Source organism: Erinaceus europaeus, chromosome 14 (assembly GCF_950295315.1).
Source record: "Erinaceus europaeus chromosome 14, mEriEur2.1, whole genome shotgun sequence".
In the NCBI taxonomy this organism is placed as follows: domain Eukaryota; kingdom Metazoa; phylum Chordata; class Mammalia; order Eulipotyphla; family Erinaceidae; genus Erinaceus; species Erinaceus europaeus.
Window position 1 is genome coordinate 73,164,807 of NC_080175.1, and position 144,179 is coordinate 73,308,985.

A 144,179-nucleotide genomic window follows, 5' to 3' on the forward strand; every position below is an offset into this window, starting at 1 on the left:
AAGAAAAAGAATAATAAAAAATAAAGCTAGTATAGCTGCAGGCCCTTTGGAATATAACTGAAATATGCCTACTAGCTATCTATAAAATGGAAGACACTCCCCCCCCCCAACTCTTCATCTGCACTAGTCCAGCCTTTAGGTCCATGATTGGTCAACAATTTGTTTGACTTTGTATTTTAACTCTCTTTTCAACCACCAGGTTCCAGATGCTAGCATGATGCCAACCAGACTTCCCTGGACAGACAACCCCACCAATGTGCTCTGGAGCTCTGATACCCCAGAGCCCTTCCCCACTAGGGAAAGACAGAGACAGGCTGGGAGTATGGATCAACCTGTCAATGCCCATGTTCAGTGGGAAAGCAATTACAGAAGCCAGACTTTCCACCTTCTGCATCCCACAATAACCTTGGGTCCATACACCCAGAGGGTTAAAGAATAAGAAAGCTATCAGGGGAGGGGATGGGATACAGACTTCTGGTGGTGGGAACTGCATGGAGTTACGTCCCTCTTATCCTATGGTTTTCAATCTTTCCTTTTTATAAATAAAAAATTAAAAAAAAAGAAATTGAGGCCCAAACTTATAGAGAGTAAAATGTGAATATGAGATAGTTAAGAGGGAATGGCTTCTGGATAAGTAGTAATTTTGTTCATGAAAGATGACATACAAATTTATTTAATTTTTTAATAAATATATATTTTAATTTTATTTATTTATTTTACATAGTAATAAAAGACATAGAGCAAGAATAAGAGATAGAGAGGCATAGAACAAGAGAGTTGCCTGTAGCAATGCTCTACCACTTGTGAGACTTTCCTCTGCAGGTGGGGGCCAGGGTCTGTTCCTTGACATGCAAAGATTTCTAATCTTAATGAATATCTATGGTCAACTTATGGCATATGACTATCTAAGTCAAACTATGCATTATTGGAAAAAGCAAGCCAATTGCTAAAGTAATTTTATGAAGACTGTCATATCACTTTGTAATTATGACATAGATCATAAAAGGGTTTACTATGCATAGACCTCTGTAAGGAGAGGGGTTTTTGGTGGAAGGCCTTCATGCAAAAGTAGACTGCTCAAATCTCCAGTTGATTATTTTATTCATTCATTTGCATATTTATTGGATAGAGATAGAAAAAAACCAAGAAAGAAGGGGGAGAAAAAGAGAGATTCCTACAGCACCATTTCACCATTGTGAAGCTTCCACCATGTAGGTGTGGACCAAGGACTAGAACCTGGGTCTTTGTGCACGGTAACATGTGCCCTTTACTGGGTGTGTCAATGCCCAGCCCTTCAAACACCTAATTGAGTTAGCTTTGTATTGGTAGCCATGTCCACATTAGGTACATTATTCCAAAGCTTTACATTGCCTTCTTTAAATTGTGTGCTTGAGACTAGGATTAGAACAGAAGAAATAAGCTTTTATGACTATAGTTGTTTATTTCTGCTTTTGTTTCAAATGGAAAGTTATGAATATTTCCAGAATTACTATCTTTCTAAACAGTTAACCATCAAATTACTATAGTTAAGTCCTGAGACAGAGAGGAAATCTTTATAAAATCAGCAATAACCCTAGAAAATTATTCAAATTTATGACTTTTAAAGCATATTTTCCAGCACTAATTTATTTAAACTTTTCTTGGAGCCATAATGTATATATCTTGTTTTTCCAGTATAGTACTTGAGAATAATTGTCTGGTTAGACTTCTGTTCTGTCAGACCTATTATTCTACCTAGTAATAGGAATATGAAATGCCAGACTAATTCCTACACAATAATACTTGGGAAAAAATTTCAATCCTTTCATAAGCAACTTATATTAATGTTTCTCACATTGAATCCCACATTTAGAAGAAAAAGAAATTCATAAGAAGACTATGCTTTTATTTTTAAGAAGACATATTTTTTTGCTCCATAGTTTTTCTTGGATAGATGGTTTTTAGTTCACCTCTTTTCCACTTTTCCCTCTTTTTTAACTCCAAGAATAAAAACTTGACCTTGACTTTAAGGTCAAAGCATTTTCAGACTTTACAGTCATCAGAGAATAGAGAAAAATCAATGTGAAACATATTAAAGAATAAGGCTTAGAGTATTGAAAATGTGCTGGGAAGTCATGCTGGAAAAGGAAACAATTGAGGTAACACTTAGGAGGAGAATAAAGGACATCAAGACTGATGCCAACATGCAAGAGCCCGAGGCCAGCCCACAAGAGCCGGGTCTCCACCGCGTGGTGCAGGGCACTGGACGCGTGATCCCTCCATGCTGCTCGGCCACTGCAAGCAGGGCAGCAGATATGACAGGGCCATGGGGCAGGGCCGTGGCGGCCTATCATGGTCGCCACCCCTGGGCACCTCGGCCCGCGCCTTCTACAAGGCTGTGCCGCCCGCCCTCGGGCTATGAATTCTATACAGATCCCGGACCTCCTGGACCCCCCGGGCTCCCTGCTGAAACTGGGCACCCTGGCAGAGATCTCCAGCTCTGGTCTGAAGGCAGACAAGCTGGAATATGCAGAGATTCGTGCAGAGATCGCAACCTGCAATTCCTAGAAGTGAAGCTGCCCAAGAGACCACCACTAGACAACGCACCCCCAACAACTAAGACAGTACATATCTAAATTCGTGTTTAAAATGACATGTCTTCGTAACAAAGGTTTCTCTCCTTGTGCATTAATGACCATGTTTATGTGTATGTTTAAAGTTTGGTAAACAGTAACTTTAAGGCTAAATTCTTACTAGTCAAAGTTAAATGAAAAAGGTTTTCAACGTAATTCTCATAAAAATAAAATTAACTTACATTTAAAGTTTGAGGTAAAAATTAGTTAACAATCAATATATTTTAACTAAGTTGGTCTAAAGACCTGTGCACACCTAGGATGTGTCTCCACCTTGAATGGGTATACCAAAAGGTTAAATAGACTTGTTGATATGTAAAACTCTCGATTACCTTCTCTATTAGAAATGGTAGATTACACAATGGCTATGCTAATTATTCTCATGCCTAAGGTTTTCTTTCCTGCACACATCTAGGGTGTGTCTCCATCTTGAATGGGTGTAAAAAAAGGTTAAAAAGACGTTGTTGATATGTAAAAGTCTCAAATTCCTTCTCTATTAGAAACGTTAGATTGCGCTATGACTATGCTAATGACAAGTTTTGTTTCATAGTAAGTAAATTACAGTCAGCTGCCTTTGGGACTCTAGGCCATTCCCCACCCCCATGCAAATGCCTGTCGAGGCAAGTATGCCCCCCAGAGGCAAGAAATGTTTTTTTAAGCTGATAAAGTTTTGCCCACAGAGGCAAAAAATGGCCCCCTCAGGCCTTCCCTTGGCAACACACTGGTTCTTGTTACTTGCTTACATGTTTCTCCATGTTTGTGCCAGTTTCTTTTTTAAAAATGCCTGTATGATAGAGGTTTCTGTTCACCCCACACCCCTGATACTGTGGTCATTTAGTTAAAAAGAAAAGGGGGGATTGTTGTATGCTTTACATTGGGTTGTTCTAGCTCTCCCCCGGCCAAGAAAATTGGTTCAGTCCTGATAGTTTTTGTGGGCCCGCTTGTCCCCGCCCCAAGGAACCCCTAGAGAGTTCCAGAGTTCGAGAGTGCTTGGTGCCACCGCGGGGGAAAGAGGCAAGAGAGTGTTTGGCGCTGCTGCAGGGGAAAGAGGCAACAGAGTTCTGTTTGGTGATTAGTTTGGGTTAGTTTATGAATCGTTGTTCTTGAATAAAATACAGCTTCCCTATCCAGCAGTATGTCTCTGGTCATCTCTGTTACCCGCCCGTGAAGCTAGCCCGGCCAGCAGGAGCCTCTGAATTTTAACAACATTTTAGGATCCCTTTCTTCTTTGTGACCATTTTCTTAAATGGGCGTGCACTGTGCAGATGTCCCCTCAGGCCAGTGCCACTTTCCACAGAGTTATATGGTACTTTTAGGTGCTTCCCCCAACCAATCCTATCCCTACACGTCACTCCTGATTGTTTCCCTATAAATCCCTCCTACTTCCGCCTCTTGCTCTCCCTTGCCCAGTTTTTACCTTGGATGGAGGGGTGGTGTGGTAGCGGGGAACAGCCATTTTTGGCTGGCTTCACGTGGCCTGAACCACCCATCTGATCCAACAATAAAGGATTGTATTCCCTTTCTGTTCTGTACATCTCTCTTCGTTGTGTCCCGCTACCGCAAGAGAAAACTGGCGCCCAACGTGGGGCATGAACCCACGACCCTGAGATAAAGAGTCTCATGCTCTACCAACTGAGCTAGCCAGGCTGGTTTTGCAGGTGGGAGAGAGAGACGACCAGGGACTCATGGCTGAGCTGGGAAGCAGTATCTCTTTATTGATGAGTGGGGATGCGGTTCAAAAATCTAATCTCTTCTAATCACAACACAATTCTGTCCTGCATCTCTCCTGAGGCGGAAGAGTCAGGAACAAGGAAGTACATAGGATACGGCATGGGGAGAAGGGAAAAGCACGAACCATTGAGGATTAAACCAATGTCCCGGAGGCAGGGGAGTGCTTAGTTAACAGTGGTTATGTAAATAGAATACATCGTAAGTAATACAAGTGAACCTAATGTGATGATCAAAACAGAAGGTCTTATAAGCAGGATTTAGAAGCATACCAACAGGGGTGGGTTAAAATTATGGAAATTTAAAGCTTGGCCAGTTTCAAAGCTTCCACAGGAGTTAAAAATTGCTTTCAATCTATAAAAAACTAGTATATCCACAAGCCCTTTGGAATATAACCAAACTATGCCTACTAGCTATCTACAAAATGGAGACCCCCTCCCCCAACTCTTCATTTCATCTGAACTACTCCAACCTTTAGGTTTATGATTATTCAACAGTTTGTTTAGCTTTGTATATTAACTCTATTTTCACCAACCAGGTTCCAGATACTAGCATGATGCCAACCAGACTTCCCTGGACAGATGACCCCACCAATATTTCCTGGATCTCTGATTCCCCAGAACCCCACCCCACTAAGGAAAGAGAGAGGTATGCTGGGAGTATGGATCGACCTGTCAATACCCATCTTCAGTGGGGAAGCAATTACAGAAGCCAGACCTTTCACCTTTTGCACCCCATAATGACCCTGAGCCCATATTCCCAAAGGGTTAAAGAATAGGAAAGCTATCAGGGGAGGGGATGGGATATGGAGTTCTGGTGGTAGGAATTATGTGGCATTGTACCCCTCTTATCCTATGGTTTTGTCAGTGTTTTCCTTTTTATAAAGAAATAAATTTTAAAAATTGATACTTCAGTTTTATTATGTTTTTCCATGACAACTTTTTTTTAAATTTCTTTGTCTTGTCATGATGAAGGTTGGGGATATAACCAGTCCAAGTACAGAATATGGTACATAGGCACTGAAGTGTTTTCTGAAGTTTCGTGATGAAAAGTGCACTGGAAAATTTGAGACTTTTTCTGTCTGCATTGTATGCATTGTCAATCACCTAATTTGGAGTGAGACTACATGCTTATTTTAGGAAGCTATGTATCCAATATAGAATCTGAAAAAATTCTCTAGAGTCATGATGAAAACTTGGGTCATAGATCTATCTATGTAAACCTTTCTAGAGTCTAGTCAAAGAAGTTGTAAAGATGAAAACAAACAACAAATGTCATTTGAACTGCCATTTATGACAATGATTATCTTCACTTTTCCTCTTTATCACTGGAGTAAAGGATATCTAGGCACAAGGGAAAATTCATTATTTATCTAGTATTGATTAAAACATACTAAGCTAGAGAATGATTATAAAAATAGAATTATCAATGGAAAAATACACACACACACACACACACACACACACACACACACGGGCAGGAGGATGCCTGCCTTGCCTTGCACAGGACTCAGGCTGAGTCAAATAAACCCCACCACACTGGGGACACTTAAGTGTTCTCTTTGTTTCTGTGTCTCCTTTTCTATTTGAAGAAGTCATCATGGTACAGAGAGATGAGAACAAAAAAAGAGAAAAAGAGAGAGAGAGAGAGAGAAAGAAAGGAAAGGAAAGAAAGGTGACATATTTTAAATAAATGTTAAGTTAAAATTGACCACATAGCATGACCTGGAAAATTAGAAATGTTTTCTGAAAAATCTCTCTGGTATTAAATACATAGTAACTATTTATTTATTTATTTACCTTCCAGAGCACTGTTCAGCCCTAGTTTCTTGTGGTATAGGGGACTGAACCTGGGATTTTGAAGTCTCAGGTATGAAAATCTCTTTGCATAATCACTATGCTATCTCCCCCACCCAATAGTGACTTCTTTACAAAGTAAACTTATGCTATATTTTGGAGAACTGTTCTATCAATCAAATTGTTAGATGTATACACTAGAGATGATTATGTTTAAAATAAATCTTTGTTATGTAATGCTCTTTCAAAGTTGGTTGACATTGTATGTAACCTGACACACTTACATTTTATAAAAGCCCAAGAATGTTCTGAAAATAGGGCTCTGCATAGACTTATTGATAGCTAGGAGTATCAATTGCTAGTAAAAATGGTTTTATTGCTGATCTTGCTCACATTCCAGTTGAAAGTGAGGAAAAGTCTCCCTCACTCACTTATAAACATTTGAAATAATGGCCTGGAAAAGAAGAAATCTATATTAGGGGAAGATATCAGGTGAATTATTAATTTAATCTGTGCAGGAAGCTCAAAGATTGTTTCCACTACCTCTTATAACTGCATCTTATTTCAGATTTAATAGATTCCCTTGAAAGGGCCAAACAAGACAAAGATAACTAAGCTGAATCACATATGTAAATTTTAATTTATAGAAAATCATCAGGGAAACAAGAAAGATTCTCTCCACTAACATTGATTTTTCTTAAAATCATTTATTTTTTAGCCTGAACACTCCAGGCAAAAATTGAATTGGCTTCAACTAATTTGCAAATACTATCATTCACTTCTATTGTGCTACCCATTTCTCAAATCTCAATTAAATGTGATGACAGCTTACTTGCTAGAAACACATGGAAAGGTTCTTTCCCAACCAGAGGTCTTCATTCATTTCCTGCTCTTGGACTTGGCAAGTGAAGTCAAAACATCCATTACTGAGGCTGAGCTTTAATTTAGAAGGTTATCACCCAGAGTCAGCTAAATAATTACAAAATCATTTTCAAATACAAACTGCAAGAGAAATGTATAATAACAGTTGAGAATAATATATGCCACAAACTCTATTTACAATAAATTTCCAAAGGGTGAAATTATTTCCTACCTGTGTTGCTTGTATAGCCTTCTAATTACACCTGGATTGACTTAGCAGGTCTCTTCACAGTGTAGTTAGCTTTTACATCAGAGCCCAGAAAAACAACAATACAAATTACTCTGCAAGTCTTACTCAGATCTCCCACCCCCTGTAGAATTAAAAATAAGGAATGTGAGGGCTGGGGAGACAACATAATAGTTTTGCAAAAGACTTTCTTGCCTGAGGCACCAAGGGTCCCAGGTTTAATCCCCAGCATCACAACAAGCCAGAGCTGAAGAGTGTTCTGGGATCTCTCACTCTCTCTCTGTATTTTTCTCTTTGTATCTGTCTCATTAAATAACTAAATTATATATATGTGTATATGCATATATAATAAGAAAATAAAGTAAATAAAACTCACTTTCCCCTTATTTTTTCTTTATAGGTGAAATAAATAGCTATATTACATGTAAAATTTTAATGTACATATAATTAAATACAGAATCTGCATGGTTTTGGTTTGAGAGCATGGAATATTTTCAAGTCGAAGAATGCTAAAATAATCCTATGTACAAAATGAGTAACCATTTAATATAACAGCTGTTTCTTAATTCTAAAGAATAAAAGATAAAGTGTAAGGAACACTTGACAGAGAACAACTGTTCATTTTTTTTCCCCCACCAGGGTCATCCTGGGGCTCAGTGCTAGCACTACAAATCCACCACTCCTGGCCCAATTTTTTCTTTCTTTCTTTCTTTCTTTTTTTTTTTTTTTCTATTCAATAGAACAGAGAGAAATTAAAAGTGGAGGGGGAGATGAAGAGGAAGAGAGAAAGAGAGATAGCTGCAGACCTGCATCACAACTTGTGAAGTGTCCCTAATGTAGGTGGGGAGCAGGGGCTGGAATCCCAGTCTTTACACAGGTCCTTTATCATAGTATTATGTGTGCCACTATGTACTATGCATGCCATGTACTATGTACTATGGATGCCACTGCCCAGCCCCCTCACCCTCTTCTTTATAGCTGAAGAACTAAATCTCAAGTGGTTGAAAATTTTTCCAAACTCTTGTGAAGGAGTACTGGCACTCAACCTCAGTAATTTCTTTCTTTCTTTTTTTTTTTAAATTATCTTTATTTACTTATTGGATAGAGACAGCCAGAAATCGAAAAGGAAGGGGGTGATAGGGAGAAGGAGAGAGACAGAGAGACACCTGCAGCCCTGCTTCACTACTTGCGAAGCTTTCCCTCTGCAGGTGGGAAACTGGGTCCTTGCGAGCTGTAACATGTGTGCTTAGCCAGGTGCGCCACCACCCGGCCCCCCTCAGTGATTTTTTTACTCTTATCATTGTCACATGACCTCTTTAGGTTTCTGCTCATCATCTGATAACCAGAGTAACTGGACTGAGCTGGGGAGATAGCATAATTATTGTGAAAACATTTAAAAAAATTTTTATTATCTTTATTTATTTATTGGATAGAGACAGTCAGAAATCGAGAGGGAAGGGAGAGATAGAGAGGGTGAGAGACAGAGACAACTGCAGCACTGCTTCGCCACTTGCCAAGCTTTTCCTCTGCAGGTGGGAACTGGGGGTTTGAACCTGAGTCCTTGAGCATTGTAACATGTGCGCTCAACCAGGCATGCCACCACCTGGCCCCTTTGTGCAAAACATTTTAATTCTTGAGGCACTAAATTCCCAGGTTCAGTCCTCAGCAATACGATATGTTAGATCTGAGCAGTGCTCTAGTCTCTCTCTCTCTTTCTTTCTTTCTTTCTTTCTTTCTTTCTTTCTTTCTTTCTTTCTTTCTTTCTCTATTTCTCTATCATTAAAACAAAGTAAATAAATTTTAAAAAGAGTACCTCTGCCTATTCAAAGGATAATGCTCCAAGATAATTGAGATTGTGAGAATTCCTTTAAGATTGTAATTTACTCTGGGGTGGTGGTGGTGGAAGGGAGTATTCAGATCCTGGAACATGATGATGATGGAGGACCTAGGTAGGGGGTTATAGTGCTATATGGAAAATTGAGAACTGTTACACGTGTACCAGCTACTGAATTTTACTGTTGAATGTGAATCATTAATATCCCAATAAAAGGAAAACATTTCAATTTATGACACTGATGCCTTGTATATAGGAGACACTTGACAAATCTGAGTGGAATTTCTGTAATCACTGAGTAAGATTTCCTCTCCAGAACTCACCGTCCTTGCCTCAGGTTTTTGTTTTTAAATTAATTAATTAATTAATTAATTAATTTTTGTCTTTATTGGAGAATTAATGTTTTACATTCGACAGTAAATACAATAGTTTGTACATGTATAACATTTCCCAGGTTTCTATATAATAATACAACCCCCCGCTAGGTCCTCTGTCATATCTTGCCTTGGGTTTTAATAAGGCTTATGCCATCAGCACCTTTATTGCTTGGCTGCAGTCATTTGTAGTGTGGAAGCAGAAACGTGGTCTCTACCCGGTTGAGGAGGACAAGGACGGAGTTTTTTTTTTTTTGCTTAGAAATTAGTAAGCATTCTAGTAAGTTGTATCCCTTCTACCCTACGGTTCTGTTAATTTATCCTTTCTCAAATAAAAATATATTTAAATAAAGAAATTAGTAAGCATTCTAGGACTTAAAGTGTGTGTGTGGCTGGGGGGAGGAGTGTCTTGCAGACACCTGTTTTGGGAGGATGAGATGTTGTATACTTATGTGTCAACAACTTTACTGTAAACCACTAACCTCTTAATAAAGAGAGGACAAAATTAAGAAGCATTCAAACTGGGTGCAGAACAAACCTTTCACTCAAATACTCTAGAGCCAAGTTATCTCTACAGATGTAGGGGAAGGATTTCCTCTTCAATGTGTTCCCCCCCCCTCCCAGTCTTTAAAATGTCTTTTAAAAAAAAATCTTTATTTTATTGTTATTATTTTTCTACCAGAAGACTGCTTAGCTCTGGCTTATAGTAGTGCAGGAGATTAAACCTGGGATTTAAGAGCCTTAGAAGTAAAAGTCTTTCAGCCACCAGGTTCCAGATGCTTCCATGATGCCAATTGGACTTTCCTGGGCAGACAACCCCACCAATGTGTCCTGGAGCCCCACTTCCCCAGAACCTCCACCCCATTAGGGAAAGAGAGAAAGAGAGTGGGAGTAAGGATTGACCTGTCAGTGCCCATATTCAGCAGGGAAGCAATTACAGAAACCAGACCTTCCACCTTTTGCACCCCATAATGACCCTGGGCCCATACTACCAGAGGGTTAAAGAATAGGAAAGCTATCAGGGGAGGGGATGGGATACGGAGTTCTGGTGGTGGGAACTGTGTGGAGTTGTACCCCTCTTATCCTATGGTTTTTGTCAGTGTTTCCTTTTTATAAATAAAAAAATTTAAAAAAAAGAAGTAAAAATCTTTTGCATAACCATTGTGCTATCTCCACAGCTCCTAACATCTTCCAGTCTTGAGGATGTCCTGGAGCAGATTAGATTGAGTAATGTCTTTCAGGCACAATGGCCTTCTAACTTATACTGATCCCTGCCTGGCATCTCTCTCTCTCTCTCTCTCTCTCTCTCTCTCTCTCTTTCTCTCTCTGACACCAGGTATATCAGATCTAGTAAAGTCCATTCCAGGTATTTCTAGGTCACTGCTGGTGATTGACATGTCCCCACAAACCTAGTCCAGGATTCCCTCACCATGGATCCCCAGGTCCCCAACCTCAACATATGCTTATTTGAAACAGAAATCATCAGCTAAGAGCCTGACCCCAAGACTCTCATCATCTGTATGTGTGTGTGTGTGTGTGTGTGTGTGTGTGTGTGTGTGTGTGTGTGTGTGTGTGTGTGTGAGAGAGAGAGAGAGAGGGAGTTTTTGGAGGACTGGCTTCCAGAGAAAGATAGAGAAGTTGGAGCCAGGTATTGACACACCTGGTAGAGCACAAATGTCTCTATATATAAGTACCTAGGTTCAAGCTCCCCATCTCCACCTGCAGTGGAGAAAGTTCATGAGTGGTGAAGCAGGTCTGTGGGTATCTCTCTCTCTTGTTCTCTCTCTATCTCCTCCTCCCCTCTTGATTTCTTTTTGTCTTTATCCAAAAATAAATATTTTTTAAAAGAAGAGATGAGTCATAAAGACAGATGGGGGAACCATAGCCACAATCTCAGATAATCTTGAAGCCCTTATAGGATTTCACACACCTCAGTCTTTGATTTGTCTACTTTTGCAGATGGGTTTTGTTATTTTCTGATTGAAGAAAAAATGTTGCTGTGACTTATTTATCCAGTAAGAACATTGCCTCATTTGGTTAATTGTATTCACATATTTGGGCAAAATGAGATTTTAAAAGGGAAATGGTTCTGGGAATGTTTTAGCAGTGTATGAAGTAAGAAAAGATGGGCAGGACTTCTGCCAGTTCCATTCTGCTCTGCTCAGTTTCCTCTGTGTCTTTTTCCTTTCTCTACCTCCTTCTTCATGTTATCACTATTCTCCCTGCATTGAAGTACATGCATGGTAGCTGTTTGGAGAGAGGATGAGTGTGAAGATAAGTCGTCAAAGAACAGTGGAAGACACTGTAGCCAATTACATTGGGAGAGTAATGTGTCCTGGGGGGAGATGATCCCTGTATATCTGTGGTTGGTCTTGTCTTCCCCCCATTGTGTCCAGATTGACTATTTTTTCCAGACAAAGAGACAAATAGAGGAGATGGTGGGAGTGAGGGGAAGACACCAAGGCACGGAACTTCCCCCAGTGAGTGGGGGCAGGGCTCAAACCTGGATCCCATTGCAAGACTAAGCAGGCCCACCATTCAGGCTCCTTGCTTGCCAGCCCAAGAGCTTAGTAGACTTGCATGTTGCTGGGTATATTTACAAAATCAACCCAAGAATACAGCTAGTAAGTTATTAAGAAATGTGTTCCTCATGAGAAGTGATTCATGGGGTCAGAATCTCAAATAAAATTTGTGACTACAGACATGTTATTTTCATGTATCTTCTAGCATATTGCCCCATGAACACCGTCTTATAATCTATTTTAAAACTTTAGACAATTCATTCAGTTGACCATGTCTGTATTTCTCAGCATCCCCATTATATAAGGTGGTAAACGGAGTCTCCATTCACAACTTCAGATCCATACCCAAGATAACAGATGAGTCACTCAGCAAACATACACTTACTGAGTGCTTATTATGTGCTATCTGCTGAAGTGACATGAAGATGAACAAGATGTAGATCCTACCTTGAGGGGTACCAGGTGCTTTCTTCAAGACCCTATATTATTGTATCACAACATCCACAAGTCAGCTGGGAGTTACACTGACGATAAATCAATAACCTCATTTCAGGGCACAAACACAGAGATGGCAAATAAAGCCCAGACATGCCTAAGGCAATATTGACTGAAACAACAAATGACTTATTATTATAGGAGGCAGTGAATAATTTCACTACTAAGGGTGAAAGAAAACCCCCTCTTTTCTCAATCTCTCTCACTTAAATAGCAGCTGAATTTCTTTTTAAAATCTCCAAAGTTTCAGCGAACAGTGTAGAGGAAACTTAGATATTTCTAAGCAAAGAGTGAAACTAGATCTTTAACACTATATATAAATGGGTAAAAGACACATATAAGTGCTGAAGCCACACAATGCATAGAAGAAAAGAAGAACTATAAACTAGGCATGAATGCAGAGATGTCTTTGGAGACTTATCTTGAACTAAAGAGGAAACAAAAAAATAAATAAATCGTCTTACAGCAAATCAAAAAGCTTTTATACAGTGAAAGAAACTATCACAAAGACGAATAAACAGTCTACTGAATGGGAGAAGGTATTTGTATATCATATACTAGACAAAGAGTTAGTCTCCAAGAAATATAAAGTACTCGTATAACTCAACAACAACATAACAAACAACCCAGTCAAGAAATATTCGGGAGTATTGAATAGGCATTTTTTCATATTGGTGAAAAGAAAAGAAAACATAGTGGTGGCCAATAGGCACATGAAAATAATGCTTGGCTTCACTTATTATTCAAAAATGCAAATACAAACTACAGTGAGATGTCACTTTACACCTGTAATTATGGAAACAACATGTATTGTTAAAGGTGAAGAAAAAAAAAATTAACACTACCGGTGGGTGTGTATGTACCTGTGTATTCTCTATGAAGCAGTGTGAAAACTTCCTTAACAACTAAAACTAAAAATAACACAAGATACAGCAATACCAGACTTAAGACATCTATCTGAAGATTATGAAAAATACTAAGCAAAAAAGATTTTATGTGTATCTCTATGTTAAAGTGTCAGCTTTGTTCATAATAGCTCAAGTGGAAACCCTCTAAATGCTCACCCGTAAGTGACTGAATAATTAAGTTGTAGTATGTGAATATATATATATATATGTATATATGTACATATATATATTTATATTTCTCAATGAAATACAGTTCACATACTAAAGAAAAGATGGGATATTGATTATGTTTTTCAAAAACCTGGATGAGGTTTAAGATAATCATTCTAAGTAAAACAAGCCAGAAAGTGAAACACAAATGGTAGATAATGTCTCTCAGATATTAAATCGAAATAATCAAAACGTACAACTGTCAAATTACAAGAAAATAGCTCTGAGAATCTGTAGAAATATGGTAGTTGCCAAAGAGGAAGGAAGAGTTTAGAGGAATGGAGACAGAGAAGTTAGTCTCATCAAGAGAATGGCATGACAGCTTTGTCCATGGGTGAGGTGAGACCTATACTCATGCAGAGGTGTGAAGTTATATTCTCAAATTTTGTGTAGTACTGTGAACCGATGGCAAAGCAATACAATTTTAACTAAAAACAATCTCTAGAGTTCATATTAAATAAATAGCTACAGCAGGTGAGTAGGCAGCTCATCAATGAGAACAAATTTCTTTTACAGACCCACACTCAAAGCCCTGAACCACACATGACAGATGTATGTTCTGGTCTGATGTACTTGGTACCTCACTCTCTCAGTAAAAAAATACTTAGGACTGAGTAGTGGTGCACCCAATTGAGCATACTCATTACCATGAATCAGGATTCAAATTCAAGTCCCCAATTCCCACCTACAGGGCAGAAGCTTCTGTCAATGTACTTCAAATATGATCCTGGGAAAGTTACATGAAAATTCTCCAAATTCTTAGTGACCCTGTTTCTTCAACATGTGATGTTTTAATAATGTGAAGTTCTCAGTACGGTGCTTGCCCACAGAGCAAGCTGTAGCCTTTAACCATGACTGTATCTTACACCCTCCCTTTTTTTAAATCACCTGGGCTTCACTGGTCAGGACCAGTTCTTTCAGGTAAAAAGAAACAGAGTTATAGAGACAGAGAGGTGGGGGGGAAATAATCAAGCAGGTGGTGGAGCACTTGATTAAGTGCACACATAACAGTGTGCAAAGATCCAGGTTAGAACCCCTGGTCCCCACCTGCAGGGGGAAAGCTTCACAAGTGGTGAAGCAGGTTGCAGGTATCACTCTGCCTCTTTCCCTCATTATTTCTCCCTTCCTCCCTGCTCAGTTTTTCTCTGTCTCTATCCAATAAGTAAATAAATTTAAAAAAAAAGCTTCACCATATTGTGAGGTCTGGGCTCAAGCTTGCCTCATTTGCATGACAAAGCATGTACCCTGCCTAAGTGAGCTAGGTCACAGGCCCTGCATACTGCTGATTTTAGTAACAAAGCTAATCTTGAATCCATTTATTATTAACTCGCTTCATTCCTGTCCCACATCTTGGAATCTGAGTCTATGCCCAAAGTTTGGCGTCATGCGAAGATTATAGCAGTTTTAAAACCAAAGAAAGACCCAACACTGGCCGCCAGCTATAGACCAATTTCTCTCCTCTCCGTGTGTTACAAACTCTTTGAGAGGCTGCTTCTGTCACGTATTTCTCATCTTACAGAGAAATTCCTATCACCTGCCCAAGCTGGTTTCCGCCCAGGAAGATCTACCTGCGAACAAGCCCTGGCCCTCTCAACTTACATTGAAAATGGATTCCAGAAGAATTTAAAGATGGGTGCTGTCTTTGTTGATCTCACAGCAGCCTATGACACGGTCTGGCACCGTGGTCTCCTAGTCAAGATCTCAAGATGCCTGCCTCCATGGGTGGCCAACACTATATCGTTTCTTCTCCAAAACAGAAGATTCCGGGTACATCTGGGTGACAAGTCTAGCAGATGGAGACTTGTCTCAAGTGGCCTCCCCCAGGGCTCTGTTCTGGCTCCTACGCTATTTAATATTTACATCAATGACCTCCCAGAAACTTCTTCAAGGAAGTTCATCTACGCCAATGACATCTGCTGTGCAACTCAGGCATCGAAGTTCGACATCCTCGAGGAAACACTCACGAAAGACATGTCTCTGATATCTGATTACTGTAAAAAATGGCGACTAATCCCTAGCACTGCAAAAACATCTGTTTTCCATCTACACCATGCCTCGGCCTCACGTGAGCTTAATGTGCAGCTTGGCGATACGAGAATCCAGCATGAAGCCCAGCCAGTCTATCTTGGCGTTACTCTCGATCGCACTCTGTCATTTCACAAACATCTCATAAAAACTGCAGCAAAGGTGGGCGCGAGGAATAACATCATTGCAAGACTGGCCAGCTCCTCATGGGGCGGGAGCGCTTCCACACTATGATCATCATCTCTGGCATTATGCTATTCCACTGCAGAATACTGTGCCCCATACTGGGGGTTGGTTGATTCCAAATTATATTCCTCCATGAGGATAATTTCTGTAACCATCCCTTCCACCCCGGTTCCATGGCTGCCAGTTCTTAGCAACATCGCCCCGCCAGATATTCGTCGGGATGCGGCATCATCTAAGTTCATTTCCCACGTCTATGCTCGACTGGACCTGCCAATATACACGGATATCTTTGCCCACCCTGTCCAACGCTTGACGTCTCATCACCCAATGGTCCCCTATGCCTACACTGAACTTCTCTGTTCCAGACTCTTGGAAACAGAGTTGGCAGTCAGCTGAGGTAAAGAACAAACACCTCATCACAGACCTCTGCAAGTGTCAACCCGGCTTTGACCTAGCACGTTATGATTGGGCCCTCCTCAATCGCTATCGAACGGGCCATGGCTGGTGTGCCGCTATGTTCCATCGCTGGGGAGCCAGAGATGACCTGAACTGCCCCTGCGGCTACAGACAGACTATGACCCACATAGTCAACGACTGCCACCTCTCCAGATTCAAGGGAGGTCTCGAAACTTTACATCAGGCTCAACCTGACGCTGTTGACTGGCTGCGGAAGAGGGGAAAATGCTAGAAGAGGAAATTAACTTCCCCACCATAATTTTCCCACTATAAAATCACTAGCTAAGTTAGAAGCACACAGTAGATTTTTAAGCATGAGCAAAAATATGGAAGATTTGTAACGTGATTAAAATTGTGATTAATAACAATGAAAAGATTAACAATTAAAGCATTAGCAATTAATAATTAAAAGAAACTCAAAATGAAAAATGTGGAAATAATATTCAATCAATGATACATTTAAATGATTAGCTTTTATATGTTTTTAACACTTTTTATTATTGTGTTCAAGTATCTGCTGTTAAGGTATGTGTGTCTATTTGGACTGAACTTGACTTATGACATCTTACCCACATACATATTACATAGCAAGATGATACTAAGTTAACATTACTGAGAAAATTAGGTGCAGAGAAAATCAAGGTAGACAAAGAAGATAACAATATATGTCTATATATGACATTGTACCATGAAGTTCTGTGTGTGTGTTGTAAATGGCTCACTGATTTGATACTATGGTACCTGGCAAAAACCTTCAGGAGAATGAAAGTGAAAATAAATTCCATTAAGGTCATAATCTAAATCAAACACGTTTCTAAGAGGAAGGTTAATCACTACCAATATTAAAATAAGAACAGTTCTTATGTTCAGTTTTAGTATTCATCAGAAACTTGGCATATGGGCATTAACAAATTTATACAATGGTTGTTTACTTAACCCCTGTCCTATAAAAGTTTATGTTGCTAGGTGCCACAGAAAGTTTACTAAAACTGTTCCTGATTTCAAAGGCTTTACATCCAAAAGACACTATAAATAATACATTAATAAACTGCATTTCAGGTAGACAAGAATGATGGAAGATGTACTAGCAGTACTGAAAGAAACAATTTAAGTCTCAGAGAAAAATCTGGATTATCCTGGGAGGAAGAAAACAAATGAATTCTTTTTGTTTTCTAATATATAGACTGTGCTCAGGGCTTTATGGTAATTTTTAAATATTTAATTATCCCTGAGTGTGGATTTCAAAAACCACAGTATACAATATCAATCCAGAGCTAATGCAAAACTGTTAGAGGTAGTGGGGTGGGGAGGAGAAAGACGCTAGAAGTCTGTGAACAATTCTACTCTCATCCCATCATACAGTTAAAAGCATGAACTTTTAAGAAAAATGAAAGAAAACAAGCAACAACAACAACAAAATTAGCATAGCCACAGGCCCTTTGGAATATAACTAAAATATGCCTGCTAGGTATCTACCAAATAGAGGACCCCCCCCCCCCAAACTCTTCATCTGCACTATTCCAGCCTTTAGGTTCATGATTAGTCAACAATTTGTTTGGCTTTATATGTTAACTCTCTTTTCAGCCACCAGATTCAGATGCTAGCATGATGTCAACCAGACTTCCCTGGAAAGACAACCCCACCAATGTGTACTGGAGCTCTGATTCCACAGAACCTTGCCCCACTAGGAAAAGAGAGAGGCAGGCTGGGAGTATGGATCAACCTGTCAACAGCCATGTTTAGTGGGAAAGCAATTACAGAAGCCAGACCTTCCACCTTCTGCATCCCACAATGACTTTGGGTCCATACTCCCAGAGGATTAAAGAATAGGAAAGCTATCAAGGGAGGGGATGGGATATGGAGTTCTGGTAGGAATTGTGTGGAGTTGTACCCCTCTTATCCTATGGTTTTACCAGTGTTTCCTTTTTATAAATAAAATAAAATAAAATTGCATGGACTTTTAAATAGGTGTCAATCTCACATCAACCCTTCATCTGAGACTGTCAAAAGCCAGGGCTAAACTTTATACTTGTCTTCAATAGTGTGTGCCTCCGTTCTATTCATTAATCCAACATAATTGGATGTTCATTGTATTATGAGAGTAGTACTTGGCAGTGTGGAATTAAAACTGAATGGAATTTGATTGTTTTCCTGAAGAAAATGAAATCATAGTTTAGATGGGCAAACACATACATAAACAAGTAATTATAGTAACCTGACACATGCAAATACAATAAGAAAAGGGAAACATGAAAAACAACAAGAAGCAAACTAAGAAATCTCTGCCTACTTGTATAGAGTGAAAAAGATCACATTGTGCTGACATTTGAGCTTTTTGAAAGATGAGCATTTTGCAATACATCCTCTTATATGATAAGGATGGTATTCCTTCCTGGTAAAAGAATTGTGTTCAGAGCCACTGCCATACAATCTATCAGTTTAATATGTCCTAAGTACCAAACAAGGATATAGTGTGTGCTTACTTAGTATGACAATTGCAAAGAAGTAGAAAATTGCTATTAGTCTTCAAAATGTTTATTTCTAGTAAGTATATTACCTTTTTCCAACTTCTAGCTGTGATTAGGAGGAAATGACAGAACATCCTAAATGGTTAGTGATGGTACACATTCTGGGATACGAAAGATAATGTGAATCATTATTATTTTTTGAAGCTGATAATGATTTTTTAAGTTTTATTTATTTATTTTTATTTATTATTATTATTATTTTTATTTAAGAAAGGATTAATTAACAAAACCATAGGGTAGGAGGGGTACAATTCCATACAATTCCCACCACCTAATCTCCATATCCCACCCCCTCCCCTGATAGCTTTCCCATTCTCTATCCCTCTGGGAGCATGGACCCAGGGTCATTGTGGGTTGTAGAAGGTGGAAGGTCTGGCTTCTGTAATTGCTTCCTGCTGAACATGGGCGTTGACTGGTCAGTCCACTGCCTCTCTCTTTCCCTAGTAGGGTGGGTCTCTGGGGAAGCTGAGCTCCAGGACACATTGGTGGGTCTTCAATCTAGGGAAGCCTGGCCAGCATCCTGATGGCATCTGGAACCTGGTGACTGAAAAGAGAGTTAACATATGAATCCAAACAAATTGTTGAGCACTCATGGACCCAAAGCTTGGAATAGTGGAGAGGAAGTGTTAGGGGGGTACTCACTGCAAACTCTAGTGTACTTCTGCTTTCAGGTATATATTTTGCAGTAGTTTATGGATACGTGTGAACATATGCTCTCTCTCACAGAAACTGGTGTATATCTAGGTTTTGGGACTTTGTTAGAAAGTGAACCACCTGAGATGAAATTAGAGTATACTATGAAAGGAAAGGTCTCACCCGAGTAATGAAGTTGAAGGGTTGTCATTCCACACGTGAAGTCTCTGGACACAGTCTGAAGTGAAGCATGTTGAGGTGGTAATCGTTGCGTTGGTTAGGTTGTGGTCGGCGGATGCAATATTATTTGATATGATTGGGAGAGGCATATGGGAAAGTGGGCCCTATCCAAGGGTTCCAGGACTGGGGGAAGTAGGGGCTCTATAGTGGAGATGTGAGGTTCCTGCTGTCTTAGGGTTCAAAAAGACAATGGATAGTTAATGTTATCATCACATTATTTGGTAATTGGGTTAACTTTGGAAAGTCCTTTTGCTAGGGTTTGCTGTACAGTACCCAGTATCTTGTATATAGCTGTGCAGCTGATATTGATTTTGTTTACTTTTATGGTCCCACTTTTACTTCCATTCTAAGTCACACATACAACTGTTACAACTTTTAAAAAAAATTAATATTTATTTATTTATTGGATAGAGACAGCCAGAAATAGAGAGGGAAGGGGGCAATAGAGAAGGTGAGAGACAGAGAAACACCTGCAGCCCTGCTTCACCACTCGCAAAGCTTTTCCCATGCAGGTAGGGACCAGGGGGTTGAACCCAGGTCCTTGAGTATTGCAACATGTGTACTCAACCAGGCACGCCATTGCCCGACCCCACTGTTAAAACTTTCAAGTGTACTTCCTTTTTCCTTTTCTCTCTTAGGTAAGGAAAATATGACCTGATTTCCTCAAGTGTTCTCCACATTCTCTACCCTCACACTGATAGGGCAATAGCAAAGGTTCCTAGTCAGAAATGCTCTAGGACCAAGTGGAACTGGGGCTCAGAGCCATCTGATCATCTTCTAAGATTTCCCTCTTGGAGTATTGAGCAAAATTCTTTTAGGGTACAAAAGGAAGGAGCTCTGCCTACTATAATTGCTTCCTCACAAGATATAGACACTGGCTGATTGGTCCATACCCACAGCCTGAAAAGGACATAATTTTGTAGTTCAGAAGAACCAGGGTAAATTCCCTGGATGTGGTTGGGCATAAACTGTTCCTTAAAAACTGGGGTGGCATTTATATGATATGGGAGCAAAAACCTGCCCAGCAAAAACCACTATGGTGTGCCTACCATGTGTCAAGTTCATGAATGAGGAAGCAGCACTGTGGTCAGTGGAACATTGGGAGTGAAAACTTTGGGTGTGTAAGAATATCAAGATACACACATAAGTTGGTGGCAGACTAGATGGATAAGACTACAAATGGAAAGAATATTGGACCAGAGGACTGCAGCTAGTTGAAGAGGTAGGATTGTTGGAACTGGGATCTAAAAGGGGAGTTGTGGAAGGTTATATGTAGGGAGGAAGCTTAGGAAAGAAGCAAACTGGATCAAAGACGTAGCTGGTAGACAAGAAACCATAAAATATGCAGAAGAAAACATTGGCAGAACATTTGATGTCTGCTTTGGAAATATCTTTGGAGACTTAAGTTCAACAATTAGAAAAACAAAAGGAAAAATAAACCACTGGGACCGTATCAAACTGAAAATATTCTGGACAGAAAAAGGAACAATCATCAAAACAGATACATCCTATGGAATGTGAAAATATATTTGCATGCCAGACATCAGACAAAAGGCTAATAACCAAGACATATTAAGAACTCACACAATTTGGCAACAAGAAAAAAAAAACATTATTAAAAAATTAGGGAAAGAGGGAGTCGGGCTGTAGCGCAGCGGGTAAGTGCAGGTGGCGCAAAGCACAAGGACCGGCATAAGGATCCCGGTTCAAACCCCGGCTCCCCACCTGCAGGGGAGTCGCTTCACAGGCAGTGAAGCAGGTCTGCAGGTGTCTATCTTTCTCTCCCCCTCTCTGTCTTCCCCTCCTCTCTCCGTTTCTCTCTGTCCTATCCAACAATGACTACAACAATAAAAAAAAAAAAAAGAAAAAAAATTAGGGAAAGGGTGCCAGGCAGTGGTATACTTGGTAGAATGCTCACATTACCATCCATGAAGATCCATGTTCAAGTGCCTTTGCCCAAAGGGGGGAGGGATTCATAAGCAGTGAGGCTGGTCTGCTGGTCCATCTTTCTCTCTGTCTCTCTTAGCTTTTAGGGTTATCACTGGGGTTCTGTGTCTGCACTACAAATCCACTGCTCCTGCAGGCCATCTTCTCCCATTTTTGTTGCCCTTGTTGGATAGGACAGAGAGAAATGGAGAGAGGAGGGGAAGGGAGGAAGTGGGAGAGAAAGATCGACACCTGCAGACCTGCTTCACCTCTTGTGAAGCAGCCCCCCTGCAGGTGGGGAGCCAGCGACTGGAACAGGGATCCTAATACCTGTCGCTGTGCTTTGCACCACATGAGCTTAACCCGCTGTGCTATTGCCCAGCCCCCTCTCTCTTTACTTCTCTACCTCCCTCTTCCCACTCAACTTTTCTCTTTCATATTAAAGTAAATAGAATGAGAGAAAGAAAAATAAAAAAGTCCCAAACCGGTAAATGGCTGCCAGGAGCAATGGATTCATAGTGCTGGCATTAAGACCCAGCAATAATTCTGCTGCTAATAATAATTTTAAAAAATTAGGGAAAGAATTGAACAGGCTCTTCACTAAAGAGAATATTCAGACAGTTAACAGGCATATGAAGCAAAAATCAATGATGATAGAAATGCAAATCAAGAAGATAATGAACTACTATTTCACCCTTGTGGGAATGACCCACATCAAAAAAGATAGAAATAGTGCTGCCAAGAATGTAGACAGAAGGGAACCTTTCTACATTGTTGATGGAAATGCAAGTTAGTGCATTTCCTGTGGAAAACAGTTTGGCATTTCCTGAAAACACACACACACACACACACACACACACACACACACACACACACACACGTACCTGTTATATGATCTAGCTGTTCCTATCCAAAGAACACGAAGACACCAACTTGAAAATATCTGTGCACATCTATGGTTGTGAGTGTGTTATTTGAAGCAACCAACATTTGGGAACAACAGAGGAACGGTTTGAGAAATTGTGGCACATATACATATACATATACATATACATATACATATACATATACATATACATATACATATACATATACATATACATATACATATACATATACATATTAGAATATTATAAAGCTGTTCTTCTTCTAGCATTTGCCCTTCTTCCGTAGCCAGTCAACAGCGTCAGGTTGAAAGCTGTCAGGAGCTGCTTGTTGCTGGCTTTGAAAGTGACTGGGATCCATGTGGATTCAGTCGGCTAGGAAGGATCCTCAGTTTCCCCAATGAATGGGTACTCACGGGATGCACCACGAGAAGGTCGATCCAATATAAAGCTGTAAGAAACTAGAATAACTTCTCCCTTACTACAACATGGATGGGATAGAGGTCATCATATTGAATGAAATAAGGCAGAAGGAGGAAGCAGGTGGTGATGCACCCAATTGATCACACATGTTACCACGTGCAAGGACTTGGGTTCAAACCCTTGAATTCTCCATGCAAGAAGAAAGCTTCACAAACAGTGAAGCAGTACTGCAGGTGTCTCTCTTAGTCTCTCCATCTCTGCCTTTCCTTCTCCTCTCAGTTTATCTTCTATACTAAATATGAATATATAAATTTGAGAAAAGAAAAGAAATAAGAATAATTAGGACATATTGGACAATGTGACTAATAGAGTCTAAGAAACAAAGCAATGACTTATGCAAGGTAAGTCAGATTTGAGGAACACAAAGGAGCAAAAATGCGGAGGGTTGAGGAGCTAAATCCCAATGCTAGACCAAGATGATGGTTTGGTGGAGGAGGAGATGTATTGACACCTGTCTTGGGGAAATGTGGAAATGGACCCTTGTGACAATAATCCTGCAAATCAACATTTCCTCACTCAAGTGATACCAGAGTTGTGGAAAGAAAAACAAAGAAGCATGTAGAGAAAATTAATTTCCCCCATGGAATAGAATAGCTGGAAGGGATTGTAGAGAGCCTTTCATTCACCACCTTCTTCAGATTTCTTTTCTTCTGTAGTCATTCAACAGAAGAGAAAAATTAACACCTAAGGAGTTCATGAGATTTATGCAAGGTCAAATAACTTTGTCCTTATAAAGTAACATTGTTTTCACTTAAGTCTTGTGTGTGTGTGTGTGTGTGTGTGTGTGTGTTCATAATGCTCATTGCAGAAAGCTGAAGATGGCATGCAGCAGACAACTCCAGAATGAATTTGCATCCTCATCTTTGAGGGGATCCTGTTTTCCTCTATTTCCCTCTCCACTTTCATTTCTCCAGCAGAAGACCAGCTCCTTGTGGTTGTGGAGAATGATGGAGGGCACATTACATGAGCTGGAGGCACAGACGATATGAGATATGCAGACCTATCAGAAAATGAAAAGGCCCTGCACACCCTAACTCTCAGCTCTGTGCTGTGCTTTTGTTGCCTGGTGAAGTCTGGTCATATATATATATGTGTGTGAGGTGGGTTGGGGAGTGAGTTCAGTTTCAGCAATACTATCTCTTTTCTTCAGAGACTCTCTGGAAGCTATACTGTTCTAGAGGAGACAAGACTGAAGTGGGGAGCTCAGAGACTAGCCAATCTGGGACTACTGGGGAAGATACTTCACAAAAGTCACCACCCTAGAGGAAAAGCATGAATTCCCTAAGGCCCCGTGTCAGCAAGGAAGAAGTAGAAATTCTGGTACAAATTACAGTCAGCAACTGAAAGGACTAAATGAGGAAGGTCCAGCAAGAAAAATCAAGCTCTAGAAGTGCGATTTTTCTATGGAACTCAAACTCAAGAACATCCGCAGATGCTGTTGAAATGCAATCAGGAACTTGGTCACATAAAAAAAGTAAACAAAATTGATTGTATGTCTCAAACTTTTTAAAGCACAGACTGAGTCTTTTTAATACATAGGCTGAGTCTTTGATATGTTGACTCTCGCAAAAGCCTAGACCAGAGAGAACAGAAGTAACCAGTGGCACAGCTATATACAAATAATGTTGATTATAACAATAAATATCTATTGTCTTCTTGAAACCTAAGACAGCAGGGACTTCACAGTTCTTCTATAGAGCCTATATTTCCCCCAGTCCTGGAACCTCTAGGGTGGGGCGCACTTTTCTACATGCTTCTCTCAATTCGTACCAAATAATATTGCATCTGTCAATCCCAACCTAATCAACTCAACAAGTACCACCTCAGCATGCTTCACTTAAGACTGTATTCAGAGACTTCAGGTGTGGAATGTCAACCCTTCAGCTTCATCACTCAGGTGAGACCTTTCCTTTCATAGTACACTCTAACTCCATTCCATGCTGTTTACTTCCTAACAAAGCCCCCCAAACCTAGAGATAGACCAGGTCCTATGAGATACAGCATATGTTCACATGTGTCCATAAGCTAGGACAAAATATATACCTGAAAGCAAAAGTACACAATAGTCTGCAGTGAGTCAGTATAAAGTTCCTAATGAAATAGTATCTAATTAGACTTAGATACCCTCCTCACCTACTTCCTATTATAGTTATCTTACTCACTCCAAAGCTAACCTTATCAAAGCAAGGACTGCAAAAGCTGGACTGCAAGGGCAAGAGACTAGTATACTTTACTGATGACTCTTTAGTCACTATCAGGCCACCCCATCAGCTGGGGCCCTATTTGGGGAGTCCTGAGGTTCCCAAACAGACATGATGGGGCTTAGACCTCGAATAAATCCTCTCTCCATTGTTACCAGTCATCTCTATCAGAAACAACACAATAGACCCCTTTCTGGGCCCCCCATAGGACCTTACCCTCAACTTGGATCAACAATGGTATAGAGTGTTTCGTCCTCCGAAATGAGGTTGGACAACACACTCTATGCTACACCTGAGGAAGATGCGTTGATACTGGGGCAGCTTGGAATGTTCCTACTCATGACCACAGAATGTGAGCTCAGTTCTAGAGGGATGCAGAGGTCACATAGGCTCCTAAGCTGAATATGGGCCCCAGACCAAATCAAATTGATAAGGTTTACAGTGAACAGTATTTATACCCCTTTCCCATATTAGGGAGCTACTCTCTTCCTTGATGCAGCTTTCTGTCCCTTTTCCAGCCCTGACATCATTTCTCCAGACAATAACTTGGATTCACCTGCATATCAGGTTTCAGGCTCAGGAAAACAAACAAACAAACAAACACACAAACAAACTAGTATAGCCACAGGCCCTTCAGAATATAACTAAAATATGCCTACTAGCTATCTACAAAATAGAGGGTCCCCCAACTCTTCATCTGTACTATTCCAGCCTTTAGGTCCATGATTGTTCAACAATTTGTTTGGCTTTGTCTCTTTTCAGCCACCAGGTTCCAGATGCTAGGATGATGCCAACCAGACTTCCCTGGACAGACAACCCCACCAATGTGTCCTAGAGCTCTGCTTCCCCAGAGACCTACCCTACTAGGGAAAGAGAGAGACAGGCTGGAAGTATGGATTGACCAGTCAATGCCCACGTTCAGCAGGGAAGCAATTACAGAAGTCAGACCTTCCACCTTCTGCATCCCACAATGACCTTGGGTCCATACTCCCAGAGGAATAAAGAATATCTGGGGAGGAGACGGATAGGGAGAGCTGGTGGTGGGAACTGTGTGGATTTGTACCCCTCTTATCCTATGGTTTTGTCAATGTCTCCTCTTTATAAATAAATAAAAAAAAAACCTGAAAGTGAGCCAAACATGAAATACTTTAGACCAACATAAAAACAAAATGTAAACAAGCCCTTTCCCTGCTCCCAGTGTTCCGTGAAGCCTTGCCACTACTTACAACTGGTGCTGTGGCTTGAATAATAAATGAACACACACAATTTAATCTTCTGGGAGCAAAGGAGACCTTAAAAAATAGCTAGCCTCTAAGTAACTGGGAGTTGACCATATAAAATTATTCCTCAGTATAAAAAATGGTTTAATATTTTAATTACCTTGTTTTAACTTTGTCTTTGAAAATTATATCTGTGTACATATATTTTTTTTGTACAATGTGAAATTTCAGAATGCATAATTAAGGCTGTTTGGCTATCTACATACTAATGTATAAATTTATTGTAAACACACACAGAGCACCATTTTAAAAATTTTTTTTAATTTAAGGGCATAGTTGTATTCTCATAATAAAAAGAAGGAACATTCCTAAACTCCATTCATGTAGCTGCACAATATTTTATACATTGCATTAAATGAGCTGGAATTTATATGACTTATATTATTGTATTTGGGGAAAGTTAAGTCACTGAAATGTTATAGAGTAGACAATGGTATTAACATATTCAGATCTGCAACTCAGCCCTCACTGCTGCTTTACACATGTAATTAGGTTGTTTCCATGGTAATGATCTAATTATGGGCTTCTCCTTGGCCTTGTGTAATCACATTTGCTGCATTTTGGCAAAGATGTTTTCCTTATTTTGCTGAACTGCAACACTTGACAAGATGTTCTCTCATAAAATGAATAATGATTTTTCTTGAGAGAGTGAAAGAGAAATGAAATGACACTGTCAAAGGTGATTTGAGAGGGATTATAGATATTTGATAAATCATTCCAGTATTAAGATATCTATTACCGCTTGAAAAAAGGATGGCCTAATTTTATCTTTTGTGTGTTTGTTTTATTATTTTTTTTTGCATGGGCCATTGCTGATGAAACTCATAGGAGATTCCTTTTTTTTTTTTTTTCTTTAATAAGCACACTATTTAAATGCTATTTCTGTGGTATCTAAGAGCCTGAGGGAAATGTTAGGTCAGGAAAAATAAAGCTCCAGAGAGCTTGACAGAAAGAGAACTGGAGACCATATTCAGTGAGGAGATTATATTGCAATTGACAAGGCTATTCATGAAAAAAATATTTGATTATGGTTGCCATGGCAGTGGGAAACACCTGAAGAAATCAATTAAGGTTGATTTTGGCAGGAATCCAAAGGCAATCTCTTACATGCAGAAAATGACAGGAGATATAAATAAGTGTAGGTGTGATTCTGGAATAGTGCGAGGATGCTTATTTAATTCTTATATATATATATAAAATGATACTGCTGTAAAGCATTTTTATAGGGGGCAATTTTATAGAAGATAGAACACATTTGTGAGATATCGCAGGCCCCTTACACAGAGAATCAGAAAGACTTGTGGGTTTTAATGACACAGTGTATGGGTACTTGTGCCCATAAGTTAGGAGTTAAATTGCATAACTATACTGGAGAAGAATGCAAATCCAAAATTAGTGAACAAGTATTCTCTGGACCAGTACCACATTGAAAATTCTGTCTAAATATCATTTTTCAGGGAGTAGCTCAGCTAATAAAATACACCCCTACCCTCCCTCAACTGGTGAGCAGGCCTAGATGTAGGATGGTGTGTCAGAAGAATTATAATTATAATAATTGATTTTCCATTTAGAACAAACCACTTTTTATAAAATATCATGTAGTCTGCTTTTACGTTTATATGGTGTTATTTTACTAGAGGGGGAATGACATTTAATGAGATATTGAGTTATTGTTTGCTGGCAACTAGTAGGAGTACTTTTTTCCTCTCACAGGAAAAAAAATAGTATTCACTGACTGGTAAATTAGCTCACTTGATCAATGTACTGCTTTGCCATGTGTAGGACTCATGTTTGAGGAAAGCTTGAAGGAAGCTCTAGTTCTGTGGTCTATTTCATTTTCTTTCTACTTCTCAGCCTTTCTGTTTCTATCTTAAAAAAAAAAATCACGACTTAGAATGCATCAGACACTATACAAGTCCCTGGGAGAACAAGGCAACTCATACCAGCATATTGTTTTTATGTTATTTCTCTCCTCTCTTCCCCTCTCCTCTCCTCTCCTCTCCTCTCCTCTCCTCTCCTCTCCTCTCCTCTCCTCTCCTCTCCTCTCCTCTCCTCTCCTCTCCTCTCCTCTCCTCTCCTCTCCTCTCCTCTCCTCTTCTCTTCCCTTTCCCTCCCCTCCCCTTCTCTTCCCTCCCCTCCCATTCACTCATGTTCCCTTCCCTCTTCTCCCTTCCTCTCATCTCTTCTCCTCTCCTCTTTTTTTTTTTTTTAATGGAGAAATAAGAAAATAACATAAGTGAGTCTCCACACTAGAACTGGCAGTCTCCTATAAAGAGTCAGAGAATGAAGTAGGAACATAGTGATCAGACTCTGACAAGAAGGAGACATTGGGAACAGGGGTTAGAGGCAATTGGGAAAGTGGAGCAAATATCACAAAATAATTTTCAAATAGGACAGTGACCTGGAATATGAAAGAGGAGAAGATGAGAAGGAAGGCTGGAGGGCAAACAAGGCCCAGAGTCTTACAAAACTCCTCTAATGTGCTGATGAACCAGATCCCTGGAATCCATTAAATGGAATGGAATCCCTTAAAGGGTTTCAAGCAAGGGAACAGCATGATCTGAGTTGAGATACCTGATGTTGCTACCCTTGGCACAGAGTGATTATAAAAGACTCAATCCGTTAATTTACATCCTGAAATAGTTGGTGTGCCAACCAGAACTCTCAGAGTGTGGTCTCATGTGAACCACTCTACTTTTCTAGTACTTTTTCTTGTTCTCTCTAAGAGTTGTCTGGGCTCTGTTCCTCCATATTGATTTTTTTTGCATGTGACTATATGAATGACCTGTCCTTGGTTATAGCTCTGCTCAGTCCACTAGCTCATGGATCAAAATTCTTTAAGTATTTTTTTTTTTCTCTGACGTAGACACTGCCTCCCAGTAGGTCAAACTGGGATGTTATTGGTAGCTCATACAGAAGTATGGGCTGAAGGGGCAGAGCAGGGGGAGGGGGCTGAATTAGTCACTGTGTATGATAGCAAATGATGGTTTGAAAAGCCATAAAGCACTTAAAGGATGATTGTGAATGTCTTTCCTAGGCTCTGCTCTTTTTTGGTTACATCCAGAACAGTGTTTTATTGAGTAGAATGTAGCACGGGGTTGCTTTTTAAGTGCTCCAAGGCCACAGTAAAAATAACCCGATTCTTGCTCTGTTTGATGAATGAATTTGGCAAACTTATTAAAAATGAAACATGCATGTTGTGAGGCAGAAAGATGCCTTAAACGGGTGAGCTAGGTCAGAGATCTCTCAGCTGGATATGGTACAACATTTCTTAAGTGTTTACTAGAGAACATGGGTCTGAAACTCAGGGTTCTCATGTGACAGGGAGGAAATTACAGACCACTGGAAAATTCTGCTCACTTCATTCATTGTTAGCATCAAACTAACATAAAGAATTACATGTGTTTAAAGTTGCCATTCTATTGGGCTGTCAGAAAAGTCATGACACATTTTTTTGCAGAGAAACATGGAAAAATATGTCATGACTTTTCAGACATCCCCAATATATTATGTTTAAACATAAGCAGGGTAGCCTAAGGAAAGGTTATCATGTGTTTATTCAGTAAGTGTTTAATAAACACCTAACATCTGTCAGATACTTAGTGTAATCAGATGAAAAGAATTCTCACCAGAAGTTCATTTTAGAGTAGACAGTTAATTACACAATAGTGTAATAATAATGGAAATAAAATATATTTAAGGAAACACAGATCAGGGCTTAGTCTAACATTGAGGGTTGGGGTCAAAGGTTAGTGGGATTGTTATGATTGTTCCAGAGTTCTTAATAATCCATATGTAATTTTCAAAGAGCTATGCCATGTGAAAATATTGGAGTGAATAAGATAATTAAAAAATCAGGAGTTGGGTGGTAGCACAGTGGGTTAAGCAACGTGGCGCCAAGCACAAGGACTGATGTAGGGATCCCGGTTTAAGCCTCTGACTCCCCACCTGCAAGGGAGTTACTTCACAGGCAGTGAAGCAGGTCTGCAGGTGTCTATCTTTCTTTCCCCATCTCTGTCTTCCCCTCCTCTCTCCATTTCTCTCTATCTTACAATGATGACAACAACAACAATAATAATAAAAACAAGGGCAACAAAAGGAAAAAAACTAATTAAAAAAGATAATTAAGAAATCAAGGGAAATGAAAAAAATAATTCAGATTCTTCCATACTCTTTCAGCAGCTTCTCTTTAAGTCTAAAATTATCTCAAAAGGTAAAAAGAAAATTGAAGCTAATCAAACATAATCAAATGACTCTTGATTATTTATTTTCTGTATTCCTCATGTCATCTCCACCCTTCTATTTTCTCACACTCAGTGAGCATTACTGGTTGAGGCAGAACAGATTTGAAGAATGTCAGAATGCCCTGTGACTCCTGTTTGCATCCATTACTTATACTCTTGAGTTTTCAGATATCGAAGAGAGTCTTGAACATCTATGCTTCCTAATTATCTGAACTAGTCATCACAGCTTACTCTTGGTCAATGTCATAAAGTCTGATTAGAGAAACAGAAAGATCTTACAGAGATGAATCCTTTTCTATGTCTCCTAGGACTTTGATTGTGATTTTTAGTGCCTCTCCTTAATTTGTATGTGGATCTAGGATTACTTGAATCAGAAGAGTTCTTGGAGGTTATCTGCTTCAGATAACTAAAGTCTGACCTGATGAAGTAACTGAACTACAAGTTAATAGGAAAGTCTAGTATAGGAGATATTTGACTTTTTTCATTTGGCCTTTGACTTCTAGTGAAGTACTTTTCTTTATTATGAGGCAAAAGCTTTTGATAACTGAGATTTGAACTAATGAATTTCGTCCTGGAATGGTGTCATGGCAGCTCCTTCTATTTTATTATGAGCACATTGTCATTACTTAATAGATATAGTATCAGATTTTTGGGGAAGTCCATCCCAGGGAATATTCTTGTGGGCAGTAGTATGCATCATTGTCAGGAAATATTGACTTTATTATCTTATTCCTAAAAGCTCATCAAGATTCTTCCTCTTCTATGATTGATTTTGCATCTGTTTACATACCTAGATTGACACCCAATGTGGAAAGTGCCAAAATAGCACTATTCTACAAAATTGTGTTGCCAAAGAATTTAAACATTGTCTAAATATCTAGTAATTTTAACTAATACATTAAACTCCTTTCTTTCTTTCTTCCCTTTTGTTGCCCTTGTTGTTTTATTGTTGTAGTTATTTTTGTTGTTGTCATTGATGTTGTCATTGTTTGATAGGATAGAGAGAAATAGAGAGAGGAGGGGAAGACAGAGAGGGGGACCTGCAGACCTGCTTCAGCACTTGTGAAGCGACTCCCCTGCAGATGGGGAGCCGGGGCTTGAACCAGGATCCTTACTCCAGTCCTTGTGCTTCACTCCACCTACACTTAACCCACTGCACTACTGCCTAACTCCCTAAATAAAATTCTGTGAATTAATACTTAGAAGTCTTTAGTTCTTAATTATCATCACAAAAATATATACCAAAGACAATGACAGAAAATTAAAATTGACACAGAGTAGTTGTGACTAGAGCTAACATCTAATTCCACTCCCTCCCTAGTTCTTCAGATGTGGTCAGTGAATAAATAGTCAATAAACCAAGAACATTCAGCTAGTAGATAAATTAATGTTTCTTTCTTGGCTCATAGAATTTCTTCCAGGGTATCAAATCTGTTGGCTCCATCTTACTAAGTTGGAAATGTTCTCCAATGTAGTGACAAGTACCTTTGGCAGCCTGTCTCCACCTTGCACCTTGCTCTTGGAGTCTTTTTTCCTGCTCATTTCAAAGACCTTTGGTCACAGATTATTTGTGTTCACTGTAGAACATACACTAAGGCCTGGGGCCCTTTTGAAAATTGTCACTGAAGAATCATGCTGTCATCATTATGTATGTCTTACCTGAGAAAAAATGAATGGAAGACTTCTCCAAGTCTCTATTATAGTCTTTTCCACACATTTTTAAATTTTTTCATGTTGTCTCCTTCATTTCCCTCTTCTACTCTTGATCTATATTCTCATTCCTTTTTCTTTTTCTTTTGTCTAAGAACTTATAAGAACTGCTAGTAGAAAATTAGAGAGAGCAGGAGAATGAGAGAGCTAGCTTGAGTTGGAAAGGCTAATAGCAAGCTTCTAAGAAGAGCTAATGTGTGTGTGGTGGTGGTGGGGAGAGTTTCCTGGATTTAAACTGAGTACAGCTAGGATGATATTATGTTCTATACATATTTAGGGGTTTTCTGCAAAGAATTACATGTATCTATGAAGGGGAAGAATGACTGTGCTCCATTGGGAAACATATAATGATTATATACCACATACAGAGAAAATGATGGTGAATGCACATTAGGGGCCATACCATACACCTAGACCCATAGAAAGGCTCCCTAGTGCCTGGAACCCTTACCAGTAAGACTTTGTCTTACTGCAACCAACTAAATGAAAATATGAAATGGCATGACTGTTCCTAGGAAGGACTATCACTCTCTCCAGTCCTCAAACCTCAGGCCAGCATTTGCTTTACTTAACTCCACTCCATCTGTGTCTTACTCAGGAAAAGAAGGGTGCAAAATTGCCCAGGGTTTTGGCACTTCCCATCAAATGTCTCCATGGAAGCTTGCTGCACTTGGACCAGAGTTAGTTCCTAGAGGTGAAAACATGAATTGATAAACTTGACTTCTCACACATATCCCCCTGGATACCCCATTTCTATTCTTATGTGCTGTGTGAGGTTCAGCCACTCTTGATATCTTTTTCGCTCTCTTCCCCTCCCTCTGTAAACCTATTCCACCAGGTAGTCTCTAAGGTAACATACTGATGAGGAATGACTGTCAAACGACATGAAGATATTTAATGATGATTTCCAAAGAGTCTGAGAATAAAGTTGTGAGAGAAATTTGTTACATATTTAATTTAGCAAAGATTGTTACCATATCAAGGGAGGAAGGGAGGAAAATATATTGTACTTCATAAAAATGCAGTAAAAGATAAAGCACAAACAGCTGCTGTGTTATGATGAAATACTGTCATTCTGTGATTAAATGGAGGCAGTGAGGCGGTTTTTGTTTGTCACTCGTGCCTGGGAGGCGTGGGGGAAAGATAAAGGCATCAAGACTCTGTGCTCGATTTCTTCTACAGCTTTGAGGAAATCAGCATGCAAACTAATCACAGTGGCATAGGGATCCTTAATACTTAGAGGTAGATGGACCAGAACTGAACTTAAACTTTAGGTCACTTGATACGTCTGTTTTCTTCAGCTTGACATCACTAGTAGGATGCAAGGTCATATCATTATTTTTCACTGTCCAAAAAGTCATTATATCTATGCTATTTTGGGAACCTGAGAAAAGAACCATCTTGCAAATGAGTCAGCCTGGAGTATCCAGATTGCTCAGTCAATCTCTGACTCTGTGCTGTAGTGCATTCATTAATGGAGGGATTGCACTTGTGTGGAAGGCCTTAGAAAGTGGCAAATGTTCCCTAGTCCATCACTCATCTGAAGCTGGGATCAATAAATATTCCATTACTGTATTATTTATGACCGACCGTAAACAATTTCTATCATTAAATCTTTGCCTTTTAGTTGTCCCTTATTAGCAAGGGATCAATTTCATATCCAAGGCTGGGTCATGCCCAGAATGAAAAGAACATTCAATGTGCAAGAGTGTTTATTCAGATGCATATTTATATTTCATATTAAAATAGATGCATGATGAAATTTGTTTCTGTATCTCATCTTTCCATAGCGGTTTAGTTCCAAAAGTCATCTTGAACTCCGCTGCAAATGTTGTGATTACATGAGAAAAGCACTGAGCAGCACTCAGGGGTTTCTGCATTCTTATCCTATTATCTCCTGATCTCTTATGATTGGCTCCGTGACCTCCGGTTTCTTCATTTGTAAACATAAATGAATTGGAGGGGGCCAGGTGGTGGTGTGCCTGGTAGAACACACATATTATAGTGCACAGAGATGCAGGTTCAAGCACCTAGTACCCACCTGCAAGAGGAAAGTTCCACAAATGGTGAGACAGTGATGCAGGTATCTCTCTTCTTTCCTTTCTAACTCCACCTTCCTTCTCAACTTCTATCTGTCTCTATACAAAATAAAAATAAATAATCAAATAAATAAATAAATAGGTTGGAATATCAAGGTTTCTTTCTCCACAGAGCCTATAGTCAATGAGCAAAGAAGATTTATAAAATGGGAGAGGAGTTAAAGATAAATAGAATGTGGGGATAGGATTTCAGTAGCATCTTTTGCTGATGTTCAGAACTTATATTAGAAAATTGACAATGACAATCATTGTATTAAGTCTTGTGGTGCATCACTTTCTTGAAGAATATTGAGTGGTCCACTCTTTCCTAATAGATTGGTCAATTCTACCTGAAAGAATGAAAGTCAAGCCTGAGTTGGAATATTGCCTCTGACCTGGAAATAGTAGAAAACATAGTTTTTCAATACTTAGTATTGTGTTTTTGTTTTGTTTCATGGCCATTGTGTTTTCAATGGGAACTTTGTACTTTGAGTGGGCTCATGTATACTACAATCTTTTTCATTTGGTATCTTTTGCTTTAATTTCCTGAGTCTGAAGGTGTTTAAACTGATAACAGTTACTTCAAGGATTTCAGAAGGCAGATCTGCACAGTAACATTGCAACAATTACAATTACTGAGTACCAGTTACTGAGCACTGGCCCTGTGCCGTGCACAATGGGTGACACTGAGGATAATACAGGGTATATTTGTTAGGAACACTGTCACCAACATCTTTTTACAAACACTTATGATAACTGTACTATGTACATGGCTGACAGGACTAGTCCTCCTCAAGTGGCAGAGTAGGCCAACCCAGTCTCCCTTTGGAGAGTGGGGAAGTTCTAAAGTTAGTTTATAGTGAGGGTGAGGTCCTGGAAAGTCCCACTAAAGGGCTAATGAGAACATTCCTGATGGAAGTGGTCAGTGTGTTCATAAACCTCTCCATTCTCCAAGTATCATTCCATCTTTGGGCAAACTGTCTTTGACTTCTACTTTCTTTCATTTGTTCTTATTCCCATCCTTCTTTATATTCTCACATTTCTGCAATTTGTCTCTTACAGTGGTGACTAAACTATTGTCTTTACCCATCAGGAACCCATGTCATACCAAATAAATTATGAATTTTCCTAAAACATATCATCTTTATGAATGGATGCCTTCTGCCTCCTGTCACCTAAAGAACACAGGGTCAAACTTTTAATTCTCTACTTAGGACCCTAAGCCACCATGGGAGCTCATGCCCTCTAATTCCCCACATGAGTTCTTGAGAAAGCAGGTGGACCGATAAGTGAAAAAATTGAAAGCAAAACATTGACAGTATAGACAAGACATACGTTTGGGAGAATGTCATGATTCTTTAACCCCAATACCTTGGTTTGACAGTGACTTTCTTTTTTATATTATATTCTCATATCTTTTGCATATATACATAATGCAAAAATATGTACACTTTGTAAGTATATTTGTACCTATAGAAATATACACCTATATGGGTTTTGCTCATATGTACAAATATGTAACACATTTTCATCATAGTAGACTACCCACAGATTCTGCTTATTGTGCCCTATGATAAGTCGTATTTTCCAAGATGTCTGTAACATGATTTCCCATCATCATGCCATTCTTTCTATATTCTGTTGATGTTTCTTCTGCTGAGAGAAAGGGATGATGATATTGACTCCCCTTGAACCTGGGTGAGACTGTGACTACAACCAAAGTGATGTTGTGTGACTAATGATGCAAAGTCATGAGGGATATGGCGTCTGCATGGAGTTGGGGAAGTGAGGAAGCTCTTGCTCTTGGAATCCAGGTTGTATGCCATAGGAAGCAGGGAGCTCATATGAAGAAGTCACAGGAAGAGTTCACCCATAGGTATTTGGGATACGAAACCAAGACTATATCTCCAGTCTGTCCCCAGTATCAGACTTGTGAGTGTCAAAGATTTTGCACAAAATCCAGGACCAGCTATTGGCTAACCGCCACCTTCCAAAAGACCCAGAGAAAGAGTTACTCACTCATCTCTGTTTACCCTCAGAACTGTGAAGAATAGTGAAAAAGAAACAAAACAGACCACTTAATTTTTTAAATATTTATTTATTTCCTTTTTGTTGCCCTTGTTGTTTTTATTGTTGTTGTAGTAGTTGTTGTTATTATTGATGTTGTCTTTGGATAGGACAGAAAGAAATGGAGAGAGGAGGGGAAGACAGAGAAGGAGAGACAAAGACAGACACCTGTATACCTGCTTCACTCCCTGTGAATCAACTCCCCTGCAGGTGGGGAGCCAGGGACTCCAACCGGGATCCTTATGCCAGGGTCCTTGTGCTTTGCACCAAGTGCGCTTAAACCACTATGCTACTGCCTGACTCCCTAGCCACTTAGTTTTGAAATGATTAATTACCTCAGCAACCAGAAAAATAGACGTAAATTTATTTTATTATTCTTTTAAAATTTATTAGTGAATTAATATTTATACACAAAATTATGAAATAATAGGGGCATAATTCCTCAACTGTTCCCACCACCAGAGTTTGGTGTCCCCATTCCCTACACTGGAAACTATAGTAGTTTTCCCAAGATCACTGACATAAGTTAACTATCATTTCTATAACTATCTATTTATATTTATATACATTTGCCCATTTGTTGGATAGGACAGAGAGCAGTAGAGAGAGGAGGGGAAGACAGAGAGGGAGAAAGAAAGATAAGGCACCTGCAGATCTGCTCCACCGTCTGTGAAGCAACTCCCCTGCAGGTGGGTGTTCGGGGGCTCAAACTGGGATCCTTACACTGCCTGACCCCCTCTTTTCTTTCCTTTCTTTTTTTTAAAATTTATTTATTATTTGTTAAAGACAAAGAGAAATTGATAGGGGAGAGGGAGATAAAAATGGAAAGGGAGACACTCCTGTAGACCTGCTTCACCACTCGTGAAGCTTTACTTCTGTAGGTGGGGACTGAGGGCTTGAACCTGAATCTTTGTGCACTGTAACTTGAGCACTTAGCCAGGTGCACCACCATCTTCCTTTCTAAGTCACACCTACAACTATGACTACTTTCAAAGGTCCTTCTTTTTTCCTTATCTCTCTCTGGAGTTGGAGTCGAGAATTTTCTGGTCATCTCTCCTTATCATTTCTTCCTCTCTGGTATTATGGACCAAAATTCTTTGTTGGGTGCAGAAGGTGGGAGGCCTGGCTTCTGTAATTGCTTCTCTACAGGATATAGACTTTTGCAGGTTGATCCACACCCCTCTTTAGCCCGTTTCTATCTTTCCCTAGTGGGGTAGTCTCTGGAGAGGTGGGACATATTGGTAAGGTCATCTGCCAAGGGAAATTAGGATGGAATCATAGTTGCATCCGCAGACATAACTTTACATTAGAAGTATATCCTGAGAAAAAATTTGACAGGCAACAGATAAGTGATTACCTGAAAATCTTGCTTATAACATCATTGGTCACCTGGAAATAATGCAGAAACAAAACCCTTAGTATTTCTATCTCCAATCCCATTTGCTTTACCAACTCACTTGTTAACTCCACAATGACAGTGGTTTTGTTTGAACTTGGCATTGAGTTATTCTCCATTATATTGTATCATTATAATATATATATTACAAAAGCACTGCTTAGATTTGGTTTATAGTGGTATAGGTGAAATTGGAGTCCAGAACCTCAGACATGCAAAGTCACTTTTATAATCATTGTACTATCTCCCCAGGCTGTCCATCATGTTATTATTATTGTTTCTTATTATAGACACTAGGGCTTGCTGTCTGCAAGATGAATTCACACTCCCAGAAACCATTTTTCCTGTTTTAAAATTTGATAGGAAAGAGAGAAAATGAGAGGTGTACAAAAGGAGAGAGAGAGAGAGAGAGAGAGAGAGAGAGATTTGTAACCCTGCTTCACTGCTTATAAAGTTTTTCCCTGCAAATGGGAGTGGGTATGTTATTTTTTTTAACCAGAAGAATCTACTCCATAAATATTTGTCAATGAGTTTTTTTAGTACATTTTCCAGGGAAATTTGAGTCTTTCATTTATCCTTTCAAAAATCCTTATGGCATCAAAGAGGTAGGTCAAGGGTTCTGCTATGAGGTCACACGGGTATGAAGTGCTACACTGTGTCCTTCTGATGGCAATCCAGGGACATTTTTCAGCCCATTATAGGGACTCTTTGTTCTGAACTTATATTTTAATGGTGATTATGGAAGTGCCATAGCTGTTCCTGTGTCTGGGGAGGGGTGGGCCTTTGTTCTACAGCCTTGTTGTGTTTTCAAAAAGCTTTGCTGATGTACTACAGAGACCAATAAGTCAGAACAGGAGTCAGGTTGGAGAAAGTGCCTGTGGAACTTGCTTGGGATTACACTTTAGGCTCAGCAATAGTACATCAGCAAGGCTACAGTGAAGACTGCTCCAAGTGGTTTCTGTTAATTACTAAGGTGATGTGTTACCCTATTGCTTTGATACAATTCGTTGCCAATCTCCAGGATAAAGAGTGGTGTAAGGAGGACCACTGTGACATCAGGATCAGACAGAGATTTCATTCTGCTTCTATCACAGTCTTGGTTCTGTGACTCCCAATCAGTTTTATGACTTCTCAGTCTGTTATTATTTTTTTTTCACCTTTTACTTTTAATTACTTTTACTTTAATTACTATTATTAAAGATTATTATTGGGCTTGGAGACTACACAACCTCATCATTCCTCAGGGCTACTTCTCTCCCCCCCCCTTTTTTTCTGATAGAGACAAAAAGTAAGTGGTGGTGGCGGGGAGAGGGGGAGAGAAATACTGCAGCACTGCTCCACCTGTCAAGCCTCCCCCTAGCATCTGAAGACAGGGAATTTGAACCAAATCCTGTGCATCATAATGTGTGGACTCTACTGAGTGTGCTACTGCCCAGTCCACACCCTTTATTTTTAAAATTTTTTTCCCTTTATGTTTTAAAGATTATTATTTTTTTTACCTTAAGACCTAAAGAGAGAGAGTGAGCAGATAACACCATTGATATACTGTGCTGGAGACTGAACCAGGGCATGTAAGACTTGAGCTCTATTCCTTGAGCTCCTCACCTTGTCCCTCCTCATTTCTTAATGGGAAACTCAGCAGCTCCCACCTACTCAGGCTCAATGGGTCAATGGGTAGTTAAGAGGAATGAGATGATGTATGTAAAACAGTTCCTTGAAAGCATGGCTTTTAATCAACAAAGAATACTCAATAGCCTATTATATGTTAAAATCCTTTCTTACATTTATTTATTAATGAGAAAGTGTGTGTGTGTGTGTGTGTGTGTGTGTGTGTGTGTGTGTGTGTGTTGAGGTGGAGGGGGAGTTGGCTGGGGGTGGAGGGGACTCCAGCACCACTCTGGCCTGTTCCATATGGGAATAAAACTCAGGACCTCTTGGTTAAGAATTTAATGCTGCATCCATGTGTGAAACTTCCTACAATGTATAAAAATTACTTTGCCTAAAATAAATTTCCTAGCTTTTTCCCACACAAAGACCCCTAGTTTCATCTGCTCTAGTCTTACCTTTGGGTTCCTGTTTATTAAACAAATCATCCTACTTTATATCTTACAGAGTTTTAGCCACCAAGTTATAGATACTACCATGATGCCATCCTGACTTTTCTGGGCAGATAACCTTACCAATGTGCCCTACCTCACTAAGGAAAGATTGACCTGTCAATGTCCATATTCAGCAAAGAAGCAATTACAGAAGTCAAACTTTCCACCTTCTGCATCCAGTAAATAATCTTGGTCCATACATCCAGAGGGATAAAAAACAGGAAGCTTACAATGGAGTGGGTGGGACATGAAACTCTGGTGGTGGGAATTGTATGGAATTGTACACATTATCTTATAATCACTATTTAATCACTTAAAAAAAACCTAAATAAATAAATACAAAGAAAAATTATTTTAAGTTAAGCCATAAAAAGAAACATATATTTTTATCTTTATACTTTTATTTGAAAATACGTATATGTAGAAATGCTCCAATGAACTCATCATTAGAAAAATATAAATTAAAACCACACTGAGATTCCAACTCACACCTGTGAGAATGGGCTCCATTAATAAAACAAGAGAAGATAAGTGTTAGAGAGGTTGTGGAGAGAGAGGAACTCTACTACACTGTTGGTGGGAATGCAAATTTGTGCAGCCATTATGGAGAACAATATGGAGAATCCTTAAACAAATACAAACAGAAATACCTTATGATCCAGCAATTCTATTCGTAGGCATTTATTCAAAAGATATAATAACACTGATTGAAAAGGATATATGTGCTTCCATGATCACAGTAGCTTTATTCACCATAGCAAAAAAACTTGGAAACAATCAAAATGCCCTTCAACAGATGACTGGATAAAATAGTTATGGGACATATGCTCACTCAATGTAGTATTATTAAGCAATAAAAAAAAATAGGATGACATTGCGTCCTTTGGGATAAAGTGAATGGGACTGGAGAAGATTATGCTTAGTGAGGCAAGTAAGAAAGTAAAGGACAACTACAGAATGTTTTCACTCATATACAGAATATAGAAAATTTAATACGTGAATGTGAAAAAAATGTCAACTTATATTTATGACTAGGAGAACTATAGTGGTTATCTATGAGGGTAAGGATGGGGACACAGACTTTTGGTGACGAGAGTGGTGAGGAAATAAGGAGACACAGTGATATTTTCCACAATATTCTTCAATATTAATCGCATTTTAACAGCAATTTTTGAAACACAAAAACCATAAGTAACAGATAAATTTGAAATCATGCAAACAATTGCTTGTATAAGGACTTTTTGTTAAAAAATATTATATATTACTGTAATTAAAAAATACAACACACAGTTTTAGTTGGGGTTTAAACAAATGGGGAGTTTATTACATTGCAGTTATTTCAGTACAGCAAAATAGTCAGAGGAACAAATATCAGCTAGTCATTATGGCAGGAGCCATGAGTCTCTAAGATGAGTTTACCAGGGATGGGTTGTATTTGTTCAGGTCCTGGGAGAAGCAGCACGGTAGGCCCGGGGAGAAGGGGAGCAGGCAGAAACAGCTAGCTGCAACTGAGTTCACAGAAGCGGAGAGGGCATTTCCAGCAGACACTCGCTTAAGAGATTTCTGACACACCCACAGTCCCTTGTGGGTTTTTGAAAGTCTGTAGTATACTTGTAGTCTCATATCAGCTGTATACAACATATTTTTGTCAGCTGTATGCTAATTATGTTCATGTTCCAACAATATACAGGTATAGAAATATATACATATATATGTAATTTACTTTACGTGTGCATTTATGGTTATTGTAAAATTATGAATTCTGAAAAATCAAAAGCTAATATATGTATATATATGTATATGTGTAATATACATATATCACCTGGAACAATCTAGAATTTCTCATTCAAAAGACTGCATGATTTAAGGAAAATCACTTTACAACTCTAGGATCCAGGTAAGATTTTGCTAGAGCTTTCCCAAGATTCCTATCTTCTGAATTTAAAGTTCTGACTTTTTAAAAGTAACTTAAATGACATTCATAGGTTTGAGGTTTGTTAATCTTCCAACTGGTTTCTTTGTAATTGTTTCTTAGTTTGACTTTCAAGTATTAGGTGAACTTCTGCCATTATAGTATTTGGTTTGCTAAATGTTGAGAGATATTTACCCTGTGCAAATATTTCATTACTAATGACTAAAATCTTTACAGTATCACTGCATTTTTGCTAAGTATGCTGTCATTCTTCCATTATCAAGGCACAGCATTCAATTGAACAGTGCATCTGAGAAGGTATCAAAAATGTTTTTAAGGTCATGTTGATTTTCTCCTAGTGACATTCAGCCTTACCTATCAAATAGTGTGCTCTTATCTTTACTTAATTAGTCAAAATTAAATAGAGCCAAAATGACAAGTGACATTCTTGATTTATGGGCATAACTTTTTGCAATGGGTTATAATGTGGTAATTGCATAATTATTATGTAATACATAATATCATTATGATTTGATATTATTGTTTTCAATTACAGATGAAAAACTAAGTTCTCATTTATGGCTTGTCACATAAAATGCAGATAAATAGATACAAGTAATTGGCAGGAAGAACCATAAAGCCTTGTTTTGGTTCTAGAGGATGTTCCTTCCACTACAGAGTGTGGTTGCACTTGGAAAGGCTTGATGTTATTCCTGATATATGAATTAAGGAACAACTTGCTAAGCAATATTTAAATATCTCCTTTGATTGGAAGCTGGCATACCGGTAAAACAATACTGGTATATATAAGACTAAGCCATGTAGCTAGGAGTGGCCAAGAAAATAATCATTTCTGAAAATAGTTTTTTTTTTCCCAAAAAATAAGGTTTTTTAAAGAAGAAGACTGACATTAAGGTTGTCAAAATGATGATGAGATGGTCTCAAAAACTTTCATTGCCAGCAATACCAGGGGCCACTGAAGAAGGTGTAGAGTATTTTCATTGTCTATATTGGAAGTACAGTGGGTTTTTTGTTTGTTTTATTTTTACTTATGTTTTAAAAATATTTCATGCACTTATTTTTATTTTATTAGTGATTTAGTACTGATTTACAAAATTATAAGATAATAGTGGTATAATTCTATAATCTCCCCACCACCAGAGTTCTCTATCCCCATCTCCCCCACTGGAAACTGCAGTAGTGGGGCTGGGTGGTGGTGTACCTGGTTGAGTGCACATATTACAATGCACAAGTCCACTTACAAGGGGAAAGCTTTTTGAGGCTTGAAGCAGGGCTGCAGGCATCTCTCTGTCTCTGTCCCTCTCTATCAACCCTTCTCTCTTGATTTTTGGCTTTCTCTATACAATAACCATCTAATAAATGAAGCTGTCCTTTGTTTATCTAGGCTAATCAGTTCCTGACTACCACAACAAATGAATTTCCACCAACTAGGATTCTTTATAAATCAGTTACTTTTGTAGTTAGAGTATAGAAAACCTGTTTATTTGGCTTTATATCTTAACCCTTTATCAAGCACCAGGTTCCAGATGCTACCATGATGCCAACGGGGCTTCCCAGGGCAGATGACCTCATCAATGTGTCCTGGAGCCCTACTTCCCTAGAGTTCTGCCCCACTAGGGAAAGAGAGAGACAGGCTAGGAATATGGATCAATCTGTCAATGCCCATGTTCAGTGAGGAAGCAATTACAGAAGCCAGACCTTTCACCTTCTGCATCCCATAATGACCTGGGGTCCCTACTCCCAGAGGATAAAGAATAGGAAAGCTGTCAAGGGAGGGGAGGGGATAGGGAGTTCTGGTGGTGGGAATTGTGTGGAATTTTATGCCTCTTATCCTATGGTCTTGTCAGTGTTTCCATTTTATAAATAAAATTTTTATTAAAAAGTGGGAAAAAAGGAAACCTGTTTATGACCTTCTAAATACTGTTTTTAACATTACTAGGGCCCTCTAGACATGAAATAACACCCTTTATCTTTGCTTCCTTGTTGAAAGAGACAATAAGCCATTGCACAGATGTTCTTTTAATGTTTATGGATAGAGCAAATGGTAGACTTATTCAAGTTGTAATGGTGGGCAACCTCCATGATTTTCTTGCTATCTTTGATCATATCCAAGATAGTAAGCATCTTCCTCAGGTGCTTAGTTTCATTGTCAGAAGGCTTAGAAGAAGCAGCACATTTAGGAGCCATTGTGGGGCTTAGATAAAGATTCTCAGAAATTGCAGCCACAAGAGCAGAGATGCTTCCGAGAGAAATACGCTGATTGGTTTGGTTTCACCACACCCAATTTTAAACACAGACAAGGAGCTGTTGAACGTCTGCACCTGGCATTGAAGGATTTTCCAGGGTGCTTGAATACATATGCCTACAGTCCATATGCACAGTAATTTTAATTTTAATTGTATTACAGGGTGCATAATTGACTCAGATAACTGAGCATGCACTGTATCATTTTCACTGTCTCAACCAACGTTTGTGCCATCTGCGCTTAACCAGTTGTGCTATCTCCTGACTCCCTCAACCAACTTTTAAATGAACATATTTGAAAAAAATTGCGATAGAATTAAGCAACGAAGTGCAAAGTGGTGAGGGACGATGAAGAAGAAGGAAGAGCAGGAAGAGAAGGAGGAAGAGAAGAAGAGGAAAAAGGAAAAGAAGGAGAAGGAGAAGAAGGAGGAGGGGGAGGAGAGAGAGGGGGAGGAGGGGGAGGAGGGGGAGGAGGAGAAGATGAAGAAGAAGAAGAAGAAGAAGAAGAAGAAGAAGAAGAAGAAGAAGAAGAAGAAGAAGAAGAAGAAGAAGAAGAAACCGCAGTAATTCTCCCAAAATTACAGGTATTAGTTAACTTCATAACTATCTACCTATATCTATACCCATTATGTACTTTTTTCCATTTTTGTTGCTGGTTCTGTCTTCACTTTCTTTTTAAGTTACACCTACACCTATTACTACTTCCTAGCACTCTTCCTTTTTTCTCTATCCTTTTTTCTTTTCCTTTTTTCTTTATCTGATAAAGGAAACAGTGCCTCACTTTCTCTGGTGTTTTCCAGATATGCCTCCTTTTCAGTGATGGTATAAAAACAAGATTGCTGGTGACAAATGCTTCTGGTCTTAGTGGAATCAGGGTTCAGAACTCTCTGGTCATCTTTCCCTATTAGTTACTCCTCTGGGAGTATGGATCAAAGTTCTTTGGGGAGTTCTGGCTTCTGTAATTTCTTCTCCAATAGACATGGGTGATGCATATTCTCAGTTAAAAATATAGTTTTTTATTTTATTATTTATTTTCTTTTTAATTATTTACCTTTATTGGGGGGGTTAATGGTTTACAGTCAATAGTAAAATACAGTAAGTAGTTTGTACAGGTGTAACATTTCTGTTTTCCACACAACCATTCAACCTCCTCTAGGTTCCCCTTTGCTGTCATGTTTGAGGACCTGAACCCTTCCCCCTCCCCAGAATCTTTGACTATGATGCAATACACCAACTCCAGTCCAAGTTCTGCTTAGTGTTTTCCATTCAGAAATATCCTGGAATTTATCCAGTCACTCCAGTATTTGATCTGTACAACTTAGATACACACTGCTGTCAATTGGGCAGAAAAGTGGAAGCTTAACTAATCTAATGTGGTAACTCTGAACAATATAGTGAGTAGAGTGAGGTAAATGCAAATTAGTGATTTGGTGAACCTCCCTTTGGAGCTAAGAGATTTCTTTGAGTTTCAATTCCTTTTAATCTCAATCATGCTATGGCAATAAAAGAGCAATATGTTTCCTAATCATTATAACAGGATAGAATTAAGTTCTTCAACTGAATTCAATACCCCACCATTCCTCACCACCTCATTCTGTGTGGCTTTGGATCTAGGCATCATTTTCCTTACTGAATCAGGGGTTAGAAATAGAAACAGGTCATCTTGAGAAAAAAGCTATTACTTATGTAGATTTGTCATCTCACATATATCTTTTCAAGGAAGAGACTGGGAATGCAGGAAGGACTGGGAAGTTCAGAAAGTATGAACGGAGAACCAGAATCAACTGAGAAAAGTGAGCAGAATGACCAGTGGGGGGAAATGGCAGCAGCTGTGCTGTGTTGCTGGACTGTGCAGGGGTGTTCACACATGACATGTCCAGCCTTCATTAGTTGCCCCTAGAATAAAACCTCAGTTCATGCACTCTCTGATAAAGACAGAATGGGTGCTGCTTAGTTTGGTGTGGATATTAAAGCCTCAATTCAGGACAGGTGCATCCTCTGGGAATAGAACACTCATGTGAGATGCAGGCATAAAATACTGTCTTCTGGGGAAGCCTGGCTGTGGCACATCCTAGGTTTATTATACTGTGTTACAATGAGCAAGGACCAGGGTTCAAGCCCACAGTCCCTATTTAGGAGGGAAGCTTCTCAATTGGTGAAGTAGTGCTGCGGATGTCTCTGTCTCCCCCCCTTGTTGTTTCCCCTTTCCCTCTTGATTTTTCTGTCTCTATCCAAATAAATAAATAATCATAAGAATGACTGGCTGAATACTTGGTTTAATATGGAGTAAGATGAAAATACTTTGACCACTTGGGTATTCTGGCTTACTTTCAGCTTTGTGACTCTGGTTATGGTCTAGAAAATAGACAAGAAATGAGAGAGCTATTGATAAAACAGGGAGGATTTACACAACCTAGAAGAGCTATAATGTCTTGGGCTGGAGTGATAGTAATGGTGATAAAACAGTTGGATTTTATTATACCGTGGCCTTGCATTCAAAGAGATTTTTTTTTTTATTTTGACAACAGAATGGGCAGGAGATGAGTGTGATGAGGAAAGAGTTGACCTGATACTAGTGGCTGATAAGAAGAAGTCCAGTAATGAGCAGTCTGTTCAGAGGATGTTAAGCCGACTTCCTACAATTAAGACAGTGTTGCAAACTAATGTTGACTCAAATTATAAAATGAAATTACCTGTCCAATAGTTAACTACTGGAGTTTAATTTAGGAAAATTTAATGCTTTATTATTTTTTTGTTTGCTTGTTCTGTCTTTTTGTAAGAGAGAGAAAGAGAGAGAGAGAGAAAGAGAGGAAGAGAGAGAGATACCACAGCACCAAAATTTCCTTCAGTATGGTGGAAGCCAGGCTCAAACTTGGTTCTTACACAGGACAAAGTAGCACACTGTTTCAAGTGAGCCATTTTGCTGAATGATAACATTTTTTACACATTAAGGGAACAAACCATATTTGGATCTTGGCAAATAATTTCAACTACTTTCTTTCCTGTACAAGTGTTTCAGGCTTTTGGCAAAGTCAGTGACATTCTGAGCCAAAGCTCACCCCACCTCCCCTTGATTTTTCTAACCCCTGTACATTTAACAAGAAATATAATCTGCATGATTCTAATTCTTTTTAACCTTTAATTGTCAAATGCATTTTATTAAGATGTGCTTGAGGTTCAAAAGAATTTAAGGCTTGTTTCCTTTCACAGAGCCAGGAAATCTCTTTTTTGCTGGCTGTAAATAGAACTCAAAGCTCGAGAGGATAAAATTCAATCTGAAAAATTTAAATTTATGAATCATGAGATGCATCTCAGAAGCAGAAGTCCAATGAGGTACTCACTGTGCTAGCATCAACACTGAATTGAAAGAAGGAAATATCAAGATGGTTATGCTTAAGATTCTCATGCCTGAGGCTCCAGCATCCCAGGTTCAATCCTGCCATCACAATAAGCTAGAATTGACTAGTGTGCTGACAGGAAAGAAAACAAAACAACATTAATATAGAAGTTTCTGAGAGAACTGAAGTGAAATTTTGTCAGTAGTAGTAGTAGTATCAGAAAGTTCTTCCCAAGCGTTGACATTTTCCTTTAGTATAGACTTTGAATAATCCAGTCTTTGCAACATGTCCTCAAGTAGAGTGATAAATAAATAACATCAAGTCATTGGCAAGCCTAATTAATCTATACCATTGTTGATAATTTTAACCATTGTCTGATTATTTGACCACAGTGTTTCAGTTAGTGCTTGAAGAGTCAATTTCTTGTGAGAAATCTCTACATAGTTAGCAGTGGGATAGAAAGGAAATTCTTGCCTAGGCCATACCACCCTGAACGCCCTCGATCTTGTCTGATCTCGGAAGCTAAGCAGGGTCGAGCCTGATTAGTACTTGGACAGGAGAAAAGAAATTCTCAAAAACAAAGCAAATCACACCATCACCAACTCAGTAAAAAAATGAAACTTAAGACCAAGTGGTAGAGATACTTTTGTCACATCTGAATTGGATGTCGTCCACATCAATTAATTTAGTTTTCAGCTTTTTTTCCTTTTTCTTTTAATACATTTTAATTTTATTCTGATAAGAATATTTACTATGACACCTGTCCTCTTAAAATGCTTTAAATGTGCAATATAGCATTTTAAATAGTAGGCATAATGATTTATTTATTTATTTTTACTAGAGCACTGTTCAGCTCTGGCATATGGTGGTGCTAGGGACCTAATCTGGGATTTTGGAGCCTCAGGCATGAAAGTCTTTTTTGCATAACCGTGACTCTACCCCTCTGCAATAGGGATAATGTTGTGCAACAGGCTTCTAGAACTTTTTTTAAATCTTGAAACATTTTTTAAATTAGTTAGAAATGTCTAACTTCAACTTCCCCATGCCATAACCACTGATAGCCATCATTCTAACACTGTTGTATCATTTCTATCTATAACTATTATTATCTACCTACTTACTATTAATATCTATCTCTGTCACATTCTTTTTACATTCATCTGTGTATGGGCATTTCAGATGAAAGACTTGTATAGGCTACTCAGCTAGGTACATAAGACGCTATGCAAGTAGGCCACACAAATAGTGGCCTATTTCTAAATAAGTCTGAGGCAGGAATTCAGGCTTAGAAATCTTATCTTCCCCTCATGGAGAAATGCAAATAAAAGCCACTATGAAGCAAGAGCCTCAAGTTTCTTAGGATGGCTATTATAAAAAGAACAGAAAACAATAAATGTTGGTGAGAACACAAAAAATCGGAAACCTTTATACACTGTCGGTAAGAAGATAAAATGGTGCAGTCACACTGGAAAGCAGCTTCCTGAAAAAAATTAAAAATAGGATCCAGCAAGCTCATTCCCAACTATTTTTATAAAAGAATAAAAACCAGAATCTTGAAGATGCATTAGCACTCTAATGCTCATTGTAGCACTATTTTTATCACCTCAACTGGAAAAATTACATCAAATAAAGTCGCTAAGCACTGGTTTTTGTTTACTGTTTCTATGTCAGGGAGGCAGACTAAAATTCAGTTTTTGTCTGACTCTTCAGTCCAAATATTAAAGAGAAAAAATAAAGAAATGTAATGTTTGCGATAGTGATTACATAAAATGCACATATACTGACTGAGTGCTTAAGAAATGAAGAAAATTCCAGGAGAAGAGAGACTTCATACTCCATGGAGGGTTGTGTTAATCAAAGAGGAAGCAGAGCAGGGAGACTCCAGAGCAAAATGTGTGGAGGTACTAGGTGGAGGGGGTGTGCATACAGAAATGGTTGTACTAGCTCCAGGTGAGAGCAGGGAGTTTGGTGCTTTGGGTAGAGAGGGAAGGTCTAGTATCTGTTGCCTCCTCAGAGCCTGTAAGGGTATATGCAGATCTGTTCCTCAAAGACCTGAGAATACATACCCAATGACACACACCCTCTTCCCTAGGTTCAATGAACACATAGGAAACTCTGTTGTGTGTGTTTGCAGCAACCACGGAATTTTTTGAAGACAAACTAGGTCATTAGGTGTAGAAGATGATTTATGAGACAGCAAGCCAAAAGATACAATGAATTTAATGACTATCTACAGATCTGGAAATATGCTATCTGAAATATAAAACAAGAGTAAATCATTAGGGGAAAAAAGTAAAAAAATATCTTGGAAACAAAAATTATATTTGTTGCAAGATGTCTGCTATAAGCTACAAAAAACTCACACTCAGAAGAAAGTTGAGAAAGATTGAGCTATTAAAAATATGACAATACAAGTCAGAAATTACTGCTGTTATTGTGCAAACATACTTCAGTTTTGTTATCTTCACATATATACAAGTTTCTTATCACTTGTTCATATTTAATATACAATTTATATCTTGTTTTTCCCCCATAACAGGTTCAGAAAAAAGAACACTTCAAATGGCATGAGGTATCTTTTTTTTTTCTAATTATTCTTTTATCCATGAGCATTTTATTTGATTGACTTTCAGGAGTACAAAGTCCACACATGGGGCTTGAGTTTAGGTTTAACTGTCTCATAGCATCTTCCTTCTCTTCTGCACATTGAGTTTGGTAAAGATAGGAACATACAATTTCCCTTGAAATACAGGAGTGTCATTTTCATGCTTAAAATTTATGACTTTTATAACTACTCTTATAAAAGACCCAGTATTACTAGAAACTTTAACACTTGGGTTAAATAACCCTGCATTTTAATGAGCTCTAGGTAATTATACTTTGAAGTCCAAGATTTCCTTTCAAAAATTGTAAATTGAGGTTCTTTTTATAACTATGTAATTTTAATTTCATGGTGAAAAGCAATGAAAACTTGCACATAATAGTACAACTTTAGTTTTAGAGAGAAAAATCAGTAAGAGTCCAACTAATTTTAATTCAGGTCACTGGATAGTCAAAGTACACTGAGAAAAATTCTCAGAAGCTGGTGGATTCATCTATTACCTTGAAGAAAATAGCATACCAATAGGAAGGCCTGTGGAACAAGAGGGGTTTCTGTTATATACGAATGATTTTGACAAAGCCATATCTTACTAATGTCAAATAGAGGGGAGATGTTTCAGTTGCTACCTTTCCTCTAGCATGGCAAGATTGATAGGTCAACACTACCAGGACAAAAGGGACATGTAAGCATAGTCATATTTTTTGACTTCCATAGAGGGCTCATCCCCTGATGAAAATCAAGCCTTCCTCCTGCCTCTACTATCCCAGCGTGTTTCCTACAATTGAATATTTAATACCTGGTAAGGCTTTTAGATATGTAGAACTGTGATAATATTCCCAGAAACATTTCATCTGTCTATCTATCTATCTATCTATCTATCTATCTATCTATCTATCTATCTATCTATCTATCATCACCATGAGTCCTTCTCTGGGGGCTGGAGGTTCATGTTTACAAGATTCCATAATTGCAGCATCAGGAGATTCTTATTTTTTCTCCTTCAGATAGTAGACGAAAGACAAAGGTGGAGAGACAGCTGAGACAGAAAGAATGAGAGATGCCACAGCACTGTGTCATGAAGCTCATGAAGCTTCCCCTTTGTGTGTTGCTGCCTTATGGTAAAGTGCCCAGTACAGTGCCTCTTAATGTCTAATAGAAAAATTATCACTGTGGGCTACATATAATGGTTCTTCAAAAGACTTTCATGCCTGAGGTTTTGGGGTCCTAGGTTCAATCCCCAGCACCATCATAAAGCAGAGCTGAGCAGCACTCTGGTCTTTTCTCTCTTTTTCTTTCTCTATCTTTATCTCTCTTTCTTTAAAATAAATACACATTCTTTAAAAAGAAAAGGAAAGAGAAATTATCACTGAGTAATAATGACACTGACTGCATAGAAAGAATTGTCTTTCTCAGCACTTAACTGTCTTCACAGGTTTGAGTCTTACTAAATTGCATGTGCATCAGAAATAACTAACATCTCTCTTCTGCCTAGACATCGATGGTATTCTTTCCATATGGGAATTTTGAGAAGAATTATTGTCACATAAAAATATCCGGGTAAGTCTATTTTCATACAGCCAAGCATTGGTAGAATTCTTAACCAGTGTCTCCAGGGATGTAACGGATGAAAATCAGGTTCGTGGTAAATAGATTCAGCCTTTTGGAGGCAGCTTGACTCTGTAGATAGCTTGCCAAGTAAGCCTTGCTTTTTTGGAGACCAAATTCTAAAATACAAGCATATATATAGTGTTATCTTCTCTTTAAGACATATGTTTCATTTCCTTAAGCAGCCTCACTATCAAGTCACAGGCTCTTTTCCTGAACTTGAGAATTTGTGCTATAAGAAAGAGACTTATCTTCCAGAGACATTAACAAAAGCAGAAATTCTTTTTCAGCAGTAATGCTTTAAAAGAAATGGACTTTTGATGAAAACTAACCATTAGTTCCCAGATTCTATATGAGAACTAAAATAATATAGCCAGATTTGTGGCTTTCTTAAGTGTTGAAAAAATCAACTAAACCAAACAAAAATATGTAAACAACATAAAAAGCAACAATAAAGTTTATTGCATGAATTAGTTTAAACAAAATGGTGGCACATATTAATAGCTTCTGGAATTAACACTCTTATGAGAAATGTGTTTTAGATTTTAATTAGTAATGACAAATTTACTAATTCAGGGCTCCTGGTTTAAAATTGTTCCTATGTTAATTAAGCCAATTTAAAAAATAACAATTCTCATGGGGTGATAGGGAAGGCCTAAGCATGAAGGGTTATGCAAACTGTAATTAGGTATATGGGAAGCCACGTCAGCATTTTAAAAAGGAAAATGTACTTAAGGAACAAACACACAATTTCTTCAAAGCTTACTCATGTTGACCCACTAAGCAATGTCAAGAGAAAGTCAAAACTCAAACCACTAGGAAATCGAGCTTATGTCACTAGAAAAAAGTCAGTGCACATCTAAGTGTCAAAAAAAGAAGTTCTGATCAAAATCTGGGTTTTAGATTTCATTACACTGCAATAATAATAATAATTACTTGTTTTTATTATAATGTAACCTGAATTTCACCCAACCTCACCTGTAGATGAATATAAATGAGGTCACCTTATCGGTCATTATTCAAATTACTCTGGCACATTGCCACTGCCTGTATAATAGAGTTCTCTGAAAAGCCTTCCTCAGTTATTCTGCTAGCCCTAAATGAGCTCACCTCCAAGCTTGCCCTTGCTACACCCTGCTGCTAGTTGATTTGATGATACTCAAGGACTGGTGTTAATTGCTGTCTCTGTCCTTGTCTGCTACTGTCCTCCTGACTACTGGGGCTGCCTCCATCATTTTTACCAAGTTATATTTTTGAGTCATTGAGCCAAGGTGCTTGTAGTTAGATGATTAAGTGTAGGTCAAAGAAAGGCTCTTTCTTCTTGGATTCCTCCCTCGAAATGTACTTCAACAGTAGCCAGGATGTGAAATAGCTTTCCCCCTGAGGGTTTATTTCTCTGTGCCTCTGAGGGAGACATAGCCAGGAAGTCAGAGATCTTTCCCAAGGTTATAGATTTCTTCTAAATCAAGTTCTCACACATATCAGTTTTCACAAATAACAGACTTTGAGCAGAATTTGCTATGACAGTCTCATCACCATTATAATAAATGTCACACTGAAAATGCAGCATAAGCCAGGGACTGATATGTAAATTGCCTAATTTTTATAACTTCATGAGTGGGGCATTATTATTGTTCTCACCTTTCAGATAAGGAAACAAATGCTTAGACAATTTAAGGAACTAGTGAGTGATTTCAGAAAAGCCTGCATCTTAAACTTGACTCAAACTAGCAAACATCTACTGACATTTTCCCCTCATGTATATAAAAAGTGATTTACAGATATTATATTGTTTATCATCTTGAACTCATCAACAGGTGTTAATGTTATGGATTCATAGAGATTTAAAAATTATAATACAGAACAAGTAGTTTCCCAGTGTCTCCTAGCTAGAAAATGGGAGAGCCATATTTGAATTTATGTCTATTTCTTCTCTTTATTCTTAAAAAAAATTTTAATATTCATTTATTCCCTATGGTTGCCCTTGTTGTTTTATTGTTGTAGTTATTGCTGTTGTTGTTGGATAGAACAGAGAGAAATGGAAAGAGGAGGAGAAGACAGAGAATGGAGAGAGAAAGACAGACACCTGCAGACCTGCTTCACCAATGCCTATTTCTAAGACGATTTTTACATGTGAAATATTAGAAACTATTTTTGCTGCTTTTTGTATACTTGGGAATTGGACTTTGTCTTCTTTAATATTTAAACTTCTAAGTCCAAATCTTAAGACAACAATTTGCCAGTATGTGTTCTAGAACAAGCTACTCAAGTATTTCAACACTGAGGTTCTTTTTCTGCAAAATGAAGATGATAGTAACATATAGCCATTGTTAGGATTGAATCAGATAATTAAGAATTAAAATTTTACTAGAGGAATAATGGCTTATAGGGCAGTTGTTGTCACATGGACACTCCTACCAACATCCTGAGAATTTCTCTGTTTGTTTGCTATGCCTTCTTTCCTTTCTCCAGAGTCCTTGGTTTTGCTGCACTTGGCCCAAGTTTCATCCTGTATTTTTCCTTTCATTCTTACAGTTTTATAGATAACACTGTTTCTGCTATACAGCAAGCATTCAGTTCCTATTAGATGGTGTGAATGATAACGTTAATAAAACTGGACACTGAGAAGAATGGTACTAAGGCAGTTCAATTAAGCAAATGATTTAACAAAATTAAGGCTATCTGTTGACATTTAAAGGAAGTTCAGAACTTTTACATCAACCACACTTTATAGTCTTTAGTTTTGTCAAAAGAAAAAGTTCTGTACAGCTGAAGAATAGAGATTCTCTCTACAGATTAGGATTGAGAAGGCAAGTCTCTGAGAATGCCTGCAGCAGAGACTGCTCAGATAACACTTCTACACAGAGCTGGTCCTTTTGGAGGAGGAGGTCATAGGCTGAAAGAAAGATTTTTATAGATGCAATTTTAACTAAATGGAGAGAGACACGATTTCACTTGTGATCTTGGGGATTTCCACAACTCTGGACTCTGATAGTTAGCATGCTTAGAGACATTCTTTGTACTACTATGAAAACTAGTTTAAAAAGATAGAGAAAAACAATGACTAAAATCCACCATATTTTCTTTCTCTTTAAACATTAATCATCCATGCAAATAATACTAGTCCTGTGGACTTTATAATGTGTATAGGAACACATGTGACAGCAGCTACCACAGGACTAATGAAACAAAAGCGTGTTGACAGGTTCATATGATTACTTCACAATAAAATCAGTTGAAGATGCATATTGCAATCATATAGGTACTACTGAAATCCTAGCTAAACTAGAAGAAACCAGTGAAGCTACAAATCATTGTAATATATTCAAAGGAAGGAAGGAAAGAAAATAAACAAAGTCAAGTGGGACAAACAGGAAATAATAGGAAGAAAAAATAAAAAGGTCAAAATCCAGTGGCCAAAGAGATGACATAACAGGTAAAGTGCGGGTCAGGTCCAAGTCTGGTTCCCAGTGCCACATATGGCAGTGTGATTCTCTAGAATTTTTCTCTCCTTAATAAATACACAGATCTTCTCCCCTCCTCCTCTCCCCTGCCCCATTCTCTCCTTCCTCTCTTCCTCTTCCTCCTTTTTCTTTTTCCAGAGCACGGCTTAGCTCTGGCTGATGGTAGTGCAGGGGACTGAACCTGGGACTTTATAGCCTCAGGCATGAGAGTCTCATCTACTCTCTGCCTTAAACTCTGTAATTCAATAACAAAGATAGTCATTCTGTTTCTTCTTCTAGCTTTTGCCCTCCTTCCATAGCCAGTCAACAGCATCAGGTTGAGCCTGTTTAAAAGACAATGCCTCCTGATCCCCGCCCCGCCCCACCCCCCCCCCACATACACACTGGAGACTTAGAAAGTTAAAAGTCAAATAGTATAGCAAGAAATAAGACTGAATAAGAATGATCACAAGAAAATGTAACTGAGAACTTTGATATCAGACAAAATAACTTTTTAGGACAAAGACTGTAAACAGAAATAAAGAGGAATGATAAAAATGCCTACTCACACAAAAGACACAATAAGACATATCCTAAAATGTTCATGTTACTAACAAGAGATCCTTATGCTACATGAGACAAAAATAGAACTAGTGGAAAATAGAAAGTTCCTTAATTTGACTTTTAATTTTTAGTAGTTTTCTCTTGGCAATTGCTAGGACAAGTGCACCAAAATAGTTCATGAGAAATAGAAGATTTGGTTCTGGGAAGATAGCATGGCATTAAAAGATAGGACTTGCGTGTCTTAGATGCTAGAGGCCTCTGGTTCAGTCCCCAGCACCATTAGAGACCAGACCCAGGCAATGCTGTGAACTTTTTCTCATAGAAATAAATTCATGTTCTTAAAAATTTGAGAGGTAGAATATTTAAATAACATTGTTGATTAGCATAGTTAGTGTTTATAAGAAATTGTGCAGCACTCCTAAAGAATAAGGATGCTTTTCCAGAAAACAGGACTTTCACTAAGATAAAATATGTGCTGGATCGTAAGTCAAGTCATGCCTTAGAAAACACCTCACCACAGCAGAAAATGAATCAATAGCAAAGAAACGTCAACATTCTCAAACGCTTATAAATCAAGAAACATACACCCAGGGTCAGCAAAATCATCTTCTCTTACCATGTTATATTCAACATTGTACTAAAGGTAATAATTGAAATTGACAATGTAAAATAGTGTTTATCTTCAAATGACATAAGTATGTTCACAAAAATTCTAAGGAATTTATAAAATGGCAATAGAGCTAACAAAGGAGTTTGACAATGTGACAGGATGCAAGTCAATATACAAAGTGATTGCTTCTCCACATTAACTAAAAACAATTGGTAAATTATACTTATACCCACATTACTAATAATTAAAATTATAAATGATATCCACATCACTAATAAAGCAATACAAAACAGTAAACTAGGGCTGGGGGTAGATAGTATAATGGTTATGCAAGGAGACTCTCATACCCGAGGCTCCGAAACCTGGGTGCAATCCCTTGCACCACCATAAACTAGAGTTGAGCAGTGCTCTGGTAAAAGAAAAGAAAAGAAAAGAAAAGAAAAGAAAAGAAAAGAAAAGAAAAGAAAAGAAAAAAACTTGTAAACTACTTAGGAGGATTACATGAAACAGAAAGCTGTACTAAGTTGCTAAAATAAAGTGAATAGTTACATAAGTAAATATAAAGAGATAGCATATTCATGAATTTGAAGCCGGAATATTGCTGAGGTGTACATTCTCTCCATCTATGGCACTGAAAATAAGAATTGCAGCTTCTTGGAATAGTGGAGAGAAAGTGTTAGGGGGTACTCACTGCAAACTCTAGTGTACTTCTGCTTTCAGGTATATATTTTGCAGTAGTTTATGGATACGTGTGAACATATGCTCTCTCTCACAGAAACTGGTGTATATCTAGGTTTTGGGACTTTGTTAGAAAGTGAACCACCTGAGATGGAATTAGAGTATACTATGAAAGGAAAGGTCTCACCCGAGTAATGAAGCCGAAGGGTTGTCATTCCACATGTGAAGTCTCTGGACACAGTCTGAAGTGAAGCATGTTGAGGTGGCAATCGTTGCGTTGGTTAGGTTGTGATCGGCGGATGCAATATTATTTGATATGGATTGGGAGAGGCATACGGGAAAGTGGGCCCTATCCAATGGTTCCAGGACTGGGGGAAGTAGGGGCTCTATAGTGGAGATGTGAGGTTCCTGCTGTCTTAGGGTTCAAAAAGACAATGGATAGTTAATGTTATCATCACATTATTTGGTAATTGGGTTAACTTTGAAAAGTCCTTTTGTTAGGGTTTGCTGCACAGTACCCAGTATCTTGTATATAGCTGTGCTATTGGTTGCTTCTGATCTACTTGGTCCAGGCTTCTGAGAGAGTCTGCATATCAATTAGACAGCCTATATATTAAAAAGATTCAGTTAGTGTTTTGAAAAACCTCGAGACATACAATTAATTTTCCCCCTCTCGTATTAACTAGTGATTTATATGACTACATTTTACTAGGAGTGTACATAAACACCATTTCCACCACCAAAAGACTGTGATCCATCCCTCCCACCCACTCCCACCCCCCACTCTTCCAAGCTTTGGGTCCATGAGTGCTCAACAATTTGTTTGGCTTCATATGTTAACTCTCTTTTCAGTCACCAGGTTCCAGATGTCATCAGGATGTCGGCCAGGCTTCCCTAGACTGAAGACCCCACCAATGTGTCCTGGAGCTCAGCTTCCTCAGAGACACACCCTACTAGGGAAAGAGAGATGCATACTGAGAGTATGGACCGACCAGTCAACGCCCATGTTCAGCGGGGAAGCAATGACAGAAGCCAGACCTTCTACCTTCTGCAACCCACAATGACCCTGGGTCCATGCTCCCAGAGGGACAGAGAATGGGAAAGCTATCAGGGAAGGGGGTGAGATATGGAGATTGGGTGGTGGGAATTGTGTGGAATTGTACCCCTCCTACCCTATGGTTTTGTTAATTAAATTCTTTCTTAAATAAAAAAAATAAAAAAATAAGAATTGCAGATTCTTTCATTTTCTTGCTAGAAGCTAACAACCTGGGCTTAAAATGTACAAAGAACATTTAAATTAAAAAAAATGCTATGATTTACACTGTTAATTCTTTATTTAAAGGTGTATTTATTTATTTCACAGGTGTGGTGACAGTGAGACCTAAGTTCCTTCTTGGCATATGCAGTAGTAGGAAATAAGCCAGGGACCTCATGTATGCAAATCCTGCGTTCTACACACTGAGGAACCTCTCTGGGTCCTACACTATCATATAAAGCAACAACAGTCAAGTCTGTGTGAAACTGACTTAAGAACAGACTTTGAGAGCCATTAAAATATATCTAACCAAATAGTTAATTGATTTTTTTTTGATAAGCACGTTAAAGCAAACAAATGGAAACATTTTCAACACTATTAGAATTCCTATGTTTTAGTCTTCTGTTTTCACTGTATGGCAAAAACACAAAACAAAACATAGATTTAGTGATTTATAAACAGCAGAAATTGTTTCTCACAGTCCTGGAATCTGTAAAATCCAACATGAAAAATCTAGAGTGTCAGCAGATTCATTTTCTTGTGGGAATCTAGCTCCTGATTCATAGATGACTGCCTTTTCAATGTGTTTTTCCATGGGGAAATGGACAAAGGAGCCCTTCAGCTTGTCTTATATAAAGGTTCTGAATTCATTCACTGCGGTTCTTTTGATTTTTTTTTTTTCCCACTGAGGCTTACTGTCTGCAGGATTCCACTGCTCCTGGCAGTCATTTTATTATCATCATCATTAGTATTTTGAGAGAAAGAAGAGACATTCCTCCACTGCTTATAATTCACCTGTTGCTTCACTCACCAAGGTCCTGTGTTCATGACCAAACCACCATCCACAAATTTCACCTTTAAAGACTGGCATTTTAGTGGTTAGACTTTAACATATCAATTGCGAAAACTTTCTCTACAGGGAATCTTTATCAGTTAAGTTTCTTCAGAAAAATTGACCCAAGAGGGTATAATGAGAAATTGTCCACCAGGGTTACTGTAGGGTAAGTCCTATGAACATCTCTTTGTAGGTGGGTTATACAGGAAATCTGGTGGTATTTTTACAGCACAAACTTGAAGACCTGAGAGTCAGAGAAGATAATAGTGTAAGATACAGTTAAAATCTGAACTCATGAGACCTTAGGAAGCAGGTAGTGTAATTCTTGGACTTAGCACACATATATGAGATCTAGGAAGATCCAAGTTCAGGAAGGATGAATGCCCTCACTCGAGCAAGGACAACAAATTCATTCTTCCTCTATATCATTCTATGTAAGCCTTCAGTGGGTTCACATTGGTGAATGTCATTGTCTTCACTCAGTCTACCAGTTCAAATGACAATATCTTCCAGAAAAACCCTTTCTTTGACCAATGTCTGGATGTGTCCACACAGAGAAATGTTTTAATATCTGAACATCCCTTAGTCCAATAAGTTGACACTCACACACACAAAATTAACCATTACACTTCTAAAAAATCCAAAATGAAGTAAGGAACATAAGCTTTAGTCTTACACCATAGCAGAAAAAGTAATAATCTGAGATGGCTCTTAGACCTAACCTAAAAATTGAACAATATGTATGCCTAGAAAAAAGTACAGAAGAGAGAGTCAGGCAGTAGCATAGCAGATTAAGCTCAAGTGGCGCAAAGCGCAAGGAGCAGCATAAGGATTATGGTTCAAGCCCCCGGCTTCCCAACTGCAGGGGAGTCACTTCACAAGTGGTGAAGCAGGTCTGAAGGTGTCTGTCGTTCTCTCCCCCTCTCTGTCTTCCCTTCCTGTCTCCATTTCTTTCTGTTCTATCCAACAATGACATCAGTCATAACTACAACAATAAAACAAGGGCAAAAAAGGGAATAAATAATAAATACATATTAAAAAAATACAGAAGAATGTTTTCATGACCTTGATATAAACATGTTTACCAGACAGTTCATAGAAAGATTATTAATAGGGACAAAGGTTTAAAACTACATCAAATAGAAAAGTTCTCATCAAAAGTCACATTTCAAACATGAGTAAAAAAGTCAGAGACTGGGAAAAATATTGCAACATGCATATCTAACACAAGACAATGTATATGTATTTTTTGTATAATCAAGAATACCAAGAAATCAGTGAACACACAAAAATACAAAACAGGGGGTGGAGCCAAGATGGCAACTTGCAAGCAGCAGCTGGCATGAGCTCCAACAAACAACAGCTTGTGACTGGGGATTCTCTGGATAGGCTAGGATACTGGGCCATCAGCAGGAGGGTGAATAGGGGTCCTAAGGGTGAGACCATTCTTGGGTTAGAAAACGGGAGGCCAGGGGGAAAAAGAAAGAAAATCTTTTGATTATTTCTGGAGCTTACCTCTCTCCCCAGCCCCAGAACCAGCCCCCATGGGTGGGACAGCCATTCCTAGCAGGCTCCTAGCTGAGTTATTTCCTTTACCAAGATTCCTGGCTCACCAGGGATGCTTTTCCTTTTTGCTTTCCTTCTCTTTTTTTTTTTTTTTTCTAAATGGATGGAGCTCTATTGAGTGACAAAATACCTGACCAATCAGAGCCTCATCCTACCCCTGCCTGGGAAAGACTACCTGGAGGTTTTTTGTTTGTTTGTTTGTTTTTAATTTCTTATAATTGGCTGTCTTTGTTCAGGCTGTCTGCAGCCAATTTGGAACTGTCCAAGCTGTAGACTGACTGGGTTTTGTACTCTATTCTATTTTATTATTATTATTATAAATGTGTGTCCCTTTTGTCTCTCCTTCAGGTTGACCAAAATTAACTGTTGTTGTTCTCTCCATTGCAAGGTGACTGGGTTTCCTATCTACTGTGAGATAAACTTATTTCTCTCTACCTCTTCCCTTCACTCTCTTTTCTCCCACCTCCTAGCTAATTAAAAAACAAACAAACAAAAAAAAAACTTTTCTTTCATTGCTTTTTAAAATTTATTTTAGTTCTTGTCTTCTTTTCTTCCTCCTTCTTTTGATATCTGAATTCACTGATACTTGTTTGTGAATTATTTGGGGGAAGAAATTTGACTCAGAGTGGTCTCTCTCTCTCTCTCTGTCTTTTTAATCTACTTCCCTTTCTCTCTTGCTATCTCTAGAATTTACAATGGACAGTAGATTTTCATAATTGTCTATTCTTGCTTTTCCCTTTCTTTTTCCTTTGGATTTGATTGCTATTATTTCTTGGACTGGAGCTGTTGTTTGGCTAACTGGTATTGCTTGAACTGCATCTATCCTTGCTTAAGTTACTATTGTTGTAATTTCTGAGGCTGGTGACTACCATTTGTCACAAAGATATTTAACATAGCGTGGCTTGTACTCAAAACACAACCGAAGAAGGACAGAACAGAAAAAAAAAATCAGTAAAGAGAAAATGGTTAAATCAAGAGTAAATAAAACTGCTATCACAATGAATCAAGACAGGATCCCATAAAAAACACCAAATCAGTCAGAAGTAACCAGAGATAAGGAAAGTATGCAAGCAATAAAAACCCTAATAATCACAGAAATGAAGACAACTATGGAGGAAAGGGCTAGCAGAATTAAGAAAACAATAGATGAGACCCTCAAAGAAAATACTAGCTACCTCAAGGTAATTAGAGAACTGAAAGCTGAAATAGCTGAACTAAAAGGTCAATTAGCAGAACAAGCTAATACTATAACTGAAGCGAAGAAAGAAGCTGAAGAAAGGAAAAACAGATTAACAGAAACAGAAAACAGAATTAGCCAGACAGAGGATAAGCTAGAGAAAACAAAGAAAGAGGTAAAAGAGTTCAAAAAAGAGATTGAAAGACACTGAAAAAAAGAAGAGAGGCATATGAGATGATCTCAAAAGAAGTAATGTTCCTATCATTCGCCTGCCACAGGAAGAAAGAGAGGAAGGGGAAGTAAATATTCTAGAGGAAATAAAGGAAGAAAACTTCCCAGACCTAAACAACAGAATGGACATTAATATTCAAGAGGCCCAGAGAGTCCCAAACAGAATCCACCCAGACCTGAAGACAACAAGACACATAATAGTTACAGTGAAAAGAATCAAATAAAGAAAGGATCCTAAAGGCTGCAAGAGAAAAACAAAAAGTCACATACTGGGGAAAACCCATAAGATTATCAACAGACTTCTCCACTCAAACTCTAAAATCCAGAAGAGAATGCTTAGATATCTTTCAAGCCCTGAATGAAAAAGGGTTTCAACCAAGGATAATATATCCTGCTAGACTTTCATTCAGACTGGAAAGAGAGATCAAAACCTTCCCAGACAGACAACAGTTAAAGGAGGCAATCATCACCAAGTCTGCCCTGAAAGAGGTTCTAAAAGATCTCTTATAAACAAGAACATCACCATAATACTTGCCATATATCAGTTAAGTTAATCAAATAAAAAATTGTAGAATAATGGCACTATAATACATTCAATCCATAATATCAATAAATGTCAATGGCTTAAATTCACCCATTAAAAGGCACAGAGTGGGAGGATGGATCAGAAAACATAACCCAACCATATGCTGCTTGCAAGAATCCCATCTGACCCAAGAAGAAAAATACAGGCTTAAAATGAAGGGATGGAAATCATACAGGCTAATGGACCACAAAAAAAAGGGAGGAACAGCCATTCTCATTTCTGACACAATAGACTCTAAATTAAATAAAGTAATAAAAGATAGGCCCTTCCACTTTCTATGAAGCCAACATCACCCTGATACCAAAAGCAGATAGGGAAACAACAAAAAAGGAAAAATATAGACCAATATCTCTGATGAACATAGATACTAAAATATTAAACAAGATCCTGGCCAACCAGATACAGCAGCATATCAAAAAAGATTTTTCATCATGACGAAGTGGGATTTATCCCAGGAATGGAAGGCTGGTTCAATATATGTAAGTCAATCAACGTCAACCACCACATCAATAAAAGCAAAACCAAACACCACACAATTATCTCAATAGATACAGAGAAAGCCTTTGACAAAATCCAACACCCATTCATGCTCAAAACACTACAAAAAATGGGAATAGACGGGAAATTCCTCAAGATAGTGAAGTCCATATATAGCAAACCTACAGCCAACATCATACTTAATGGACAGAAGCTGAAAGCATTCCCCCTCGGATGGGGGGATAGTCAAGGCTGTCAAGTATCACCATTACTCTTCAACATAGTATTAGAAGTTCTTGCCATAGCAATCAGGCAAGAGAAAGAAATCAAAGGACAGATTGGAAGGGAAGAAGTCAAGATCTCACTATTTGCAGATGATATGATAGTACATAAAGAAAAACCTAAAGAATCCAGCATAAAACTACTGGAAGTTATTAGGCAATATAGGAAGGTGTCAGACTACAAAATACAACATACAAAATACAGTGGAATTTCTTTATGCAAACACCAAATCTGAAGGAGAAGACATCCAGAAATCACTGCCATTCACAGTTGCAACAAAATCAATCAAATACCTAGGAATAAAGCTGACCAAAGAAGTGAAAGATTCTATACTGAAAACTATGAGTCACTATTCAAAGAAATAGAAAATGATACCAAAAAATGGAAAGACATCCCATGCTCATGGATTGGAAGAATAAATATCATCAAAAGGAGTATCTGCCCCAGAGCCATATACAAATTTAACCCGATACCCATCAAAGTTCCACCAAACTTCTTTAATAGAACAAAAACTAACGTCATTTATCTGGAACCAGAAAACACCTAGAATTGCCAAAACCATCCTGAGGAAAAGGAACAGAAATGGAGGCATCACACTCCCAGATCTCAAACTATATTATAAGGCCATCATCATCAAAACAGCCTGGTACTGGAACAAAAATAGGCACACAGACCAATGGAACAGAATTGAAAGCCCAGAACTAAACTCCCACACATATGGACATCTAATCTTTGATAAAGGGGCCCAAAGTATTAATGGAGGAAGCAGGCTGTGTTCAATAAATGGTGCTGGAAAAACTGGGTTGTAACTTGCAGAAGAATGAACTGAACCACCTTATCTCAACAAAAACAAAAATCAACTCCAAATGGACAAAGGAACTGGATGTTAGACCAGATACTCTCAAATGCTTAGAGGAAAACATTGGTGGAACACTTTCCCAACTAAACCTCAAGGACATCTTTGATGATACAAACCCAATTGTAAGGAGACTAAAGTAGAAACAAACCAATGGGACTACATCAAATTGAAAAGCTTCTGCACTGCCAAAGAAACTATCACACAAACAAGGAGACCTCTCACAGAATGGGAGAAGATCTTCACATGCCATACATCAGACAAGAGATTAATAATGAAAATATACAAAGAGCTTAGCAAACTTAGCACCAAAAAGCAAATGACCCCATCCAAAAATGGGTAGAGGATATGAACAGAACATTCACCACGGAAGAGATCCAAAAGTCTAACAGACACATGAAAATTTGCTCCATATCACTGTCAGAGAAATGCAAATAAAGACAACACTGAGATACCTTCTCACCCCTGTGAGAGTGGCATACGTCAAAAATACAGCAGCAACAAATGCTGGAGAGGCTGTGGAGACAGAGAAACCCATCTGCACTGCTGGTAGGACTGTAAACTGGTCCAGCCTCTGTGGAGAGCAGTGTGGAGAACTCTCACAAGGCTAGACATGGACCTTCCATATGGCCCAGTAATCTCTCCTATGGATATACCCTAAGGACTCCATAGCACCCAACCAAAAAAAATGTGTACACCTATGTTGATAGCTGCACAATTTGTAATAACTAAAACCTGGAAGCAACACAGGTGCCCAATAACAGATGAGTGGCTGAGAAAGTTTTGGTATATATACACAATGGAATACTATTCAGCTATTAAGAACAATGATCTCACCTTCTCTGACCCATCTTGGATGGAGCTAGAAGGAATTATGTCAAGTGAGTTAAGTTAGGAAGACAAAGCTAAGTATGGGATGATCCCGCTCATAAAAAGAAGTTGAGAAAGAATAATAGAAAGGGAAACTCAAAGCAGGATTTGACTGAATTTGGAGTAGGGCACCAAAGTAAAAATCCTAGGTTGAGGATAAGGGTGGATGTTCAACTTCTCAGGGGGAGGAGGGGATGGGACACAGTCTTTTGGTGGTGGGAATGGTGTTTTTGTGTACTCCTATCAATTTGTAGTCATATGAATCACTATTTAATTAATATGAGAGGGGAAAATTAATTGAATCTCTCAAACTTTTAAAATTAAAGACTGAGAGTTTTTAATACATTAGCTGAGTCTTTGGTATGTTGACTCTCTTAAAAGCTTAGACCAGGGAGAACAGACACACTTGGTGGCATAGTTATATGCAAATAATGTCAAAGGACATAAATTGTGGTGATGTTGTATATGATTCAGGAAATCCTAAGAAAGTGATATTGCAAAGTTAACCCAATTGTCGTTTTCGACGGGTTAGGTTGTTTCCGCCAGGCTGGCTTCACGGGCAGGTAACAGACGACCAGGGACTCATAGTTGAGCTGTAGGCAGTATCTCTTTATTCATGCAGGACGCAGCACAATCTAAGCCGAGCTGAGCTAAACTAAAGGTAAAGTACTCTAAAACTCACAATGCTGTCTTTATATATACTTGACAAGTAGGGTGGAAACAGGGTGTGACATAGAGAGGGTGGAGAGAAAAGTGACTGGTGACAATCAGAGTGTGACAAGGAGGGGGGGTGGAGGAAAAACATATCATGAAACAGTGGGGATTGAACCAATGCCCTGGAGGGAGGTGCTTGTTAACAGCGGTTATATAAATAGAATGAAGTGGTTATGTAAATAGAATAGTGTTAAGCAGGGGGGATTTAAACCAAATGAAACAGAAGGGGTCTCATGCATACCAACACCCAATCACCAAATAATGTGATTATAGTAATAACTATCCATTGGCTTCTTAAACACTAAGACAGTAGGATCCTCCAGCTTCCTCTTTAGAGCCTATATTTCCCTCAGTCCTGGAACCTCTAGGGTGGGGCTCACTTTCCTGCATGTTTCTTTCAATTCATACCAAATGATATTGCATCCACCAATCCCAACAATCAATGCAAGGAGTACCACCTCAGCATGCTTCACTTCAGACTGTGTCCAGAGATGTCAGGCATGGAATGTCAACCCTTTACCCACTCTCATTACTTGGGTGAGACCTTTCTTTTCATAATATTCTCAAAATCCATTCCAGGAAGGTCACTTCCTAACAAAATCCCAAAACCTATAGATAGAACAGGTCCAATAAGATAGAGCATATATTCACATGTATCCGTAAATTAGAGCAAAATATATAACTGAAAGCAAAAATACACAATAGTCTGTAGTGAGTCAGTATAAACTTCCTAATGAAATAGTGTTTACTTAGACTTAGATACACTCCTCACCTACTTCCTGTTACAGTTCTCTCATTCACTCTAGAGCTAACTTCATCAAAGCAAGGACTGCAAAAGCTGAATAAGTGCAAGAGACTGGCATACTTTAACAAGACTCTTTAGTCACTATCAGGCCACCCCATCAGCTGGGCCCCTATTCAGAGAGTCCTGAGATTCCCAAACAGACATGATGGGGCCTAGACCTCAAATAAATCCCTCTCTCCATTGTTACCTGTCATCTTTATCAGGAACAACACAATAGACCCCTTTATGGGCCCCCCATAGGAACTTGCCCTCAACTTGGATCAACAAAGTAGAGAATATCTCATCTTCCAAAGGGAAGCTGTACAAAATACTCTATGTTCCACCTGAGAAAGATGGGTCCTGATATTGGGGCAGCTTGTAATGTTCCAACTTATGACTACAGAATGTAAGCTCAGATCGATAGGGATGTAGACGTCACATAGGCTCCTAAGCTGAATATAGCCCCCAGATCACATCAAATCAATGGGGCTTACAGTGAACAATATTTATACACCTTTCCTATATTTGGGAGCTACTCTCTTCCCTGATCCAGCTTTCTGGTCCTTCTGCCAGCCATGATATCACCTCCCCAGACAACAATTAGGATCCACCTGCATATCAGATTTCAGGCTCAGGGAAAAACAAACAAACAAACAACACTAGTATAGTCACAGGCCCTTTGGAATATAACTAAAATATACCTACTAGCTATCTACAGAATGGAGGGCCCCCCAACTCTTCATCTGCACTACTCCAGCCTTTAGGTCCACGATTGGTCAACAATTTGTTTAGCTTTGTATGTTAACTCCATTTTCAACCACCAGGTTTCAGATGCTAGCATGATGCAGACCAGACTTCCCTGGACAGACAATCCCTCTAATGTGTTCTGGAGTTCCACTTCCCCAGAGCCCTTCCCCACTAGGGAAAGAGAGGGAAAGGCTGGGAGTATGGATTGACGTTCATGTTCAAAGGGGAAGCAATTACAGAAGACAGACCTTCCACCTTCTGCATCCCATAATGACCTTGGGTCCATACTCCTAGAGGGTTGGAGAATAGGAAAGCTAGCAGGAAGGGGAAGGGATACAGAGTTCTGGTGGTTGGAATTGTGTGGATTTGTACCCCTCTTATCCTATGGTTTAGTCAATGTTTCCTTTCTATAAATAAAAAGTTAAATAAAAAATGAATTACCTAAAAAAATACAAAACAGAGAAACAATACAAATGGGGATGAAGAATAAGCAGAATTCTTAAGAGAATATGTGCAAATATTCTTTATGTTAAAAAGAATTCAACATCATTACTTTTCAGGCAAGACTGAAATTAACAAGACTGACAAATAAAATTTTAACAAGCCAAAGCCAAACATTTCTCAAACATTGATGAAAGAAACATACATCTCTCTAATAATTTTTAATTAAATTGAACATATGCCTACCTTACAATTTAAAAACTTTATTACAAGGGGAGCTGGGCAGTCGTGTACCTAGTTAAGTGCATGTGTAACCATGCACAGGACCAGGGTTCATGCTCCCAGTCCCTACCTTCAGGGAAAGCCTTCACAAGTGGAAGACAGTGATACAAATTACCCTATCAAATAAAATTAATAAAGTTAAAAAAACTTACTACACGTATGTATTTGAATAGAATTAATACACACACATATCTAATATATCTATAGGCTTTTTATTCATAATAGCTTAAAAAAAATAGACTCAGACTTCAGCCCAGCTGTCACCACATTGAAGAGGCTGTTAATGCTGTGGTCTCTTCCACTTTCACTCTCTCCCTCTCCGTATCTAAATAAAAAAATACAGAACTGCATAAATAAAATACATAGAATATATTTTGCTATTTTATAGCTTAAGAACACATCTCAACAGACTTGCCATGGCAGAAGGTACAAGCTGAATTACTTCAGATCTTTCTTAAATGGTTGCTTAGCTTTCAATACAAATGTTTAGCTCTTGAGCAGATTCAGTAAATAGCATCTTTCTTCCTTAGTGCCCCTTACCCCTATGTTCTGAACAATTTTGAGAGTGAGAGAAATGCTATAGGAAGGACACAGATTTAATTTTATTGCAGAAAATGAACAGGGACTAGAGATAACTGGTTAAGCAAGTTTTGTTAAAGCAGAACTTATGGAAGTAGCATGCATCTCTATGGCCAAAGGCAGTTCCAAAAAGAAGAGTCAAAATGAGCCTGGATCTACCACTCAGCTGAGTTATTTCTCTTTCCCAGAGGTGGAGGGAAACCATCAGGCTGACTTGACAAATCCTTTTCATTGGAAACCAGAATGCACGCTTCTCTGACAGCACGGGCATCTTTAATTTAGCTAGTGCCCTACTGCTAGATGTACTTTCCTTTCTCCTAGTGGCGCACATGTGTGCTGATTCCTTTTCACACAAAAGGAAACAGACTCTAAGAGGTTAAGTGATGAAGGTAAGAGCTAGGGAGGGCCAGAGCCAGCAACTCTGACTCACATCTGACATCAAGGTCAAGGCATTTTTCACCTTCTATATAGTCCTTATTCTTCCTCATTTATTCAGGTCTGCCTGCAAATGAGTAGCAATCTCTGAGTTCATCAGATCCTCTTATTAACATCCCACAATTCACTAGAAAGGTAGATGAGAGAGTAATTGTTTTTCATCAGCTTAAAGAAAAATACGAGGTCCAGAGACCATTGCATTTCTTATCTAGCTCCACTAGTTAATTGCAAAGTCGTCTGATTAAGACCTGGCTTCTCATTTCAGATCTTTTCCCTCAGATCCTTTCAGATCCTACTTTAGAGACCCCAAACCAGACAGTGAGATATGGGTACAAGCCAGGAGGAGTGAGAGTGTAACCAAGACACACTGATAGGGAAAGACACAATTTTGTCCACTAGTGACCATGAGTCTCCTCTCAATGATGTTTAGATGATGTCCTTCCTAGGCTTGGCTGTGGCATCCCAGCATTAGGAAGTATGTCTGAAGAATGCAAATGTCAGAGTTGCTGACTGTAAGGGAATAAAATCAGGAACCTATATTTTAACAAACTATGGGGGATAGCCTCATAGGAGATAACTCTATGGGGACCAGGCTGAACACATCCTTTATCATGCACAGGACCCAGTTTCAAACCTCAGGTCTCCATCTGCAAGGGGGGAGCTTTACAAACAGTGAAATATCTCTCTCTATATATCTCTATCTCTATCTCTCTCCCTGTCTCTCTCTCATCTATCTCCCCCTTCTCTCTCAATTTCTGTTTCTTTCCAAAATAAACAAATAAAATAATAATTTTTATTTTAGAAGAGATACTTTATGAATCAGGGATAGGGGATAAAAAACTGCCTTTGGACACTTTCAGAGCTTTCTTTTTTCCTTTTTTTAGTTATAAGGAATGACTCATAATCACAATTATTTCTTGGTGTAGTCTGTTTTTTTTTTTTTGAAAAGAAAAGAAAAATGGGCTTTAGAATTGGCTAAAACTGAATTTATTATTCATTTAGCTGGGTCAACTGGGAGAAATCATGAGCATTGTTGTTCTTTGTCAGTTCACATGTAGTACATTCTTCTATAAAGATTCAATGAGATGACACATAAGAAGTCCTATCCTTTAGCTTTTCTTTGAATTTGATTTCCTAGCTCTGAAGCTGCTTCTAATATTTAATTCTCTCTGTTTTCAGAGCACTGCTCAGCTTTGGCTGTTGGTGGTGCAGAGGAATTGAACCTGGGACTTTGGAGCCTCAGGGAATCTGAGTTTGCATAACAATATGCCAACTTCCCATTCTCCCCTTTTTTTTCTTTTTAAGATATATAGCTAGAGAGCCAGAAAAAAAAAATGAATGAATGAATGAAAGCGATCACAGCACTGAAGCTCCCTTCAGTATGGTGGAGACTTTTCCAAGTGAGCTATTTTACCAACCCTCCTCTTTCTTTATTGGTAACTTGACAAAGCTCTACAAAATAATCTTCCTCATATCCTCGACCTGTGACTTCTCTGACAAGCAGCCTCTTGGAAGAACTACATTCTCACTGTTGCTGCTTAAAATCCTTAATACAGTGGAGAGAACAACTATCAGACCAGGCAAGGTTTGCTTTAATCAGGCGTCTGTACTACTGGGCTCTTAACTTGGTCTCTTAAGCTCCATGGAATCAGATGAGCAAAGCACAGTTATTGTGCCCTTTCTCAGAGGACATGTCTACTGATTCGTTAGCAAAATGTTATGTTAAAAAGGTTCACTGAAATGGGATTTTGCTTGGATTCCCTAAGTGTCCTGGAGTGAGATGAGTCTGTTGTAGACAGGCTGTGGAGACAGGCTGTGGAGACTTGTTTTCCTCTGACACCTTCATTCAGTGCTCAGTCTACTCAGTGGCTTCCAGCTTCTCCTGGTTTTTCTCCTTTTAGCTGGGTTCCAAACCTGGCAACTCCTCTGGCCCCTAACCTCACTGTTCTTCTAAGAAGTTGGGAGCAAAAACAGCTCAAGGGGTAGGGGATGGGCCACATTAGCAACAGTTGAATATGTTAAGTGTCTTCTGAAGGAAAGCCTTTCAAGTCCTAAAACAAAATAAAAGCAAAAATATAAAATCTGCATATCTTGGTGGGGAAATATCATGATAGCTATGCACAAAGATTTTCATGCCTATGACTTCAAAGTCCCAGGTTCAGTCCCCAGCACCACTATAAGACAGAGCAGAGCAGTGCTGTGGTTAAAAATAAATCTGTATATCGTGGTAGTTTTAGTATATCATAGAAATAAGGGTGAGACTCAGAACAAACTAAGATTTGCTTGAGGGATGCATAATCTTTTTAGTGAGATGCCATAGAAATATACAGCATCTTGGGAGTTGGGCGGTAGCACAGTGGTTAAGTGCATGTGGCTCAAAGCACAAGGACTGGCATGAAGACTGCGGTTCGAGCTCCCAGATCCCCACCTGTAGGGGAGTCGCTTCACAGGTGGTGACGCAGGTATGCAGTTATCTATATCTTTCTCTCCCCTTGTCTTCACCATCTGTCTCCATTTTTCTCTGTCCTATCTAATAAGGACAACAATAGTAATAACTACAACAACAACAACAAAAGAAGGGCAACAAAAGATAAAAGTAAATAAAATTAAAAAATTAAAAAAAGAAATATACAACATCTTTAATTGATAGGGAAGCAAGATCTGTTAGTAGAAAGATAAAGATATTCTATGAAAACCATATGAATGCTCATGATCATAGAACCTACTGATGTGAAATTATAATTTCAATTTTGCAAACCTCAATGTGCAATTGACCTGAAAAAACAAGTCGCTCGCCATGAATGATCATTTAAAAAATATAAAAGATAACAGAGAATTACACTTATCAATTTACTTTTTCCTTATTATAAAACCAGTTCACATCTAAAGTTGTATAGAAAATATGGGTAAAGTGGCCTAGGAAGTGGCACAGTGGATAAAAGGTGGTACTCTCAACACGGGGTCCTGAGTTCAATCCCTGGCAGCACATGTACCAGAGTGATGTCTGGTCCTTTCTCTCTCCTCCTCTCCCTCTCATAAATAAATAAATACAAGAAAAAATGGGTAAAAGGAGAAAATAAGCACAATCCCCAGACAAAATTATATATGTTTTGTTGTTGACTTATCAACTTTTTAATCTAATCATCCAGTCAGATTTTGGGAAGTCATAAAATGAATCATAATGTACATGATTTTCATTTGCTGAAAATATTATATACACCAGCTCTTCTCAAAGTTTCCTCTAAACAGAGGTCACTTGAAAACCTTATTAAAATGCTGATTCTGATTCAGCAGGTCTGGGGTTAGCGCCTGAGAATCTACATCCAACAAATTCTCAGAAAAATACCCATCTTGCTGTTCCAGGGAAAATATTTTGAAAAGTAGCAGCATCAGAACTGATCTCTTTCACCCTCTCTTTGTCTATCTCTGTTAAATAAAAGTGTGTGTGTGTGTGTGTGTGTGTGTAAAATTGTAGGTGTGTGTACTAATCAGTACCATGTAGCCTTACAATTACACGCAACTCAAAAATACCATATTATTGACCAGTGAAGTTCATTTATTTATTTATTTATATTATACTACTGGAAATATAATGATATGATTTTTTTGAAGGGTAAACTTTATATGCATCCATTAAGATTTATTTGAGACAATTTCCTTGAGATGGGAGTGCTTCAACCACATTATTCAAGATTTGAAGGCATTTTTTCATAACAGCTTGATAGATTTTAGAGAAGGAAAACAATGTGGCTTTTTTAAAGGCCCTGTGACTAATTTGCTTTATTACCCTGACCTGAAAAAATTTTCAGTTTGTCCCCTTATCCTTTCCCTGAAGATGTCATGCTCATCTCCATGGCAACCTCACTGCTTACTCTGGTACCTTTCTTCCCTTTCTATTACTAGTGTTTGCTGACAGGGGTGTCTGCTTAAACTAGCCAGTGTGTAGCCTCAATGATGAGTGCAGTGATAGATGCCCAGAAAATTCTGTCAGAGTAATCAGAGGAATTAAAGCATATGCTTTTCAATATATAAATTCATGAGTGTGTGTGTGTGTGTGTGTGTGTGTGTGTGTGTGTGTGTTTGTGAGCTCATGAGCGCGGTGGAAGTAGCAATATCTTAGGTGTCAGATAATTAGAACACTAATTAATTTTGTTTTTGCCTCCAGGGTTGTCTCTGGGACTCTGTGCCTGCACTATGAATCCACTGCTCCAGGAGACTATTTTTTTCCCTTTTTGTTGCCCTTGTTATTGCTGTAATTGCTGTTGGATAGGACAGAGAGAAATCGAGAGAGGACAGGAAGACAGAGAGAAGGAGAGAAAGGTAGGCAGCTGCAGACCTACTTTACCACTTGTGAAGCGACCCCCCTGCAGGTGGGGAGCCAGGGGCTTGAACCAGTATCCTTACCTTGATACTTACACTTTGCACCATGTGCGCTTAACCCACTGCGCTACCACCCAACTCCCATAAGACTTAGTTTATGTGAAGATCTGCTCCCATTCTGTGAGGGGTCTCTCTGTTTGTTTAATTGTTTCTTAGGATGTGCAGAAGCTTTTCAATTTGATGTAGTCCCATTGGTTTGTTTCTGCTTTAGTCTTCCTTGCAATTGGGTTTGATTCATCAAAGATGTCCTTGAGGTGTAGGTGGGAAAGTGTTTTACCAATGTTTTCATCTAAGTATTTGATTGTTTCTGGTCTGACATCTAGGTCTTTGATCCATTTGGAGTTGATTTTTGTTTCTAGTGAGATAAAGTGGTTCAGTTTCATTCTTCTGCATGTTACAACCCAGTTTTCCCAGCACCATTTATTGAAGAGAGCCTCCTTTTTCCATTTAATCCTTTGGGACCCCTTATCAAAGACTAGATGTCCATAGGTGTGGGGATTTATTTCTGGGCTTTCAAATCTGTTCCACTGGTCTGTGTGCCTATTTTTGTCCCAGTACCATGCTGTTTTGATGATGATGGCTTTATAATATAGTTTAAGGTCTGGCAGTGTGATGCCTCCATTTCTGTTTCTTTTCCTCAAGATGGTTTTGGCAATTCTAGGTGTTTTCAGGTTCCAGATAAATGATTGTAGTGTTTGTTCTATTCTCTTAAAGAAGCTTGGTGGAACTTTGATGGGTATTGCATTAAATTTGTATATGGCTCTGGGGAGAATATTCATTTTGATGATATTTATTCTTCCAATCCATGAGCATGGGATATCTTTCCATTTCTTGGTATCAGTTTCGAATTCCTTGAGTAGCGACTCATAGTTTTCAGCATACAAGTCTTTCACTTCTTTGGTCAACTTTATTCCTAGGTATTTGATTGATTTTGCTGAAACAGTAAATGGGAGTGATTTCTGGATGTCTTCTTCTTCAGATTTAGTGTTTGCATAAAGAAATGCCATACATCAGACAAGAAACTCATCACCAAAATATATAAAGAGCTCAGCAAACTTAGCACCAAAAATGCAAATGACCCCATCCAAAAATGGGCAGAAGATATGAACAAAGCATTCACCTCAGAGGAGATCCAAAAGGCTAACAAACATATGAAAAACTGCTCTAGGTCACTGATTGTCAGAGAAATGCAAATTAAGACAACACTAAGATACCACCTCACTTTTAAGAATGGCATACATCAAAAAGGACAGCAGCAACAAATGCTGGAGAGGTTGTAGGGACAGAGGAACCCTTTTACATTGCTATTGGGAATGTAAATTGGTACAGCCTCTGTGGAGAGCAGTCTGGAAAACTCTCAGAAGGCTAGACATGGACCTTCCATATGATCCAGTAATTCCTCTCCTGGGGTTATACCCCAAGGATTCCATAACACCCTACCAAAAAGAGGTGTGTACTCCTATGTTCATAGCAGCACAATTAATAATAGCTAAAACCTGGAAGCAACCCAGGTGCCCAACAACAGATGAGTGGCTGAGAAAGCTGTGGTATATATACACAATGGAATACTATGCAGCTATCAAAAACAATGAACCCACCTTCTCTGACCCATCTTGGACAGAGCTAGAAGGAATTATGTAAAGTGAGCTAAGTCAGAAAGATAAAGATGAGTATGGGATGATCCCACTCATCAACAGAAATTGAGTAAGAAGATCTGAAAGGGAAACTAAAAGCAGGACCTGACCAAATTGTAAGTAGGGCACCAAAGTAAAAACCCTGTGGTGAGGGGTAGACATGCAGCTTCCTGGGCCAGTGGGGAGTGGGAGTGGGTGGGAGGAATGGGTCACAGTCTTTTGGTGGTGGGAATGGTGTTTATGTACACTCCTAGCAAAATGTAGACATATAAATCACTAGTTAATTAATATGAGGGGGAAAATTAATTGTATGTCTCAAAGTTTTTCAAAACACAAACTGAATCTTTTTAATATATAGGCTGTGTATTTGATATGCAGACTCTCTCAAAAGCCTAGACCAAGTAGATCAGAAGCATCCAATAGCACAGCTATATATAAGATACTGGGTACTATACAGCAAACCCTAACAAAAGGACTTTTCAAAGTTAACCCAATTACCAAATAATGTGATGATAACATTAACTATCGATTGTCTTTTTGAACCCTAAGACAGCAGTAACGTCACATCTCCACTATAGAGCCCCTACTTCCCCCAGTCCTGGAACCCTTGGATAGGGCCCAATTTTCCGTATGCCTCTCCCAATCCATGTCAAATAATATTGCATCCGCTGATCACAACCTAAGCAACGAAACGATTGCCACCTCAACATGCTTCACTTCAGACTGTGTCCAGAGACTTCATGTGTGGAATGACAGCCCTTCAGCTTCATTACTCGGGTGGACCTTTCCTTTTATAATACACTCTAATTTCATCTCAGGTGCCTCACTTTCTAACAAAGTCCCAAAACCTAGATATACACCAGTTTCTGTGAGAGAGAGCATATGTTCACACGTATCCATAAACTATTGCAAAATATATACCTGAAAGTAGAAGTACACTAGAGTTTCCAGTGAGTACCTCCCTAACACTTCCTCTCCACTATTCCAAGCTTTGGGTCCATGATTGCTCAACAATTTGTTTGGCTTCGTATGTTAACTCTCTTTTCAGTCACCAGGTTCCAGATGCCATTGGGATGCTGGCCAGGCTTCCCTGGATTGAAGACCCCACCAATGTGTCCTGGAGCTCAGCTTCCCCAGAGACACACCCTAGTAGGGAAAGAGAGAGGCAGACTGGAAGTATGGACCGACCAGTCAACGCCCATGTTCAACTGGGAAGCTATTACAGAAGCCAGACCTTCTACCTTCTGCAACCCACAATGACCCTGGGTCCATGCTCCCAGAGGGATAGAGAATGGGAAAGCTATCAGGGGAGGGGGTGGGATATGGAGATTGGGTGGTGGGAATTGTGTGGAGTTGTACCCCTCCTACCCAATGGTTTTGTTAATTAATCCTTTCTTAAATTAAAAAAAAATTTTAAAAATTAATGATAATAATAATAATAAAGACTTAGTTTATAATCTTTGCTTCTCTGTAGTATTAATAGATACCTAAGCTCGAATGAGTGAGCTTCCCTTGCTTTCCCTCATAAATATTTCTTGAGGGAATCCTCTGATTTCCACAGAAAAGAAATGGCTTTGCTAATTACTACAGAATGATTAATCATCATATCAGGAAAATAAGCACACGTCCAACTCCTCTCCAGATGCTACTTTGTACTTCTTTTCTGATATATTCTATTTCTCTAGTACCTTCTAGTACCATACTTCTTTTCTGATATGTTCTATTTCTCAGTCTGGCCTTTTATAGTTATCTACCGATATGTCTCACCTATATTGTTCTCTGGATAAGATTTATGAGCTACCAGGATATGTCTCTTTTAACTTTCTCTTAGCACAGGAGTTGAATACAGTATGTTGCAGGCATTCAACTCATGCTTATCAGTGGAAACATAGGTGAAATTTTGTTATTTGTAAACAGTATAATGAACCTAGGTGAATTAAGTCAAAAAGCATATTGCATGATCTCACTCCAGTGTAGTACACAAAGAAACAAAACACAGAAAGATAACTAAATACAATTAAGGTTTTACACTATGAGACCAAGTCAAGGAAGTGCATGAGAAGGAGGTAAACTCATTTCTTCTTCCTTCCTTCCTTCCTTCCTTCCTTTCTTTCTTTCTTTCTTTCTTTCTTTTTTTTTTTAAGTTCAGTTGTATAGTGAAGGATGGAATTATCCTTTTAGTGATGAACTCAGTGTTGTACACATAAATGTTGAGTGGTAGCACTGTACACCTGGAACCTACATAATAGTATAAAGTAATGTTACTTCAAAAAAAAGCCATGATGTAGTGGAAGATAAAGACTGGCAAGGATGAGATGTGTTCTTTCAGATCTGTTAGATTAAAAACAAGGCCTAATAGACTGATACAGGAATTTGCTACCTAATATTTGGATGGTTTCCCCCCACATCAACTTGAATTCTAAACTCTTTTTTTCTTCACCAGACATGACTTTCACACTTCAATATGTACACATATGTACATACACACATGTCACAGATCATATATGCATGCATACACACACACACACACACACACTCACAGATGGGATTTTTATTCAGCATGAGAGATAATCAGGATTAAATTCACTGTGATTATTCTGAGGGGAGTAAAAATCTAATATCATTTAAATGCAAATAATCTTTAGTAAGAAAGGAAAATATTGTTAACATTTCTATGTAACAGATAGCTATACTTGTATATATACTACAAAACTGTGCAGAGAGAATTTAAAAATATATATGAATATGAACACATATAAAAAGAGAAAATTTGTTCACCTATATGTAGAAAAATGTGGAATCAGAAGTAATTTGGGGGGCCAGGTGATGGCGCACCTGGTTGAGTGCCCATGTTACAATGCACAGGAAACAAGGTTTGAGCCCCAGCACCCAAACAGTGGGGCTGTTTCCCTGCAGTGGGGAAGCTGTGCAAGTGGTCCAGCAGTGCTGGAGGTTTCTCTCTCCCTCCCTATCTCCCAGTTCTCTAGATTTCTGGCTGTCTCTATCCAAAAAATAAAGATATAAAAAAGTAACTTAGGGGAATCGGGCAGTAGCACATCAGGTTAAGCGCAAGTGGCGCAAAGCGCAAGGACCAGCATAAGGATCCTGATTCTAGCTCCCAGTTCCCCACCTGCAGGGGGGTTACTTCACAATTGGTGAAACAGGTCTGCAGGTGTCTATCTTTCTCTCCCCCTCTCTGTCTTCCCCTCCTCTCTCCATTTCTCTCTGTCCAATCCAACAAGACAACATCAATAACAGCAACAACAATAACTATAACAATAAAAAACAAGGGCAACAAAAGGGAATAAATAATTTTTTTAAAAAGTGATTTAGACAGGCACACCAATAAATAAATAAATAAATAAAACCTGCCCAGTGTCTGTTCTTGCATACAGTACAACTATGTACTTTTGAAGGTTCACTCACATCTGGACAAAAAGAACATGCCAGAAAAACAATCTGTCTTTTGTGACACATTGTTGAGATGAATCTAAGGAGCAACTTTTGAGGACAATAGATCAAATGACTGCTTCCCCCCCAAATATATTTATTATTATTCATATACAAGTCAGTGAAAGATCACTATAAAACCAGAATTTTCTCTTGCTGGACAATTCTAAGAGATATGCAAAAGAGCATTGCACCAACCAGTTAATGGGTTTTCATCTTGCCTACTAATTACACATGACATTCACACATTACTTCTGAACAGCTTTACCAGTCCCCACCCCACGCCACCGCCTCAAGGCGACCAAGGGCATCCTGTGCCCTGCAGAACAAAATACTGTCATTATCTGGTTTTCTTCTTCAAATAGTACACATCTTTCACATCTACAGCTCTGTCACCTGCAAATGACTGTTTTCAATGGGACAGAGAACAGTGTTCTTCCTCTTGCAAGGCTACACTTCAACAACAAGCTCCTTGCAACTGCTACTGCTTATTTCTTAAAAACCTGCCTCAGGGTGAGTAACTTGACTCACTTGGAAGCTCCTCCTTGTAACTTTACTATTGCCACTATGCTTCTTTTGATGTGTAACGTTAAACATTTGAAAGAGCACTTTCTGGGGCGAGGCAGTGGCACATCTAGTTGAGTACACACGTTACCATGTGCAAGGACTTGGGTTCAAGCCCCTGGTAGCAGCCCTCAGTGGGAAAGCTTCAGGAGCAGTGAAGCACTGCTACAAGTGTGTCTCTTTCTCCTTCCCTTTATACCTTCTTTTCCCTCACTATTTCTCTGTATCTATCCAGTAGTTAATAAACTAATTAAAAAAGAAAGAACCCTTTCTACTATCTCCCCTAGAAAATATTATGCATTCTAGGGGGACTTCATTTGTTAAGTCATCCTAAGTAAGTCTAAGTTTCTCCTTTCCAGATTTTTATTATGGATTTGTGATAAAGATAAACACAAGAAAATTTCTGAATTCATGAAAAATATTCAAATTTTTTTTGTGTGTGTACAGACCAGGTACCAAGCTTCCTAATGCAGCCAGAAAGAAGGATGTCTTCTCATCACAACACTAGATTTATTTTATTTTATTTGATAGGGAGAGGGAAATAGAGGAAGAGATAGAGACACCTACAGACCGGCTTTTTACCACTTGTGAAGCTTGCCCACTGTAGGTGGGGATCTGCGCTTGAACCTGGGCTGTTGAACATGATAACATGTATGATCAAGCAAATGTACTGCATCTGTCCCCTTCAACACCAGATGCATAAAGTGGCTTTACCTTTCAAATAAACAACACAGTAGGAACCTCTGTCTACATTTAAACCATATATCCTTCTCAGTAGCACTACCTCCATTGAATATTTTTATTTTCATTTTTTTATTAGATAAAGGCAGAGAGAGTGAAAGAAACCACAGCGCTAAAGTTTCCTTCAGTGGGGCAGGACCAGGCTCAGACCTGCTCCTTTGAATCTTTGAATGATGATAATTAAGGTACAACCTCTGAATATGACCAGCCTACCTCTTTTAAATTTTTATTATCTTTATTTATTTATTGGATAGGGACACCCAGAAATTGAGAGGAGGAAGGGAGATAGGAAGAGAGACAGAGAGACACCTGCAGACCTGCTTCACCACTTGTGAAGCTTTTTCCCTCTAGGTGGGGACCGGGGGCTCAAACCCAGGTCCTTGTGCACTGTAGCATGTGAGCTCAGTCAGGTGTGCCACCACCCGGACCCTCCCAGCCTGCCTCTTACTCTCCTCAAATCCAGTCTCCACTTAATTGCCACAGATGTCTCAAAAAGCAAACTGGATCAAATTGTCAATTGAAATTATGGAAACAGTTCTCACCATTTTTCTTGAAGCTCTATCTAACATCAGCACAGAATTGTATTAGATCGTAGACACACCCTGCCAGTCCTGAGATGATTTCTTTAACTTTTTTGTCTTCTCCTGAACATTTTTCCATGCCTCTCAATTTGACTTCAAGAAGTTTCTGTTCAGGGGGTTGAGTGGTTGAGCATCTGGTTGAGCAACCCGAACTGCCCCTGCGGCTCCAGACAGACTATGTCCCACATAGTCAACAACTGCCACCTCTCCAGATTCAAAGGAGGTCTCGAAACTTTACATCAGGCTCAACCTGATGCTGTTGACTGGCTACGGAAGAAGGGCAAACGCTAGAAGAAGAAGAAGAACCATACACAAGAACCCAGGTTTGAGCCCTCGGCTCCCACCTCCAGGGAGAAGCTTCACTGGTAGTGAAGCAGGTTTGCAGGTGTCTTTCTGTCTCCTCCCTCTCTATCTCCCACTTCCCTCCAGATTTTTGGCTATCTCTATACAATAAATAAAGATAATTAACAAAAACAAAACAAACAAACACCCCCCCCCAAGTTTCTGCTCTCCCTTTCAGTGCCACCCATCACTTGTGAACCATGCCTTCTGTGTTCCCTCATATGCCCACAGGCTCCTATGCATTCTTCCTCATAGCCCTGTGCCGCCATCTTGCTATGGGACACTTCCTGTCTCCCTAGCTAGACAGTGAACTCCACGAGGAAAAGATGCTATTTCTTTACTGTCTTTCTATTTATAGTCCTTGAGATGGGATTATTGATATATGTTTATTAAAGCAAAATCCATTCTAACTTGCTTTAATGTAACAAATATTTGATATAATAATCATTTTTATCTTTTATCATTCTGTTAACTTAATTTTTTTTTGGTGGATTGATTGATTTCACAATGAGATCATAGCTCAGATCCAGCATATGCTGTACTAGTGAAAAAAATCTGTAGCTTTGGGTTTGGGTGGTGGTGCATCTGGTTGAGAGGTGAAATAGAGCTGCAGGTGTCTTTACCTCCCTTTCTATTTCCTCCTCCACTCTCAGTTTCTGACTGTGTCTATCCAATAAATAAGTAAAGATAATAATAAAAATTAAAAAATAAAAAAGCAAATATGTAGCCTATAGTATGAAATTGCTGCTCACTTTGGTTGTGTCATCCTTTATTTATTTTTATTATGCATATGTATAGCCTGGACCTTATACATGAATATTTCTACTCCTCCTGGTCATTTTTTTCTTCATTCAGATAGAAAGGTAGAGAGGGGCAGACATCACAGACAATACTAGAGCCTCCTCTGGCACCATGACACATCTCATATGATACCATAGCTGGAAACTGGGTTGTGTGTATGACATTATCCTAACTATGTTCCGGTTCAATTCCTTTCTTCTTTAGTGATTAATAGCAGGTTACAAGGTTGCAGGACTCCAGGGTATAGTTTCACATCACGTCCACCATCAAAGTTCTGTGCCCTCACCCTTCCTATTCTTCTTTTAAAGGGTCCTTTCTCAGTGCTCAATTCAAAGCAAATGAAATATTTTAAGCATACACTAAAACATCTAGGAGAAATATTCTGTTCAAATTTCTATAGGATATAAGACAATCTATACAAGATTCACTGCTTAGGCTGCTTTTTTTTTTTTTTCACAGCAGTTAGCTCAGCGCTCAATAGCAGGATCATGCTGATTGGTTCATTTCAGTTGTTACTTTCGATTACATTGATCATCACAGACTGTATACTGTGGAGAGGTGATCAGAAAAACTGGTGCTTGTAGGCCTTTGACAAGAAATAGACCAGCCTATTCAGAGTGTGATCTGAAGTTACCTTAAGAATGTTTTGGAAAATTGTTTTGTAGCTGAGTCTGCAGTCACAGTTCACAGCCTAGAGAGGAAATCATACACTCAGGGATGGTGCTCCAGGAACTATTATTGATGGTGATGAAAATGTGCTCAGAGAGAGCAATAAATCAGGGGCCATTTGACCCATTTCATGAACTACACTCCATGTGAGGCTGCTACAGTAAATATTCTTCAAGGTGGTCAGCCTCCTTCCTGGTCTCTAGGATGCACATATGCACACCTACAGGTAACACACATGTGCACTTGTGCACACACACACAAGCACATGCACACACCACACCTTCCAGCAAGGTTTCACTAGGAAAGAATTCAGCCAGAAAGAATAGATATATTGAAAACAGAGGAATTATTTTAGGAAACTTGTCATATATAGGCATAAAGGATATCAGGCAAGGAATTTTCTTGTTTGATGAGGGTGAATCAGCTATTAATTAATGAGATAAGCACTTCTGGTATTTTGAACACAGGGTATTATGATATTTAGAACAGTGGCTTATTCTTAACGTTCTTCAAATAAGGAAATAAACCCCTGTTTTGACTGTGGGTTATGGTTGACAGGGGAAAATGTTACGCTCTCCCATTCAAGTTGAGAAAATTAAAAAAAAACACATAACTAAGGATTTGTTTGTTATTACACAAATTATTGTCCTCTCTCTTCGACTGTAGGCTCTGGGTGTCTTGAAATTGACAACTGACATTTGAACTCCTCCACTGACTATGGCCAGAACTCTGTGCCTGTGATTCTGTATAGACTGGGGGGAACATTTGTAGAAAAAAAATGCAAACTAAGCTCAAGTAGTACCTTACTAGGCATACACTTTTTTAAAAAGAGAACTAACTTCAGATAGATTTTCAAAAGAGCTCACTTTAAGGCTCTCTCATCTTCTCTGACTGTGACAGAGAAAAGAAAAAAGAAGCATACACCCCCCCCACACACACACTTTATTGGGTGGGTAATGATTGTACCATTATATCAACCTTTTATGTTCCCATAATTGGTGTCTGCAAGGCCCTTTCTTCCCCCATCTTAGGGTCTTTTCCACCATCATACGACAAGGTCCCAGAGCCACTCTATCCCATCCCCTTCTCTTGTTCCTCAGAGTCCTTTGCTTTTGTGCAATACACTACCTATCTCGATGAACTGAGCACAGAGCTAAACCAAGCAATCTTGGGAGTGGGAATGGGATGAGAGATTGTCTCTGGACAAGGAAGACCAGAGTATGGGGTGTAGTCAGAAATTAAAACTTAGCCCCTTGCTTCTTGGCACCAGGAGAGAAAGTGTTCTCTTGCTTTATCTCTTTTAGCCCTTACCTTAAGGTTCTATTTGAGATTTTGGTGTTCCTTTTATATGTGAAAACAATAGATTTTCTTTAACTTTCACTGGTTCCTTGGCACAGGTTGAGCATGAGTGAGAGGCAAGATTTCAGTTTAGGCATTTCATCTGAAGCAGTCTTCTTCTTAACATCCTGAAACACTTGGCACAGTGAATTTGGATGTCAATGTACCTGTGTTTCCTTCATCACTGACAGAGTGTGGCTTTGGGTAAGTCATTTTCCCTCTCAAGGTTTATTTTCTCAATCCTCAGCACAGATAACAATATGCTGTGGGAGACCAACAAACATGGGGCATCATTTTATAAAATATAAAGCACCAAATGACTCTGAAGGGTGAGTAATAATAACGGTCCTCGGTCCACATCTAAAGAATGAGATATAAGGAAGAGTAAAGTAATGGGGGTGGGAGGGATGCTGGTTTTGTGGTCTATGAACTTTTATCCACGATTGTGTAAAGATTCCTTTGCTGCTTAGTTCCATTAATTTTAGGTGCCACCGTTTAGTGTATGCCTTATCTTCCTTACAATTAATTATTCCATAAATCAAACATGCACATTACTGGCAAATGACATCTGAAGTCTTTGAGATGACAGTAAAGTATATTTATCAGTATCACAAATAAAATTTTATTTTTCAGACATGTTGGTACTGATACCCATAAATAGTTGTTGTGAAAAAACACTGCGTGCTGATGGTGACTGAACCTTCCCACCCTCTCAGGAATTTGGGGGCAATTTGTTATGTTCACCTCTCATGTAAGGAGGCTCATTTGACAAGTTGAAACAAAAGTAGGACTAATTGAGACTGTACTGAAATAGTTTTGTCAGGACCAGCAAGCACACTTTGTTCTAATAACTTTGGTCTCTGAATACTAATTTATAAATCTTATGTGACCCTCATTACTTCCTCGATTTGCTAACAGCTTTTAGAATAGTGCCTGGTGCCTAGTAGTATTAAAAAAAATGACTGCTTCAGTCCAGTCTAAGCCATTAACCTTTTATTTCTTCAGCATTGTTGACAAATTATTTCTACTTTTGACATCTTGCTTGACTTGCGAAATCTTGAATTGTATGCACACCGTGCTATATCATCCAGAATGAGCCTTAGCTTAGGCTCTTGATTCTCCTGTAGGCTTCCAGCCTGCTCACATGTGGAGTGTTAATGTTTTGCACATATTACAGCTCTGGAGGAAGAGCAATGGACAAAAGGTTGTACTTGTAAGCATAAGGTCCTTTGTTTGATCTGTGCATTGGATGTACCATTGTGAGGCTCCTTGTGTAACATGAGCACTCTCAACTAGGTGCACCATGACCAGTGCCCCAGAATTCATTCTTTTGTCCTCCCAACAATTTTGAACAGTTTTTTTTTAATTCTTTTTTTGTATATATAGAGAGAAATTGAAAGGGGAGGGAAGACAGAAAGAGATACAGAGAGACATCTGCAGTCCTGCTTCACCACTTGTGAAGCTTTCCCCCTGCAGGTGGGGACCAGGGGCTAGAATCTGGGTCCTTGTGCACTGTAATGTGTGTGCTTAACTAGGTGCTCCACAGCCTGGCCCCTCCTGCCAATAATTTTGTAAACTCTTAATTTTCTGGATTGGATAACTTCTTGCTGAAAATTCCTAGAGGAGATTTGATTTTATCTACTGGTGTGACTGACAGTTACACTAACTTACAGAGTATACTTTGAGACAAATAAAGGTGTCAAAAAGAAATAAAACTTACTTTATCTATTATTGTTAGATCAATCCTTTTTTTTTTTAGACCTGATTTAGCATCAATTTGTCATCATGGTTGAAATTAGCAAGGGAGTAGAAAATATTTCCTTTGGAGAAACTGTGATGCTTCATATTTTGTAACCTCAATGTACAGCTAGAGGGGAAACCTAGCTATTTCAATGACATGCTCAGGTTCTTTATTTAAAGCAGAAGCAGAACAGCAAATGTAGATAGACACATAGCTCTGTGTTAAATTATTTATGGAAGTCACACAAAACACTTGCACATTCATTTCTTCATTTGTTACTCCAAGAAACTATTATCAAAAAAGCGACTATATAGGATATCTCTATGAACCATTAATTTTACATTAATTATATCATTTAATTTTGTTCTGACTCAGGTGTGTTTTCTATAAAATATGGAAAATAAGTCATCTGTTTGGGTTTCAAGTGTATTGTCTAGAAAACGAAAATTAAATGATGGCGTTGCACCTACTTGAAAAAAAATTAAAGAAAAAGAAAAACTAGAGGTTCCCGGAAGATGGCGGACTGAGAAGCTGCTAGTGGCTTGAGCTCTGACCACATCTCCTGGAAACGGTAGGATTTTCTGCCTTTAGTAGGCCAGTCAATAAGGGGTCCTAGCGGTGACACCAAGGAGGTGACTATAACTTAATTTGGGTTAAGAATTAGAGTAGGAAAAAAAGGGGAAAATTTTTTTTCCTTTTAATTTTTAATCATACTTCCTCCCCTTGCCCCCCCCCCCCCCGCCCCATAACCAGTCCCTGGGGACCAGCTCCTAGCAGGCTCCCCTGCTAGGAGCTTCTTTCTTTACCAAATTCCTGTCCCACCAGGGAGTATCTTCATTCTAAGTCTATACCTTCTGAAACCTCTGGCCTTTTTCTTTCTAAGTACCCAAACCCCCCCCACCTCACACCACATAGATAATTAAATAATTAAAAATAAATAAATTAAAAAAAAAACCTTTCATTTCACTGCTCTTTTATGACTGTTCTTTTTCTTATCTCTCTCTCTCTCTTTCTTTTATTTTTCTTTTTCTCATTCTCGTCATCCTTTCTACGTTAATCCTACAGATTCCAAAGCCACAGCCCCCAGCCCCCACACCACCAAACAGTGTGCTTTTTTGAATTCACTGATACACATTTGGGAATTATTTTGGAGAAGAATTCTGACTCAGTGTGGACTCGAACTGCGAGTGTCTCTGAACAACTTCCCTTCCTCCTTTAGCCACCCCTAGAATATACAGTGGATAGTAGATTTGCATAACTGTCTATTTCAGCTATCCTTGTCTAGTCCTGAGGTTTTTTTTTTTTTTTTTTCTCATTCTTAACAATCAGCTGCCTCTGATCACAAGGTTTGAGGTAATCTGGGACAGGGTTTTTATTTTATTTTATTTTATTTTATTTTTTACCCTGCTCTATTTTACTATTAATATTATATAAAGGCATATATCCTCTGCCCCTTTAGGTTGATCAGAATTAACTCTTAGCATATATTTCAGTGCTAGGGTAGTGGGCATCTTATCTATTGTGGGAGGAACTTGTCTCCTTAATCCTACCTCCTCTACAGACTCTCCCCTCCCTCCCCCTCCTAGCTAATCAAAAATTAAATTAAATTAAATTAAAAATAAAGTAATAAAAAAGAACCTTTCCTTTCACTGCTCTTTAATTACAGCTCTTTTTTATATTTTCCCTTTTCTCTCTCTTGTCTCTTCTTTCTTTTTCTTTCTTTTTTTTTTAATCTTGTCATACACTTCTTCCTTCCTTCTTCTTTGCCTCTCTGAATTTGTGAATTATTTTGGGGAAGAAATCTGACTCAGAGTGGACTCTCTATGTGTGTATCTCTGCTCTAGTTCCCATTCCCCTCTTGTTACCCCTAGAATATACAGTGGATAGTAGATTTGCATAACTGTCTATTCTTGCTATCCCTTCTTTCTTTTCTCTGTCTTCTTCACTGGGATTTGGTTACTATTTTTTCATGGACTGGAGAAATTGCTTGGCTAACTGGTAACGATTAAACTGCTTCAATACTTGCTTCAGTTGCTACTGTAATTCCCGAGATTGGTGAGTGCAATTCTCATAAAGGTATTTAGTACAGTGTTACTTGTACTCAAGACACAACAACTGAGGAACAACAGAGCATAAAAAAAGAAAAACACATAAATAAAAAAATGGGTAGATTAAAAACAAATAAAACTGCTACTCCAATGAATGAAGACAAGAGTCCAGAAGAAACTACAAATCAGCCAGAAGTAACCATAGATAAGAAAAGTATGCAAGCAATAATAAACTTATTAATCACAGAAATGAAAAAAACATGGGAGGAAAGGAATGGCAGTATTAGGGAAACAACAGTTGAGACCCGCAAGGAAAATAGTGATTATCTTCAGGCAATTAGAGAACTGAAAGCTGAAATAGCTGTAATGAAGACAGAAGCTGAGGCAAGGGAAAGCAGACTAATAGAAGCAGAAAACAGAATTAGTCAGACAGAGGATGAGTTAGAGAAAACTAAGAAAGAGGTGAAAGAGCTTAAAAAGAGATTGAGAGACACTGAAAACAACAACAGAGACATATGGGATGATCTCAAAAGAAGTAACATTCACATAATTGGCCTGCCAGAGGAAGAAAGAGAGGAAGGGGAAGCAAACATTCTAGAGGAAATAATACAAGAAAATTTCCCTGACCTGAATAACAGAAAGGACATCAAGATTCAAGAGGCCCAGAGAGTCCCAAGCAGAATCAACCCAGACCTGAAGACACCAAGACACATCATGGTCACAATGAGAAGAAGTAAGGATAAAGAAAGGATCCTAAAGGCTGCAAGAGAGAAACAAAAAGTCACATACAAGGGAAAATCCATAAGATTATTTGCAGACTTCTCCACTCAAACTCTAAAATCCAGAAGAGAATGGAAAGATATCTATCGAGCCCTGAATGAAAAAGGGTTTCAACCAAGAATAATATATCCTGCTAGACTTTCATTCAAACTAGATGGAGGGATCGAAACCTTCTTAGACAAACAACAGTTAAAGGAGGCAACCATCACCAAGCCGGCCCTGAAAGAGGTTTTAAAAGACCTCTTATAAACAAGAACATCACTACAATACTGGAAATATATCAGAGCAAACAACAAAAAACATTTTTTTTAACAATGACACTACAATACATTAAATCCATAATATCAATAAATTTCAATGGCTTAAACTCACCCATCAAAAGGCACAGGGTGGGGGGATGGATCAGAAAACATAACCCAACCACATGAAGCTTGCAAGAATCCCATCTGTCACAACAAGATAAACATAGACTTAAAGTGAAAGGATGGAAAACTATCATACAGGCTAACACCACATAAAGGGGCAGGAACAGCCATTCTCATCTCAGACATAATAGATTTTAAATTAAATAAAGTAATAAAAGACAGGCAAGGACATTACATAATGATTAGAGGATCAATCAGCCAAGAAGACTTAACAATTATTAATATCTATGCACCCAATGAGGGACCATCTAAATACATTAAGCACCTACTGAAAGAATTTCAAAAATACATCAATAGTAATACAATAATAGTGGGAGACTTCAATACCCCACTCTCACACTTAGACTGATCAAATAAAGCAGTGAACCCACAAAGATACAAGAGAATTGAATGAAGAGATTGACAGACTAGACCTCTTGGACATTTTCAGAGTCCTTCACCCCAAAAAACTGGAATACACCTTCTTTTCAAATCCACATAACACATACTCAAGGATAGACCACATGTTAGGTCACAAAGACAGCATCAATAAATTCAAGAGCATTGAAATCATCCCAAGTATCTTCTCAGGCCACCGTAGAGTAAAACTAACATTTAACAACAAACAGAAAATTAGTAAAAGTCACAGAATTTGGAAACTAAGCAATATACTCCCTAAGAACTACTGGGACAGAGACTCACTCAAGCAGAAAATTCACAGGTTCCTGGAAACAAATGATAATGAAGACACAACCTATCAAAATATATGGGAAACAGTTAAAGCCGTACTGAGAGGGAAACTTATAGCCATACAATCACATATTAAACACCAAGAAGAAGCTCAAATGAACAACCTTACTGCACACCTCAAGAACTTAGAGGAAGAGGAACAAAGGAACCCTAAAGCAACCAGAAGGACAGAAATTACTAAAGTTAGAGCAGAAATAAAGAACATCGAAAATACAAAAGATCAATGAAACCAAATGTTGGTTCTTTGAGAGATTAAACTAAATTGACAAACCCCTAGCCAGACTCACCAAACAAAAAAGAGAGAAGACTCAAATTAATAGAATTGTAAACGATGGAGGGGATATCACAACTGACACCACAGAAATCCAGAGAATCCTGCGAAACTTCTATAAAGAACTATACACCACCAAGCTAGAGAATCTGGAAGAAATTGAACAATTCCTAGAAGCATATGCCCTTCCAAAACTGAACCAAGAAGAACTAAAAAATCTAAATTCACCAATCACAGACAAAGAAATTGAAACTATTTTTAAGAATCTCCCCAACAACAAAAGTCCTGGACCAGATGGCTTCACAAACGAATTCTACAAAACTTTCAGGAAACAGTTAGTACCCAGACTTCTTAAGCTTTTCCATAAGATTAAAGAAACAGGAATACTCCCTTCCACCTTCTATCAGGCCAACATCACCCTGATACCAAAAGTTGATAGGGACTGAACAAAAAAGGAAAACTACACACCAATATCTCTGATGAACATAGATGCCAAAATATTAAACAAGATCTTGGCCAACCGGATACAGCAACATATCAAATAGATTGTTCATCACGACCAAATGGGATTCATCCCAGGAATGCAAGGCTGGTTCAACATCCGGAAGTCAATCAATGTCATTCACCACATCAATAAAAGCAAAGCCAAAAACCACATGATTATCTCAATAGATGCAGAGAAAGCCTTTGACAAAATCCAACACCCATTCATGCTCAAAACGCTACAAAAAATGGGAATAGATGGGAAATTCCTCAAGATAGTGGAGTCTATATATAGCAAAACTACAGCCAACATCATACTCAATGGACAGAACCTGAAAGCATTCCCCCTCAGATCGGGGACTAGACAGGACTGTCCATTGTCACCATTACTCTTCAACATAGTATTGGAAGTTCTTGCCATAGTAATCAAGTAAGAGAAAGAAATCAAAGGAATACAGATTGGAAGGGAAGAAGTCAAGCTCTCACTATTTGCAGATGATATGATAGTATACATAGAAAAACCTAAAGAATCCAGCAGAAAACTACTGGAAGTTATTAGGCAATATAGCAAGGTATCAGGCTACAAATTCAATGTACAAAAATCAGTGGCATTTCTTTATGCAAACACTAAATCTGAAGAAGAAGACATCCAGAAATCACTCCCATTTCCTGTTTCAGCAAAATCAATCAAATACCTAGTAATAAAATTGACCAAAGAAGTGAAAGACTTGTATGCTGAAAACTATGAGTCGCTACTCAAGGAAATAGAAACTGATACGAAGAAATGGAACAATATCCCATGCTCATGGATTGGAAGAATAAATATCATCAAAATAAATATTCTCCCCAGAGCCATATACAAATTTAATACAATACCCATCAAAGTTCCACCAAGCTTCTTTAAGAGAATAGAACAAACACTACAATCATTTATCTGGAACCTGAAAACACCTAGAATTGCCAAAACCATTTTGAGGAAAAGAAACAGAAATGGAGGCATCACACTCCCAGACCTTAAACTGTATTATAAAGCCATCATCATCAAAACAGCATGGTACTGGAACAAAAATAGGCACACAGACCAGTGGAACAGAATTGAAAGCCCAGAAATAAATCCCCACACCTATGGACATCTAATCTTTGATAAAGAGGCCCAAAGGATTAAATGGAAAAAGGAGGCTCTCTTCAATAAATGGTGCTGGGAAAACTGGGTTGTAACATGTAGAAGAATGAAATTGAACCACTTTATCTCACCAGAAACAAAAATCAACTCCAAATGGATCACAAAGACTTAGATGTCACACCAGAAAAAATCAAATACTTAGAGGAAAACATTGGTAAAACACTTTCCCACCTACACCTCAAGGACTTCTTTGATGAATCAAACCCAATTGCAAGGAAGACTAAAGCAGAAACAAACCAATGGGACTACATCAAATTGAAAAGCTTCTGCACATCCAAAGAAACTATTAAACAAACAAAGAGACCCCTCACAGAATGGGAGAAGATCTTCACATGCCATACATCAGACAAGATATTCATCACCAAAATATATAAAGAGCTCAGCAAACTTAGCACCAAAAAAGCAAATGACCCCATCCAAAAATGGGCAGAGGATATCAACAAAACATTCACCTCAGAGGAGATCCAAAAGGCTAACAAACATATGAAAAATTGCTCTAGGTCACTGATTGTCAGAGAAATGCAAATTAAGACAACACTAAGATACCACCTCAGTCCTGTAAGAATGGCATATATCAAAAAGGACAGCAGCAACAAATGCTGGAGAGGCTGTGGGGACACAGGAACCCTTTTGCATTGCTAGTGGGAATGTAAATTGGTACAGCCTCTGTGGAAAGCAGTCTGGAATACTTTCAGAAGGATAGACATGGACCTTCCATGTGATCCAGTAATTCCTCTCCTGGGGTTATACCCCAAGGACTCCATAACACCCTACCAAAAAGAGGTGTGTACTCCTATGTTCATAGCAGCACAATTCATAATAGCTAAAACCTGGAAGCAACCCAGGTGCCCAACAACAGATGAGTGGCTGAGAAAGCTGTGGTATATATACACAATGGAATACTATGCAGCTATCAAAAACAATGAACCCACCTTCTCTGACCCATCTTGGAGAGAGCTAGAAGGAATTATGTAAAGTGAGCTAAGTCAGAAAGATAAAGATGAGTATGGGATGATCCCACTCATCAACAGAAATTGAGTAAGAAGATCTGAAAGGGAAACTAAAAGCAGGACCTGACCAAATTGTAAGTAGGGCACCAAAGTAAAAACCCTGTGGTGAGGGGTAAACATGCAGTTTCCTGGGCCAGTGGGGGGTGGGAGTGGGTGGGAGGAATGGGTCACAGTCTTTTGGTGGTGGGAATTGTGTTTATGTACATTCCTAGCAAAATGTAGACATATAAATCACTAGTTAATTAATTTGAGAGGGGGGAAATCAATTGTATGTCTCAAAGTTTTTCAAAACACAAACTGAATCTTTGTAATATATATAGGCTGTGTAATTTATATGTGGACTCTCTCAGAAGCCTAGACCAAGTAGATCAGAAGCATCCAATAGCACAGCTATATACAAGATACTGGGTACTGTACAGCAAACCCTAACAAAAGGACTTTTCAAAGTTAACCCAATTACCAAATAATGTGATGATAACATTAACTATCGATTGTCTTTTTGAACCCTAAGACAGCAGGAACGTCACATCTCCACTATAGAGCCCCTACTTCCCCCAGTCCTGGAACCATTGGATAGGGCCCACTTTCCCGCATGCCTCTCCCAATCCATATCAAATAATATTACATCTGCTGATCACAACCTAACCAACGCAACGTTTGCCACCTCAACATGCTTCACTTCAGACTGTGTCCAGAGACTTCACATGTGGAATGACAACCCTTCAGCTTCATTACTCGGGTGAGACCTTTCCTTTCATAGTATACTCTAATTTCATCTCAGGTGGTTCACTTTCTAACAAAGTCCCAAAACCTAGATATACACCAGTTTCTATGAGAGAGAGCATATGTTCACATGTATCCATAAACTACTGCAAAATATATACCTGAAAGCAGAAATACACTAGAGTTTGCAGTGAGTACCTCCCTAACACTTCCTTTCCACTATTCCAAGCTTTGGGTCCATGATTGCTCAACAATTTGTTTGGCTTCGTATGTTAACTCTCTTTTCAGTCACCAGGTTCCAGATGCCATCGGGATGCTGGCCAGGTTTCCCTGGATTGAAGACCCCACCAATGTGTCTTGGAGCTCAGCTTCCCCAGAGACACACCCTACTAGGGAAAGAGAGAGGCAGACTGGGAGTATGGACCGACCAGTCAAGCCCATGTTCAGCGGGGAAGCAATTACAGAAGCCAGACCTTCTACCTTCTGTAACCCACAATGACCCTGGGTCTATGCTCCCAGAGGGATAGAGAATGGGAAAGCTATAGGGGAGGGGGTGGGATATGGAGATTGGTTGGTGGGAATTGTGTGGAGTTGTACTCCTCCTACCCTATGGTTTTGTTAATTAATCCTTTCTTAAATAAAAAAAAAAAGTTAAAAAAAAAAGAAAAACTAGTAAGTTTTAGTTAATATTGAGCTTGGATTGTGTACCTTAGCTTTATTCTCCTTGCTGGGACTTCATAAAATGTTATCAAAATGTAAATCTAAGTATATATAGAAGATTGAGCTAATTAAATAGAGCACATGCCTTTCAAAATTAATGTTTCAATCTGCACAACCTAAAAACTCTGTTCATGTCTGTGATAATGAAATATATCCCAAGGTTAAATCAGGACTTCTTTAAAAGCCATTAGGGATCAGTTCAAAGCTAAAAATAATTCTCTAATAAAAGTTCCTCATTTTACATTTCTATCTCAGTAATGATTAAAAGGTATATCTTAGAGACCAATAATTTTCAGATCTACTATCACTTTTCCATCTAAGATTCATTTTTCCTTTGTAGACCTGTGACTCTGAAGCCAACAGTAATGTACGCAGTGCAAATTTCCTTTAGAATATCAACAATGCTAAAAGAAGGCAGAAGTAATGTTTTCTTTCCCTAAAATAATATTTTCATTTCTTTTAATTTGGTTATAAAATCACACTGGTGCCTCCTGAGTGATTTTTTTCACTGGTTCAACTGGAGTTAGCTTCAAAAGAATCGATATAAATATAGGGAGAAAAGTAATTTAATTGTCAAGTGTTTGAATGTTTCTCATTTCCAAGGTGATAAATATATTTCTTCCAGTCCACACTTATGGAGCAGCCTTATATAATTGAGTTAGTACATCTATTTTAAAGTAGCAAGAATAGAAAATTAAAAAAAAGATTCAAATTTTATTGCTAATACTTGCAAGGTAATTTAATGTGATGGTTAGATACACAAACTCGGAAATGACTGTGGAAAGTCAAATTCTGCCACACCAATTTATTAGTTGGTTGACCCTGGATAAACTGATTAACTTTGTTGTATTTCTCAGTTCCTGAACAAGAGGATAATCATATTTACTGTTCAGAGACTTTATTGACATTAAATGACAACACATTTAAGGAAGAAAGTGCTAGTGCTCAATAAGCTTTTATCACTTTCTATAAGGAGATTGCTTCCTGAAATATATTTGTCCTACATCTTGTCCACATGGTCTATCATATTCAGGAAACTTGACTTCTCATATGAGTGAGGTTAAGTGAAAAAATTTTCCTTCTACTTCTAACAAAGCAGTTTATATTAAGTAACAGGAATCAAAACAAGTATGAAATAATCATAATTCCTTAAACTCAAGGATTATATTGCCCTTAATATTTCTATAATTATAGGCCCACAATTTCCAGTGTAATCAGTAGACATGAAAGATACTCATACAATTCTATACATCCCTAATACTACAAATATACAAGCCTGAAAACTCCACTACATGGTGGATGATAAGCCTTAATTCTCATATATTTGATTGATAAATTATAGATTCTTATATGGAGCACCCCCCCTAATGTATACCCATGAGAAGGAGTTGTGTCCATCTGTTTATAATCTGTTGATGGTAATGGGAGGGAGGTTCCATTTTAAATACATAAAATTAGCTGTGGGAAATTACACGTCATGCACATTCATTATTTTGCATTAGTATATTAAGGCCTTGAAATCAAGAAAAGTTCCTTCTTTATTAATTTATTTTCCCCTAGCATTTGATTATAAGAACTTTGTTATGATTATTATCTTGAAAAATACTATATGGATTATCAAAATCTATGGACAATTTGCTTGCTAGAATAAGGCATTTCCTGGTCCCCACTCCACACCCCCTTCACCAAAGTCTTGAGAGTGAGACGTAGTTTTTTGTTCTGGTTTTAACTGAGAAATTGACTAATGGGGCCAGGTGGTGGTACACCTAGTTGAGCCACGTGGTATAATGAGCAAAGACCCAGGTTCAAGTCTCCAATCCCTACCTGCCTTGTGATTATTGTACACTAATACTTATAAATATGAGGACAAATCAATTTTACCACCTTTCTTTTTAATATGCATACATTTATTTATTGAACAGAAGCAGAAGAAATCAAGAGGGAAGGGGGAGAAAGAAAGGGAAAGAGGAAGAACCACACCTGCAGCACTGTATCACTTTTCAGGAAATTCTGCAGGTGGGGACTTGGTGAGGGCTTGAACAAGGGTCCTTGTGCACTCTAATGGCCATGTTTACCACCCTGACCCTTACAGTGTTCTTTGTAAACTCATAATCACATAAAATATGGCTATTTTTTAGCAAATAGGTTGGAGGGGCTTAATATAGATCGTTTAAACATGTTTACCCAGGTTCTACACATCAATAGAATTCCTGAAGTTACTGACAAAAAGAAAGAAGATAAATGAATAACTAACCACAGAAAATCATAATTGGAACATATTCAAGAAACAGAATTTATTTAAAACTGACAACTCGTTGAATAGATATAACCAAATGGTTATATTTGTGCAAACTTGAAAGTAAAACAAATCTGAAATCCCATTGGAAAAATACTTTTTGACTTTTACATTTTTAGTTTGTTTTTGCAAACACTCCTTACTATATTTTCTGCACTTCACCAAACAAACAAACAAGAAAGTTGGCTCCCAAGGGAACTCAAAACAAATTTGTAAAAATGAGAAATTATAAGGTGGCAAGTGTTGGGCAAGTAATAGTCACAAAGTGTGCTGTAGAGACCTAACATTCAGAATTAAGGAAATTCCAGTGGCTGTTTTCTTTTTCTTTTTTTTTTGGTTGTTGTTTGTTCTGTTTTTTTTTCTCTTACCAGTCAGAGCCACTGCCTCTCCCCCTACCCCCTTCAAAATATTCAGAAATGGAGGAAACACATTTCTGCCTAAAAGTTCAATGTCAACAGCAGAATTCTTTTACAAACAAGCATGTTTGCAATTTATCTTCCCACTGAATAAAAATCCCTGTGTGTACAAATAAAAGTGTTTTGAGTTATACATTAACCCAAGAATTTTTATGCCCTAAAGCCTCAACACACTTCTGACAGAAATCTCATGGGACTAGAAAGTTCTGTTATCCACTCCAAGTGCCCAAATCCTAGAAAAGGAGACAGTTTCTCTCTACATTCCTGTTTACTTAAGCTTGAGAAAAAGGGAACATAGCTATGTATGGTCTGCTGTGAATTTAATGTGGACTTAATACCATTTCATGGTAAGATGAGAAAATTTACCCATATGTCAACAACTGTACTTACTGTACATCATTAACCGCCCCCCCCATAGAAAGGAAGAAATAAGTAAAACTTAAAACAGAACAAAACAAGTATTTAGTTCAGAACTCATGAATCTTGACTTTTTTTTTATTAGAAATGATTGGAAGAGAATGAGTTGCATTTATTTTGTTACTTGTTTTAAAATGCATCATTGTATTTCTTTACTGGACCCCCTGAACTTCAAAACAGCAATAAATTAATCATTGACAATAGATAAACATGATTTGGGAGGAGGCGATTTTAACTACCTGTTTCTGACTCCATTTGATGATATCAGGGGCAGCACTTGCGATGTTTCCATAGAAATTGGAGTAGTGAGCAGAAGAGCTACAATTAAGGAGGAGAAGCACACTGAGATTGGACCAGGTTTCTTTTAAGAGCAGCATTATTTCTCATTTGAATTAATTTGACTCATTCATTCTGCAATAATGTATTCAATGCCTACTGAAAACAAGATTCTCTTTGCCATTACTCAGCTCCCCACATACCAAAATTCTTATATTAATATTACCAGGACACATTTTGAAATAACATATCAATGAAGAGCAAAATAAAGACAGAGTAGAACAGACAAGGCGTAAACAGACAGTCATGCCTCTCATTTTTGAAAGGCCAGTCTGGAAAGTTCCCCATAGATAATCTGCTCTAGTGGCTTTATTTTAATTAATTAATTCATTTTATTGTCACAGGGGTTATCGATGGGGCTCTGTGCCAGAATTATAAATCCACTGTTGCCGGTGGCCATTTTTTCTTCTTTATTTCTAATTATTTGATATGGCAGAGAGAAGTTGAGAAGGGAGGGGAGGAGAAGTAAAGAAGAAGAGAATGATTGACACCTGCAGCACTGCTTCACAGCTCATGAATATTCCCTTCTTCAGGTGGGGAGCAGGGGCTAGGACCCAGTTCCTTGAGCGCGGTAATGTGTGAGCTCAAACAGGTGTGCCACTAGCCATCCAGTGGCTTTAAAGAGAAGAACTTAAAGTCCAGAGAAGTGATACTTTGAAACTACCTCTGTTAGAAAGTTGTGGAATCAACAGCAGATTGATTCCTAGTTCAAATATTATTTTAATAGTTTTTTAATTTTTATATAAACATACTTTTATTAATGTCAAGTTGATAGTTTTCTAATTTATAAACTTGCACAGGTAGATTCTCTTTTTTTCTCTCTCTGGGTCCTGATTGAACTGGAGTCCAGAGCCCTCTGGTCATCTTCCCTTAACTTCTACCCCTCTGGGCATATGGGCCAAATATCTTCATGAAGTTCAGAAGTTGGGGCACTGGTATTTTAATCCAAACCTCCAAGCTGTTTCTGTCTTTCCCTAGTGAAATTCAATTGTCATTTCTTTAAATGTGACTTTACCTAAACAACAAACAAAGCCCAAACTGCTTAATGAATTTGAATTGAAGGCAAATCTTCAGATCTTCTTGTGTTTTGTGGGAGAGAGGGATATGAGTAGTAGAACATGGCAGAATGGTTATATATCTAAATTCTGATCACTATGCTAATGGAATCCATTCCTGATTTAAAAAAAAAAAAGTACTGTAACAAGTCTTAAGATCAGCACTATCTTCACTGTTCTCCAGATGAGGCATGTGAAGAAATTCACCCAAAGGCACATATGGCTGTGAGTGATCATCTATGGATCTGAACTTCTGTCTCCAAATTATTTGCTTTTTATTTTTTTACTGTACTTTAATTAACACATATTGGAGGTTGGTGACCATTTGTTTTTTTCATATATGAGCCCTTTTTTTTTCCTGCCACCTGGTTTATATGGCTGTCCAGACTGATTTTTCTTTCAAATTTACATTTCACAACTTCAGGTTTTTTCTCTTTCCATTTATCTGTTGTCTCTGTCATGAGGTTGGAAAAGAAATTAGAACTATGCTGCCTTTGTTTGGACTGAGAACATTCCAACATATTTGGCTGTACCTCAAAACCATGCTAAAATAATATTATTTATACCTTTTTTTGCTTGGTCAATTTTAGTTTAACTTCAGCTATTTCCCACAGGAGGCTGTTCTTTCTCCTTGATGGCAAGGTTTGCTTCTTGAAAGCCTTAATCACAAAATATTTTCCAAGGAAGACTCCAGTCCTAGTCTTCATCACACATGGAAACTTTTCAGACTACAGTACAAACTATGCTGTAGCAGTTAATTTCAGGCTCTGTGGGAAGATGCCCTCTATTTACATGGGGGTCACTGGCCCTCCCTACAAAGTCCAGCCCCATGATAACTACTCTCTATTTACTTTTAAAATATAGTCTTTGTTTTTTAAAGGCCTACTTATTTATTTTTGCAAGAGGCAGACACATTGGTCAAGTGGGATAGCTAGGGCTATGAAAACATCAATTTGCATGTCTAAGACCCCAGAAGTCTCAGATTCTGTCCCAGGCACCACCTTATACTAGAGATGACCAGTGCTTTCTCTCTCTACTTGTGCACTCACTCTTTCCAATAACTAATTAAATCTTTTTGGAGAGAGAGACACTGACAATACTGATAGCTCAGATCTGGCATTAGGTGGTACTGGCAATTAAATCTAGGACCTTTGTGGCCTCAGACATACAAAGTCTATACTTCCACACACTGATCTATCTCCTTGGCCAAAGAAAATCACATTTTAGACACCAGCAGTCCCCCCCCTTTTTTTAAACCAGAACACTGCTAAGCTCTGGTATATGGTGGTACTGGGAGTAGAACTTGAGAACTCTGGGGCCTCAGGCATGAAAATCTTTTTTATAACAATTATGCTATCTTTCCTGTCTACCATTTTAGAACTGGTATATTTGTTTCTCAGAATGTCTCCTTGAAGAGGAAACAGCATAATGGCTCTGCAAAAGACCTTCATGCCTGAGTCTCTGAGGTCCCAAGTTTAACCCTCAGCACGACCACCATAAGCCAGAGCTGACCAACATTCCTCTATCTATCTATCTATCTATCTATCTATCTATCTATCTATCTCTCATCTATCTTTAGAAGCTTTCCTTGAATTTTGGGCAAATGATCTGATTTTTAGGCAGAGATGAGGGAAAAGGTAGAATCATCACAAAGGAACACCCACTGCAAATAGAAAAGAGGCAGACTCTAGGTAGGGCAAACTAAAAAAAAAAAAAAGACTTGTCTTTGCCTCAATATATAATTCAATGCTGTCTAACATTGACAGCAAAATAATGTGACTCACTGAGACCGGAAATTTATTATTTAGAAACTTAAACCAGCTCTCTTTCTCTGAAAGGCCATTTGCTTTCAGATAAAAATGATAATCAACTGAGTGGTAATCCACAGTGAAATGACAGTGCATGGTTCCCAGGAGCAGCTCACTGTAGGGGAACATGGGCAAAAGAGAAAGACTAAGTGATCAGGTGCTAGGCTAGTGTGGGGGTGCCTCTTCCCAGGCGCATACTCTCTGGGTTGCAGAGAACTCGACTGGCTCCAGCCTGGGCCGCTACTCACTCAATGACATGAGGGAGATGACTCAGGAACAAACTTGTGGTGGAGAGACAATTCAATTCTTTATTGATCATAGAGCAAAGGCTTTTAAAGGGCAGATCTGGAAGTGGCAAGTTGGAAATGGAAATGGCTAAGAAAGGGGTGGAGAAAGGCAAAAGGGGCTGGAAGGGTAGGAACTTCCTTGGCAACTGTTGTGAGGGTTTTAACTGGTAGGATTAATACTACCCTGCAGGCAGGGAGGGTCTTCAGGTTAGAAAAAATATAGATCAAAGGAATGGAATGGGTGGGGAATCTTTCAGGCAAAACAATGGTTATGTAGATAGGCCATAGTATCAGGAATGCAGGGTGGAGCAGGGGGAGCTGGCTTAATGTTTTAAGGAATGCCAGGCTCCTGGAGGCAGAAAAATGCAGGGTGTTTTGTGAGGCTTCTCACAATTTCCCTACAGTGAGGCCCTAACTGTGGTTATATAGCTGCTTAAATTCCTCAGCTTATAGACTTTTGGCTTCATTTCAGTCTGTGGAGTGGCATTTCTGTCCTAGGGGCTGCTCGTGGCCACCCATTTACATTTCTCCATCTCCCTTCTTCCCTAGTAGCTAAACACCAATTGATTTTCCCAGAGCCCCAAACACTCACCATAATAGGAAGATTTGGTGGACATGCTTTCAGTTGCAAAGAAAATCCAGTGCCAGACTGAGCATTAGAGCATGATGTTTTAATAGAAATGTGAAATATAGATGCAATTACCAATCAGTGAAAACCCAGAGGGAAAGAAAATCTCATTTGAGGAAAGATCTTTATTTATTTATTTATTTTTTCCCTTGTAAAGAAAAATTGGATAAAGAATGCACATTTATAGGAGTAAAACTGTCAGAAAACCAGTCTTAGTTGTTGCTGGAGCTGAGAAAAAGAAAGCAAAATCATGCATGCAGTGTGAGTATGTGAAATGACACATTTTTAAATATGAGTTAGGGGGTCAAAAATACCTACCCTTTTTCATTTGCATTTTTGGCTGTTACCCAAAATTGTGATTGCTTTCATTATCTTGCTAATGCTTTTTTTTTTCTCTTCTGTCCTTTTGCAAATTCTCCATTTTCTTCACTTCTGCCTTTTTAAAAACCTACATAATATTTGTGGACTGCCAGGATGTATTTCAGTGTCTTAAAACTGCATGCAAGTTTAAGGTATCTGCTATAACTCATGATGCAGAGCCAGATGGAGAACTGCATTGTAACAGGCATTAGCATCTCTGCTAAAGCACATTGCCAAGTTGAAGACCAGGTCAGAGAACATCTTAATGGGATGTTGTTGGAAATAAAATGTTGCACAAAGATCAAAGGAGAGGTCATTAAATTGGGTGGGGTTGCTGCAAACACATTTGTCACTCACCATAACCTAGATCTGCCCTTTATCATGACAGAGTTATTTCTTATGTTGAACATCAACTGTCTTTGCCAACCTCTTGCAGAAATTCTGATCTTTCTAGGAGAAAAGTTCAGAAGTGTGAGAGAAGTAAGGGCAGTTATATGTGGAGAAAGAAAGGGTGGACTGAGGCTGTTGCGATGGGAGAAGGTTATTTTGTTTTAACATCATTTCTAAAGAAGTTCCCAAGATGGAAATTCTGCATTTAACTACCTAAAGTTGTAATATACACTATATTTATCATCCAAATGATGTAGAGATAGGGATATGCGAATATAGGGAGCCAGGTGGTAGTGCAGTGGGTTAAGTGCACATGGCGCAAAGTACAAGGATAAGGATCCTGGTTCTAGTCCCCTGGCTCCCCACCTTCAGGGCGGTCACTTCACAAGCGGAGAAACAGGTTTACAAATATCTATCTTTCTCTCTCTCTTCTCTGTCTTTCCCTCCTTTCTTGATTTCTCTCTGTCCTATCCAACAACAATCTTCTTCTTCTAGCGTATTCCCTTCTTCCGTAGCCAGTCAACAGTGTCAGGTTGAAAGCTGTCAGGAGCTGCTTGTTGCTGGCTTTGAAAGTGACTGGGATCCATGTGGATTCAGTCGGCTAGGAAGGATCGTCAGTTTCCCCAATGAATGGGTACTCACGGAATGCACCACGAGAAGGTCGATCCAATGCATCCCATCCAACAACAATGATAGCAATAACAACAACAATAATAACAATGATAATAAGGCCAATAAAAGGAAAAAATAGCCCCCAGGAGCAGTGTATTCATAGTGCTGGCACCAAGCCCCAGCAATAACCTTGGAGGCAAAAAAAGAAAAAAAGAAAAACAAAAAGAGCAATGTGTGACTGTACTAAGCACATTTGTGCTAACAACGAGAATTATAGCATCAAGGGCTTTGTGCCGGTGTAGTCGAGAGTTAAGCACATCCCCTTCCATGTGTCAATGAAAGGTTGGGAGTGTTTTATATTTATTTATTTATTTATTTATTTATTTATTTATTTATTTATTTATTTATTTCTAGTGCACATTACTCAGCTCTGGTGAAGGGTACTGAACCTGGGACTTCACAGCCTCTGGCTGGAATCTTTTTGCATAACTATTGCACCCTTCCCTGAGACAATTTAAAATTAACTCAAGGTTAATAATGACATCTTATGTTTGGCAATTCTTTTAGCTGGTTTCATGTACTTTCAGAATTTTTCTTATCAAGAACTTACCACAGACTTCTGTTTCTGACCCATCATTGATTCCCAGAGCCCTTCTTGCATAACTTGATGGGTCCTTTGAGCATCACTTGCTTATAGCTTATAAATTGACGATAGCAAAATGTGGGGGTACAGTTTTAGAAGTTTTCTTAGAATTTTAGCCATCATGAATAAAATACAAATATATTTCCTAGGGTTGAGCACTGTTAATATGAGGAAAGAGTACTTTTCATCTCCTTTTGCCTTCTTTTTAGCTAGATTTTATATATAACCCTATTGTTTTAAAATTGTAATGCAAAAAACTTTAATGCAACTAGAATACATATATTTAAAAATATGGACAAAGAGAAGGGAAAAGATAGCAAATAGTTTTATGTACTGTGATCCATCTAAAGGGATACATCAAAAATTGAATATGTGTAAAATTATAATCCACATTTAAAAAAAAAACTATAGTCAATGTAAGTAAGAATCAAGCATAAATAAATATTGTGTGGTGACTTCATCCTAGAATTTTTCCTATTTTGTTCTTATGAATCACAGAGGTCTCTGAGTCAGATGTTCTTGTACCATATAGCAGTATACACAACACTGTGTCCACACTAAAATTGTGAATAAACAGCCTATCCTTAGGGCAAAGGGAAACAGAACCTAAGAATTGCTTTTATATTTGTAATTTGAAGTGGAAGCATCATTTAATGGAACCCAAGCCTTGCCAAAGGTCCACTTACTGGCATTTGCTTGGCTTATAAAAATAGCCTGGGATCCATTTGCCTTGGAAAGTTGGAAAAGAAGTAAAAAAGAAAAGCTGTTGCCTTTTGAAAGGAAGTTTTCTAATTGTCTAGTTCTAGAATTTTCAAATGGTAATACTATAGTCTTTGAACTGACTGAGTCTTATGGGCTAAAATCCTTGTTGTAAAATGTTTGACAAATCCTAATTAATTTGGAAAGAGATTCAATACTTATAATACTAAAGAGAATATACAAGAAGCCTCATGTAGTCAATAAAAGATGCAATAGTAAAATTAGACATGGCATCACCTTCTAGAAGTTAACCTGGTAAAATCTATGCTTTGCAGATTTAAGTAGCACACTCCCTGGTAAACGAAGAAGACATGAAATGTGAGACTGAGAAGTCTTGATAACACCTAACCCTCAAATCTCAGGGAGACTTGTTTGAGAAACAAAAGTAAAATTTTGATTGTGACTTAGCTGAAATTGACTGTTTCTGTGATCTACTTTATAGAAATACAGTATTAGAAGAGAGGCAATTATTCGGAATTAATTAAGAAGTGTAAAGAAGTAATATTTCCTTGGAGAAAAAGAATATTCTTGCTAGGCCTGAAAATCCCCCTTCTTTTGTGCAGGCAAATCCAAACTCTGTGCAAATGTTTCTGCCCTTTATAGTTCGATGACTTATTAATAAGACCATCATTGAGTTTAATAAGACAATGTTGTGTTTTACAGATAACATGCTGGAATTTCCATAGAAGTACTGACACTCTTTGATTTTCCATAGGTGACAATGAAACTTCCTTGATTTCACATTATTCCATCTTGCCTTACCTGAGCACCTAGAACCCCAGTCTCAATGAGTTTCCCAGTGAATGGAATAAAGTCCGAGAAAGATTAGAATAGCATGAGATAAATGAGATTAGGTAGAAGAGATAAAAGGTGACTTAAAAGATACTGTATCACATTTTTTAAAAAGATTTTAATTATACTTTATATTCTTAGCAAATTTTATAGTAGAATTTTCAATTTACAGTAAAAATACCTTGCAGTCTGAATGTTTAAATAAAATAAAATAAAATCAGAATGTCTAACTAAAAAGAAATTGATGCTTGATTCTTTCCTGTTCTAATATATCTTAAACTTATACTTACCTTGCATTCTCTTTAAGTGATTTAGATATAATTAACACTGACTGTTTATCTAGTAAGCCTAGGAATTTTATGGAATTTGGCTGACTGAAAACAGTTGGGCACTTCAGTCACAGTGGTATTTAAAATAACAGGTTCCCCTTAACCCCTATACTTTGTTTAGTCACCTTTGAATATTTGTTTATATATTGAATAAGATCAAGGAACATAGGGAGAGGGGAGGAGAGAGGAAGGGAGGGAGGGAGGGAGGGAGAGAGAGAGAGAGAGAGAGAGAGAGAGAGAATATGAGAGAAAGAGACTTTGAAATGAGTTATTTTCTCTTTATTCCTAAGTACTGAATGCCAGGATCTGGAAACAGCAGGGTTCTTTCTCATTCTTCCTCCTGATTTAGTACTAGTGTTAGGACACCATGCTCTTCAAGTATTTGATCTGCACAGAGTGTGGGGGTTCACAATACTGAAGCGTGATATAAAGAGAAATTATCTTTTAGATTCACAAGGAACCTGTAAATTGTCTCTAGTCCAGCAACTCTTCGTTAGTTCCCTAAAGACTGGGCTAGGATCATCTGAGGTGCTGATTGTAAATGTGGGTTTCTGATGTTTCCTCCCCTTGACCATACATCAGGTTCTCTCAGAACAGGCTCTAGGACTGACATGTCTGCCAAAGTCGTCATGCATTCTGCATTGTGGGCTTTATATCTAAGGAAGCAGAAAGTCAAAGATTTTTAATTGTTTGCTTCTTATTCCAAACGTAGCAGATACCAGATGAGGATGAGAGCCCCTTTGAGTTTTCTCCTAAATGACCTTGTCTCTATCAATAATATTTCATGCCAGGTACTGAACTCATTGAAGTTGAAGAAAAGAGGCATGTTTTACACATATTAAGTAATTAGAATTTTGAAAACTGAGTCTATTTGAATTCAAATTAGCAGGATTCCCTCTAACCCAATTTAATCATTCAATGAACTCTTTACAAACTTGGCAGTAGCATTCTCCTCCTCTTCCTCCTCCTCCTTCTCCCCCTCCTTCTTCTACTTCTTACTCTTTTTTTTTTCATTGCCAGAGTTTTACAGTTTTGGGTTGACTTTTTTCAAGTAGAGATATAGAGAGATATAGAGATAGAGATAGAGATAGAGATAGAGATAGAGATAGAGACAGAGCCAGAGAGAAAGAAAATTATCACAGCAATAAAATGTCCTCCAATGTGGTGGAGGTCCAGCTAGATGAAATATTTTGCTGGCCCTGCAGAAATGTTTGTTCTTTAGAAAAATTTGCAGTTATCCTCCACCCTTTCCTTCATTTTTAAGGAAAATAAGTTTAAGAGGATATAAGTAGCTATCCACATATTTTTTTTTTTGTGGCAGCTGGAATAATTTAGGCAGTTTTATGTAGATTTTATGCAAATTCAACATACTTTATGGCCCCAAACTTATGGTGATCATAACTATTTTATTCCCTCAAAGTTGGCCTTCAGCAATATCATATTGAGGACTGTTGATCTATGGAGACATTTTCTGTCTAGATTTGTATAACATTTATCATCATCTTACTTGGATGGATATTCAAAGCATGTGAGTAAGTATAGGACTGAACTAAAACTCTATTTTCCCTCTAGATCTGGGCTAAACTACCACAAAAATTTGGAGTCTCACTTCTTGGGGATTCTATTTTCCCAGTACAATTCTTCTTGATTGATTTACACCAAAACACAACAGCTGTTTATATGATAATTTTGCTTAGCAAAAAGACATACCCTGGTATATAAGGAAGCTATCACTCATTTTTATCAGATTTAAGAAGGAATATTTTCCAAGATAAATTTAGAATGAAAAAGCCCCTAATAATTCACTTCTGGGAAAATTTTTAAAAGGTGATGATTTCATTAATTTTTAGTATTGTGCTATCAGCTGGTGAATGTATCTCTTGAAACTTTGTGGCTTACTGCCTTTGAAATTGCTTTCTTTTCTTAAATTTGCCTGTTTGGGATAAAATCATCCAATCTCAATTATACTGAGGTCAAGTTAGACTCTTTGTATCATCTTTTTTAATTAATTTTTTTTTTATTTATAAAAAGGAAACATTGACAAAACTATAGGATAAGAGGGTTATATCTTCGCACAATTCTCACCACCAGACCTCCGTATCTGAAAAGAGAGTTAACATAGAGAGCCAAACAAATTGTTGAGCAATCATGGACCTAAAGGCTGAAATAGTGCAGATGAAGTGTTGGGGGGGTCCTCCATTTTGTAGATAGCTAGTAGGCATATTTTAAGTTTTATTTCAAAAGGTCTGTAGCTATCCTAGTGTTTTTTTTTGGGGGGGGGGGTTGCCTGAGCCTGAAATCTGATATGCAGGTGGATCCTAATTATTGTCTGGGGAGATGATGGCATGACTGGTAAAAGGACCAGAAAGCTGGATCAGGGGAAGAGAGTAGCTCCCTAATATGGGAAAGGGGTATAAGTATCTTACGTGACTTAATTTGAAACTACTGCAATGTACTCTAAAAAGTGAAATTGATGTTAGAGACACTTATAGAGCCCCATATTAGATTTTCTTACAGACAAATAACATTTTATAAATAAAATAATATTCACAGGAACTTAACAGAGATGTCTAACCATAAGAAATTGTTTCCCATTAAAATTCTCATTACTTAGCTGTCCCACTGATGGTGATGTGGAGGGCACAAAGCTTGCAGATAAAGGGTTCAGGTTCAGCTGATGGTCCCGTATATTTATGACAGCAATGGAACTTCTCTGGATCTCAGTTTCCTCATTTAAAAAATTAGGAAACTAATACTAGCATAGTATGCTCCTTTGCCATGCGAGTAACACAGGTTTGAGCCCATTCTCCACTGCATTGCAGGAAGCATCTGTGTTGTGTTCTCTTTTACCATCTCTCTCTGCTTCATCTTTGTTTCCTTCTATCCAAGGGGAAAAATAAAGTCATCTTGGCGTTGTGAACTTTCTGTCATGACCAAGAAAAAAGAAGAGCTAGTACTAAAGTAGCACTCTTTTCAAAGTATTTATGAAAAGTATTATTATTCCCCAGAATTCTAAGGAGTTTGTCTCACAGACAGGGTGAGAATTTGATTGTAGAATATTCACATTGATAGTGTCAGCAGAGGAGTTCATTGAATCAAGTATATGATTTGCATGAAGAGCAGGATGAAAGGAGAATATAAGATAATAGTGAATGAGGAGCAAGAGGAAAAGGCATGTCTCTGGTATTAAGCACATAGTACTTCTCAGAAAAGTCAGTTTAAAGATATTTTCTGTAAGTAAAATGAGTGAATAACTGGATGGGTGGGTGGGTGCATGGATGGATGGATGGACAGATGGACTAGGCAAATTCTTGCACAATATTTTTCAGAAAAGCAAACAATAAACCAAGTTCTCCTTTGAGTGACTACTCATTGTGCAGAGGAAGCTTCCTCTGCTTAACATTGGATCCTTTATGCTTGACTTGTAAATATGTTTCAAGCCTTTATACATATGCCAACTGGTGCTTTTTTTTTTTTTTTTTACATATGCAATGAGGAGTAAAGTACTGGCTGTGGTTATTTCCAGAAAAACATCATTATATTCTAGAAGTTTTGATCTTTAAGTTGCACTGAAATCTTGTTCCTGGTGACTGCTCTCTTGGATCCTGATTCTGTTAGAGTTACAGAATATTTTGTATCCCTCAACACATAGAAACCATATTCTGAACAGCATGCTCAATGCCTAGGTAAGTATGGATCTGTATTCTGTGTCAGATCATGATGGTAAGCGTGGAGATTATGCATAGCACATTGCTCATTGTGGCAGTACTTGCTTGTATGAGACCTCTGGTTCTACCCTGGTGTTGCATAGGGTCTATCTTGCTCTCATGAAATAAATACAAAAATTAAAAAAATAAAATATTCAATAAACTATTTTGAAACTATTTTAAACAATTATTTTGCATAGAGACAGAGAGAAATTGAGAGGTAAGGGGTAGATAAAGAGGGAGAGAGAAAGAGAGACACCTGCAACACTGCTTCACTGCTTGTGAGGAGGATATAGCTTGATTCATGGCATCTGTGGGCCCCACCCACTTCAGGACCTGACTGGCTTATTTCTCTGAATGACCTCTGTTGCTCTAAAAATATGCAGGGGCTTGGACCTGAGCCCTTGCATATTGTAGCATATGTGCTCTACTAAGGGTGCAATCACCCAGCCCTCTGAATTTAATGAATTTAGCTCTAAAAATATTATGTCTCATGTGTAAGTTGGATAACTAAGAATTTTTGCTTTTTCTTTCTGAATTCTCCAACGTACATATTTGCAAGCCATGATTCAGTAAGACTTTGGATTTGAGAGCCCAACTCAAAATGTAGCTGTTAAGATCTTACTATAGGAGAAAACAGAGCCATACTACATTCATGAACTAAAGAACAAAATTATGTATTTTAATATGCTGGCTTTCTATCTGGATGTTTTCTGATGCATGAAAAATTAAGTCATTACACACACACACACACACACACACACACACACACACACACACCCTGTCTTCTACTTTTGCAGTGATATAAATGATGAAATCTTTTATCCCAGGCATTTATCATACATTTCTTTAATATTTGTTCATTTCCTTTTTTCCTGCCATCTCCTCCTCCTCTTCTTCTTCTTCTTTTTTTAATTTATTCCTTTCTTTTTTAAATTTCTCATTTCTTTTCTACTTTATACTAGGCATTGGGGTAGATGTTAATGTTAGAAATATCAAGTAGAATGAAACATGATTTCATTTTTTAAAAATATTTACTTATTCCTTTTTATTGCCCTTCTTGTTTTATTATAGTAGTTATTATTTGTTGTTTTCGCCGGGCTGGCTTCACGGGTGGGTAACAGACGACCAGGGACTCATGGTTGAGCTGTAGGCAGTATCTCTTTATTCATGCAGGAAGCAGCACAATCTAAGCCGAGCTAAGGTAAACTCAAGGTACTGTAAAACTCACAATGCTGTCTTTATATATACTTGCCAAGTAGAGTGGAAACAGGATGTGACATAGAGAGGGTGGAGAGAAAAGTGACTGGTAAAAATCAGAGTGTGACAAGGAGAGGATCAGGGTGTGACAAGGAGAGGGGGTGGAGCAGGCAAGAATTCTATCACTGAACCACTAATGCCCTGGAGGGAGGGTGGTGCTTGTTAACAGTGGTTATGTAAATAGAATGAAGTGGTTATGTAAATAGAATAGTGTTAAGCAGGGGGGATTTAAACCAAATGAAACAGAAGGGGTCTCATGCATACCAACAATTATTGTTGTCATTGTTGTTGGATAGGACAGAGAGAAATGGAGAGAAGAGGGGAAGACAGAGAGGGGGAGAGAAAGACAGACACCTGCAGACCTGCTTCACCGCTTGTGACGCACTGCCTATGCTGGTTCTTGTGCTTTGTGCCACATGTGCTTAAACTGCTGCACTACCCCTTGACTCCTGAGATAGGATTTCAACCTGAAATGTTCTGTCATTGATTGTCTGAAACAAAGATTTAGGGAGAGAGAATAAAGAAAAAGAAAGTTTGTGACAAGTAGTAAGTGACAAGTAGACGAAAGAAAGAAAAGCAGAATGTGAAATGAAAATATCAAGACTGATATGAAAGAGTTTGTGTGAACATGTTATCTTCTTAGCATTAAAGTTATAATCTTGTAGAAATTAAAAAGCAATATCTCTTTGAACCAAACAGGTTCTTTCCTATCTCTAGCAGCCATGTTGGGACTTCTAGGTAAAAATTAAATAACTTGACCTTATAATTCAGAGACCATGAAAAAAAAGATAACAACAACAAGTAAACAGAGACCTGCCAGTAATGACAGTAGATTCCCACTCCAGTCTTCTTTCTGAAAACCTTTACCCACCATTCAGAGACAAGTGGGGTTAAAATTTGCAATTCAGAAAGTCTCACCACAACTAACCTCAGACTTGACCCATTGTGTTCTGACCCTGAATGTATTCTTGACACCAACTCTATATTTTGTACAAAAATCATTACTCTTCTTCAGTAAATGTCCTTTTTATTTTATTTTATTTTATTTTATTTTATTTTATTTTTTGCCTCCAGGCTTATCTCTGGGGCTCAGTGCCTGCACTATGAATCCAGTGCTTCTGGTAGCCATTTTTTACCATTGTTTTTGTTGTATAGGACAGAGAGAAATTGACAGAGGAGGGGAAGATAGAGAGGGGGAGAGAAAGACACCTGCAGACCTGCTTCACCATATGATTCATTCTCTTGCATTAACATCCTAAAATCTTTTATCTACTATAAGAGGAAACTGGGATCCTTGAGGGGCATAGAACAAATCATTGTTTTTCCTCTCCACACTAGGTCTCCTTATTTTCTTTTTATCCCCTTCCAAGTGTTTTGGGTTACTTCCAGATGGCCTCCCTTTGTGAGCAGAAGTCCTTAGGTCAGTAGAAATCTACCTACTCCCTGCAGGCTTTTGTTTTGGTGTATTGTAATGTCCTCTGTCATAGTATACATCTTATTTCCTACTCTAGACACATAGTCAAATAGAATACTGGATTATCTTTCAGCTGTTCATTAGCTGGCAATAGCTCTCTTTACATGAAGTTTTTTTTTCAACTTTTTTTCTAATGTTTTCTAGAAGCTATTTTTTATTTCCAGACTAATTGTTCACTAAACAGTATTACAAAAGTATCAGTACTTTAAATGATACTCTTATAGTTTCTTAATACTAAGATGATTTGCAGAATTTTCTAATTTAATTTCCATGAGGAGTCAGCAAAAAAAATGCTGGTAGAAGAAATGTTATTCTAAACTTAAATTTAGGAAGACATTTGATTATTTTTTTTTCTAGACACTTAAGCTTATCAGGTTTAGAAAGTAGAAAGTCTGGCTTCTGTAATTACTTCTCTGCTGGACATGGGTATTTGTAGGTTGATCCATATCCACTAAGCTCTTAATTTCTAACGTAATTTTACCTTGGCATTTCCAGTATTCACATAGATCTTCCATGAACTACTGAAGTAGAACTTTTTTTTTTTTTTTTTTTGCCTCCAGTGTTATCACTGCACTGTTGGTGCCAGCACTATGAACACACTGCTCCTGGAGTCTATTTATCCCATTTTGTTGCCCTTATTGTTGCCCTTGCTGTGATTGTTATTGTTATTGCTGTTATAGCTGTTGTTGTTAGATAGGACAAAGAGAAATTGAGAGAGGAGGGGAAGACAGAGAGGAGGAGAGAAAGATAGACCCCTGCAGACCTGCTTTACTACTTGTTAAGTGACTCCTTCCAGGTGGGGATCTGGAGGTTGGAACATAGATCCTTACGCGGGTCCTATTGCTTTGCACCATGCATGCTTAACCCGCTGCACTACCTGCCTAGGCCCCCAAAGTAGAACTTCTTAAGGAAAAAAAAGGGGAGAAATTTTAAATAATTCAATAACCTCTTTTTTGAAGAGTTCTGAATATAAATGAAGGTGTAGTTAAAAAGTGAGTGGAAAAAAAGTGAGTAGGAGACTAGAGAAGCTTCTAATGGAGGGAATGGGATATGAAACTCTGGTCGTGGAAATTGTACCCCTTCCATTCCACAATCTTGTTGATCATTATTAAATCACTAATTTAAAAAAAAGTGAGTGGAGTAATTATTGTATTTCTTATTTCTTTTGGGACAAATGATACTGTGGAATAGATGCTGTAAGGAACATCTGTATAACTCTTTGCCTTTAAGACAATAATCTGTAGAAGTATGTTCTGAAAAATATTCAGTGAGATGGAGTTATTTTGGCCCCTTTAAGTTTTAATCTTCCCACTCCCCTATATCATTTGAAGAGTGGGGGACTTTATTTTTTCTCTTTTCTTAAGCAAAATAAGTATTTTGCACTGTGGGTAGTGAGAGTACTCTTCTTGCCAGCAGGAAGAAAATAAATTCTGAATGCCAAAAATAGTTTCTTTGTGTGAAAATATCACATAGTCAAAGACATTCCAGGGAAGAAAGGAAAGATTCTTTTTCTGAATATATATATACTGGCAGAAGAACATTAGCACAAAAATGAAGAAATTGATCTAAATAGATTTAGAATAAACAGGTAATCTTATCTATATTCTGAGAAGCCTAAACTCTTGAGTATTTATCCTGTTGGTAATGCTCCTGAATTTTTGTGTGGTCTTGTGATGATAATTTAATACTTAAGGTCATGTCTCTAAAATAGGTACTTCTAATCATCTGAAGATACTTATTTTCTCCCTTGCTTTCAGCTACTTTTTAAAAAAATATTATTAGTGATTTAATAATGATTGACAAGATTATAGGATAAGGAGTACAGTTCCATACAGTTCCCACCACCAGAGTTCTGTATCCTATCCCCTCCATTGGGATCTTCCCTATTCTTTATCCCTCTGGGAGTATGGACCAAATAATCTTTATGGGGCACAGAAAATGGGAGGTCTAGCTTCTGTAATTGCTTCTCTGTTGGACATGGGCATAGGCAGGTCAGTCTATACCCCCACCTGTTCCTATCTTTCCCTAGTAGGTTTGGGCTTTGGGGAGGTGTGGTTCCACAGTAAATTGGTGAGGTTGTCTGCCCAGGGAAGTCAGATTGGTGTCATGGTAGCATCTGCAACTAGGTGGCTGAAAAGCATTAAGATATAAAGCAGAATAAATAGTTTAATAATCAGGAACCTAAAGGTAAGAATAGAGCAGATGAGAGATTTGGGGTCTTCATATTAGAAGAAGCTAGGATGTCTACTTTAGGTATATTCCAATTGGCTTGTTGCTTCACTATATTTTGCCTGGGATGAACACCTAATGTGCAAGGTGTGCTATAAATATTGTCTGGGAGGATTGTGTCAGAGTTGGGAAAAGGACTAGAAAGCTGGATCAGGGCAGAGAGTAGCTCCTAAATATGGGAAAATTATATAAATACTGTTAACTATAAACCCCATCGATCTGATCCAGAGCCCATGTCTATTCATATTTAGCACAAGAGCCTGTGTAACCTCTGCATCCATGTTGGTCTGAGCTTTAATTCCATGGTCATGGCTAGGAACATACTAGGCTGCACTCATTTCAGGACTGATCTTCTTGAGTGGCAGAGTATATTGCTCTAGTCTTCCTTCAGAGAGTGGGACAACTTCTACCACTTCTATGCTACATATAAGAAAAGGTCCTGTTGAGGCCCACAAGAGGGTTTATGATGTTGTTTCTGTTGAAAATGGTCCGTGATGGTATAGAGAGGGATCTGTAAGAGGAGTAGGCCCATCATATATATATGAGTGTGTGTATGTGTGTGTGTGTGTGTGTCTATTTCCACTTGTTTCTATAGCACATGGTAAAGTATGAGTCATAGAGATATTGATAATACTTGAGTTAGGCACAGAAGTAGAATAATCTTATCCATCCTTGGTGTTGTCTTTAAAAGTATTTAAATCATACTGACACTATTGGGACCCCAATTGACTTGACATAATCTTCCCCATTATTTATATATATCATATTATTATCAATTTATAAAGAATAGACTGTCAATTATTTATCTGTCCACCCAACTTCCCGTCTTGCTTTATTTGGTAATATCATTTCCTTTGAAGAACGAACTACCCATGATCCATGTGATTTTGGTGGCACTGGCAGTCTCATTTACCATGTCTTCCTTTCCTCTGGTTAATGAATATATGATCCAGGTTTGAACCCTAAGACACTCCGCATGAACAGATTTTGAGTGGGATAACACACATGTATGGAACATGCTCACTTTCATTTCACTATTAGAATCCCAAAAAGAATTTTTCATTGATCCTCTTACTTAGACGATATTATCTTGACTTCCTTCCAAGGCCTGGCCAATGAATTTCTTTGATTCCACCAACTATCTCACATATACTTAATTTTTAAGTTGGCCAAGATGTTTGTAGCAATAAGAAACTGTAACTGCAATGAATAGAAGTATTTCCTCAATATGAGTCATCTGTTAGAAAGCTATCTGGGTGAAAAGTGACTGCTTTTGTTTTCAAATATTCAAGTACTGGCTTATTTTGTCCCACTACATTTCTCTTACTCTTTGTTCACTCATTGAATTACATACTGTTTTATTTATGCATTTATAAAATGGCTATATGCCATACCCAAGGTAGTAAGGATACTCCTTTCAAGTATCTGCAGATCAAGCCCCTTCATCTCTCAAGTCTTTGCATAAATGTTACTTTCTCAGTAAATATTATTGCCTCCTTCCCCAGGTTACTTTCTGTATCATTTTATCCTGATTTTTGTAGCTTTCCACTTTCCAGGTTCTCAGATACCTTATAATTCAATTATTCTATGTTTTAGATATTGTCAGTCTTCTTGATGTATGGATTCACTTCCAAGTAAATGGAATTTTTTTTTGTCTTCTTTGTCAATGTACAAAGTTTTATTTCCAGCACCATGGACATTGTTTAATAGAGGAAATGGATTGAAGTTTATCTAAAAGTACATCTTCATACCTGTATGACTAAAAGTTTACTGCGGCAACTTATTAATGTGCCAACCTGGCCAGGATGAAGTGCAATCCTTGAAATAGCTTTTCCTTTGTGTTTTTGATGGGTCACGGATACATTCGGGAGATCTGAAGGGTAGAAGAGAAGCACAGCTATTATTTTTAATTTTTTTATTTATAAAAAGAAAACATTGACTAAACCATAGGATAAGAAGTGGTACAACTTCAAACAATTCTCACCACCAGAACTCTGTATCCCATCCCATCCCCTGATAGCTTTCCTATTCTTTAACCCTCTGGGAGTATAGACCCAAGGTCATTGTGGAATGCAGAAGGCTGAAGGTAGCACAGCTATTTTTAATTGACACCTCTATGCTTATCTGCTAGCTGACTTCACTTGTGTGAAGCAGCTGCAAGGCAACAATTCCACCTTCTTATGCAGGTTTCTCTACTGGCTTCTGGGCCAGCTATTGTTTTACTTGCATGCCTAAGACTGACTTCTTCAGGACTGTCACATTACTAAGGTCACAGGCAGTAAGGGTACTCAGGAACTGTACTTCATTCTCATGAGTACAAGCCACACATGTGAATTTCTGCTTGTCTTTGACCTGATCTCGACAGTAATGTGACCTTTTCCACTGCTTGCTCAAAACTTTAAGCTCTCCATGAAACTGAAAACAACAGATTCAAACTCAAAATGACTTTACAAAGACTAATAAACTATTTACCAGAATTGTGTAAGGTTAAGTAATATTTAACAAAAGGTATATTTGGTCTGGCAGCTGCATGCCCATTTGAGCACACGCTTTACCATGCACAAAAAACGTGAGTTCAATCTATTGACCCCCACTTTCAGGGGAGAAGCTTCACAAGTGGTGAAGCAGTGCTGCAGGTGTCTCTCTTTCTCTGTCTCCTAGCCATCTCACTTTCTTTACTAATAATCTACCTGTCGTCTATCTAATTTATTTTCCATCTATCTACTTCCATTGTAGTGATGATGTTTGTCTTAATACTGAATGTGCTTTGACTCCTGACTGACAGAGAGGTTCATGAAGGTGGGTACTATCACAGCATATCTTAAAGTGTGGGTGTGGCTTTGGAAACAGGTAGTATGCAGAAGTTATAAATTAAGAACATTGAAGAAATTGTTGATGAAAACCTCAACTACCTGAATCCACTACTTACAGAATTTATAAAGTATGCAGAGCCTGACAGTGAGGGGTTAAAGAAATGGGAGAAACATCTTATTGGAAAATAAAGCAAAGAGTAGAAATTCATTGACACTTTTGTCTGAAATAATATGGAAACTAGAAAACATTCCTAAAGAACTAGAGGATCTAGCTATAGTCAGCATCAAGTAAAGTATTCAAGCTTCTTTTTACTACTTCGGTACCATCTGAGATGAGTGAAAAAGAAACTCAGAAAATGGATGTCAAATAAGTTGAAGACAGTTGACAAGACGATTTCAAAGCTCTTAGACTCATTAAAGTGTCAGGATGTGAAAATATTTGGTCTCTAAGCTATACCAGGTAAACACCATATGGAAGAAATCCAGAACAAATCCAGAGAGTCTGCTGTTAGTACAATCTACAGGCCTGAGGTGACACCACAGAGAATCTATCAGTCAAACATAAGAAGTTTGAAGATTGAATCTAGGAAGTTTCAGGTCATTCTCCCTTAGTCATCCTAGCCGAAGACCTAAATAAGAGAAGGGTTTATCCAGATGTTTGTGGGTGTAGCTTTCCCCACTTGGATTTCAGTAGGTTCACAAATGGTCCTCAAATTTCCCAAAGTAGATAAGAAGAAGCAACATCAGTTTACTTTGAGGGGGAACAGAGACAGAAGTTAATGAGGGGATACTGGCCTTTGATGCCAGAATTTGAAGTTTCTATCACTTATGATAATGAAAAGATGACTCAAGTGTAGATCTGGCAGCCCAGAGGGAAAAGTCGGGAACAGGAAGACTTATTTCAGATAGGAGACCTAATCAAGGACTTCCCAATATTTGTCTGGCTGAATGTTAGAACTGCTATGGATCACAGAAATGCAGTAGCCTACTTGTATCCCCTAGTCCCTACTTCCATAGGACCGGGTTGTCTCTAATACATTTTGCTTGCCTGCACCACCACTGTATATTGAGGAGACAAGCAAAATATTTATCACTTTTGTTTCACAGCTCTACAGTTCATAAGATACGCTACTTCAGGAATTGGCTGTAAGGGATTATGCTTGGAGAAATATATCCACACAGATCTGATATAGATAATAAGGTCTTTGAACTGATATTGAAGTGGGTTAACAGTTTGAGGCATTTGGGGGCGCAGAGGGTGAGCATATGTTTGCATATGGCAGGGAAATTGTTCATTGGGAACTAGTGGCTGAACTAGATACTCTAAAGTGTCTGCCAACAGCCTTGTGGATAGGTCAGAGGCAGACCTCCCCAGTCAGTCCTTAGGGCCATTGAGCTTCAGCCATGGTTGTAGCTCTTTAAAAAATATCTGACAAGTAGCCAAGTGACTATTCCTGAATTCCTGATCTATAAAAACAGTTGTACAGTCAGTGTTTTGCAATTTGTATTTCTGGAGTACTGTGCAGAAATTATTATAGCAGGAATTTATAGTATGGAGCATGGATTGTGGTGTCCTATTGCAGATATGCAGCATTATTTATAAAAAAGTCTCATTCAATCTCTTCTGTAGGATGACAGTAATACATCCTTCATGTTTCCATCTGAAGAGTTCCACATCAATTAGTTTCTGTTCCCTCTCTTCTAACTATATCTTTCAAACAATTTCTTTCTTTCACTGCAGTATGATAGTTAACATTTTTTCTCTATCTTTGAAAAATTTTGAAGTTAGAATTTTCAAAGGTAAAGCAGGCTAAAGTAATATATAGCATTACCTAACTACCGTGGTATGCCTTATTTGTGGCAGAACCTATAAACATTGCTTTATGTAATTATTGTAGTTGAGTCTCATTAAATATTTGAAATAGGTGTCGTTCTCATCCATACTTTAAAGGTACTTACCCCTAAGACACAATGCTACGATGTGGATCTGAAATTTAAGTATAGGTTGACCTGGGAGTGAGACTTCTACTTTCATTACTCTATGCAAAGGAGACCCTCTGGATATTTTTATGATAGAAATGATAAACTCTAATGGATTGATTCTTTCCATGACCAATATTTATGAAACAGAACCAGAGTAAGACCCTTCCATGGCTTTAAACATATATTTACTTATGAGAGAGAGAGAGAGAGAGAGAGAGAGAGAGAGAGAGAGAGAGAGATAGAAGCAAGTTAGCTCAGAACCTCATTCTAGCACCTGTGATGCCTCAGATTGAACATGGGATCTCGTTTTGGGAGTACAATGCTTTATCCACAGTACCACCTCCCAGGTCTACCTTTCCATGTCTTTATGAATGAAGACTTAAGGAGATTTTTAATTTCATATCTGAAAGGATACTGTTTTTCAAGCTGAGACCACATTAATGTTTCTGAAGGGAGGAGTGAACATCTAATATTAATAAGATTGTGTCAGATTGCAGTCTCTGCCCCTAAGAAAAATTTGCTTGATCTTGAATGCTATACACAGTATGGGATATATTTGAACAGGAAAACTATTTTGATTTTCAAGATCAGGTTTTGTGATCCTAAGGGATTTATTTCAAGGTTTACAGAGTCAATTGGATGAATAATAATAATAAAAAAAAAAACCCTCCCTGCTTTTGCTTGTAATCCAAATTCCCCACCTCTGGCTCTCACTAAGAGGAAAGAAAGTCTATATGAATAGTAAGTAAGCTGTTCTGTGCCAGATCATTTACTAACTGCTTTCCACATCTAGCTACTGAGACAAATGTCTTGGTCTCAGATGTTCATTATTTTCAAAACAATGAGAACAGAAATTATTAAACATTTTTTGGTTTTGCTGCCTGCCAGGGCATTGTGCCTGTATGATTTCAGCCTATTACAGACTCTTTTAGAGACAGAGCAGGAGAAAAAGAGAAACAGAGAAAGAAAGAAGAGAGATAACAGCACACCACTCCATCGTTCATAAAGCCAGGCTCTTTGATATTACTAAGAGCTATATTCCATTTGAGAAATCAGATCTCCTCTAAGCAACTAGAATTAGAACACTAAAAAAAAAGAATTTGGTTGAATTTTTTAACTAGACACTTATCTTTATTTTTCCCTCTTATTAATTTTCTATCACCCTTGCTTTCCTCCACATTGAATCTCTTCTACCTTCCACTTCGGTTTCAGTGTGGTTTTTTAAAAGAAAACTTGGAAAAATGCAGTCCATGTTTTTGGATGAATTTTCTTATATTCAGACTATGAGTATTTTCAATCACTGGGTGATAGCCAGGGCAGTTTATCTTATCACAGCAGAGTTTAGGTCATTTCCAGTTTCCTTATTTTTCCTTTCACACTTTCACTTGAAAAGAAAATGAATTGGGAAACACTAGTAAGGGTTTTTTTTTTTTTTTCTTTTTTTCCTTCCCTTTTTGGCCACACAACTGTCAACTGCCAATTCTTTCTGAATTGTTTACCTGATGTGCATGAGATAGAGGGAAATTGTGACTGTGGAGTTAGTTATAGTTAACTGGAATTATAGGGAGTGACTCAAAACAACATGTTATTTTGTAGAGTCTTTTGATTGCATAGAGCATTCTCAGAGACATAAAAACCTCTTGAAAGATTAGCTTGGCAGAAAAAATTACCATTTTAGAAGATTTGTGTCACATTTCAATGAAAAAATGATTTAGGAAAAAAAAAGGATCTCTGTAAATGTTCTCTAAATTCCTCAGAAATATTTGAACTCTTGGGGCTAGAATAAAGACACAATTTGCATAGAGTAAGTACACACCTGTACACACGTACATTTCATCATCCAAACATTAAGATTCCCTCTGAAAATTTTCATCAGAATATATGAACCATTGCTTCAAAAATGTCCATGATGCAGACTGTTTACGTACTACTGCAGAACCTTTATCTTATCCACTTGATTCATTGCAGCAACATTAAGGCAGTAGCTAAATTAACTCAGTGAAAATTCAAGTCTGCCATGTGCAGCTTGTCTTCAATATGCCAGTGTGAAATCTGACATTCACTTTTTATCTAAAATTGTAAATGATCAAAATCATAGAGTATTGAAAACTTAGTCTCAGTTACATTATTATTATTTTTTTCAGAATGAGATTGGTATATTTATAGTAGCCAAATAAATTTTATCAGCATGATCAACCCCTGAGATATATCATTTTTACCAGGAATCGAAAGGGCCAGTTGGAAGTATTGTGTTCTCCTTTTCTTTTATCAGATTTTTAAGACATCATAAAGTAGTACTGTTTGAAAATATGTGAGAGAAAGTTTTAGGCAAGTGTTTAATTTCTCAGAAGAAATAGTTCCAGAAGTTGAACTATGGATATGTCAAAGCCAACTATGGATATGTCGAAGTTACCATGGAACAAAATGACTCAAATACTACATTCTTTGTGAACATAAGAATCCATGTCACCCAAAAATGTGACTTTGGAGAGTCACTTTGCAAACCAGTCCAATAGTTGTCCTTGTGTCTAAATGACCACATGCAGAGTATCCTAGCAAATGATGTCACAGAGTCAATCAATGCTATTCTTGTTGCAAAAGTTCTTCTTAGCCAGACTCCTTTATTCCAGCTCTTTCATGTCAATATATACTGAGAAGTTTGGGAACAATTAATTTTGAGGACAAAATGCTCTGCATTGGGAGAAACTCAGAGAATATTTCTTGTGAAGGTAGGAAGATGTTCCCATTGTTGAGGGATAAGAAGTACCTGGAGGGTACCACCCAGAAAATGGGAATGATGACCAGTGCGGCTTGAAAAGATGGAGCCAGGACTTAGGTGTTAAAAGGCAGAAACTAAAAGCAGAACCTGATCAAATTGTAAGTAGGGCACCAAAGTAAAAACCCTGTGGTGAGGGGTAGACATGCAGTTTCCTGGGCCAGTGGGGGGTGGGAGGGATGGGTCACAGTCTTTTGGTGGTGGGAATTGTGTTTATGTACACTCCTAGCAAAATGTAGACATATAAATCACTAGTTAATTAATTTGAGAGGGGGAAAATCAATTGTATGTCTCAAAGTTTTTCAAAACACAAACTGAATCTTTTTAATATATAGGCTGTGTATTTGATGTGCGGACTCTCTCAAAAGCCTAGACCAAGTAGATCAGAAGCAACCAATAGCACAGCTATATACAAGATACTGGGTACTGTGCAGCAAACCCTAACAAAAGGACTTTTCAAAGTTAACCCAATTACCAAATAATGTGATGATAACATTAACTAACCATTGTCTTTTTGAACCCTAAGACAGCAGGAACCTCACATCTCCACTATAGAGCCCCTACTTCCCCCAGTCCTGGAATCATTGGATAGGGCCCACTTTCCCGCATGCCTCTCCCGATCCATATCAAATAATATTGCATCCGCCGATCACAACCTAACCAATGCAACGATTGCCACTTCAACATGCTTCACTTCAGACTGTGTCCAGAGACTTCACATGTGGAATGACAATCCTTCAGCTTCATTACTCGGGTGAGACCTTTCCTTTCATAGTATACTCTAATTTCATCTCAGGTGGTTCACTTTCTAACAAAGTCCCAAAACCTAGATATACACTAGTTTCTATGAGAGAGAGCATATCTTCACACGTATCTATAAACTACTGCAAAATATATACCTGAAAGCAGAAGTACACTAGTGTTTGCAGTGAGTACCTCCCTAACACTTCTTCTCCACTATTCCAAGCTTTGGGTCCATGAGTGCTCAACAATTTGTTTGGCTTCATATGTTAACTCTCTTTTCAGTCACCAGGTTCCAGATGCCATCAGGATGCTGGCCAGGCTTCCCTGCACTGAAGACCCCACCAATGTGTCCTGTAGCTCAGCTTCCCCAGAGACACACCCTACTAGGGAAAGAGAGAGGCAGACTGGGAGTATGGACCGACCAGTCAACGCCCATGTTCAGCGAGGAAGCAATTACAGAAGCCAGACCTTCTACCTTCTGCAACCCACAATGACCCTGGGTCCATGCTCCCAGAGGGATGGAGAATGGGAAAGCTATCAGGGGAGGGGGTGGGATATGGAGATTGGGTGGTGGGAATTGTGTGGAGTTGTACCCCTCCTACCCTATGGTTTTGTTAATTAATCCTTTCTTAAATAAAAAAAAAGGCAGATCTCTGGGCATAGCTCGCTCTCTTTTTCCCCAGGTCATCATGTAGGTATCAACTCTGTCTCTGTCTGTCTGTTTTTCTATCTATTTATCTATCTTTCTTTCTTCCTTCCTTCCTTTCTATCTATCTATCTATCTATCTATCTACCTACCTACCTGTTTACCTGTCTACCTATCTATCATCTATCAATTTGATGTCCTAGTAGGTGAATGTTCTCAATTTTCTGGAATGAAATTTAAAACTCCTGAAAATTATGCTCTCACCTCTATTCTTTGTTGATATAATGCATGACGAACTTTTTAAATGTTGGAGAAACAAGCATCACTCCTTCCCCCCCCAAAAAAAAAAAAAACCACCATGACTGGGATGAGGGTGGGCAAGATGGACAGGATGGTGGAGAAGGCCAAGAGAGCTGTGATATTCCTGAAATTATTTGCTCCCATGTTGCCCCTGTAAAAGTCATCCCTTTTAAATCAGACAGGCAAAATGAATGGTGTGATGCCCAATAGCCTGTACAGTTATAAATAACTGGCCTTTCATCCCAGAGATGGCCCATTACCACTCACTAAAGCAGTCTGTCGCAGTGGTGCTCTGGAGCCATTCATTTTTCATGATACCTTTGGCGATGTGATTTGGCGACATGACTGGTATTTCCTTAAATCATGCTCAGTCCTTTGCTTACTGAGCATTCCACATGGACATCTTTTGATTCTCTTCTTTCAAAGGTTAATATTTCTCAGTTTTATTTGCACATACATGTGTTTATGTGTGCATTCCCAATAAGACAAAGAAACAAACAGAATGTAAATTAAACATGACTTTGTTGGAAATCCACCTTAGCCACGGGGTAAGTGCTTTAAATGCAATCATGTTCCAAGTCTGTGATTTAATGGATGGTAGGGGAGAACTTTTTAAAGGCAGTTTAGAAAATTATCTCCCCCTTCTCTAGTTTCAGATTTCGCGTCATGAAAGGCAAACATGAACATAGCCGTGGCAGCAAAGCAGGGACTCCTGATTAGCTGACTGCTTCAAATAACAGTTGTCCCTTTGATAATATTGACACCTATCTCCTTTCACAATCTAGTGCTTCTCCTGCACTTTGTAACATACCCCATCTGTTTTGTAAAGCCACTGTCATGAGGAAGCCTGGGAGAGCGAAGAAAGGCCTGATTGATCACAAGGTCCTATCAAATGTCAAAGCTGGCCCTGGCTGACCTCCCATCTATTCAGAGCTGCTTTGATTTAATCTCCGAACTGGCTTGTTCTCCAGACTGTGAGTTCTTCTGCAGCCCATGTGTCAGCATTGAGATATGACCTGCTTCACGCTCCATTCATCTCATTTGAAGGACGGAAATTAAACTGGAGGGTCGAAAAGGGGAGCTGCTCAAAATACACATACGCATTAACTGAAGCCTTTTGTGTGTGTGCATTATAGCAGTTAGAACAACCATTCAAAATGATATTAAAATGAAATCGACCCTTATTCTGCTGAAAACGTTTAGAACTTTTCTTCCCTTCACCAGCTCCTTCATCTGTTCTTTTTTCTCCCCTCCCCAGTTTGCTGTAATCATATGACCATGATCTCACTAAGGTTTATGTGAGATAGAAGTGTCTAATTTTTAGGTTTCTATAAAGATTGTCTTTAGAAAATTTACTTCTTGCCTGCAGTTTTCCCACTAAAAATTTGAGAATAATAATTTTTAAAAAGATAGATTGATAATAGGTGGTAACCAGTCTTGTAGAAATGTAGCCTGTTTCCTTTAGCCTTATTGATTCTTCGAAATTTTGCCTTCAAACCTTTCAAAAAATTTGATGAAAACTTTAACTTTAGAATACATCAAGACACAATTCTATAGTATATTTATTACATACATAATACACTGATATATATCTCACAGTTGTCCTTATAGATCTATGTATTCTCTGTTTCACTTTTAATTTCAAAACTCCTACTATCCTTTTCACTAGTCCCTTTATGATGTTAATCAAGATTACTAGCTAAATGGAAGCTTGAAGACTTATAGATTGGTCTGTCATAATAAACGCAGATTCCATTTTATTTACTAGAAGTGTTGTGAGGATAATGATTGATTTGTTGGAAAAGTTATGCTGTGTTTTTTAATATTTTTTCTATGCAGAAATGCATCATGGCTTTTCCAACAACCCAGTATATATATTAAGGATTATTTAATGGTTTATTGGTATATATTCATTTTCTCAAAAAATATGTATTTGGGGAGCCGGGTGGTGGTGCACCTGGTTGACTGCACATGTTACAATGCACAAGGATCCAGGTTCAAGCCCCCGGTCCTCACCTTTAAGGCGAAAGCTTCACAAGTGGTGAAGTAGAGCTGCAAGTGTCTGTCTGTGTCTCTCCATATCAACCCCTTCCCTCTCAGTTTCTGTCTGTCTCTATCCAATAAACAAATAAATACAATAAAAAAGGAAAAAGGAAAAAATAAGTATTTGTTATTTGCATAGTGATCACCAGATAGAGCAAGCATTTTTTCTTTTTTTTGTTTTCTCTTCTTTTATTATTTATTTTCCCTTCTGTTGCCTTTCTTGCTTTATTGTTGTTGTAGTTATTATTGTTGTTGGATAGGACAGAGAGAAATGGAGAGAGAAGGGGAAGACAGAGAAGGGGAGAGGAAGACACCTGCAGACCTGCTTCACCACCTGTGAAGCAACTTTCTTGCAGATGGGGATCTGGGGGCTCAAACCAGGATCCTTACGCTGGTCCTTGCACTTGGCGCCACGTGCGCTTAACCTTCTGTGCTACCGCCACCTATAATATATATATTATAGACTAATTTTTTCCTTTGTTTGTACCCTGCTGGGGATAAAACTAAATTTTCAGTTGTTCTAACCATCCTTTTTATTATTTTTAAAATTTGCCTCCAAATAATGAACTTAGGTCCTTTCATGTGAATAAGACCACCACTAAGCAGCCTCCCTGGAAAAATGTCTTCATTATTTTAGGGAGAGCTGAAGAAAGAGGAGAGAGAAGAAATATCATAGCACGGTTCCACCACCACCTGTGGAACTTCCCTGGTTTTGACTGTATAATCTAAGTTTGTGGAAACAATGATTTGATTTTGCTAATTATGTAGTTAGAGCCAATTGGTGTTTAAAATTCTAATAATATAAAAATTCTAATAATATAAATGCTATCATATAAAATATTTTATGCTTTCATGATTTTCTCAAAAATTATCTAATTCTAGAGACATACTCTATTTAATGTTTTTATGAAGTACATAATCTTTTCTTTTATCTCACTTTGTTTAAATACCCACTTAGAAATAATACATATTATTTGTTTTACATTTAATTTATATACAAGAACATGGATACTATAAAGAATATTATTACTTTCATTTCAACATAGACTGTTTCACAGGATTTATGAAAAATAACTTAAAATTCTGGTCATGTGGAGAGAAAGGTTTTGAGCTTATGAGGCATCCAAAGGTCAATTAAGCACTTAGCTTTGCAAGTAGGGAAGTAAAACACATGATTATTGTATCACTTTTCCTTGCTTCTCAGCAAAATCCCACCCTTTTTAACTCCTTGTGGAAAGTTTTATTACTCAAAAACAGTGTTGAAACATGTATTTTCCAGTTAATTCCTTATTTATGGTGCCAATGGGAATGAGTTCATTGCTTTCATATAGTACTTTTCAAGAGAACTTCTTGCTAGGATGGAAAGATTCCATGTCTGTTTAATATGGTGTCTGCTGATTACATGTGATATTGAACACATGAAATATAGTCATTACAAAGAACTGAATTGTAGCTATATATGCTTTAAGTGGCTATCTTACTTAGCAATGCAGTCTAATGTTAATAGAGAGAGCCGGGAGATAGCTCATCCAGTACAGCACACAGGTCTTATGTTCCCAGCTACCACATGGGACCACATGCATGGAAGAAGCTTCACCAGCAGTGAAGTGGTGCTGTAGTGTCTTTCCTTCTCTTTGACTCTGTCTCTCTCACCATCTCTGTCCCCCTCTATGTCTTCATCCTCTATCGAGGAAATAAAAGAGTCTAATGGGACCAGGGGCCTATGCAGACTCAGAGTTCCAATGATAGCTTTTAAGGAAAAAAAAAAGTTAATGTTATGGAACCACTATGACTGTATGTGAAGCACTGTAGATGCTAACCCAGTTACTTGATTCATTACATCAGAGAGTTAATATTAGCAGCTAGAGAAGTGACTCTGGAGAGTGCGGAACTCACATGTATGAGGTTTCAGGTTCCATCTTGCCATGTGCTAAGGTAGTGCTCTGGTTTTCCCTCTATTGATCTGAAAATAAATAATCAACCTTTGAAAAATAGAGATGCACATGGAATGGTGGAAAAGTTATAATCTTGGCATATAGCACTATTTGAAAAAAATGCAAGACTTACTGGGGCATCAAGAAGAACTTTTGAGTATGTTTTTCTTTTCTTTTTTTATTTTTAGAGAAGACTGATTATTCTAACTAGGCAAAGACATTAAAATCTTTATGTAAAAAAGATTAGCAAAGGGTAAGACAATCCAGTATCCAATATGGATCTGACTTAAAAAATGTTCATAGACTGGAGTAAGTCATATATATATATAATTAGTTACCTGATATTCATGGCCAGGGAAGCTAAAAAATCTATTTTCCGTGATGTTTATGATGGATAAGTCACACTAATCTGTTCTGTGTTTAGATATTATTTTTTCTTTTACATTTCAATTGTGTGTAGTGTTTATACCTTGTAAGTGTTCACTGTGTATTTGTACTTGTTGAATGACTAGATGAACTTGGTTGTCAGGATCAACCCATGGAGAGCTGAGTTTAAGCCTCCATTCATGTAGCTAGTTATTTTCTTTAGTGATCTTTAGCAGAGTTTTAAAACAGGGGTGGTTTAAAAATAAGAGAGGTCTTTGGCTAGAGAAGCAGAAGACTGTCAGGAATAGTCCTCTGCTTCCAAGTTGCTAAAAGAGACTTGAAAGATGGCCAGGGGGATGTGAGATTCCATAAGCTGGCTGACCTTCCTAAAGGAAATGCCACCAGCTACTCCTAAAGCCTGGATGGTTTGGGTCAGGTGCACAGAAGTGATAACAGAAAGGCAGGAGAAAGGCCAGAATGTAGGTCAGGGTTAACTTCCTGGAACCGTCAACATAAGTGACTTTTCTGAATAGAGGTTTCTATCTCACAGCAGTATCAACTGCCTTGATCATTCACTCTCAGAATAACTGAACTTTCCTCTTGCATTCTGACACTCATCATCTATGTTGTCTTTTAGATATTTACAGTCTAACCCTCCTTATGATAGAGCTCACTTTTAATATTATGATGTCTTTATAGTCCAGCAACATTGCTATACAGTAAAAGTAGAGATTATATCTTTCTTTATTTTATTTTTTTATTTAAGAAAGGATAAATTAATAAATCCATAGGGTAGGAGGGGTATAACTCCACACAATTCCCACCACCCAATCTCCATATCCCACCCCCTCCCCTGATAGCTTTCCCATTCTCTATCCCTCTGGGAGCATGGACCCAGGGTCTTTGTGAGTTGCAGAAGGTGGAAGGTCTGGCTTCTGTAATTGCTTCCCCACTGAACAAGGGTGTTGACTGGTCGGTCCATACTCCCAGTCTGCCTCTCTCTTTCCCTAGTAGGGTGGGTCTCTGGGAAAGAGGAGCTCCAGGACATATTGGTGGGGTCTTCAGTCCAGGGAAGCCTGGCCGGCATCCTGATGGCATCTGGAACCTGGTGACTGAAAAGAGAGTTAACATACAAAGCCAAACAAATTATTGAGCAATCATGGACCCAAAGCTTAGAATAGTGGAGAGGAAGTGTTAGGGGGATACTCACTGCAAACTTTAGTGTTCTTCTACTTTCAGGTATATATTTTGCAGTAGTTTATGGATACGTGTGAACATATGCTCTATGGAACCTGGCGTATATCTAGGTTTTGGGACTTTGTTAGAAAGTGAACCACCTGGGATGGAATTAGAGAATACTATGAAAGGAAAGGTCTCACCTGAGTAATGAAGCTGAAGGGTTGTCATACCACACGTGAAGTCTCTGGACACAGTCTGAGCTGAAGCATGTTGAGATGGCAATCATTGCGTTGATTAGGTTGCGATCGGCAGATGCAATATTATTTGATATGGATTGGGAGAGGCATATGGGAAAGTGGGCCCTATCCAAGGGTTCCAGGACTGGGGGAAGTAGAGGCTCTATAGTGGAGATGTGAGGTTCCTGCTGTCTTAGGGTTCAAAAAGACAATCGATAGTTAATGTTATCATCACATTATTTGGTAATTGGGTTAACTTTGAAAAGTCCTTTTGTTATGGTTTGCTGTACAGTATCCAGTATCTTGTATATAGCTGTGCTATTGGATGCTTCTAATCTACTTGGTCTAGGCTTTTGAGAGAGTCCGCATATCAAATACACAGCCTATATATTAAAAAGACAGTCTGTGTTTTAAAAACTTTGAGACATACAATTAATTTCTCCCCTCTCATATTAATTAACTAGTGATTTATATGACTACACTTTACTAGGGGTGTACATAAACACCATTCCCACTACCAAAAGACTGTGACCCATCCCTCCATCCCACTCCCACCCCCCACTGGCCCAGGAAGCTGCATGTCTACCCCTCACCACAGGGTTTTTACTTTGGTGCCCTACTCAGATTATATCTTTTTAGGCTCGGTGCCTACACTACGAATCCACTGCTCCTGGAGGCCATTTTCCCCATTTTGTTGCCATTGTTTTTGTCATTGTTGTTGTTGGATAGGGCATAGTGAAATCGAGAGAGGAATGGAGACAGAGGGGGAGAGAAAGACAGACACCTGCAGACTGGCTTCACTGCGGGTGAAGTGACCAGGTGCCCTGCAGGTGGGGCGCCGGGGCTCCAACCGGGATCCTTAGATTACCCTTGCGCTCTGCACCACATGCTCTTTAACACACTGTGCTACTGCCCGACCACCAAGATTATATTTTTATTCCTTACACACATTTCTTTGTATTCCACACACTCAACTTGAGTATAAGCTACCCTCCCTCAGACCCTCAGGTTAATAAAGATGTGAAGATACTGTGCAATTAAGAAAGGATCGTACAGACAGCAATAGTTGTTATGATTAGAAGTGATGTTATAAGTCATTTAACTTAGTAATGATTCTGCTACATACTGTCCTCCAAGAACTCAGAACCTGGCTTATATTCTCTAGGTTCACTACTGAGGCTCTGAAATCTCCCTATAATTTTTGGAATGTCAATCTTAGAAGGATATCAAAGATAAATTGATTATACTCTTCACAGAGAAAAGTTGTTATTAAAAATTCATGGTCATTGCAGTCCTCTGAAGGTAATGTAGTTCAGGGAAGGGGAGGAGGTCTACCACTATCTTTCTCACGGGAAATTCACAACACTTTGAGCAATCAATCCCTGAAACTCAATATTCTTTACCTCATTGTAGAATGGGAGTGTCAATGGCATCTCCATTTAAAAGTCAATATTTTTTTATTTTAAATTAATGCGTCTACTTAAGGAAAAATTACAATGAGTAATAGGCAGCACATAACATTATCTCCTATACTACCATGAATTTCACAAATAAAACTGTATCTTAAAGAAATAACTCAGTAGAAACAATAACCCAAGGTGTCTTGTTTACAAACAGAAAACCTGGAATCAATTTTAATGTCAAATATTAAGTAAAATAAATTATATTGCATATTAATATAATAATAAATGATAAGCATTACCAAGAAATTATAGTATCAGAGTATAGTAGGAGAAAAACTAATTAGAAGATGTTGATATTTAACATTTTGAAATTGAAAAACATACACAAAATGTATTTATTTCATAATGTTAACTGACAAAAAAGCAGAAGATAATATGTAGCCAAGTGAGTAAGATTTTTCATATATTTGAATAGTATCATTTCCCAAAATAAGAATATGCCGGTTTATGTAAAGAAAATAATATTGAGATTAGACTTTGGTTTGAATTCCAACTTGGCTAATTGTACAGCACTAGAAAATTTTGGAACTTCTCTTAATAATCCTTGATTTTTTTTTTTGCTGCTATTTTGCTAAGATTTATTATGAAAATCAAGCAAGTACATTTATTTTAAAAGTTTCGTACACATAGATGCTCAAATTCACTGGAGACTGAATTCTTCCATGAGATGAAATGAAAAAGTCACTCAATTTGATCAATTTTCCTTCTCCTTCTCCTTCTCCTTCTCCTTCTCCTTCTCCTTCTCCTTCTCCTTCTCCTTCTCCTCCTCCTCCTCCTCCTCCTCCTCCTCCTCCTCCTCCTCCTTCTCCTCCTCTACCCTCCCCCACCCCTCCCCCTCCCGCTCCTCCTCCTCTCCCCTCCTTCTCCCCCTCCCCTTCCCCACCCCTCCCCCTCCAGCTCCTTCTCCTCTCCCCTCCTCCTCCTCCCCCCTCCCCTCCCCATCTTTCCCTCTCCCCCTCCCCTCCCCCTCCTCTCTCCCCCTCCTCCTCCCCCTCCTCCTCCCCCTCCTCCTCCCCCTCCTTCTCCTCCTCCTTCTCCTCCTCCTTCTCCTCCTCCTCCTCCTCCTTCTCCTTCTTCTTTTGCTGTGTCCTGCATGAATAAAGAGATACTGCCTACAGCTCAACCATGAGTCCCTGGTCGTCTGTTACCCGCCAGTGAAGCCAGCCCGTCAAAAACAACAACCAGGGTTATCACTGGGATTTGGTGCTAGCTTTATGAATTCACAGCTCCTGGTGGCCAGTCTGTCTTTTATTTTTTTCTTTCTACTTTATATTTATTTTATTTTATTTTTTATACTTGACAGGAAAGAGAAGAATTGGAAGGGAAAGGGGAGCTAGAGAGCAAGAGAGAGACAGACACCTGCAGACCTGCTTCACTGATCATGAAGTATCTCCCTGCAGGTGGAGAGCAGCGTGAACCCGAATCTCCTTGCACATGGTGATTTGTTTGCTTAGCCAAGTGCACAAATGCTAGGCTCCCAATTCGGTCGATTTTTATTAAAAAGGTTAATATACTTGGTTGTCTAATATTAGTTGTCAATTAGAAATCAGTGATGGGGGCCAGGGTGTGATACACAGGGTTAAATGCACATAATAAGAAACACAAGGACCCTTGGAAGGATCTGGGTTCAAGCCCCCTCTCTCCACGTGCTGGGGGGTGGTGCCTCACAAGTAGTGAATCAGGTCTGCTGGTGTCTATTTTTCTCACTCCTGCTCTAGCTTCTTCTTCTCTCTAGCTTCCTCTCCTCTCTCATTTTCTTTCTGTCCTGTCCAATCAATAAAATGGAAAAAATGGCCTCTAGGAGAAGTGAATTTGTAGTGCAGACACCAAGCCCCAGAGATAACTCTGGAGGAAAAAAAATGCTTAAAGTGAAATATTTCTGCAACTAGTCAATGATCTTTATGGTTCAATGAATTTCAAGGAAATATCAAATATCCTATAACAACAATTCCTTATAAAAATAAAGCAAAGAATGGTATGCTAATTTATTTTTTAAGCATTTATTGTGAGAAAGCAATAAAATAAAAGGAGGAGAGGAAGATACCAGAGTACTGCTTATCTCTGGCACATAGTTGTGTTGGCGACTGAACCTAGAATCTCTGGAGTCCTGGATATGCACACTGATGTTTGAACAGGCTGGTCTATCTCCTCAGTTGAGTATATTCACTTGTAATGGTTGATTTTATGTGTTAATTGCATTGACCGCAAGATGTCCAGACCAAACATTATTTGGAGGGTATCTTTGTGTGAGCATATCTATATAAAATTAGTCTTTAAATGGGTAGATTCCCTAAGTCCACGAGTTATATTCTCTGACCTCTACAGAGTGAATAAACACCATCTGGTCTATTGAGAACCTGAGGAGTAAGTGAAGGAAGGAGGATTTCAGCCCTTTTGATCCATTTTTCATCCCACACTGCTTGTGCTAGACTATATCTTTTCATTGCCTAAGAAAAGTGTAACAACCTGTCTTGAAGCAATTGCTATGCAAAACGAAGAGTGGACATAGGAGGGGCATCACTAATATTATCTTTAGTGGAATTATCTTCTTCTCTTTATGGTGACATTATGCTGAACTATCTTATAGGTTTTAGTTCCAAAAGGAAGTTATTCCACTGGGAAATACAGTAACCATTATTTTGAACAGAAATTAAGCCAACCACCTGACTAATTTGAATAGCTAGCATCTCTGAGTCAACAGGCAAAGTGGCGTATCTTAGATTAAGGTTGCAGAAAGGTTTTAAAACAGGGAGGAAAATGTTCAGGATGAAACTAGCAAAGAAAAAGTTTGGGGTTGGTTAATGGATGCTGCCTACCAAAAGGAAATTGAACACCTACACCTTAATAGAGATAAGGAAAAGAACACAGAGAATAAGGAGTTGTATTAGGTTTTACTTATTTATTTGTGTCTTTTTTTTTAAACAGAGCACTACTCAGCTCTGGCTTATAATGGTGTGGGTGAGTGGGTTGGGTGAAGGGGGGAGGGGTTGAACCTGAGACTTTGGAGCCTGAGGCATGAGAGTCTGTTTGCAAAACCATTATGCTATCTACCCTCACTCTATTTGTGTATTTGTTATCCTAGCACTACTTAGCTCTGATTTATGTTGGTGCTGGGGAACTCTGATGTCTCAGGCATGAAAAGTCTTTTTGCATTATGCAACGTACCCAGTGCATGAGATTTGTTTTTCTTAGTATCACCTTATCCTGTGATTAAAGTCAGTGAAAAACTACAATCCAGCCCCACGAGGACTACTAAAGGCCCATGCTCTTCATGGATGAAGGTTTGGAACACACCACCACATGAAGAAAGATGACTGGATTCTTTTTTTTTTTTAAATTTTTTATTTAAGAAAGGATTAATGAACAAAAACATAAGGTAGGAGGGGTACAACTCCACACAATTCCCACCACCCAATCTCCATAACCCCTCCCATGATAACTTTCCCATTCTCTAGCCCTCTGGGAGCATGGACCCAGGGTCGTTGGGGGTTGCAGAAGGTAGAAGGTCTGGCTTCTGTAATTGCTTCCCCACTGAACATGGGCGTTGACTGGTCAGTCCATACTCCCAGTATGCCTCTCTCTTTCCCTAGTAGGGTGTGTCTCTGGGGAAGCTGAGCTACAGGACACATTGGTGGGGTCTTCAATCCAGGGAAGCCTGGCCAGCAACCTGGTGGCATCTGGAACCTGGTGATTGAAAAGAGAGTTAACATACGAAGCCAAACAATTTGTTGAGCAATCAAAGATCCCAAGCTTGTAATAGTGGAGAGGAAGTGTTAGGGAGGTACTCACTGCAAACTCTAGTGTACTACTGCTTTCAGGTATATATTTTGCAGTAGTTTATAGATACGTGTGAAGATATGCTCTCTCTCACAGAAACTGATGTATATCTAGGTTATGGGACTTTGTTAGAAAGTGAACTACCTGAGATGAAATTAGAGTGTACTATAAAAGGAAAGGTCTCACCCGAGTAATGAAGCTGAAGGGTTGTCATTCCACACGTGAAGTCTCTGGACACAGTCTGAGGTGAAGCATGTTGAGGTGGCAATCCTTGCGTTGCTTAGGTTGTGATTGGCGGATGCAATATTATTTGGTTTGGATTGGGAGATGCATACGGGAAAGTGGGCCCTATCCAAGGGTTCCAGGACTGGGGGAAGTAGGGGCTCTATAGTGGAGATGTGAGGTTCCTGCTGTCTTAGGGTTCAAAAAGACAATCGATAGTTAATGTTATAATCATATTATTTCTTAATTGGGTTAACTTTGAAAAGTCCTTTTGTTATGGTTTGCTGTATAGTATCCAGTACCTTGTATATAGCTGTGCTATTGGATGTTTCTAATCTACTTGGTCTAGGCTTTTGAGAGAGTCCGCATATCAAATACACAACCTATATATTAAAAGGATTCAGTTTGTGTATCGAGAAACTTTGAGACATACAATTGATTTTCCCCCTCTCATATTAATTAACTACTGATTTATATGTCTACATTTTGCTAGGAGTGTACATAAACACCATTCCCTCCACCAAAGGACTGTGACCCATCCCTCCCGCCCACTCCCACCCCCCACTGGCCCAGGAAGCTACATGTCTACCCCTCACCACTGGGTTTTTACTTTGGTGCCCTACTTACAATTTGATCAGGTCCTGCTTTTAGTTTCCCTTTCAGATCTTCTTAATCAACTTCTGTTGATGAGTGGGATCATCCCATACTCATCTTTATCTTTCTGACTTAGCTCACTTAGCATAATTCCTTCTAGCTCTGTCCAAGATGGGTCAGAGAAGGTGGGTTCATTGTTTTTGATAGCTGCATAGTATTCCATTGTGTATATATACCACAGCTTTCTCAGCCACTCATCTGTTGTTGGGCACCTGGGTTGCTTCCAGGTTTTAGCTATTATGAATTGTGCTGCTATGAACATAGGAGTACACACCTCTTTTTGGTTGGGTGTTATGGAGTCCTTGGGGTATAACCCCAGGAGAGGAATTACTGGATCTTATGGAAGGTCCATGTCTAGCCTTGTGAGAGTTTTCCAGACTGCTCTCCACAGAGGCTGTACCAATTTACATTCCCACCAGCAATGTAAAAGGGTTCCTCTGTCCCCACATCCTCTCCAGCATTTGTTGTTGCTGTCCTTTTTGATGTATGCCATTCTTAAAAGTGAGGTGGTATCTTAGTGTTGTCTTAATTTGCATTTCTCTGACAATCAGTGACCTAGAGCAGTTTTTCATATGTTTGTTAGCCTTTTGGATCTCCTCTGAGGTGAATGTTTTGTTCATATCCTCTGCCCATTTTTGGATGGGGTCATTTGCTTTTTTGGTGCTAAGTTTGCTGAGCTCTTTATATATTTTGGTGATGAATATCTTGTCTGATGTATGGCATCTGGAGATCTTCTCCCATTCTGTGAGGGGTCTCTCTGTTTGTTTAATAGTTTCTTTGGATGTGCAGAAGCTTTTCAATTTGATGTGGTCCCATTGGTTTGTTTCAGCTTTAGTCTTCCTTGCAATTGGGTTTGATTCATCAAAGATGTCCTTGAGGTGTATATGGGAAAGTGTTTTACCAATGTTTTCCTCTAAGTGTTTGATTGTTTCTGGTCTGACATCTAGGTCTTTGATCCATTTGGAGTTGATTTTTGTTTCTGGTGAGATAAAGTGGTTCAATTTCATTCTTCTGCATGTTACAACCCAGTTTTCCCAGCACCATTTATTGAAGAGAGCCTCCTTTTTCCATTTAATCCTTTGGGCCCCCTTATCAAAGATTAGATGCCCATAGGTGTTGGGATTTACTTCTGGGCTTTCAATTCTGTTCCACTGGTCTGTGTGCCTATTTTTGTTCCAGTACCATGCTGTTTTGATTATGATGGCTTTATAATATAGTTTAAGGTCTGGGAGTGTGATGCCTCCATTTCTGTTTCTTTTCCTTAAGATGGTTTTGGCAATTCTAGGTGTTTTCAGGTTCCAGATAAATGATTGTAGTGTTTGTTCTATTCTCTTAAAGAAGCTTGGTGGAACTTTGATGGGTATTGCATGAAATTTGTATATGGCTCTGGGGAGAATATTAATTTTGATTATATTTATTCTTCCAATCCATGAGCATGGGATATCTTTCCATTTCTTGGTATCAGTTTCGAATTCCTTGAGTAGCGACTCATAGTTTTCAGCATACAAGTCTTTCACTTCTTTGGTCAACTTTATTCCTAGGTATTTGATTGATTTTGCTGAAACATTAAATGAGAGTGATTTCTGGATGTCTTCTTCTTCAGATTTAGTGTCTGCATAAAGAAATGCCACTGATTTTTGTACATTGATTTTGTAGCCTGATACCTTGCTATATTGCCTAATAACTTCCAGTAATTTTCTACTGGATTCTTTAGGTCTTTCTATGTATACTATCATATCATCTGCAAATAGTGAGAGCTTGACTTCTTCCCTTCCAATCTGTATTCCTTTGATTCCTTTCTCTTGCCTGATTGCTATGGCAAGAACTTCCAATACTATGTTTAAGAGTAACGGTGACAGTGGACAGCCCTGTCTAGTCCCCGATCTGAGGGGGAATGCTTTCAGCTTCTGTCCATTGAGTATGATGTTGGCTGTAGGTTTGCTATATATAGACTCCACTATCTTGAGGAATTTCCCATCTATTCCCATTTTTTGTAGCGTTTTGAGCATGAATGGGTGTTGGATTTTGTCAAAGGCTTTCTCTGCATCTATTGAGATAATCATGTGGTTTTTGGCTTTGCTTTTATTGATGTGGTGAATGACATTGATTGACTTCCGGATGTTGAACCAGCCTTGCATTCCTGGGATGAATCCCACTTGGTCATGATCTTTTTGATGTGTTGCTATATCCGGTTGGCCAAGATCTTGTTTAATATTTTGGCATCTATGTTCATCAGAGATATTAGTCTGTAGTTTTCCTTTTTTGTTCTGTCCCTATCAGCTTTTGGTATCAGAGTGATGTTGGCTTCATAAAAGGTGGTAGGTAGTATTCCTGTTTCTTTAATCTTATGGAATAGCTTAAGAAGTATGGGTACTAACTGTTTCCTGAAAGTTTTGTAGAATTCGTTTGTGAAGCCATCTGGTCTAGGGCTTTTGTTGTTGGGGAGATTCTTAATAACGGTTTCAATTTCTTTGTCTGTGATTGGTGCATTTAGATTTTGTAGTTCTTCTTGGTTCAGTTTTTGAAGTGCATAGGTTTCTAGGAATTGTTCAATTTCTTCGAGATTCTCTAGCTTGGTGGCATATAGTTCTTTATAGAAGTTTCGCAGGATTCTCTGGATTTCTGTGGTGTCAGTTGTGATATCTCCTGCATCGTTTACAATTCTATTAATTTGAGTCTTCTCTCTTTTTTTTGTTTGGTGAGTCTGGCTAGGGGTTTGTCAATTTTGTTTAATCTTTCAAAGAACCAACATTTGGCTTCATTGATCTTTTGTATGGTCCTTTTATTTTCGATGTTGTTTATTTCTGCTCGAACTTTAGTGATTTCTGTCCTTCTGGTTGCTTTAGGGTTCCTCTGTTCCTCTTCCTCTAAGTCCTTGAGGTGTGCAGTAAGGTCATTCATTTGAGCTTCTTCTTGGTGTTTAATATGTGATTGTATGGCTATAAATTTCCCTCTCCGTACTGCTTTAGCTGTGTCCCAAATATTTTGATAGGTTGTGTCTTCATTTTCATTTGTTTCCAGGAACATCTGAATTTCCTGCTTGAGTGAGTCTCTGACCCAGTGGTTCTTAAGGAGCATGTTGTTTAGTTTCCAAATTTTGTGTCTTTTAATAATTTTCTGTTTGTTGTTAAATGTTAGTTTTACTCCACTGTGGTCTGAGAAGATACTTGGGATGATTTCAGTGCTCTTGAATTTATTGATGCTGTCTTTGTGGCCTAACATGTGGTCTATCCTTGAGTATGTGTTATGTGGATTTGGAAAGAAGGTGTATTCCAGTTTTTTGCAGTGGAGGAGTCTGAAAATGTTCAAGAGGTCTAGTGTGTCGATCTCTTCATTCATTTCTTTTGTATCTTTATTGGTTCTCTGCTTTGTTGATCTGTCTATGTGTGAGAGTGGGATATTGAAGTCTCCCACTATTATTGTATTACTATTGATATATTTTTGAAATTCTTTCAGTAGATGCTTAATGTATTTAGATGGTCCCTCGTTGGGTACTGGATTCTTTAGTGATATCAAAGGGAGTATAAAAAGAGTAATGGAAAATGTACATTATAAATACCAGCTATGATCATGTGACCTGTCGCAGAAATGAGGCTGTGATTACCATGAATATTTCTTCCTTGTATCTATCCTTGAAAATTTTCCTGAATACACTGCTGTTGTATGCTTTACATTGGTTTGTTCTAGCCCTCCCCCGCCAAGAGAATTGGATCAGTCCAGTTAATTTCGCGGGCCTGCTTGGCCCCACCCCAAGGAACCTCGAGAGAGGGTTCCTGAGTTCCAGAGAGAGAGTTGGAGGGTTACACAGTTGGAGAGTTGAAGAGTTGCAGAGTTGAAGAGAGTTCCTGAGTTCCAGAGTAAGAGAGGGTCCCAGAGTTCCAGAGAAAGAGAGAGTGCTTGCGCCACCGCAAAGAGACATCAGAGTTCTGTTCGGTGATTAGTTTGTCTTAGTTTATGAATCGTTGTTCCTGAATAAAAAAATACAGCTTCCCTGCCCAGCCGTTGTCTCCGCGTCTCTGTTACCCGCCCGTGAAGCTAGCCAGACCAGCTGGAGCCTAAGAATTTTAACAACAAATGGCGCCCACGTGGACCTGACCTGCGCATCTCTCAGATAAGTAAAGATAATTTGGCTACCTATGCACTATGGCCTTCTCTTCCGCTTGTGAAGAGATCTCCAAAGGCCTTTGCTCTTTCTTCACGAGACTGTTTTGCTGTTTCTGGAACATTTATCTCTGGACCACTCTGTGGTTTCCACTCGCTCGGGCAAACTCAGAACACCCAGAGGGAAGAGCCAGCGGGAGGGAGGCGAGGCGCAGAGCTGCTGTTTCCACCTGGTGGAACAGCCGGCCAGCCGGCTGCGCCCAGACAACCCCGCGCACTACGCCCGCAATCCCACAGCCCCGCAGCCCGCAGGAGGCTGATGCCAGCACACAAGAGCCCCGTAGCCCGCAGGAGGCCGAGGCCAGCACACAAGAGCCCCAAGAGCCCCGCAGCCTGCAAGAGGCTGACGCCAACATGCTGGAGCCTGATGCCAACATGCAAGAGCCCAAGGCCAGCCCACATGAGCCGGCTCTCCACCACATGGCGCAGGGCACTGGACGCATGATCCCTCCACGCTGCTCGGCCACTGCGAACAGGGCAGCAGAAATGTCAGGGCTATGGGGCAGGGCCGCGGCGGCCTATCATGGCCGCCACCCCTGGGCACCTAGGCCCATGCCTTCTACAAAACTGGCCTGCCTGCCCTCTTGCTATGAATTCTGGAACGATCCCGGGCCTCCCGGACCCCCGGGCTCCCTGCCGAAACTGGGCACATGAGATCTCCAGCCGCCAGTCCGGTTTGAAGGCAGACAAGCTGCAGAGATTTGTGCAGAGATCGCAACCTGCAATTCCTAGAAGTGAAGCTGCGCAGGAAGCCACCTCCGGATGGTGAAACCCCCCCCCCCCCCAACAACTAAGACAGTACAGATTTAAATTCGTGTTTAAAATGACATGTCTTCGTAACAAAGGTTTCTCTCCTCGTGTATTAATGACCATGTTTATGTGTATGTTTAATGTTTGGTAAACAGTAGCTTTAAGGCTAAATTCTTACTAGTCAAAGTTAAATGAAAAAGGTTTTCAACGTAATTCTCATAAAGATAAAAATTAACTTACATTTAAAGTCTGAGGTAAAAATTAGTTAACAAGCAATATATTTTAACTAAGTTGGTCTAAACAAAAGGTTAAATAGACTTGTTGATATGTAAAACTCTCCATTACCTTCTCTATTAGAAATGGTAGATCGCACAATGGCTATGTTAATTATTCTCATGCCTGAGGTTTCCTTTCCTGCCCACAACTAGGGTGTGTCTCCATCTTGAATGGGTGTAACAAAAGGTTAAAAGACGTTGTTGATATGTAAAAGTCTCAAATTCCTTCTCTATTAGAAACGTTGGATCGTGCAGTAGATATGCTAATAACAAGTTTTGTTTCATAGTAAGTAAATTGCAGCCAGCTGCCTTTGGGACTCTAGGCCTTTCCCCGCCCCCATGCAAATGCCCGTCGAAGAAAGTATGCCCCCCAGAGGCAAGAAAGTACACCCCCCAGAGGCAAGAAATGTTTTTTTTAAGCTGATAAAGTTTAGCCCACAGAGGCAGATATGGCCCCCCAGGCCTTCCCTTGGCAACACGCTGGTTCTTGTTATTTGCTTGCATGTGTCTCTATGTTTGTGCCAGTTTCTTTTTTAAAAATGCCTGTATGATATATGTTTCTGTTCACCCCACACCCTTGATACTATAGTCATTTAGTTAAAAAGAAAAGGGGGAATTGTTGTATGCTTTACATTGGTTTGTTCTAGCCCTCCCCCACCAAGAGAATTGGATCAGTCCAGTTAATTTCACGGGCCCGCTTGGCCCCGCCCCAAGGAACCTTGAGAGAGAGTTCCTGAGTTCCAGAGAGAGAGTTGGAGGGTTACACAGTTGGAGAGTTGAAGAGTTGCAGAGTTGAAGAGAGTTCCTGAGTTCCAGAGTAAGAGAGGGTCCCAGAGTTCCAGAGAAAGAGAGAGTGCTTGCGCCGCCGCAAAGAGACAGCAGAGTTCTGTTTGGTGATTAGTTTGTCTTAGTTTATGAATCGTTGTTCCTGAATAAAGAAATACAGCTTCCCTGCCCAGCCGTTGTCTCTGCGTCTCTGTTACCCGCCCGTGAAGCCAGCTAGCCCGCTCGGCAAGAGCCTCCGAAAATTTAACAACACACTGCTGTGTGTATTTGCATTTTTCTCTCTCATTTCTTTTTTTTTTTTTTTTGCCTCAGGGTTATCTCTGGTGCTAAGTGCCTGCACCACAAATCCACTGCTCCTGGCTGCTATTTTTTTTTTTTTCATTTGTTATTGGATAAGACAGAGAGAAATTGAGAGAGAAACGGAAGATAGAGAAAAGGAGAGAAAGATAGACCCCTGCAGATCTACTTCACTGCTTGTGAAGAGAACCTTTCCCCACCCCCACACAGAGGTGGGGAGCCAGGGGCTCAAACTGAGATCCTTGAGCAGGTCCTTGTGCTTCATACTATGCACTTAACCCAGTCTCTCTCATTTCCTTATCATGTAATACAGGATGCACTAATTTTATATCATAGCATTTGAGTATTTAAGTTATAGCACAGTAAAAAGAGCAGTTGTGGCTTGGGACTAAGAACAGTGTAAAAACTATTGGATTTGCAAGCATGAGGTCCTGTGTTCAATCCCCTGCATCAAGTATGCTAGAGTACGATTATAGCCTTTCTCTCTCCTCTTTCAACCTATCTTTTGTGAAATGAATAAATATTCTATTGTTTTAGAGAAAAAATGTCAGATAATAAATATCTCTTAAGGATTTCACTTGTTCAGGGAAAGGAATTAGTGAGTTTCAGTTGCACGCTGGATAGTTAGTTCTATTATGTGTTGGGTGGAATTGTGACTGTGATTATCTTTGCTTGGAGACAGAATATAGTTTATGATGTATATAGTTGCTAAGATGAGAGGGGATATATTTATAAAAGTTAATTTTAAATATTAATCTGACTGTTCAGAAAGTAACCAGATTAAAAATTACTTATTTTTTTAAATTTATGTTTATTTTCTAGGACAGATAACTAAATTGAAAAAGGAAGGGGAGACAGAGGGAAACAGATACCTGCAGCACTGCTTTACCATCCATGACGTTTCCTCCCTTATAGGTGGGGACTAGTGGCTTAAACGTGGATCCTCACACATTATCACCTGTGGGATCAGTGGGATGTGCAACTGACTGTGCCATGAGACATTATTTCTTTTTAAAAATTTTATTAGTGATTTAATATTGATTTGTAAAATAACATATCAATAGGAGTATAATTCCACACCATTCCCACTACCATAGTTATGAACTTTTAGTCTCCCCACTGCAAGCCACTCACTGTAGTTCCCTTAAGGTTGTAGACATGGGCCAACCACCATCTAAACAACTACCTGTCTATATTTGTACATAATTTCCTCCTTTTTCTTTCAGGTCCCTTCCTCTTTTCCCCTCCAAGCCACTCATGACAGAATTACTATCTCCAAACACCCCTCTCCTTTTCCTCCTGTCTCTTTGGGTGCTGATGGAGCTGGAGTTCAGAGCCCTCTCATCTTCTTCCTATCACTTTTCCTTCACTGGGAGTATGGATCAAGATAGTTTTTTGTGGTGCAGAAGATAGGAGTTCAGGCTTCTGTAATTGTTTCTCTGCTGGGCATGGGCATTGGTAGGTTGATCCATACTCACAGCCCGTGAAACATTATTTTTGTATGTGTCTGTAAGTGATGTGGAAAGACGCCATTAATTCTATTGGTTTCTTTCTCTGGAAAATCCTGACCAGTACAGACTGATTTTGATTATAAACTCATGTGGTTTGCTTTTGTTTTCTTTATATTGTTGAGTTTAAAATTTTAAAATACTTCTTAATTCTTTTTCTATTAATCTTACAGGATTTCCTTCTAAACTATTAGAGGATGGAATATCTTCAAATATAAAGCAATTTCAGGATACTTGGTAGTTGAGGCCAGTAAGGACATGGGAAATACCCAACAAGAGGACCAGAATTCTTTGTCAAGTGAGACTATTCTTTGTTTCCATTCTTAATTACAAAAGGAAGTTAGGAACAAGTGCATGTATATTACTGCATATATTAATGTGGACTTTAATTGGTTTGGAGTAAATTAATGGATGCTTGCAATATATCTGGCAATATAAATAAACTATAATTTTAAATTAGTTTCTTGAAAATGCTGGATAAAACATTTTAATTCACACATTGCTTTAGGAATTGATTTGGGGATAATAAAATATAATGAAATGTTTTACCTCAGATGGATGCAAGTTCTATTTGCTTTGCAATTTTTTAAGCTAAATGCATATAATAAGTACACTGCTAGGCTCTTTAAAAGAGCTATAACATTGTGAGTTACTCTTTTAGGGTCTCTCTTCTTTCTCTCTTTCTCTCTCTTCTCTCCCCATCTCCACCAGACTTCTCCTCTTTTATCTAAGAAAAATGGCATGTGAAATTGAAAGGCAAGATGTATGTTTATCGTCATCAGGCAACTCAGCAAAAGAATTTTTGTAAGCCACTGGAAATTGGACCACCTATGTTTGGTACATTAAGAAGAGGTCTTCTGAGCTGATAACTAGTTCGTGATAACAGCAGGAGTGCACATACATGATCAGTAGTCTAGTTATGACTTTTTACTTGTATTTAATGTGAAAATTAGCTACAAGTAATTCTAGGGGAAAATAATAGTTCTTCCAATGTGGTACATAAAATTGAAACAAAAGTATGTATTTAGCATCTTATTTTTAGCCTTGTGGATTATTTTCCAATTCTGATAGTATATGCCAGGGAAATTTTCAAACAAAAATGTGTCTGAGTATAGAAAAGTATTGAAAGAGCTTAAAGGTTTGCTGAGAGGGAGCTTTGTACTGGTATGTGATGGTGGAAAATAATGTAAGTTGTCGGTAAGAGTGTTTTTTGCAGACACTTGTCACAGAGAGATGATCAGTTGTACTCCTATATAAGCAACTGTACTTTAATCCATTAACCTCTCAGTAAAGTATTTTAAAAGCAAAACTTCAATCTCTTTTATGTCATGGAAATTAGAATGGTACTGAACTCCTTTTTCTGCCTTGTAAATATTCTTTTCCTATTGAATTTTCATCTTTCAAGAAATGGTTACTCATAATTTCTTCTCATTCTTTATAGAATATTCTTTTGTTATTATTTATTTCTGCAGACAATTAGGCTGTAAGATGGCCTTACAAAAAGAGAGAGCCCTTGACTCAAAAGTATGACTCAAAAGTACAAACTATTTTATTATTCCTTGTATCTTAAATAAATCTATTCATGTGCAAAGTAGGTACCTGGTAGACGGTAGCTTGTTCAAACTTTAGGTATAAAAGATTTATGAAAATTATTTATGACACTTGACAGCAACAGTGAGAACTCCATGGACTGTACAG